Source organism: Ranitomeya variabilis, chromosome 1 (assembly GCF_051348905.1).
Source record: "Ranitomeya variabilis isolate aRanVar5 chromosome 1, aRanVar5.hap1, whole genome shotgun sequence".
NCBI lineage: Eukaryota > Metazoa > Chordata > Amphibia > Anura > Dendrobatidae > Ranitomeya > Ranitomeya variabilis.
The window spans coordinates 759,841,380-759,985,558 of NC_135232.1; the positions used below are offsets into that span (position 1 = coordinate 759,841,380).

The 144,179-nt window shown below is 45.0% G+C and overlaps 1 protein-coding gene across 1 annotated transcript; it reads right to left on the minus strand.

The window, feature by feature from the left end:
• Positions 1-59,324: 59,324 nt before the first annotated feature.
• Positions 59,325-114,553, minus strand: WDR18 (WD repeat domain 18). The gene is made up of 10 exons (XM_077271502.1): positions 114,211-114,553; positions 114,022-114,132; positions 107,908-108,041; positions 106,584-106,725; positions 93,027-93,170; positions 87,879-87,937; positions 69,610-69,734; positions 69,351-69,517; positions 69,085-69,153; positions 59,325-60,685 (listed from the first exon to the last, which is right to left on the minus strand). The coding sequence occupies exons 1-10, from the start codon at positions 114,418-114,420 to the stop codon at positions 60,560-60,562; spliced, it is 1,287 nt and encodes a 428-aa protein (XP_077127617.1). The 5' UTR covers positions 114,421-114,553; the 3' UTR covers positions 59,325-60,559.
• Positions 114,554-144,179: the final 29,626 nt, after the last annotated feature.

Below are 144,179 nucleotides of genomic sequence, written 5' to 3' on the forward strand. Positions count from 1 at the left end.
CACCTTAATCACCCTTGTTTTCCCCCACGTTACAAATTTCCAAACGCCCAACTGACTGTGGGGAACCACAGATGTGTCATTCTGCAGACCTGTTCACATACTGTATTCTATTCCACGGGCATTAGAGGTCTGCCCCAAAGATTCACAGAATCCAGAAGAGGAAAGGATCTGCACTGATACCCAAAATGTTTTCATGTTGGATCCGGGGACGTACGAAGCAGGGTCCTAGCAGAATCCAGACTCTCATCACCAGATGATAACTACCAGGGGTGGAGGTGATCCTGATGAGACTCAGATACCAGAGGCACACGCAGACTGCACTGTGTGGTCAAGGCAGGAAGAGGAGAAGGGTGACTCTCAGGGTGAGGAGTGTGAAAACAGAGAGGATGGCAATGTGGTTATAGACCCCACTTTGGTGTGAATCCAGAGCTATGCAGCTGAGTAGCTCAGCAGAGAGGATGGAGGAGGAGGAAGACGAGGAGGTTACGTTCCGGCTTCATGCACAGACATGGAGTGATGCAACTACGACAAGCACTGCATCCTCAGTCACAACTCTGGTTGTGTCCAGCATTGGTCACAAGTCTGCAGTTCGGAGAGGCAGCAAGGGTTGATTAGCCTGGGCCTTTTTTGAGACCACAAAGGATGACCCAACTCACCTTATCTGTCAAATTTAAAAAGAAAACTCCTTAGAAGCAAAAATTGCAATAATTTGACAACTACATGCATAAACCAGCACATGTACAATCAACATTCCTCAGTCTGGGAATCTCACGGAGCTAAAATGCGGACTAGCGGGCCTTGCCAACCACCAGCTGTCAGATCAACCACATCTGCTGCTTTTTCCTCCTCTGTCACCATGCCAAGTGTTCTCACACAGGTCTCTAGTCGCAGAAACTCCACTTGTTTACCCCCTACAGTCGGGGTGAGTGAGAGCCTGTCAGCTGTTACAGAAGTGGACATCCCTGCTGTTTTTGTGTCACCTAGCACAACACATCTTTCTCAATCCACCATAACATCTCCGCCTGCACCTCACTTTCAGTCCAGCAGTTTGTCCTGTTCACCCTACTCCACCCTCTCTCAGCACAGCAACCAGCTATTGGTCCTCCAGTTGTAGTCCCGCAAACGAATGTTTCCTCCTACACATGCCAAAGCTAAGAGCTTGAACTCCACTATCTCCAATCTGTTGGCCATGGAAATTATGCCTTTCCACCTGGTTGATACAGACGGTTTCCGAAAGTTGATGGCCATTCCCAGTCCCCCAGTACCAGTGGCTTAGTTACCATTACTTCTCTAAGAAAGATGAGCCTGCATTACACCAGCATGTCACAGACAGCAACACCCGTTCCCTGAAAAAAATCTATGTCTGCCAGGGTTCATTTCACTAGTGACACCTGGATGAGCAAACATGGGCAGGGGCGTTACATTTCACTGACTGGGCACTGGGTGACTTGTGGCTGTGAGGCAGGCAGTCAAAGGGCTGCTCCACAAGTCTTGGAATCCCCAAGACTTTCTGTACAAACCTTTGAATCTAACACTTCCTTCACTGTTTCTGGGTCCTCCACCTTCTCTAGAGCCTCCACCTGCACCCTCAACTTCTCCCTTAATGAGACACGCATTCACCCAATTCCATACTGCGCAGCCACAGCTCACAGCAATCAGGCAGTGTTTAATTTAATATGCCTTGTGCATCGCAGTCACACAGCTCAAGAGTTGTGGACAGCTATCCAGGCCAAGTTAGAGCAAAGGCTGTCTCCAATGAGCCAGGAGCCAGAGAAGTCCATGTGCTATAACGGTGCAAACCTGGTGGGGGCCCTACTCCGGGGCAACGTCACACACATGCCTTGCATGGCTCATGTCCTCAACTTGGTGGTACAGCAATTTCTCCACCACTATCCCGGCCTGAATGCTCTGCTACAGAAAGTACAGTCTCTGTGCACTGACTTCCAACATCGCACCCCGCAGGTCATCGACCTGCATCGCTACAGAGGTCTTTCGGCCTACTACTTAACCATTTGATTTGCGATATTCCGACAAGGTGGAATTCCACTCTGCACATGTTGCAGTGACGGTAGTAGCAGCGATGAGCCCTGGTGCAGTATGTCCTTTTGCAAAGCCTGGGTCAATGCAGTATGGACATAGTGCAAATCACCCTTGCTGAGTAGGCACAGATTAAGGACCTCTGCATAACTAACTTCTGTGAGTCATTTCGCATATTATTTAGACCAGCCCGTGCACAGTACAAGTCTGACACGTTGTGAACACCTGGGGAGGATGGTGCAAGAGTATCTCAAGCTCAATATCAATGCCATCAGGGGGAATCTGGACCCTTTTGCATTTTGATCTTCTAAAATGGAAGACTGGCCTGGGCTCGCCTGTCATGCCTTGAAGGTTTTGTCAGGCCCGATAGCCAGCGTTCTCTCAGAACATGTTTTCAGCGATGCTGGTGGGGTTCTGACAGATAAGCGCATCCGGCTTTTCCCTGAAAGTGTAGACCACCTACGTTTCAACAAAATGAACAAGTCATGGATCTCTAATGACTTATGCACCCCAGTTGCAGACTGGGTACAATAAGCAATGGTGTCGTTTTTAGTGTAATGTATTGATCTCGTGTTATTGCAGTCTGTGCCATCTTTGAGATGTCTTCTTCTGCCTGCTGTTTCTACTGTTGCTGCTGTTGCAAACAATTTTTTGATATGTGGAGACTCCAAGTTGGGTCTCCATCTGGTGGGTTGCCTGTCATGGAAGGTGTGTCAAAGTCTTACTATACTGTTTCTACTCTGTGGAAATTGATTCTGCTTTTGTGGTGTGTGATATTTTTTGCAATGTGGAGACTACAAGTTGGGTCTCCATCTGGTGGATTGCCTGTATAAGTAGCGCTCCCAGACAGGCAGGCCAGCACTCACTTTCAGTTAACTACCTGTGTTACTTTCCTTATATTTTTCTAACAATAGTACTGTATGAAACTGATGTTTGTGCCATCTGAGTGTGGCTGGGGAAAAAAGGTGTTGCATGAGGTATCAGGGATCCCAGATGAGAAGGCTTACATTGCTCCGTTAGTCACCAGGTCTTAATTGAAACTTCAGTTCAAAGCTTTAAATGCTGGCCCAGACCCTGATACCACATTCATGGCACATGGCTGACATCTGAATTTTAGCTGTTTGGGAATCTTTTTGTCACCACTTAAGGCAGGGGTGTGGAATCTTTTTTCTGCCAAGGGCCATTTGGATATTTATACCATCCTTCGGGGGCCATACAAACTCCACCCACAAAGTACATCCTGACTCTGGCACTGGTTTCAGGATGTAATCTTTCATTGCATGTGTATGTCTGTTATCAGAGCAAGAAGAAATTAATGAATTGGTGGCAATCAAAAGCGGTCCCTGAGAATCTGTCTGGGGGCCTGATAAAAGGTCATCAAGGGCTGTAAATGGCCCTGGGGCCTGAGGTTCCCCACCCCTGCCTTAAGGTGTTGATAATACGTTTGGTTTGGCCTCCATTTGAATCTAATGGAGTTCGGGAACATTCGTCAAACATGTTCACTTATCTCTAGTCTTAATTTAAACTTCAATTCAAAGCTCTAAATGCTGGCTCAGACCCTGAATACCTCATGCATGGCCCATGGTTGACTGCCTCTGTGCCATTATAAAATGTTCTATTGTGGGTCAAATTATTAGTGAACTACCTGTGTTACTTTCCTTACATTTTTCTACCAACAGTACTCTATTAAACTGATGTTTGCGCTTCCAGCAAAGAAGGCTCACACCTCTCTCTTAACCACAGGTCTTAATTTAAACTTAAATTCGAAGCTGTAAATGCCGGAGCAGACTTTGATACCTCATGCATGGCCCATGGCTGACTGCTGCTGTGCCATTAGCAAATTTCTACTGTGGGTCAATTGCTGCCAATTTTAATGGTGTCTGCTCCTAATTTTAGATGTTTGGGAAGCTTTTTGTCACCCCTTAAGGCAGTGTTTCTCAACTCCAGTCCTCAAGACCCACCAACAGGCCATGTTTTCAGGATTTCCATAGGTGATGGAATTAATGCTGAAGCAGGTGATGAAATTATCACCTGTGAAATACTAAGGGTACCGTCACACAGTGCCATTTTCATCGCTACGACGGCACGATCCGTGACGTCGCAGCGTCGTATGATTATCGCTCCAGCGTCGTAGACTGCGGTCACACTTTGTAATCACGGCGCTGGAGCGATGCCGAAGTCCCCGGGTAACCATGGTAAACATCGGGTTACTAAGCGCAGGGCCGCGCTTAGTAACCCGATGTTTACCCTGGTTACCAGCGTAAACGTAAAAAAAACAAACAGTACATACTTACATTCCGGTGTCTGTCCCCCGGCGTTCTGCTTCTCTCCACTGTGTCTGTGCCAGCCGGAAAGCACAGCGGTGACGTCACCGCTGTGCTCGCTTTCCGGCCGGCCGGCGCTCACAGTGCAGAGAAGCTGAGACGCCGGAGGACAGACACCGGAATGTAAGTATGTACTGTTTGTTTTTTTTACGTTTACGCTGGTAACCACGGTAAACATCGGGTTACTAAGCGCGGCCCTGCGCTTAGTTACCCGATGTTTACCCTGGTTACAAGCGAACACATCGCTGGATCGGTGCCACACACAACGATCCAGCGATGTCAGCGGGTGATCAAGCGACGAAAGAAAGTTCCAAACGATCTGCTACGACGTACGATTCTCAGCAGGGTCCCTGATCGCTGCTGCGTGTCAGACACAGCGATATCGTAACGATATCGCTAGAACGTCACGAATCGTACCGTCGTAGCGATGAAAATGGCACTGTGTGACGGTACCCTAAGAGATCCTGAAAACTTGACCTGTTGGTGGGTCTTGAGGACCGGAGTTGAGAAACACTGCCTTAAGGTGTTGTGTATACATTTGGTTTGGCTTCCCATTTAATTTAATGGGGTCCAGGTATGGTTGTCAAACATGTTCATCGAAACATGGGGACATTCGGTGAACCGAACCGATCCTTGGAAGGTTTGCTCATGTCTAGTCATAAGGAGGCTCAATTGAGAATCACTATCATTATAGGGAGAGAATAGAAAGCATTATTAAAGGCACCTTTGTATTATTATAAGTAGGTTCTTAATCATTATTGTAAAGGGTGAAGGAAGATTATTATTCTTAATGGAGGACATTTTTTCTATGAGAAGGTACAGAGGGAACAATATTACTATGTAGAGGCTCAAAATGAGCACTAGATTCGGTGCATATGTTGCAGATTTGTCTAATTTTCTTTTAAGGCTACGTTCACATTTGCGTTGTGCGCCGCAGCGTCGGCGCCGCAGCGCACAACGCAAACAAAAACGCAGCAAAACGCATGCACAACGCTGCGTTTTGCGCCGCATGCGTCGTTTTTTTCATTGAATTTGGACGCAGCAAAAATGCAACTTGCTGCGTCCTCTGCGCCCCGACGCGGGCGCCGCAGCGACGCATGCGGCGCAAAACGCAAGTGCGCCGCATGTCCATGCGCCACCATGTTAAATATAGGGGCGCATGACGCATGCGGCGCCGCTGCGGCGCCCGACGCTGCGGCGCTGGCCGCAAATGTGAACGTAGCCTAACAGATTTGTCACAAAGCCTGAAGGGTTTCCTGATGCCAGCAAAGTGAATAAGAATCCTGAAGTCTAATGAAAATGTTGTTTATTTGTGTCTTGCAAATTTGGTGCAGATTTAAATCTGCAGCATGCCAATTATTTCAGTATTTTTGCTGCAGATTTCACTCGTACTAATGAGTGACGAAAAATCTGCTCCGAAAACAGGTGTAAAAAACATACCAAAAAATGTGGCAAAAACGTGCATATTGTCCTCGCTCTGCATGTCCTCCTGCCAGATTGGGTCAGTTACTATATCATCCACCACCTCATTTTCCACTTCCGCACCCTGGTCCTCCTCCTGACTTTCTGGCAATTGTGTCTCACCATCTTCCACCTTTTGTGACACTTTCTCACCTTTGCATTTGTGTGACCCCCATGGCTGCTCAAATATTTGGACATTGCTACATGCGATCTCCTATTGCCTCGCTTCAAGTGGACTGGGCGAGAGGCCCGAATCTACAAATGGAAAAGTCAACAGCTCTTTGGCGTGTTCAAGTGTGGGATCAGTTGTCTCTGGGCACTCGGCATGGTGGGAGGAAGGAGGATCAGGGTGAGGAAAATGTGGTCCAGATTCAAGGCTACTGAGACTTGACCGTGTGTAAGACAGGGTGGTGATAGTGGTGGCAAAGTGACTGGAAGCAGTATCCGCTATCCAACCAACAACCTTTTGACACTGCTCTGGGTTCAATAGTGGTGTGCTGCGGTCCCCTAGTAATTGGGACAGGAAGGTCGGGTGAGAAGATGTGGGTGTTTGTTGTGGCACAATTTCAGTTTGCCCACAGCCTCGGCCTTGACATGCACCATCACCATCACGTCCAGTTCCCTGTCCCTTGCCATGCACCTTGCCCTTTTTAAATGGAGGACAATACTTTCCACGTTCACTACAAATGGCTGAACTTTGAGAGCACTTATATGTGAGCCGTGTGATGGACAAACCACAGGTTTAACCCCTTAACGACCGCCGATACGCCTTTTAACGGCGGCCGCTAAGGGTACTTAATCCACAGCGCCGTTAATTAACGGTGCTGTGGAAAAAGTGAATAGCGCCCCCCAGAGTCGGATTTTCTCTGGGGTCTCGGTTGCCGAGGGTAGCCGAGACCCCAGAGAACATGATTCGGGGGGTTTTTACCGACCCCCGAGTTGCGATCGCCGGTAATTAACCGTTTACCGGCGGTCGCAACAAAAAAAACAAAAACGCGATTTGCCGTTTAATTTCTCTGTCCTCCGATGTGATCGCACATCGGAGGACAGAGAAATGTGGTCCCCGATGGCCCCCAATAGCCCCCCAATACTTACCTACCTCCCCCGGTGCTCCTCGTGTCTCCCCATGGGCGCCGCCATCTTTTTTCCGGGAAAAAATGGCGGGCGCACGCGCAGTGCGCCCGCCGCCCGGCACCCGGATGTTCTTTGGGGTCTCGGCTGCCGGGGGTAGCCGAGACCCCAAAGAACATGATCGGGGTCGGTTTGCACCGACCCCTGCTTTGCGATCGCCGGTAATTAACAGTTTACCGGCGACCGCAAAAAAAAAAAGAAAAAAAAAAAAAAAAGCGATCAGTTATTTCTCTGTCCTCTGATGTGATCGCACATCAGAGGACAGAGAAATAGGGGGATTCGGGGACCCTATCATACTCACCCGGGGTCCCTGGGTCCTCTTCTGTCTTCTCCTGCCAGCCGGCTTTTTCATCATGGCGGGCGCATGCGCAGTGCGCCTGCCATCTGCTGCCATCTGCCGGCCGGCAGGAGAAGACAAGTTGGGGCTAAAATTAGGGTTAGGGTTAGGGTTAGGGTTAGAGTTAGGGTTAGAGTTAGGGTTAGGGTTAGAGTTAGGGTTAGGGTTAGGGTTAGAGTTAGGGTTAGGGTTAGAGTTAGGGTTAGAGTTAGGGTTAGGGTTAGGGTTAGGGTTAGGGTTAGGGTTAGGGTTAGAGTTAGGGTTAGGGTTAGGGTTAGGGTTAGAGTTAGGGTTAGAGTTAGGGTTAGGGTTGGGGCTAAATTTAGGGTTAGGGTTAGGGCTAGGGTTAGGGTTAGGCTACTTTCACACTAGCGTTTTTTGGCTTCCGTCGCAATGCGTCGTTGGAGAAAAAACGCATCCTGCAAAAGTGCTTGCAGGATGCGTTTTTTCTCCATTGGCTTGCATTAGCGACGCATTGCGACGGATTGCCACATGTCGCATCCGTCGTGCGACGGATGCGTCGTGCTTCGGCGGACCGTCGACACAAAAAAAACTACATGTAACTTTTTTGTGCGACGTGTCCGCCATTTCCGACCGCGCATGCGTGGCCGGAACTCCGCCCCCGCCTCCCCGCACCTCACAATGGGGCAGAGGATGCGTTGAAAAAACAGCATCCGCTGCACCCGTTGTGCGGCGCTTACAACGCTAGCGTCGGTACGTCGGCCCGACACACTGCGATGGGCCGAGTACGACGCTAGTGTGAAAGTAGCCTTAGGCTTCTTTCACACTTGCGTCGGTACGGGGCGGTCGCAATGCGTCGGCCCGATGTACCGACGCACGTTGTGAAAATTGTGCACAACGTGGGCAGCGGATGCAGTTTTTCAACGCATCCGCTGCCCAGTCTATGTCCTGGGGAGGAGGGGGCAGAGTTACAGCCACGCATCCGCGGAAATGGCGGATGCGACGTACAAAAAAAAGGTTACATTGAACTTTTTTTGTGACGACGGGGGCTAAAGTTATGGTTAGGGTTGGGGCTAAAGTTAGGGTTGGGGCTAAAGTTAGGGTTAGAGTTGGGATTAGGGTTAGGGTTTGGATTAGGGTTGGGATTAGTGTTACGTTTGGGATTAGGGTTGGGATTAGGGTTAGGGTTGGGATTAGGGTTAGGGGTGTGTTGGATTTAGGGTTTTGATTAGGGTTATGGTTAGGGTTGAGATTAGGGCTGTTTTGGGGTTAGGGTTGTGATTATCGTTAGGGTTGTGATTAGGATTATGGATCGGGTTGAGATTAGGGTTAGGGGTGTGTTGGGGTTAGGGTTGGAGTTAGAATTGGGGGGTTTCCACTGTTTAGGTACATCAGGGGGTCTCCAAACACGACAGCCAATTTTGCGCTAAAAAAGTCAAATGGTACTCCCTCCCTTCTGAGCTCTGCCGTGCGCCCAAACAGTGGTTTACCCCCACATATGGGGCATCAGCGTACTCGGGATAAATTGGACAACAACTTTTGGGGTCCAATTTCTCCTATTACCCTTGTGAAAATAAAAACTTGGGGGCTAAAAATCTTTTTTGTTGGAAAAAAATATATTTTTTTATTTTCACTACTCTGCATTATAAATTTCTGTGAAGCACTTGAGCTTTCAAAGTTCTCACCACATATCTAGATAAGTTCCTTAGGGGGTCTAGTTTCCAAAATTTGGTCACTTGTGGGGGTTTCTACTGTTTAGGTACATTAGGGGTCTGCAAACGCAACATAACGCCCGCAGACAATTCTATCAAAGTCTGCATTCCAAAATGGCACTCCTTCCCTTCCGAGCTCTGCCGTGCGCCCAAACAGTGGTTTACCCCCACATATGGGGTACCAGCATACTCAGGACAAATTGGACAACAACTTTTGGGGTCCAATTTCTCTTGTTACCCTTGTGAAAATAAAAATTTGGGGGCTACAAAAATCTTTTTTGTGGGAAAAAAAATATTTTTTATTTTCACTACTCTGCATTATAAACTTCTGTGAAGCACTTGAGCATTCAAAGTTCTCACCACATATCTAGATAAGTTCCTTGGGGGGTCTGTTTTCCAAAATGGGGTCACTTGTTGGGGGTTTCTACTGTTTAGGTACATTAGGGGTCTGCAAAGGCAACATAACGCCCGCAGACAATTCTATCAAAGTCTGCATTCCAAAATGGCACTCCTTCCCTTCCGAGCTCTGCCGTGCGCCCAAACAGTGGTTTACCCCCACATATGGGGTACCAGCATACTCAGGACAAATTGGACAACAACTTTTGGGGTCCAATTTCTCTTGTTACCCTTGTGAAAATAAAAATTTGGGGGCTAAAAAAATCTTTTTTGTGGGAAAAAAAATATTTTTTATTTTCACTACTCTGCATTATAAACTTCTGTGAAGCACTTGGGCATTCAAAGTTCTCACCACATATCTAGATAAGTTCCTTGGGGGGTCTATTTTCCAAAATGGGGTCACTTGTTGGGGGTTTCTACTGTTTAGGTACATTAGGGGTCTGCAAAGGCAACATAACGCCCGCAGACAATTCTATCAAAGTCTGCATTCCAAAATGGCACTCCTTCCCTTCCGAGCTCTGCCGTGCGCCCAAACAGTGGTTTACCCCCACATATGGGGTACCAGCATACTCAGGACAAATTGGACAACAACTTTTGGGGTCCAATTTCTCTTGTTACCCTTGTGAAAATAAAAACTTGGGGGCTAAAAAATCTTTATTGTTAAAAAATATATATTTTTTATTTTCACGACTCTGCATTATAAACTTCTGTGATGCACTTGGGCATTCAAAGTTCTCACTACACATCTAGATAAGTTCCATGGGGGGTCTAGTTTCCAAAATGGGGTCACTTTTGGGGGGTTTCTGCTGTTTAGGCACATCAGGGGCACTCCAAACGCGACATGGCGTCCGATCTCAATTCCAGTCAATTTTGCATTGAAAAGTCAAATGGCGCTCCTTTGCTTCCGAGCTCAGCCATGCGCCCAAACAGTGGTTTACCCCCACATATGGGGTGTCGGCGTACTCAAGACAAATTGTACAACAGCTTCTGGGGTCCATTTTCTCCTGTTACCCTTGGTAAAATAAAAATTTGGAGGCAAAAAGATCATTTTTGTAGAAAAAATGCGATTTTTTTATTTTCACAGCTCTACGTTATAAACTTCTGTGAAGCACCTGGGGGTTTAAAGTGCTCACCACACATCTAGATAAGTTCCTTAAGGGGTCTAGTTTCCAAAATGGTGTCATATGTGGGGGGTCTCTACTGTTTAGGCACATCAGCGGCTCTCCAAACGTGACATGGCGTCCGATCTCAATTCCAGCCAATTCTACATTGAAAAAGTAAAACGACACTCCTTCTCTTCCAAGCTCTGCGGTGCGCCCAAACAGTGGTTTACCCCCATATATGGGGTATCGACGTACTCAGGAGAAATTGCACAACAACTTTTGTGGTCTAATTTCTCCTGTTACCCTTGTGAAAATAAAAATTTGGGGGCAAAAAGATCATTTTTGTAGAAAAAATGAGATTTTTTATTTTCACGGCTCTACGTTATAAACTTCTGTGAAGCACTTGGGGGTTCAAAGTGCTCACCACACATCTAGATAAGTTCCTTAAGGGGTCTAGTTTCCAAAATGGTATCACTTGTGGGGGGTTTCCACTGTTTAGGCACATCAGGGACTCTCCAAACGCGACATGGCATCCGATCTCAATTCCAGCCAATTCTGCATTGAAAAAGTCAAACGGTGCTCCTTCACTTCCAAGCTCTGCGGTGCGCCCAAACAGTGGTTTACCTCCACATATGGGGTATCAACGTACTCAGGAGAAATTGCACAACAACTTTTGTGGTCTAATTTCTCCTGTTACCCTTGTGAAAATAAGAATTTGTGGGCGAAAAAATCATTTTTGTGAAAACAAATGCGATTTTTTATTTTCACGGCTCTACGTTATAAACTTCTGTGAAGCACTTGGGGGTTCAAAGTGCTCACCACACATCTAGATAAGTTCCTTGGGGGGTCTAGTTTCCAAAATGGTGTCACTTGTGGGGGGTTTCCACTGTTAGGCACATTAGGGGCTCTCCAAACGCGACATGGCGTCCGATCTCAATTCCAGCCAATTCTGCATTGAAACAGTCAAACGGTGCTCCTTCACTTCCAAGCTCTGCGGTGCGCCCAAACAGTGGTTTACCTCCACATATGGGGTATCGGCGTACTCAGGAAAAATTGCACAACAAAATTTGTGGTTAAATTTCTGTTTTTACACTTGTGAAAATTAAAAAAAATGGTTCTGAAGTAAAATGTTTGCAAAAAAAAGTAAAATGTTCATTTTTTTCTTCCACATTGTTTTAGTTCCTGTGAAGTACGTAAAGGGTTAATAAACTTCTTGAATGTGGTTTTGAGCAGCTTGAGGGGTGCAGTTTTTAGAATGGTGTCACACTTGGTTATTTTCTATCATATAGACCCCTCAAAATCACTTCAAAGGTGATGTGGTCCCTAAAAAAAACATGGTGTTGTAAAAATGAGAAATTGCTGGTCAACTTTTAACCCTTATAACTCCCTAACAAAAAAAAAAATTGTTTCCAAAATTGTGCTGATGTAAAGTAGACATGTGAGAAATGTTATTTATTAACTATTTTTTGTGACATATCTCTCTGATTTAAGGGCATAAAAATACAAAGTTTGAAAATTGCAAAATTTTAAAAATTTTCGCCATATTTCCATTTTTTTCATAAATAATCGCAAGTAATATCGAAGAAATGTTACCACTAACTTGAAGTACAACATGTCACAAAAAAACAATCTCAGAATCAGCGGGATCCGATAAAGCGTTCCAGAGTTATAACCTCATAAAGTGACACTGGTCAGAATTGTAAAAATTGGCTCGGTCATTAAGTACCAAATTGGCTCTGTCACTAAGGGGTTAAATACTGGCATGTATTTAACTATTTTTAACAGCAAACTTGTATCAATAACTTCGCTAACAAACTGCAGCAAAATTTAAATGGAGGCCAGAAATTGCAGAATTTTGAGCAGACTTATGTGTGATCTGTGTGACGGATAAAACACAGTTTTAAATAGATGGATTTTTAGCACTGTAACATGGAAAGGATCTGGCTGTATTCTGCAGTGCCAACAAGCAAATGGAGCAGGAAAATGGTGTTCTCTGGATTACTATTAGGCACGTTGCGGATTTGCAGCTTTTTTTCTATGTTGAAATGCTATAAATCCGCAATGGATTATTAAAGTAATGTTAATCAATGGCATTCCTGAATTGAGGTGCACATGCTACGGAAATTTCCATCCTTATTTGCAGCATTTTATTTTCCGCAGCATGTCAATTCTTTTTGCGGATCTGCAGCGTTTCTGCAACCGTCGACTTCCGCTGAGTCAGTCAAATCTCCAGCAAAACCGCAGGTGTAAAAAGGTTTGCGGATTTGCGGTGGAGTTGCGTGCCAAAAATGCTGCAGAAAGGAAATGATGTCAGAAGGAGGAAGAGTGTGTGGGCGGCAAATATGTGTGTAGGCGGAGACTATGTGTGAGCGGAGAATATGTGCGGGTCTGTCTGTATCTGTCTGCAGGTGTCTGTGTGTGTCTGCATCTGTCTGCGGGTGTCAGTGGGTGTAGCTGAAGTCAGCGGATGTCTGTGTGTGTACCCATGCAACGTGTGTACCCAGGCGTCGTCTGATGGGAATACTACTTCATATAAATGACAGCATGAGCCGATGATGGAAGCATAGACCCAACATCCGGTGCCTGTGTTCAATTGTAAAAAAAATCTAAACATTTACATAATTACATACACAATACTTACTCACGGAACACCTAATCCCCGACGCCCATATATCCGGCAACAAAAATAAAATAATAAACCAACATATACTCCTTGCCCACCGTAGTCCACACCGAGTGTCCCATGACAATCTCACGTGTAGAACACCGCTCTACCCGGCCTTCATTGATACACTGACAGGAGGTAATCGCTCCCGCAGTGTATCACTGCGCCGCCGTGAGAGCTCACAGGAGCTTTTGTAGCTCATTCCAGCTTTGTGCAGGTCTATGATCTTGTCCCTGACACCCTTAAAAATATCTTGGTCTTGCCCATGTTGTAGAGATTAGAGTCAGACAGATTAATTGAGTCTGTGAACAGGAGTCTTTTATAAAGGTGACTATGTAAGACAACTGTGTTTAATGCAGGTAACGAGTTTATTAGGAGCGTCTAACTGGTCTGTAGGAGCCAGAACTCTTAATGGTTGGTAGAGGATCAAATACCGTATATACTCGAGTATAAGCCGAGATTTTGAGCCCATTTTTTTTAGGCTGAAAGTGCCCCTCTCGGCTTATACTCGAGTCATTGTCCCAGGGGTCGGCAGGGGAGGGGGAGCGGCAGGAGTGGCGGCTGTAACATCATACTCACCCCCACCTGACACGTCTCTGCACATCCCTGCTTCTCAGATGGTCTCTGGTGCCTGCAGCTCTTCCTATGTTCAGCGTTCACGTGGTACCGCTCATTAATGAATATGAACACTACTCCACTCCCTTAGGCGTGGAGCGCATATTCATTACTTTAATGAGCGGTACCATGTGACCGCTGAACACAGGAACAAGCTGCCGGCGCGTGCCGGAAACCATCGGAGAAGCAGGGAATTGCAGAGAGACCAATATTGGAGGGGGTGAGTATGATGGGGGAAGGTGAGCCATGCGATATCCACCGGTCCCCGTTTCACCACTAGACTGTGTCTTTGGCATCCTCTGGCTGTGACGTTCAGGTCAGAGAGCACGATGATGAGGTTAGTGCGTGCCCTCTGCCTGAACAGTCACTGCAGAGAGCCGGAAGTCACGGCGGAGCACGGCGGTGGAACGGGGACAGGTGAATATCGCAAGTGCCAGGGGCCTGAGCCAGCAGTGACTCCGGCACCTGGCCACCATAGTGCACCAGTGCCCCGCCTGCTCAGGACACTCGGCGCCAGTGTACTGAGGGATGAGAGGTCCAGCGATGAGAGGTGAGTATGTAATTTTGTTTTTTTTTTTAAATCACAGCAGCATATGTGGCATAGTATGCTGTGGAGCATCTTATGGGGCCATCATGCTTTATGGAACAGCATATGGGCATATTATGCTATGGAGCATCTTATAGGGCCATCAACCTTTATGGAGCAGCATATGGGGCATATTATGGTGAGGAGCATTTTATGGGGCCATCAACTTTTATGGAGCAGCATATGGGGCATATTATGCTATGGAGCACCTTATGGGGCCATCAGCCTTTGTGAAGCAGCATATGTGGCATAGTATGGTATGGAGTATCTTATGGGGCCATCAACTTTTATGGAGCATTATATGGGGCATATTATTCTATGGAGCATCTTATGGGGCCATCAACCTTTATGGAGCATTATAAGGGGCATGTTATTCTATGGAGCATCTTATGGGGCCATCATTAACCTTTGTGCAGCATTATATGGGGCATGTTTTAATATGGAGCATCTTATGGCGCCATTATTAACCTTTGTGCAGCATTATATGGGGCATATTTTTGTATGGAGCATCTTATGGGGCCCATCATGAACTTTATGGAGCATTATATAGGGCGTATTGTGTATGGAGCATCTTATGGGGCCATCATGAACTGTATGGAGCATTATATGGGGCTCCTGATTCAATATGGATTTTCAAAAACATTTAACCTACTGATGTCTCAATCAATTTTACTTTTATTGGTATCTATTTTTATTATTGAAATTAACCAGTAGCTGCTGCATTTCCAACCCTAGGCTTATACTCAAGTCAATACGTTTTCCCAGGTTTTGGTGGCAAAATTAGGGGTCTCGGCTTATACTCGGGCCGTCTTATACTCGAGTATATACGGTACTTATTTCTCACTGCAAAATGCAAATAAATGTATATAATTTATACAATGTGATTTTCTGGATTTTATTTTTGACATTCTATCTTTCAATGTTAAAATTAACCTAGCCTTAAAATTATAGACTGTTCATGTCTTTGTCAGTGGGCAAACTTACAAAATCAGCAAGGGATCAAATACGTATTTCCCCCACTGTAGTAACATAGTAACATAGGTAGCAAGGCCGAAAAAAAGACATTTGTCCATCCAGTTCAGCCTATATTCCATCACAAAAAATCTCTAGATCTACGTCCTTCTAAAGAACCTAATAACTGTAAGATACAATATTGTTATGCTCCAGGAAGACATCCAGGCCTCTCTTGAACCCCTCCAGTGAGTTCGCCATCACCACCTCAGGCAGGGAATTCCAGATAAAGAATCCTCTGCTATGTTGGTGGAAAAACCTTCTCTCCTCCAGACGCAGAGAATGCCCCCATGTGACCGTCTCCTTCCTTGGTATAAACAGATCCTTGGAGAGATATTTGTATTGTCCCCTTATATACTTATACATGGTTATTAGATCGCCCCTCAGTCAGCTTTTTTCTAGACTAAATTATCCTAATTTTGCTTATCTCTCTGGGTATTGTAGTACCCCCACCCCCTTTATTAATTTTGTTGCCCTCCTTTGTACTCGCTCTAGTTCCATTATATCCTTCCTGAGCACCGGTGCCCAAAACTGTATACAGTACTCCATGTGCGGTCTAACCAGTGATTTGTACAGAGGCAGTATAATGCTCTCATCATGTGTATCCAGATCTCTTTTAATGCACCCCATGATCCTGTTTGCCTTGGCAGCCGCTTCCTGGCACTGGCTGCTTCAGGTAAGTTTATCATTAACTAGGATCCCCAAGTCCGTCTCCATGTCAGATTTACCCAGTGGTTTCCCGTTCAGTGTGTAATGGTGATATTGATTCCTTCTTCCCATATGTATAACCTTACATATATCATTGTTAAAATGCATCTGCCACCTCTCGGCCCAAGTTTCCAAGTTATCCAGATCCATCTCTAGCAGAATACTATCTTCTCTTGTATTGACTACTTTACATTAGTTTTGTATCATCTGCAAATATCGATATTTTACTGTGTAAACCTTCTACCAGATTGTTAATAAATATGTTGAAACAAATAGGTCCCAACACCTACCCCTGCAGTACCCCACTGGTCACAGTGACCCAGTTACAGAATATACCATTTATAACCACCTTCTGCATTCTATCACTATTACCTATCCATTTACACACATTTTCCCCCAGACCCAGAATTCTCATTTTGTGTACCAAACGCTTTGGAAAAATCATGATATACCACATCCAGTTACTCACCTTGGTCCAGTCTATAGCTTACCTCTTCATGAAACCTGATTAGATTGGTTTGACAGGAGCGGTTCCTCATAAACCCATGCTGATATGGAGTTAAACAGTTATTCTCATTGAGATAATCCAGAATAACATGCCTCAGAAACCCTTCAAATATTTTACCAACAATAGAGGTTAGACTTACTGGCCTATAATTTCCAGGTTCACTTTTAGAGCCCTTTTTGAATATTGGTACCACTTTTGCTATGCGCCAGTCCTGTGGAACAGACTCCGTCGCTATAGAGTCCCTAAATATAAGAAATAATGGTTTGTCTATTACATTACTTAGTTCTCTTAGTACTTGTGGGTGTATGCCACCCGGACCCGGAGATTTAACTATTTCAATCTTATTTAGCCAGTTTCACACGTCTTCTTGGGTTAGATTAATGACACTTAATATAGAGTTTTGTTTGTCTCTCGGCATTTCACCTAGCATTTTATTTTCCACAGTGAATACCATGGAGAAGAAGGTGTTTAACATATTAGCTTTTTCCTCGTCATCTACAACCACTCTTTCCTCACATTTTTTTAAGGGGCTACACTTTCACTTTTGTATATATGGTACTACAATGCTAAAATTTTCATTGCCATATTCTATGCTGCTTATTTGACTGTGGTAAGTTTTGGATAGAAATGTATATAAATGATCTATATGAGTATATATAATATATTTTTTGAGACTACTATCCCTTTTTGATTGACAGCCTAGCTAGTGATATTGTGTGACTTGAATAGAGAGGCTAGGGGGCATCAGGGACAGACGACAAGGAGCGGGAACGCCATTGCCGACTTTCAAGGGTGCCAACTTCCATGGCATAGGTAGGAGTAAAGTATAGGAGAAAGACCCCCTCGCAACCCTCCCCCTTACTTTTCTGTCTTTACAGCATTATATGTAATTACTGATTGTAGGATAACCTTCCTTGTTTACTGACAGTTACATCAGAGGAAGGGGTCCTACTTATGGAGCAGCCCCCAAACGCAGGGGAGCGGGGTACTCGGTACCGGGTCTCTCGGTTCTGGGAATGTTACGGTGGCCCGACCCGGTCCGTGGCCCTGCTAAGGGGCGCCCAATAAAAGGTGTAGGTGGTGGTGTAGGTTGCAATAAATGACGAGGACACAGGGTTGCAGTCTCTTTACCTCTTTACTGAAGGCTTCGGCATCCGCAATCCAGAGCACTGCTAACAGGGCTGGCTGAGACCGGCCGGTCCGAAGGCACATCCAGAGTTCCCTTTGCAGGTGGAAATCAGTAGCCTACCTACTAGCGCCTGGGTGTTGTAGTACTTCCCTGCTGAGCACCACGGGATAGTCCTCTCAACTGTCGTGTATGTTTCTGTTCTTTCTCTCCGTCCCCCAGATGATATGGATAGGACGCACCCATATGACGGGGTAGGCCTGGAGTTATTATATAGGGACCCTAGAGACGCCCCTCTCCCACAATTGCCTCCGTTGTCTTCATTAGGTGTAAAAGGTGAGACAGCCAACCTAGAGTTAACTGCCCTGCCGTAGTTCAAAGTAATGCGTAGAGTCTATTACTTCCTCGGCGTTCCGGCCGCCTCAGAAGGATGTTGCCGATCTCGGGGCACGACTACTTCTGGTTCTATCGCCTTTGTGCTGTGATCTCGTTTCTCACTTCTCCACAATATACCTCGCTTCGTGTCCTTTCTTAAGATGCCGCCGCAATGAGGTGCAGGCACGGCTCCGTAATGATCTGTCCTTTTGCTAGGCCACTGTCAGGATCCCACCCCTGACAGGGACCCCCCTGAATCTTCCCAAGTAACGCTCTCCTCTCACTAGATGTTACCTGGGCAAAACCCAGTCAGCTTCTCCCTGACTTCCTATCCAACCCCCAGTTTTACCAGGGTGTGAGGAGTGGCCTAATACATAGAACCCTTTGCTCCCCCTGGTGGCCGGAGTGTGAAGTGTAATGTGTGACTGTGATACCTGGTCAGGTGAACTCTTTTAGTGCAATCAGACGTACCATCACTCCCCTTAGCGGCAGAGCGACGTTACTGCAACGACCAGGACTCTGGGGCGCTGCACTTACTGGCTAGTCCATTTTAATATATGTGTGTTATTCGCAACTTGTGTTTTGGCACTTTATAGGTGATTTTTAATGATGTTTAATAGTGATGAGCGAGTGTACTCGTTGCTTGGGTTTTCCCGAGCACGCTCGGGTGACCTCCGAATATTTATGACTGCTCGGAGATTTAGTTTTCATGATGGCAGCTGAATGATTTACAGCTATTAGCCAGCTTGATTACATGTGGGGATTCCCTAGCAGCCAGGCAACCCCCACATGTACTCAGGCTGGCTAGTAGCTGTAAATCATTCAGCTGCCGCGATGAAAACTAAATCTCCGAGCAGTCATAAATACTCGGAGGTCACCCGAGCAACGAGTACACTCGATCATCACAAATGTTTAATAAAGAGTAATTTTAACCCCTTCACCCCGAAGCCTGTTTTCACCTTCCTGACCAGGCCAATTTTTACAATTCTGACCACTGTCACTCTATGAGGTCATAACTCTGAAACGCTTCAATGGATCCCACTGATTCTGAGAATGTTTCTTGTGACATATTATACTTCATCATAATGGTAAAATTTCTTGGATATGACTTGCATTTATTTGTGCAAAAAAAAGGAAATTTGGTGAAAACTTTTTTCAAATTTTCCATTTTTATGCCCTTTACTCAAAGAGTCATATCGCACAAAATAGTTAATAAATAACATTTCCCACATGTCCACTTTACATCAGCACAATTTTTGAAACATATTTATTTTTTGTTAGGAAGTTATAATGGTTAAAAGTTGACCAGCGATTTCTCATTTTTACAACATTTGCAAAACGATTTTTTTAGGGACCACATCGCATTTGAAGTGACCTTGAGAGGCCTATATGATAGAAAATACCGCAAAGTGATGCCATTCTAAAAACTGCACCCCTCAAGGTACTCAAAACCACATTAAAGAAGTTTATTAACCCTTCAGGTGCTTCACAGAAATTTTTGGTATGTGGAAGGAAAAATAAACATTTTCTTTTCTTTCCAAAAAAAATTTCTTTAGACCTATTTTTTTTTTACTTTTTCAAGGGTAACAGAAGAAAATGAACCATATAATTTGTTGTGCAATTTCTCCTGATATGCCAATACCCCATATGTGGAGGCTCAGAAGGGAAGGAGCGCCAGTTCACTTTTTGAATGTAAAATTTGCTGGAATCACTAGCGGATGCCATGTTGCGTTTGGAGAGCCCCTGATGTGCCTAAACAGTGGAAACAACCCAACAAATGACACCATTTTAGAAACTAGACCACTTAGGGAACTTATATATATGTGTATTGAGCACGTTGAACCCCCAAGTGCTTCACAGAAGTTTATAATGTAGAGTCATGAAAATAAAAAAATTAAAATTTTCACCCAAAAATCTTTTTTAGCTCCAAATTTTGCATTTTCACAAGGGTAACAGAAGAAAATGGATCCCAACATTTGTTGTGCAACTTCTCCTGAGTTTACCAGTACTGCACATATCGTCAAAAACTACTTTTGAGGCACAGTCCAAAGCTCAGAAGGAAAGAAATGCCCATTTTGCAAATTAAACCTCTCAATGAATTCATCTAGGGGCACAATGATTATATTGACACCACAGCTATGTCACAGACTTTTATACCATTGGGCAGTGAAGATAAAATAATTTACATATTTATAACCAAAATTGTGTGTTAGCCCCAAGTTTTACATTTTCATACTGAGAAATGGGTAAAAATGTCACCATATTTTCAATTGAACGTGGCAATACCCCATGTGTATATACAGTACTACTCAGCCATACAGAGAGATTCGGAAGGGATGGAACACTATTTGCTTCCTGGAACGCAGATTTTCTTAGAATAGTTTGCGGATTCCATATAAAGAGCCCCGAAGTAATAGAAAAGCAGAATCCCCCCTTAAATGACCCCATTTTGTTAATTATAACCCTTTGGGAATTTATCTACAGATGTAGTGACAATTTTTACTTCATAGGTGTTTTCCAGAAACAAGTAGTAGTGGATGTTGCTTAATGAAAATTGTAAACTGACATTGTAGTGACCAGTACATTATGCCAAGCCCGTGCTTCAGGAGACACACAGCTGCAAATTAGGTGGGTTCTCATCACTACAGAAATTCCAAACATGTGGGTGTTAATGTGGATTAGGCACATTGGGCTCAGAAGAGAGGGGGGATTTGGATTTGGGAGCGGAGAATTTGATTAATTTCTTTTTGGGGGCGAGGAGCCATTTAGCTTTTCCAGAGCCTTTGTACTACTAGTAACATGGAAGCACCTATATTTCCATTAACAGATGACGGACCTGAGTGAGGACTTGCTTTTCTTGTGGAACCTTTTAATGTGAACATTTTGCATAACAAAAGCACTTATTCCATTCGGTTTGCGTTTAGTCGGACCATTATTTATTTTTTCAACAGGACAATGACTCCAAACACACCTCCAAGCTGTGTAAGGGCTATTTGACCAAGAAGGAGAGTCATGGGGTGCTACGCCAGATGACCTGGCCTCCACACTCACCAGACCTGAGCCCAATCGAGATGGTTTGGGGGTGAGCTGGACCGCAGAGTGAAGGCAAAAGGGTCAACAAGTGCTAAGCATCTCTGGGAACTCCTTCAAGATTGTTGGAAGACCATTCCCAGTGACTACCTCTTGAAGCTCATCAAGAGAATGCCAAGAGTGTGCAAAGCAGTCCTCAAAGCAAAAGGTGGCTACTTTGAAGAACCTAGCATATAAGACATATTTTCAGTTGTTTCACACTTTTTTGTTAAGTATATAATTCCACATGTGTTATTTCATAGTTTTGATGCCTTCAGTGTGAATTTCCAATTTTCATAGTCATGAAAATACAGAAAAATCTTTAAATGAGAAGGTGTGTCCAAACTTTTGGTCTGTACTATATACATATATATGTTTTCACAAATATTTGAGCCTATGGATCCATTATATGTCCATTTTGCAAGCCGGCGAGAAAATCTTGCCATACGGATGTCACACGGATGTTTACATGCGAGAAAATCGTATCCTCGTTTTGCACACAGATGACATATGGATCACTGTTCAGGGAACATTTCTGCCATTGTCGTTCGTATAAAACAGACCAATTTTTTTATACGTTGTGTGTGACACCAGCCTAAAGGAGATCCCCCAACATTAAACATAATGGTATTTTACTTAATGATCAGAAGTGGTCTGATTGGCAGGACCTTGCAAAAGAACAGGGGCAGCAGCATTTTTTTCCCCTTCACAGCAGCACTGCCATCTATCTGCAGTATAGGGAAGTGCAACACAGCCCTATGTATGGGAACAGAGCAGCTCGCTGTACAGCAGTGCCACTTTGACAGTAAGGCTATGTGCACAAGTTGGGGATTTTGCTGCGGATCCGCAGCGGATTTGATGCTGTGGATCTGCAGCTGTTTTTGTACAGTACCATGGAAACGTATGGAAAACAAAATCCGCAGTGCACATGCATGGAAACGCAGCATATCAATTCTTTGTGCAGATTCCACAGCGGTTTTACACCTGCTCCTCAATAGGAATCCGCAGGTGTAAAACCGCAGGTGGAATCCGCACAATAACCGCACAAAAAACGTGGCAAATCTGCGGGTAATCCGCAGTGCGGTTTACCTGCGGATTTTGAAAGAACAGTGCGGAAAAATCCGCACACCAATCCGCAACGTGTGCACATAACCTAAAAATGATGAAGGAGAATTTACCCCATAACTGAGCATATTTACACCATTGTATAATAATTGGGAATATCCCTTTAAAAAAAGAAAAAAGTAATACCTGCAGATTATTTTACCTTTTTGTTTTCCCTACTGTTGGATTTTTTTTTTCCAACTTTTGCAAGGTTGCTTCCACCAATCTCTCCCATCGGGAAACAATGTACAGTCTGAGTTATGTCAATGCTGCAGTTTTTTACTTGGAACCAGAGGTGACTCCTGGTCACCAATAAGCTGCAACCTAAGAAGGAAGATAGACTTTTCAATGACTGTTCAATAATATGGAAAATCTGATGGTTCAGAACCTGTCCGGTCCCTTTAAGGCTGCATTCATTTATATCTTCAGTTTTAAAGCTGAAGTCTTAAACAGGTAAAGTTTTACTTTTATTCTACTTTCACATATGTAGCAAATATTTTATATGTACCCGCCTGAAATCGGCTGGACAAGGAGTTCGGCAAGCTGGAAAGCCCCCAAGGCAAATGTTAGGATTTGGTTCAGCTTTGTGGTAGTATGCATGGGGTAGTGTGGTGCCACCTGCAGGTCATTTTTCCTTACTGCAGGTTTATGAAAATTAATGTTTAAAGTTTATTTTTGTGATCACATCATGGATGTTTGGTTTGTTTGGCTATTTTCTTGCTGAAGGGGGCAAGTTTACCTTTCAAATGGTGTATCATTTGTGTGTGAGTGCAGTATGAACGGAAATACAAAGTAATCACCGAAAAAGAGTGTTTTGAAATAATATAGAAGGATTATTTTTACAAAAATGTTTTACTTTTTTACGTTGACCCCCTATGTCACTATTATTTTTTGCAGGCTTATTTCTTGTACAGCATGGGGATGCAGCAACATCCCCATGCTGTAGAAACTGTCAGCTCTGCACTGACAGTAAAAGTTACTGATCATGTACTGCGCATGATCAGCAAGTTTTCTAGCTCTGGTGAATCAGATGCGGTCATGACGACATCCGGTCACCATGGCAACAATCGGGTCACCGTGTAATGCCGCGGGGTCTCCTATCCAAAGGCAGAGAGTCTCTGCCGGCTCTCTGAATGCTGCAATCTCATTCAATCACAGCATTTTGGGTGTTAAAGTGCCGGGAGCGGTACGTGACAGACATGCGGACGTAATAATCTGTCCCTGGTCAAATAGGCCCAGGTCACACGGATTATTACGTCCAATGTCAGAAAGGGATTAAATTATGTACATTGAAGAATTTCCAATATATTACTCACAGATTTGTTTGCAGCATGGATCATACTTGAATAGAGGGTAAAAAATGTGTTAAAATAAGACGTATATCGCACATCATGACATCTCGGAACTTAATAAGCACCAGAGGTGCCCAGGATGCCAGGCTGAGGATGATGGTTGCAGAAGTGAAAACTGGCTGTCACAGAAGACCAGACTATTAACATGGAAGAGCGCAGCATGAGAAGCACCAGATGGTTTAATTGGGATGTTTCAATGAAAGGTGGGGGGATTAGCCTCTCACCTGGAACGGTTGTGCATCCCTGTTCCTGGGGCTGTGGGAGAGGGACCTCTCCCTGCCGGATCAGTCGTCGCCGATGTGCCGTGTCCTTTCGTGGACGCGGTACATCGACATTTTACTGATCTGGCAGGGGTCCAGTGATGATTTGAAGAGGTTCATGGCATCATTAAATGATAATCAGTTGAACATATTTATTACGTATAAATATGATTCTAAAACTATCGAATTTCTGGATGTCCTACTCTCTAAAGATGCGAGGGGGGAGGTGCAAACAAGTATATATCGTAAGCCTACATCTACTAACATGTTGTTGCATGCCACCTCCTCCCACCCGGGCCACATGATCCAGTCAGTTCCCACCGGACAGTTCCTCCGCCTACATAGACTGTGTTCAAATAATGAAGAATTCTATACACAGGCTGAAGATCTTAAACGGAGATTACAGGAACGTGGGTTTAGTAACCGAATGATTAAGAGGGCCTATAACAGGGCTAAATATTCATCCAGGGATGCATTGTTATATGGCCCTAAACAGATAAGCAGGGATAGTCAGGATCGAGTGAGATTTGTAACGGACTACCATTCTCAATTTGGTCGTATGAGAGAAATATTAAATAAATCATGGCATATTCTGAAAGCGGATCCAGTGATCTCTAGGTTCATACCTGAAAAAGCAGCGATAGCGGCTAGAAGATCAAGGAACCTGAGGGATCATCTGGTCCGCAGCCACTACACTGGACCGCCCGGGAGCACATTTTTAGATCAGGTCAGGGCACCGAATGGGTGTTTCCCATGCGGCCGGTGTGTGGCATGCACCAATATTGATCGAATCGACCACTTTGAGAATCAGGCAGGGTCACGAAGGTTTTCCATCAAAAAAAGGATCACATGCAATAGTAGATATGTGGTCTATTATGCAGTGTGCCCCTGCCAGAAAATATATGTGGGTATGACCACCAGACCATTGAAGATAAGGATCCGTGAGCACGTTTTAGGGATTACGGCGGCGGCCAGTGCAGAGGACATCACGGCACTTAAAACGATCCGACGCCATTTCAGACGGTACCATGATTGTAATGGGGACCTCTTGAGGTGTAGGGGGATCGATATGTTGGATATGAATATCCGTGGTGGTAATATGACCAAGAGGTTGGCTCAACTAGAGTCCAGATGGATATGGACCCTCGACACGGTCCATCCATCTGGACTCAATGAATATATTAGTTATGCCCCCTTCTTATAACCACGATACCGCCGATACCCATTCGGTACCATTGTTACATATTTTTATATGATGTTTTTATATGTTTGTTTACTATTTTATTTTATACTAGCTGTACTACCCGGCTTCGCCCGGGTTAATGACTGCTGTTAGCAAAATAGAATGTGTTAACAAAAATTTATTCTGCACACAAAAACCACAAAACAAATAGATAGAAATGTAATTATTAAAAGGCAAAAACTAAGCAAATAGAAGCATTTCACAACATATATTAGCTTTGTTATACTGAGAATGTCTTTGTTGCCTATATTAACCAATCAGAGCTCAGGTTAATTAACTGTAGCAAAATAGAAGCTGAGCTGTGATTGGTTGCTATTGGCAGCCTGATAAATCCCCAGCCAACAGGAAGCCCTCCCCCCTGGCAGTATATATTAGCTCACACATACACATAATAGACAGGTCATGTGACTGACAGCTGCCGTATTTCCTATATGGTACATTTGTTGCTCTTGTAGTTTGCTTATTAATCAGATTTTTATTTTTGAAGGACAATACCAGACTTGTGTGTGTTTTAGGGCGAGTTTTATGTGTCAAGTTGTGTGTGTTGAGTTGCGTGTGGCGACATGCATGTAGCGACTTTTGTGAGATGAGTTTTGTGTGGCGACATGCGTGTAGCAACATTTTGTGTGTTGAGTTGCATGTGACAGGTTAGTGTAGCAAGTTGTGTGCAGCAAGATTTGTGCATGGCGAGTTTTGCGCGTGGCGAGTTTTATGTGTGGTGCATTTTGAGTATGTGCAAGTTTTGTGTGAGGCAACTTTTGCATGTGGTGCAACTTTTGTACATGTGGCAATTTTTCTGTGTGTGCAAGTTTTGCATGAGGTGAGTTTTCCATGAGGTGAGTTTTGCACGTGTGGCGAGTTTTGCGTGAGCCTAGTTTTGCATATGGCGAGTTTTGCATGTAGCGAGTTTTGAGTGGTGACTTTTGTGTTTCGACTTTTATGTGGCGAGGTTGGTGTGTGTGTGTGGTGAAATGTGTGCTGAGGGTGGTATATGTGTTCAAGCACGTGGTAGTGTGTGGCGCATTTTGTGTTTGTGTTCATATCCCCGTGTGTGGTGAGTATCCCATGTCGGGGCCCCACCTTAGCAACTGTACGGTATATACTCTTTGTCGCCATCGCTCTCATTCTTTAAGTCCTCATTGTTCACATCTGGCAGCTGTCAATTTTCCTCCAACACTTTTCCCTTCACTTTTTCCCCATTATGTAGATAGGAGCAAAATTGTTTGGTGAATTGGAACGCGCGGGGTTAAAATTTCACCTCACAACATAGCCTATGACGCTCTCGGGGTCCAGACGTGTGACTGTGCAAAATTTTGTGGCTGTAGCTGCGACGGTACAGATGCCAATCCCGGACATACACACATACATACATACACACATTCAGCTTTATATATTAGATATACCTGTATGTAATCTCCTGTATATAGTATATACCTGTGTGTCATCTCACCTATATATAGTATATATCTGTGTGTCATCTCCTGTATATAGTATATACCTGTATGTCATCTCCTCCTATACATAGCATATACCTGTGTCATCTCCTCCTGTATATACTATATACCTGTAGGTAATCTGCTCCTGTATATAGTATATACCTGTGTGTCATCTCCTCCTGTATATAGTATATACCTGTATGTCATCTCCTCCTGTATGTAGTATGTACCTGTATGTCATCTCCTCCTCTATATAGTATATACCTGTGTGTCATCTCTCCTGTATATAGTATATATCTGTGTGTCATCTCCTCCTGTATATAGTATATACCTGTGTGTCATCTCCCCTGTAAATAGTATATACCTGTGTGTCATCTCCTGTATATAGTATATAGCTGTATGCCATCTCCTCCTGTATTAGCCCTCGTTCACACGTTATTTGGTCAGTATTTTTACCTCAGTATTTGTAAGCTAAAATGGCAGCCTGATAAATCCCCAGCCAACAGTAAGCCCACCCCCTGGCAGTATATATTAGCTCACACATACACATAATAGACTGGTCATGTGACTGACAGCTGCCGGATTCCTATATGGTACATTTGTTGCTCTTGTAGTTTGTCTGCTTATTAATCAGATTTTTATTTTTGAAGGATACCAGACTTGTGTGTGTTTTAGGGCGAGTTTCGTGTGTCAAGTTGTGTGTGTTGAGTTGCGTGTGGCGACATGCATGTAGGGACTTTTGTGAGATGAGTTTTGTGTGGCGACATGCGTGTAGCAACTTTTTGTGTGTCGAGTTGCATGTGACAGGTTAGTGTAGCAAGTTGTGTGCAGCAAGTTTTGCGCATGGCGAGTTTTGCGCGTGGCGAGTTTTATGTGTGGTGCCTTTTGAGTATGTGCAAGTTTTGTGTGAGGCAACTTTTGCATGTGTTGCAACTTTTGTGCATGTGGCAATTTTTCTGCGTGTGGCAATTTTTCTGCGTGTGCAAGTTTTGCGTGTGGCGAGTTTTGCACGTGTGGCGAGTTTTGCATGTGGAGAGTTTTGCGCGTGGCGAGTTTTGAGCGGCGACTTTTGTGTTTCTACTTTTATGTGGCGAGGTTGGTGTATGTGTGGTGAAATGTGCACTGAGGGTGGTATATGTGTTCGAGCACGTGGTAGTGTGTGGCGCATTTTGTGTGTGTGTTCATATCCCCGTGGTGGTGTGATTATCCCATGTTGGGGCCCCACCTTAGCAACTGTACAGTATATACTCTTTGGTGCCATCGCTGTCATTCTTTAAGTCCCCCTTGTTCACATCTGGCAGCTGTTAATTTGCCTCCAACACTTTTCCTTTCATTTTTTCCCCATTATGTAGATAGGGGCAAAATTGTTTGGTGACTTGGAAAGCGCGGGGTTAAAATTTCACCTCACAATATAGCTTTGACGCTCTCAGGGTCCAGACGTGTGACTGTGCAAAATTTTGTGCCTGTAGCTGCGACGCCTCCAACACTTTTCCTTTCACTTTTTCCCCATTATGTAGATAGGGGCAAAATTGTTTGGTGAATTGGAAAGCGCGGGGTTAAAATTTCACCTCACAACATAGCCTATGACGCTCTCGGGGTCCAGACGTGTGACTGTGCAAAATTTTGTGGCTGTAGCTGCTACGGTTCAGATGCCAATCCCGGACATACATACATACATACACACACACACACATTCAGCTTTATATATTAGATATTTCAGTGTTGATCGTTCATGCACATTGTGGTGATTTATGCGAAAGTGGGGAGCAACAAAGTATTGGACATGCATATTTGAGTAACTGCATTGGACAGACTATGGACGCAATACTCGAGTTATAATCTATACTTTATATGGCGTGATGCTCTCATTGGAGGACTCGAGATGTTGTTTTTGATGCATTGTTCCAATTGTCTGTAAATGCCCCCCTATACTATGTATGTTATGTAGAATATTTCGCGATGTTCTACCACAGTTTATATTTATTTTTGTTGGTTAAGGCGGGGTAATTGTAATTTTGGTAAGTGAGGTATCCCAAATCCTCCCCCTGACGCGTGCTGTGTCTATTCACCGCTGCGTTTGCCTGCTTTCGGCGTCTCTACATGGGTGCTGGGCTTGTCCCGCCTCTCATGTGACGCCGACGCCGGCCAGCGTCGGCTGTTGACCGGGCAACAGTACGCGTCACATCCGGGGGTGTGTAGGTCATATCCGGCCGCGCGGTATCCACGCGGCGGCCGGTGACTATATAACAGGAAGACCAGGGATGTGTGTATGTGCGGCCCCTTGAGAAAGGTGACCGAAACGCGCGTCGGGGCGTACGTGCTACCGCAGGATCGACAACATTCCCCCACTATTCGTAGCAGGTAATTATGTTTGCACAGGCATTTAGGGCTGTTCAGCCGGGTGTGCTACAATTATGGGGGTGTGGGGAACACGCTTGGTAGTAAGTTACTTTACTCCACACGATTTAGCGAGGTTTCCCTGTGGGCTGTGATCAGGCTCAATGTCATTTTAGACATATATTAGTGCCATTTGGTTAGTTTATGAGCCTGTACTGTCCCAATACATGATTATATGTTGCCATATGTATCCTGCGGGTGCGCGTAATATGTATGATGGTATCTTGTGGGTAGATGTGCTTTCCCTGTATTTTACACTTTGATCATATGCTTTTATGTGGGTATTATTAAATAAAGTTTGGTAATTTTTCATATTTTGGCCTTCTGATCTTTTTTGTTTATTTGCTATGTAGTAATTGATCATAGGCTCTATTGTCCTATTAGTTCTAGCATGGTATATGGTTTAATATTTAGTGAGTTATTTCTGATCATTGTATTACCATGTTTATGTGTCATATTTATCCCTGCACAACTACGGTAGTGGACGTCTCCGTGCACTCTTGCTCTGTTGCACCGGGACCGTTCCTGTGCTGTGCTTCCTGGTCTGGTCACGTGGGCCCAAGATGCAGTCATGTGATCCCACTTCACAGGATGTGATGTCACTTCAGGTCCTGTTGCCTGGATATGAACTCTATGGCTCCAAGCTGCTCCAGCCACAATCCCTCAAGGGGAATATCAATATTTTTGGGAAAAAATATGTATGTGCTCAATTTAAGGAGCGCTATGACTATAGAGCACACAGCAATGGATTAGTGGTAAACAAACCTTTTATTAAACCACTACACGTTTCGGCAGCAGACCACTACCTTCCACCTGAAATCCACCTGAGGAATATAGCGGTCCGCTGCCGAAACGCATAGTGGTTTAATAAAAGATTTGTTTACCACTAATCCATTGCAGTGTGCTCTATATCCATAGTGCTCCTTACATTGACCACATACATATTTGTTCTAAAAAAACAGAAAGCCAGACTGGCATCGGAGCACTGGGAATTGAATTACTCATCTCAAGTGTGTGCATGTAAAAAACCTGACTCATTTGCATTACTCTTTTCTTTTGTTAAATATTCAGATGAGTAGGAAAAAATATTGTCCCTTTTTAAGTGTAGAAGGGTTTATAAAGGAAATTATAAGGGTATGTTTCCACGGTCCAGAAGCTCTGCGCTTTGGACGCAGCGGATACTCCGTTACGCCCAAAGCGCTGCCTCCTGTTGTACGTGTGGCACCCCAGGAGTTCGGGTACCACAGTAGTGCTACCTTCCTCTCGGGGAGGGTAGTGCTATGCCTGGAAACGAGAGGGATCTCTTTGGCAGGTAACCTCACACACACAACACCTTCTGAATCCAGGCCAGGAGGGGGAGCTCAAAACCCAGTTTTAGGGCAGCTTCCCTGAATAAACATCCTGGTTTGGAGGAGGAGTTAGCCAGTCTAAGAGAGACAGTAGACAGAGACAGTTAGTCCAGAGAGACCAGTGAGTACAGTTTAGTCTGGAGCAGACAGTGAAGGGAAAGGAGCACAGAGGAGAGAATAGAGCTCAAGGCTGCTGCGAGTGGGCCTCCGAGGAGCCAGAGCGCAGAGACCGGGTACCGGGAGCCCGAGGCTGTGGGGAGCTGCAAGCCCCATAGCAGAACCAGGGGGCACAGAACTACACATATATTGCCCAAATTAAGCCTGCGGTACAGTAGCATTCTGGAGCCTGGAGTCACTGTGCAGAGACCCCATAAGAAGCGGTTCAAGCTGCCTTCCATACAGGTACCTGTCCCAGGACAGGGGAAAGAACCAGGACCTTGTTAGGACACTTCAGGCAGCAAGGGACTTATAGCGAACGCAAAGTGGAAGGCTCCCAACCTGACTTGCCATGGGGATTTCACTTGTTTCCGGGCTGCCTGGACACCTAATGTACCTGTTGCCGGTACCCTGGACTGAGGCCTGTTACATCTTCAGTAAACCAGGTAAAAACTGCAACGCTGTGTCCTTTACTCATTGACCGGCATACACCATCATCGCCACACACCTTGGGAGCCCTGGGGACTCCGCTTCACCTGTGGGAATCATCACTATCATTGCAGCAACAACATCCCCCAGAGGACCACTTTAAAGCAGCGTCGGTCCCTACTGACCGAGAACCACAGGTGGCGTCAAGAAAGAGTTTATCACAATTCCCTTTAAAGACCGTCCCCCTTTTACAGTGAGTCCCAGGGTCACGGACCGGGTCACAGCCATCGTGACAACCCCTTTAATAGCGACCGGACCCGGTACCCCGCTGCCCTGGTGGGCGACTCATCTGCGCGGTGATTCCGCCTGTGTTCAATGAACACAGGCGGAATCACCGCATCCTATCCATAGACTGGGTTATTTATCTTGCGGAGACGGAGTGTCTCCGCAAGATAAAATCGACATGCTACGGTCTATAAAGACGCGCAGCATGTCCGGATATGAAGGGCCACCGGATGTGGCCGTGTGCACATAGTGGAGATGGGATTTCATAAAATCCCCTCCACTATGCTGTAACATCTGGACACTGTGGATTGGATGCTGCGGCTGTACGCAGCGTCGAATCTGCAGCAAATCGTGATGTAATACGCCACATGGAAACATACCCCAAGGAAAAGGTGAAGTTGGGGATAAATTAAAAACTGATCAAGTAATGTGAATGTTGCCAATAGGTAATATGTCTTCCAGTAGAGAATACAGCTGAAAGTCACTACAGCTGAAAGTCACAACTTCTAAACTACAACATATACAAGTAAATGCTATACCTATTTAAATGGAAGGCATCACCAAGATTTTATTTGTAGAATGTATAACCATTAATTCATTTCTAAGAACACATTCTCTTTAAAGGGACATTCCCATCTCAAACATCCTATCCTACATATATTTGTAGTAGGTGTAATAGTAATAATATTGGCAAATACCTTCAATTGCAAATGTAGGATAGTTTTTCTGATTTGCTGTGTCTCTTTCCTCATGTACAGGCATTGCAGGACCTTAGGTATCCATGGTTAAGACCCCTAGCAACTAGCTAACTATGGATACCTCAGGTCCTGCAATGCCTGCAAATGAGGAAAGAGTCATAGCGAATTAGAGTGACTATACTACATTTCAAATGGGAGGTATTTGGTAATATTATTATTATTACACCAACTACATATTGGGGTAGGAACTTGGAGATGGGAATACCGCTTTAAAGAAGTTGTTAGCAGTTCCCCTTTCTGGTACATCATTGACACTGAGGGTTGTCACTCTATTGTGCATGGTAACTAAAGCAGGCAGGCACATAAATTGTTATTCTGGCTCCTTGCCCCCTAATAATATAACGATTCTGAGAGAAGAGGAATTAAAGTTATTAAACTAAAAGCTTCTCCCAAGGCTCTGCCAGCAGAATCTCTCCTAGAAATTTAATCATCCTCCTGAGAAAGATGGGGGTGGGGAGACGACTTGCTCTGTGAATGATGGATTTTGGGGTAGTGAAGCAGATTAACACATTAACTCTTTGTATAAATTCAACAATTACATCCTAATATTATTGTTTTATATTTGAAGATTTATAATGAATATCTTCACAAGAAGCAGTAGTCAGAAAGCTGCACCATTATATCAAAAGAAATTCTACAAAAAATTACATATTAATATATACTGTACAGTTTTCACTGCACTTTAGATATGAATGCTTTACTCAGATTGTCCCTCTGTTCAGTTACATGTTGTCTAATAAAATGACAGGGGTTGTATCAGAAAGAGCGCCACCCTTGTTCATAAGCTGTGCTGGTACTGCAACTACTGTAAGCTCCGTTTACTGCAATACCACAAAGCAGATAATGTAGTAGAACATTTATTATAAACAACAAGGATACCAACAGTATAAATTGCCAGTACAAACAATCAAAATTTTTATTTAGTCATTATAAAAGTAATCATGGAATGAATGTGAACAAGATGACTGCTGACCAAGCAGGGACAACATACCATACAAGAAAGGTAAAGTGCATATAAGACCTAAATAATGTAGCGCTAATAGTGCAGGTACAAATTCAAAGGATAAAGAGTTCCCAGTTGAGCTACATAACAGCAAAGACAGTATAAGAAGGCACTTATGCAGCGCCCCAGAGTCCTGGTCGTTGCAGTAATGTTGCTCTGCCACTAAGGGGAGTGATGTTACATCTGATTGCACTAAAGGAGTTCACCTGACCAGGTAAGACTTACACTACACTTCACACTCCGGCCACCAGGAGGAGTGGTTCTATCTAGTAGGCCACTCCTCACACTCTGGTAAAACTGGGGGTTGGACGAGAAAACAAGAGAGAAGTAACAGGGAAGAGCTAGAGAGAGGACCTGTCAGGGATGGGATCCTGACAGATTCCTAAGAAAGGACAAAGAGTGAGAAAACGGGAATACAGAAAAGAGGCGATAGGACCAGAAGGAGTCGTGCTGTAAGATCGAGGCAACATCCTTCTGAGGCACAAACAGTCGGTGGCCGGAACGCCGAGAAAGTAAGAGACTTTAAGCATTACTTCAAACCACGGCAGGACAGCCAATTATAGGTTGGCTGTCTCACCCAAATCACCTAAGCAGACAACGGAGGCAGCTGAGGGAGAGGGGCGACTCTAGAGTCCCGGAAGAACTCCAGGCCTACCCCGTCATACGGGTGCGTCCTAACCATATCATCAGGGGGACGGAGAGAACGAACATCAGAGACAGACAGAATCAGTTGTGAGGACTATCCTGGGGTGCTCAGCAGGGAAGGACTACAACACACAGGCGCTAGAAGGTAGACACTGATTCCCACCTGCTAAGGGAACTCCGGATGTGCCGTTGGACCGGCCGGTCTCAGCCAGCCCTGTTAACAGTGCTCAGGATTGAGTACCTCCAAACCTTCAGTAAAGAGGTAAAGAGACTGCAACCTGGTGTCCTCGTTATTTACTGCGACCCGCATCAATACAGCATCACCACCCACACCTTTCATTGGGCGCCCCTCAGCAGGGTCACGGACCGGGTCTAGCCACCGTGACAACCCCAGAGCAGAGACTCAGAGGCCCGGTACCTGGTACCCCTCGGCCCTGCGGCAGGGGGGGCGCTACAACTTGGCATCACGAACAGGATCTACTTAAGCCTGAAGAATCAGGTCATGTGTGCCTTGGAACTGTGATTTATTGTACTTGGACTGTGACTTATTGTAAAGACTGTGAATTGCTGATTGCCGCCAAGAGCTCCCGCCACAATTCGCCATTGCCATGCACGGAGGGAGGAGCCTTAGCTTCGTGGGCGGAATCGGACGAGAAAGCGTGGTAAAGTGCCAACTCCGGAAGAGGAACTCCAACCTCCAGCAGGTTAGTGGGAGGAAGGGACAGCCATGTCCGAGTCGGGAGGAGCGGAGGCGGCGGTCGCAGCCGTGGACGCAGGGGCAGCTCCGGTCCCCGCAGCGGACGAAGCTGCGGCCCTAATATCACCACCGGTTGCCGCAGAACCCGCTGCCCCCCCTCAGCCAGTCGGACGCTGCCGCTACCACAAAGGCCATAATGCCCTTCTCTATGCCGTACCTGCCAGGAGCGGCCTGGCTCCCGCGATACTCCGGGGAGTCGCATACATTCACTGACTTTAAAGAAAGGATCTGCAGCCTGCTCGAGTTCTATCCCCTGATAGAGCCTCAGAAGGTTCATATGATAATCGGCCAACTCTTTGGGGCGGCTCTGAGAGAAGTGAAGTCCTGGCCCGCCACAGATAAGGGAACGGCACAGCAGGTTTTTGCAAAGCTTAAAGCCACCTTCGATATCCGTACTGCTACAGAAATTAAATTGACTTTCTATGGATGCAAACAGAGACCGCAGGATAGTTTACGGGACTATGCCCTTAATCTCCAGGAGGCGCTGCGGGCCATTAAGCAGAGTAACCCCGGCAGCATGCAAGATGAGGATAAACTCCTGAAAGAGCGGTTCATTGAGGGGCTCCTGTGCAGTCACCAAAGGGGCCAATTACACTTCCTGGCCATGCAGAATCCAGACTTGACTTTTGCGCAATTCAAGGATAGAGCTATCCAGGCGCTGCAGGAGCGACAACCCAGCTGCACAATACCACCCAGGCGTCCCGCTCTCACATACCACCAGGAGGTGGCGTCGGATGCCCCAGTCGCCGCCGAGGCCGACGCCCAGAGCCTAGAGGACGACTCCCCTGCGGGACTCCGCCTCCAGATGCAGGAGCTGACCAAGAGCGTTGCTGCCCTAGCCCGGACGGTGCAGTCCCTACAGGAGGCCCCCAGGGAGAAGATCCAGCTGGCTTCCAGACCAGAAGATGTCCCCTGGATGTGACAGAGGAGGACTCCGCCGACCAGAGGCCGGGACGACGATCGTTTCCATCGGGACGGACGACCCATCTGCCGCCGCTGTCACCAGGTGGGCCACCTAGCAAGGTACTGTCCTTTAAACGAGCAACCCCTGGGGCAAAGGGCCAACCTCCAGGAGTAGGACGATCAGGCCCGCAGCATTGGAGAGCCAAATACGTTGGGGGGCGACCAGTTCTTCCTGTTGTGATCGACGGTATCCCCATGAATGCTCTGCTGGACACCGGTTCTCAGGTGACGACTATGCCTTACATGCTTTATAAACGGTATTGGGAGGACACCGATATTACTTGTGGCCCTGATGACGATTTCACCATCATAGCCAGTAATGGTCAGCCGTTGCCACAAGTGGGATATAAAGAGGTCACCATCAAGGTGGGGCGGGTGGAATTGAAGGCCCAAGGGATTGTAATTGTTGATATTGACCGCCGTGAATGTAATCCCATGATGAACATCGGTACCAATGTTATAGAAAATTGTCTTGCAGAAGTTATTGTCTTGTTACAACAGGTAGCAGAAACCACTGGCTACAGTGAACAACGCGCCCTGCAAAAAGAAATCAGAGCTCTGATGCAGCGACAGCAGGTAGAGCTGACTGGTGGTGAAATTGGTCGTGTCACTGTGAGTGATTTAAACCCTATTGCGATATCCCCCAGGAGTGAGATGTTAATATGGTGACGGGCGGCCATAGGCCTCCGGGGAAAGGACTACCAGGCCCTGGTAGAACCCGTGTACTCAGACAATAGGCCTACTCTCCTGACAGCCAGGGGGGTGGTCGACGTCCGCCAGGGGAGGGTGCCCGTACGTGTCCTTAATTGTGGGGAGGAAGAGGTCCACCTCACCAAGTATGTCACGCTTGCCAAACTGTTCGCTGTCAATAATAGTGTGATACAGACACCTGGACCCTTGGCCCCGTCTAACCTGACGGAGGACAACGGTTCTGCGGGGCACTCGAAAGATTGGTGTCGGGAATTGCATGTGGGCACTGACTCCACCCCATCCCATCAGAAACAGGGGGCCTACAGGGTGGTTCACGAGTACGAGCGGGTATTTAGCAAACACCCCTTAGATTTTGGACAGGTGAAGGGGATCCAACATCATATCCCCACGGGAGATCACCGGCCCATAAAAGAGAGATACCGCCCTGTACCCCCAGCTCATTACCAGTGTGCCAAGGACATGTTGCGAGAAATGAAGGAGGCTGGAGTGGTGAGAGACAGTTGTAGCCCCTGGGCAGCTCCATTAGTCCTTGTTAAAAAGAAAGATGGCACAATGAGGATGTGCGTTGACTACAGGCAGTTGAATCGCATTACACAGAAGGATGCATACCCACTGCCCAGGATAGAGGAGTCTCTGGCTGCCTTAAAATCTGCTAACTACTTCTCTACCTTAGATCTCACCAGTGGGTACTGGCAGGTTCCCGTGGCGGAGGCGGACAAAGAGAAGACGGCCTTCACGACACCGATGGGTCTCTGCGAATTCAACTACATGCCCTTTGGATTGTGCAATGCCCCGGGGACATTCCAGAGGATGATGGAGTGCTGTCTGGGGCACAAGAACTTTGAAACCGTACTGCTGTATTTGGATGATGTCATTGTCTTCTCTAAGACCTACGAAGACCATCTGAAACACCTGGCTGAGGTGTTTGAAGCCCTGTCCAACTTTGGCTTAAAGGTGAAACCGTCCAAATGTCATCTGCTGAAACCCAAAGTGCAGTACCTGGGCCATGTGGTGAGCGCTGAAGGAGTGGCCCTAGACCCCGACAAGGTCACGGTGATCCAGGACTGGCCGAAGCCCAGCAACCTCCACGAAGTCCGGCAGTTCCTCGGGCTGGTAGGCTACTACCGGAGGTTCATTAAGGACTTCACCAGGAAGGCAGCGCCCTTGCAAGACCTGTTGGTGGGCCAATCAAAGAAGACCAAGGGGAAGAACACCCCATTTGATTGGAACGAGGGGATGGAAGGATCCTTCACTTGCTTGAAGTTGGCACTGACGGGAGAAGAGGTACTGGCCTACCCTGAATACGACCAACCGTTTGTGCTGTATACGGATGCCAGCAATGTAGGATTGGGGGCCGTGCTGTCCCAGGTCCAGAAAGGCAAGGAGAGGGTAATCGCTTACGCCAGCAGGAAGCTCCGTCCCACGGAAAGGAACCCTGACAACTACAGTTCCTTTAAGCTGGAATTCCTTGCCATCGTCTGGGCAGTGACAGAGAGGTTCAAACACTACCTGGCCTCGGCGAAATTCACCGTCTTCATGGATAACAATCCGCTGACGCACTTGGATACCGCCAAACTCGGGGCCTTGGAACAGCGGTGGATGGCCCGGCTGTCCAACTACGACTTCACCATCAAGTACCGGGCAGGACGCAAGAATGCGAATGCCGATGCCTTGTCTCGAATGCCCAATTTGCCAGAAACAGGGGAGGACCCGGAGGCACTTGAAGAGGTAGAACTGCCTGCATTCCATCGCCCCAAAGCCGCTCAGCACTCCCATCATGTGAAGAATAAGCACAAGAACCAATAGGATGCCACGCTGAATCCCCTTCCCCATCACGGATGGGCGGAGACCCAGGATGGTAACCCCGCGGTCCGTCGGGTGAAAGAGCTCCTGATGCAGGCAGGGTTGCATCCCAGCTCCGATGACCCGCAGGAGACACGACAGCTGTGGAAGGGGAGAAGCAAACTGTTTATCCATGATGGCAAGCTGTGCCGGAGGAGCATCGACCCACGTACTCATGAATTGGTGTGGCAGATAGTGGAACCATGCGCCCATGGTTCTGGGAGCCTACCACGATGGAGCCGAGAGATCAGCAGAGATGTGGGAGAAACCTCAACGGTCATATCCAGAGACCACCTTAAAGTATGCCCTGATAATTTGAGAAAGAGGGAAACAGATCCAAGAACCTCCCCACCTGTAGAAGAGGAGATGATGCACACTGTTCTTGGCGATTTTCCCCAGTCCTGGACTCAGATTAATCAGGCCATCGTGGTACCTGTCCTAATGTTCCATCAACCGGATCCACTAGAACTAACGGTGGTGCCAGATCGTTCGGACCCGCAACCTCAGCAGATCCCGCCCGAAGAAGCCATGCCAATCGTTGAACCGGCAGGTCCTCCCTCTGCTATTGGCGAACCTGCCGTACCCACTGTTGGTAACAGCAGCTCTGAGAGCTCCAGCCTGCCAGTGCTACCCAGACTCACTAGAAGCGTAGCTAGAAGACAGGGCACTACACCAGCGGTAGCAAGCATAGCGGGCCCTGTTAGGTCAATAGCGACCCCTGCGCTGCGAAGGTCCACACGCAGCACTCAGAATCAAACTCCCCTCCGCTACAAAACTTGGAGGTATTAATGAGGGCTGCTAATATGAAGTAAAAGAACAATGCGGCACTCACCCTTTAGTTGCTATGCTTACGTGTTCTTTATTGGATAAGAAAAAGTTAATCACAAACGTCCATTAGGACTACAGATGAGCGAGAGGGTGCGGGAGTGTGGACGACGGCCGTTTCGCACCAAATGTGCTTCGACGGGTCCAGGTACCTGGACCCGTCGAAGCACATTTGGTGCGAAACGGCCGTCGTCCACACTCCCGCACCCTCTCGCTCATCTGTAGTCCTAATGGACGTTTGTGATTAACTTTTTCTTATCCAATAAAGAACACGTAAGCATAGCAACTAAAGGGTGAGTGCCGCATTGTTCTTTTACTTCATATTAATATCTAGTCTATTATTCCATGCTGAGCACCATATACCCAATCAGCTCGTGTTCCCTGCACAACAGTGGTTAATCTACTCAAGACTGAGAAACTTTGCACGCTTCTAGTGCCGTCTGACTCTTGTCTCATGGACTGATTAATGAGGGCTGCTATGTAGTTGAAAATGTTTGTGTGCATATCTTTTGTTACAGGTTTTAAAATGGACAACGGAGTAATGGACAGTGACTGCTCCAAAAAACTTCTAGAAGGGGACCCCTTTGTTTACCCGGGGTCCCCACTGTTTCAACCACTGAACTGAGAGTCATAAACTGTGCATGACCTAACTTTCGCAACGTTCAAGAGTTCTCACCTCCCATAAAGGTAAGCACTGTAATGTTTAATTGTTTATGATATTTCAAAATTGTGTGTGTTTTCTGTTAACATGTATTGTTGTTCTTGTTTTCCTAGTCCGGGAGTACTGGATTTAACCGGGGGGGAGTGCAGCGCCCCAGAGTCCTGGTCGTTGCAGTAATGTCGCTCTGCCACTAAGGGGAGTGATGTTACGTCTGATTGCACTAAAGGAGTTCACCTGACCAGGTAACACTCACACTACACTTCACACTCCGGCCACCAGGAGGAGTGGTTCTATCTAGTAGGCCACTCCTCACACTCTGGTAAAACTGGGGGTTGGACGAGAAAACGAGAGAGAAGTAACTGGGAAGAGCTAGAGAGAGGACCTGTCAGGGATGGGATCCTGACAGATTCCTAAGAAAGGACAAAGAGTGAGAAAACGGGAATACAGAAAAGAGGCGATAGGACCAGAAGGAGTCGTGCTGTAAGATCGAGGCAACATCCTTCTGAGGCGCAAACAGTTGGTGGCCGGAACGCCGAGAAAGTAAGAGACTTTAAGCATTACTTCAAACCACGGCAGGACAGCCAATTATAGGTTGGCTGTCTCACCCAAATCACCTAAGCAGACAACGGAGGCAGCTGAGGGAGAGGGGCGACTCTAGAGTCCCGGAAGAACTCCAGGCCTACCCCGTCATACGGGTGCGTCCTAACCATATCATCAGGGGGACGGAGAGAACGAACATCAGAGACAGACAGAATCAGTTGTGAGGACTATACTGGGGTGCTCAGCAGGGAAGGACTACAACACACAGGCGCTAGAAGGTAGACACTGATTCCCACCTGCTAAGGGAACTCCGGATGTGCCGTTGGACCGGCCTGTCTCAGCCAGCCCTGTTAACAGTGCTCAGGATTGAGTACCTCCAAACCTTCAGTAAAGAGGTAAAGAGACTGCAACCTAGTGTCCTCGTTATTTACTGCGACCCGCATCAATACAGCATCACCACCCACACCTTTCATTGGGCGCCCCTCAGCAGGGTCACGGACCCCACCGTGACAACCCCAGAGCAGAGACTCAGAGGCCCGGTACCGGGTACCCCTCGGCCCTGCGGCAGGGGGGGCGCTACACTTACATGAGTGTATGGTTTATATGTATGGCGTCCCCGTCGCCCCAGCGCATGTTTTGCTTCTTCGTCATGCTTGTTTAATGGCTGACTCAGCCCATGTAACTACAACCAAAATGTTTCTGCGTGATGGTGCAATATGTGTGTGGTACCCCTGGGGTTCAGTCGCCACAGAGGAACTGCACCTCACCCAGAGGTGTGGCATCCCACTCTCAGGTAAGGCGGGAGTACTACCCAGGATCCTTAACATTCACATCCAACACACACCAGTTCAGTCGAGGCACCTGGGCGTACCCTTAGGTAAGGCCTCATCCCAGGCTGCATAGGAAAGGGTGTTGGGGAGTGGATGCGGTAGGTAGAATAGGGAAGCTGCAGCTCCTGACAGCCAGAAGAGAAAACTGAGAGGGAGAGACAGAAGGAAGCTCCTGAGAGGACAGAAGGGGTCCTAGGGGCACGGGTAGTGCAGAAGCCACCTGTGGGGCCCGCATCCAGATGTGGAGAGACCAGGTCGCAGACAGGGGAAAGGCCCCAACTTAGTGGAATACTTCAAGTTCAGCTAAGAAACCGGAGGCTGTGACTTTTGCAAGAAGCACAAGGACATCCACTCATAATTTGCCAAAAAGGCAGCCGGATAGAATCCAGGGGACTCAGAGGAAGTCGCCCGACCAGGTTAATGGCTGCTGGCTTGGGACACTCTGGGTAAGGAGCTGGGCAGAAGAGGAATGCCAGTGTAGTGAGACAGCCAGAGTAAGGCATACGAAAGGAGTCCTGGAAATGTGCATCCCAATTTGCCTGGGAGTTTGCTGGGCCAATAACCTGAAGAACACAGCATCATGCTCACGTGCGTGGACTGGAGAACTGTGAGTAAAAGTGGAAATTGCACCTTATTGTGTCCTTTGCGTTATTTCTACAACACCTGCCCGGCCTACCACAACCACCATCATCCCACCATTTATTCATACAGTCACCCTGGGGTCTAGCTCTACCTGTGGAGCTGTACCACCTCTGCTGCATCACCATCAGCCCCAGTGGACTCTGAAGCAGGGTCGGCTAACAGCTTTATTGCCGAGTACCACAGGTGGCATCACCATTTTGTCTAAAACCGACCCTGCAGGCAAGGCCATCATCCTTTAATCCACAGAAGTCAGCTGCCATCAAGTGACATACTGGCTCAGACTTGAGCTTTTCTAAGGGCTCTTGTCTGAGCTGACAAACTGTTTTGAGTTTAATCGAAATAAAGACAATTTGGATAGCATGCAGACATATCCTTTTGTAGATGTCACATGAGACTTGCCAGAAATTTATATATATGGAGGTCTGGAACCCCAGACAATTTATATTCAACAGTCTTTGGAGTTTTTTTGGTCCTCTAAACCCAGTTACACCCTGATCTCAAACTGGAAATATTCTGAAAACCTTTCATGTCTTTGAAAAAAAATCCATAGCAGATAGTTAACTCTTATGAACTCGATGTTTTCTCTAACCTTTTACTTATGTGTGTGTTACCATTTTTAGATTTTGAGGATATGCACTAATTGTACATATGAGGGAAAAATTTTATACATCCATTAATCCCTTAAAGACATGTGATGTACAGTTATATCATATGCCGGCTCCCTGACTTTAATGTTGGATCAGGAACTGAGCATCTTTCCTGACAGATAATATTCCTCTAACATCATCTGCCTCCAACAGCCACGGTTGGAGGAAAGCTGTTAACCTGTTATATGCTGCTGTCAATATCTGACAGTGGCATTAACAGCACAACAACAGGGAGGAACATCGTTCAATTCCACTTTGGCACCCCTTTGATGCAATTGTGGGGTGCCATGATGGTCAGGAGGCTGCTGCAGACCCCTTTGCCTGTGGTATTGCTGTATGTAAAAGTTTAAATCACACCTCTTTTCCCCCAGTAAATATAAAGAACTACAAAAAATATACATATGTGGTATTGTTACTTCAGTAAAAGTCCAATATATCAAAGCATAAAATTCAATAGCCCAACTATAGCTAGGCATTGGCTGGCAAATATTGGCCAAATCGCCCTTTTATTATACAAGCATTACAACATTTAATAACTTGTCAGTCAAAACATGGCAGAAACCCCAGCCATGACCACAGACTCTGGGGCACCTTTGTTGCTGGAAAACCTTTTCCATAACACCGACTTCCAGGAATCCCACCCTGAAGAGTCCCAAAATCCGCCAGACAATTAACCAAAATACAAACATAAAGGGGAGGTTACCATCCACCCGATGTAGAACCCACCCACCACAATCTTGCCACTAACTCCAAGAATCCCCTCACCACTGCCACAGTGAGCATTACCTGACTCCTCATAATTGCCTATACAGAATATTTGTGCAATAAATAGTTACAAGAAAATGGACTAGGGAGGATAGAGGTGACTTTCCCTAATAGAGTCCCTTCCTTGCAGCGGAGGTTGGCACCCTGGGATACGACATGGCGCCCCCACTCAATGTAGGCTGACCCTAAGAGACCCTGACAAGGTATCCCTACCAAAAAAGTCACCACCAAACACACCAAAAATTGAAAATAAAAGTGCTGTTAGTAAACAATTTAATATACAATCGCAAAAAATTCTATGGAGTAAATTAAGTTAGGTATCTCCTAAGTATCCTGACTATTGATGGTGTCTAGATATAAGAAAGTAAATGATGCAGATCAGCAAATATTGCCACAATTGTCTATTAGTTATTATTAATCATTGCTTCTACTCACAGAGGTATGGCAGTTGTTAGATGATATAGTAATTAGTGTAGATACTGACCACAGATTATCTATAATGTTTTAAACCCGACTGAAGTTCAATAGATAATACAGTCTTATTGTGCATAGAATAATCTGTGCATTAATCTGAGTATCACACAGTATTTTGTGATAGTAGAGTTCATAAATACAAAAGCATCATCGCCAGAGAACAAAACAAAGTATAATATTGAGTAGACCAATATAGGAGCATAATGGCCTCATCACCAGAAATATGGGCATCAACACCAGAAATAGCAAAAAATTATTCAGCTGAAGTTTGCATAGTATCACAAAGCAAATGCACTCATGAATTAATGTAAACCTATATATAAGAACATGGGGGCATCTTTGCCAGAAAAAACATGGGCATCATCGCCAGAAATAACACAAATTGAATCACTTTTGCATATTGTCATATATGAAAGATGAGACTATGTGCAGACATAAAGGCATCATCGCCAGAGATATAAAGGCATCATTGCCGAAGAGATATCATAGAGATAGAGTCATCCCAATCAACGAATGGTGATGTCTATGGGCATCAACGCCAGAAATAGCCAAACTTTTTTCAGCTGAAGTTTGCATAGTATTACAAAGCAAATGCACTCATGTATTAACGTAAACCTATATATAAGAGCATGGGGGCATCATCGCCAGAAAAAATATGGGCATCATCGTCAGAAATAACACAAATTGAGTCACTTTTGCATATTGTCATATATAAAAGTTGAGACCATGTGCAGACATACAGGCATCATCGCCAGAGATATAAAGGCGTCATTGCCAGGGATATCATCAGGATAGTCATCCCACTCAGCGAATGGTGATGTCAACAGAGCAAACAAATATCAGCACATCAAACAGCACCAGTGTTTGTCATAATACACTTAAGGGATTAGTGTCCCATCTCGACGCGTTTCCCCCCATAGGTGATCCCATGGGGTTCATCAGGGGAGTGTCAATGATATGCGACGGGCAGCTAGAAAATGAGAGGACGCTGCATGCGGTCCGATGGTAATGGATCCTCTAACATGCTGTTCACAGCAGTAAATACCTGGTGACCCCGGAAATATATCACTTTATCACTTCCGCTAGCAGTGGAATGCTAAATGCGCTCCACAATCAGCACAGGGTGTGACGCACTATTGAAGCGCACAGTGTCACATCACTTCCAAGGTAGGTGAAACGCAAGATGCGCTCCACAAGCATAGCGCTGTGCTAGAATGCGTCACCTCCCATAGCAACACAAAACCAAATACTTGGGCTTATAGATAGTATCAAAAATAATGGCAATAATAGAGACTTTAAGTATAGAAGGTATTTGTTTAGCATAAATAGGTGATATCTTTAATATATAACTAAGCAAATCACTATGCCATAATAGGAATCTGCAGGTGTAAAACCGCAGGTGGAATCCACACAAAATCTGCAAAAAACAATGCGGTAAATCCACAGTAATTCCGCAGTGCGGTTTACCTGCGGATTTACCAAAATCAGTCCGGAAAAATCCGCACCACTTTCCGCAACATGTGCATGTGGCCTAAACCTCTCTGTGATCCTGTCCCATCATAGGTCAAGGAAGGACTACCTCTGGTGATGCTGTCCTAAAGGACTTCTGGACACAGAATTGCTGGTAGCTCTAATTCCCTTTTTTGAGGCACAGTGGAAAGCTCAGAAGGGAAGAAGTGGCATATTGGAGTTCAGATTTTGCTCTACTGCTTTGGGGGTGCAGTGTCACATTGGCAGAGCCACTGAGGTAGCAGAACCCCCCTTAAGTGACCCCATTTTAAAAACCTCACCTCTCAATAAATTCATCTACGGGTGTAGTGATCATATTGACACCACAGGTGTGTCACAGAATTTTATACCATTGGGCAGTGAAGAAAGAAAGAAAATTACATTTTTACCACCAAAATTTTGTTTTAGCCACAGATTTTACATTTTCACACTGGGAAAAGGGTAAAAATTGCACCACAATTTGTCCCACAATTTCTGTTGAATGTAGAAATACCCCATATGTGGCTGTACAGTACTACTTAGCCATAAGGCGTGACTTGGGAGGAACTAAGTACCATTAGCCTTCTGGAGCACAGATTTTCCTAGAATAGTTTGCAGACTCCATATACAGAGCCCCCAAGTGCTAGAAGAGCAGGACCTCCCCTCAAGTGACCCCCATTTTGAAAACTATACCCATTTGGGAATTTATCTACAGGTGTAGGGTTGATTTTGACTCCATGGTTGTTTTCCAGAAATATTCAAATTAGCCAGGAGAGACAAAGTAAACTAAAACATATCTTTTAACCCCTCTGTGACCTTTGACGTACTATCCCGTCGAGGTGACCTGGGCCTATCTGACCCTTGACGGGATAGTACGTCATAGCCGATCGGCCGCGCTCACGGGGGGAGCGCGGCCGATCGCGGCCGGGTGTCAGCTGACTATCGCAGCTGACATCCGGCACTATGTGCCAGGAGCGGTCACGGACCGCCCCCGGCACATTAACCCCCGGCACACCGCGATCAAACATGATCGCGATGTGCCGGCGATGCAGGGAAGCATCGCGCAGGGAGAGGGCTCCCTGCGGGCTTCCCTGAGCCCCCCGCAGCAACGCGATGTGATCGCGTTGCTGCGAGGGTCTTACCTCCCTCCCTGCCTGCTCCAGACCCGGATCCAAGATGGCCGCGGATCCGGGTCCTGCAGGGAGGGAGGTGGCTTCACAGAAGCCTGCTCAGAGCAGGCACTGTGAAGCAGCCTGCACTTCAATCAGATCGGTGATCTGTCAGAGTGCTATGCAAACTGGCAGATCACCGATCTGTATTGTCCCCCCCTGGGGCAAAGTAAAAAAGTAAAAAAAAATTTTTCCAAATGTGTAAAAAAAAATAAAAAAAAATATTCCAAAATAATGAAAAAAAAAAAAAAATATTATTCCCATAAATACATTTCTTTACCTAAATAAAAAAAACAAAACAATAAAAGTACACATATTTAGTATCGCCGCGTCCGTAACGACCCAACCTATAAAACTGGCCCACTAGTTAACCCCTTCAGTAAACACCGTAAGAAAAAAAAAAAAAAAACGAGGCAAAAAACAACGCTTTATTATCATACCGCCGAACAAAAAGTGGAATAACACGCGATCAAAAAGACAGATATAAATAACCATGGTACCGCTGAAAGCGTCATCTTGTCCCGCAAATAACGAGCCACCATACAGCATCATCAGCAGAAAAATAAAAAAGTTATAGTCCTGAGAATAAAGCGATGCAAAAATAATTATTTTTTCCATAAAATAGTTTTTATCGTATAAAAGCGCCAAAACATAAAAAAAATAATATAAATGAGATATCGCTGTAAACGTACTGACCTGAAGAATAAAACTGCTTTATCAATTTTACCAAACGCGGAACGGTATAAACGCCTCCCCCAAAAGAAATTCATGAATAGCTGGTTTTTGGTCATTCTGCCTCACAAAAATCGGAATAAAAAGCGATCAAAAAATGTGACGTGCCCAAAAATGTTACCAATAAAAACGTCAACTCGTCCCGCAAAAAACAAGACCTCACATGACTCTGTGGACCAAACTATGGAAAATTTATAGCTCTCAAAATGTGGTAATGCAAAAAATATTTTTTGCAATAAAAAGCGTCTTTCAGTGTGTGACGGCTGGCAATCATAAAAATCCGCTAAAAAACCCGCTATAAAAGTAAATCAAACCCCCCTTCATCACCCCCTTAGTTAGGGAAAAATAAAAAAAAAGTATTTATTTCCATTTTCCCATTAGGGCTAGGGTTAGGGCTAGGGTTGGGGCTAGGGTTAAGGCTACAGTTAGTGTTGGGGCTAAAGTTAGGGTTAGGGTTGGGGCTAAAGTTACGGTTAGGGTTTAGATTACATTTACGGTTGGGAATAGGGTTGGGATTAGGGTTAGGGGTGTGTCAGGGTTAGAGGTGTGGTTAGGGTTACTGTTGGGATTAGGGTTAGGGGTGTGTTTGGATTAGGGTTTCAGTTATAATTGGGGGGTTTCCACTGTTTCGGCACATCAGGGGCTCTCCAAACGCGACATGGCGTCCGATCTCAATTCCAGCCAATTCTGCGTTGAAAAAGTAAAACAGTGCTCCTTCCCTTCCGAGCTCTCCCGTGTGCCCAAACAGGGGTTTACCCCAACATATGGGGTATCAGCGTACTCAGGACAAATAGGACAACAACCTTTGGGGTCCAATTTCTCCTGTTACCCCTAGGAAAATACAAAACTGGGGGCTAAAAAATAATTTTTGTGGGAAAAAAAAAGATTTTTTATTTTCACGGCTCTGCGTTATAAACTTCTGTGAAGCCCTTGGTGGGTCAAAGCGCTCACCACACATCTAGATAAGTTCCTTAGGGGGTCTACTTTCCAACATGGTGTCACTTGTGGGAGGTTTCTACTGTTTAGGTACATTAGGGGCTCTGCAAACGCAATGTGACGCCTGCAGACCATTCCATCTAAGTCTGCATTCCAAATGGCGCTCCTTCACTTCCGAGCCCTTCCATGCGTCCAAACGGTGGTTTCCCCCCACATATGGGGTATCAGCGCACTCAGGACAAATTGGACAACAACTTTTGGGGTCCAATTTCTCCTGTTACCCTCGGGAAAATACAAAACTGGGGGCTGAAAAATAATTTTTGTGGGAAAAAATTTTTGTTTTATTTTTACGGCTCTGCATTATAAACTTCTGTGAAGCCCTTGGTGGGTCAAAGCGCTCACCACACATCTAGATAAGTTCCTTAGGGGGTCTACTTTCCAACATGGTGTCACTTGTGGGGGGTTTCTACTGTTTAGGTACATTAGGGGCTCTGCAAACGCAATGTGACGCCTGCAGACCATTCCATCTAAGTCTGCATTCCAAATGGCGCTCCTTCCTTTCCGAGCCCTCCCATGCGCCCAAACAGTGGTTCTCCCCACATATGGTATATCATCGCACTCAGGACAACTTGGACAACAGATTTTGGGGTCCAATTTCTCCTGCTACCCTCGGGAAAATACAAAACTGGGGGCTAAAAAAATAATTTTTGTGGGAAAAAATTTTTGTTTTATTTTTACGGCTCTGCATTATAAACTTCTGTGAAGCCCTTGGTGGGTCAAAGCGCTCACCACACATCTAGATAAGTTCCTTAGGGGGTCTACTTTCCAACATGGTGTCACTTGTGGGGGGTTTCTACTGTTTAGGTACATTAGGGGCTCTGCAAACGCAATGTGACGCCTGCAGACCATTCCATCTAAGTCTGCATTCCAAATGGCGCTCCTTCCTTTCCGAGCCCTCCCATGCGCCCAAACAGTGGTTCTCCCCACATATGGTATATCATCGCACTCAGGACAACTTGGACAACAGATTTTGGGGTCCAATTTCTCCTGCTACCCTCGGGAAAATACAAAACTGGGGGCTAAAAAAATAATTTTTGTGGGAAAAAATTTTTGTTTTATTTTTACGGCTCTGCATTATTAACTTCTGTGAAGCCCTTGGTGGGTCAAAGCGCTCAAAACACATCTAGATAAGTTCCTTAGGGGGTCTACTTTCCAAAATGGTGTCACTTGTGGGGGGTTTCAATGTTTAGGCACATCAGTGGCTCTCCAAACGCAACATGGCGTCCCATCTCAATTCCTGTCAATTTTGCATTGAAAAGTCAAACGGTGCTACTTCCCTTCCGAGCTCTCCCATGCGCCCAAACAGTGGTTTATCGCCACATATGGGGTATCAGCGTACTCAGGACAAATTGTACAACAACTGTTGGGGTCCAATTTCTTCTCTTACCCTTGGGAAAATAAAAAATTGGGGGCGAAAAATAATTTTTGTGAAAAAATATGATTTTTTATATTTACGGTTCTGCATTATAAACTTCTGTGAAGTACTTGGTGGGTCAAAGTGCTCACCACACCTCTAGATAAGTTCCTTAGGGGGTCTACTTTCCAAAATGGTATCACTTGGGGGTTTCAATGTTTAGGCACATCAGGGGCTCCCCAAACGCAACATGGCGTCCCATCTCAATTCCAGTCAATTTTGCATTGAAAAGTCAAATGGCGCTCCTTCGCTTCCGAGCTCTGTCATGCGCCCAAACAGTGGTTTACCCCCACATATGGGGTATCGGCGTACTCAGGACAAATTGTACAACAACTTTTGGGGTCCATTTTCTCCTGTTATCCTTGGTAAAATAAAACAAATTGGAGCTGAAGTAAATTTGTTGTGAAAAAAAGTTAAATGTTCATTTTTATTTAAACATTCCAAAAATTCCTGTGAAGCACCAGAAGGGTTAATAAACTTCTTGAATATGGTTTTGAGCACCTTGAGGGGTGCAGTTTTTAGAATGGTGTCACACATGGGTATTTTCTATCATATAGACCCCTCAAAATGACTTCAAATGAGATGTGGTCCCTAAAAAAAAATGGTGTTGTAAAAATGAGAAATTGCTGGTCAACTTTTAACCCTTATAACTCCCTAACAAAAAAAAATTTTGGTTCCAAAATTGTGCTGATGTAAAGTAGACATGTGGGAAATGTTACTTATTAAGTATTTTGCATGACATATCTCTGTGATTTAAGGGCATAAAAATTCAAAGTTGGAAAATTGCAAAATTTTCAAAATTTTCGCCAAATTTCCATTTTTTCTGCTAATAAACGCAGGTAATATCAAAGAAATTTTACCACTATCATGAAGTACAATATGTCACGAGAAAACAATGTCAGAATCGCCAAGATCCGTTGAAGCGTTCCAGAGTTATAACCTCATAAAGGGACAGTGGTCAGAATTGTAAAAATTGGCCCGGTCATTAACGTGCAAACCACCCTTGGGGGTGAAGGGGTTAATGTGTTTTTTTTTTTTTTTTTTTTAAACGATGGATAAATCAAAACAAACAATAGTGATAAAATGCAAAGTGCTAAACCAGAATTGTAGTCCCTTTTCTGCACTTTGCAGGTATGCAGGAGCCCATGAGATGGCTATATAACCTGGAGGGGAGAATGGGAGTTTCTAATATCTTCTCTCGTACCCCTGTAGTGCTACTGCCCTTACAAGGACTGTCCCCAAGTAAGGCTACTAAATTGTACCCACCAAGTCATGTATATTCTCCCTATGCGCTTTCTCCCCAATTCAGGAGATTCATTAGGGGAGAGAACAAAATTGTAAATGTGGGAGTTTAAGAATTCCTGCATTGGCAGGCAATTCACATATCAGGTCCCACCAGTTTAGGTTAGGACTCCTTTTCCTATAAACCCTAGTAAAACACACATTAAACGTTATGTTTTAGTTTACTTTGTCTCTCCTGGCTTGTTTGAATATTTGTCTAGAGAGGACATTTAAGTGTGTCAGGCTGGTTTCAAACTTGCGTTTGGTTTGTCTGCGTATGGCTGCGTACATCCTCCGTTAAGCTCTGCCTACTTCTGCATGCATCCTGCGTACCTATCTTTAACATTGGGTACGCAGGGACATTGTATGCGGATGCGTCTGCATGTGGCGTTTTGACGCGCCCGCCGACCGAACGGGAATGCAAAAAGTTGGTATAAACAGATCCTCGGAGAGATATTTGTATTGTCCCCTTATATATGGTTATTAGATCGCCCCTCAGTCGTCTTTTTTCTAGACTAAATAATGCTAATTTTGCTAATCTCTCTGGGTTTTGTTGCCCTCCTTTGTACTCGCTCTAGTTCCATTACATCTTTCCATGTGCGGTCTAAGAGATTTGGCGGTGTCAATGTCACATCCAGAAGCAGTATTGCTATTCATATTTCAGATATTTTACATTGCCATGCTTTAGAACTACAGAGTGCAACTTTTTTTGTTTATTGCATATGGAGGTAGCTTCTCCCAGTTGGCATTCACATTAGCTTGGAAGTGCCAGTCAGTCTTTTTGTCGTTGTATATTAGCTTTCTGACCGAGCACGCAGCCCTTCAGCATGTGGTGGATTTTAATTGCAGCAGGGTCCTAACTACCCATAAAATCAGACTTGGAAGAGAGGTATTCACATTTACCCAGGAATTCAGACTTCAGTCTTAGAGAGGTATTCACATTAGACACGATAGGACCCATCAGTTTTGAAACGATCTTGGTTGATGGGCATGCATGAGTTGGCCAAATTATGTGCTAATCGTCTCATTTTATCCTAGTATCCAGAAGCAATATTGGTATTCATATTTCATATATTTCACATTGACATACTTTAGGACTACAGAGTTCATCTTTTTTTTTTTGTTTATTATTTTATTTACCACAGTATCACAGGTCAGAAGGCATCCACAGTGCCTGCATCTGCCTCATAACAAATCTTCCTCCTGGAGTTCTTTCTGAATTACAGATTTGAGAGATTTACATAGAAACCTTGGTGTAAGCGCTCAGCGCACAGTGCAGGATAAATTTGAGTTGAACTTTACTGTGATATTTGGAAGGCAGAATGAAAAAAAAAAAACAAGAGCAGGTGAAGCATTGGTTTTATTTTTTTACTCTGTTCCCCATGCGATATAAGTGATTATGTGACTTTATTCTTCAGGTCGGTGCGATTCCAGCAATGTCAGATTTATATGTTTTTTTCTGTTTGGCTGCTGTCACACACTAAAAAATATATATTTGGATAGCTATAATTTTTCCATATTTCGGCAGTCATATGAGGGCTTTTTTTTGTGAGACGAGTTGACGTTTTTATTGGTACCGTTTTGGGGTACAACAGTTTGTGATCGCTGTTTATTCCAATTTTTCTGAGGCAGAATGAACAAAAAGCACCAATTCAAGAACTGTTTTTTAATGCCTTTCCACATGAGGTACAATTAATAAGGCAGCTTTAATCTACGGGTCAGTAAGATTACAGCGATACAACAATTATATAGTTTATGTTTTGGAGCTTTTACACAATAAAAACCATCTCATAGAAAAAAAATATTTTTGCATCTCTTTATTCTTCGAGCTATAACTTATTTTTCTGCTGATAGAACTGTATGATGCCTTTTTGGTGGGACAAGGTGACGCTTTCATTTATACCATTTTTATTTACATTAGTCTTTTTGATTGCCATTTATTCCACTTTTTGTTTGACAGCATGATGAAAAAGCATATTTTTCTGCCTTTTTTTACGGTGTTCACTGAAGGGGTTAACTGGTGGGACAGTTTCATAGGCCAGGTATCTAGTGACGGAGATACCAAATGTGTACTTTGTTCATATATATATATTTTTTTTTTTATAAAAAAAATAGAATTAGTCTTAATAATAATCTTTATTTTTTTTATATAGCGCTAACATATTCCGCAGTGCTTTACAGTTTTTGCACATATTGTCTTACTGGTAATTCGGTTTCTAGCAGCCTTCCACAACAGCCGCATCAGAGGATGTGTCCCCGCAAAAAGAGGTTAAATACTCCTCCCCTTCCTGCAACCACCAGTGTTTTTCCGGAGACACTAGCATGAATAGTTACCACCAAAGTGCAGGAATCATCCACGAAGAACATCAGATAGGTAGGGAAATTAGTACTGTCGTGGAAGGTTCCTAGAAACCGAATTACCAGCAAGGATAATTCTATTTTCTCCAGTCACCTTCCACGACAGCAGCATCGGAGTAATACCAACAATTAATTTCTTACGGAGGGACAACAGCCTTCAGAACTCATCTGCTGAATGTTAAATCCCTATTAAAATCTAGTCTGTAGTGTCTGGTAAACGTATGGACAGAAGACCAGGTGGCGGCTCTGCAAATCTGCTCAGTAGATGCGTCCCCCCTCTCTCTGCCCATGATGCTGATATTGCACGTGTGGATTGAGCCTTTACTGATGTAGGAGAAATTCTGTGACGAGTATGCGAAACAGATAGCTTGTTTGATCCAATTGGCAGTTGTATTCTTAGCCACCTTCTTGCCCTTATTCCGTCCCGAGGGCTGAATGAATACGGTTTGGTTGATCCTCCAACCTTCAGTCTGTTGGAGATAGTAGAGACCCACCCTACGAACAGCGAGGGTGTGAAAGGCCTCTTGTTTTGTATTGGAAGGATTTGGGGCGAATGAGGGTTGCACTATATCCTGACCTCTAAGAAAATCCGAGACTACCTTAGGCATAAAGGAGGGATCTAAGCAGAGGATAATGCTATCTGCTGTCACTGTTAAGTAGGGCTCTTGTACTGACAGGGCCTGTAGCTCCCCTACACACCTAGCAGAAGTAATTGCTACCAAAAAGACAGGATTAAGAGTAAGGTTTTTTAGACTGGTAGATGACCAAGGTTCACATGGGTCTCCGTTTAAGCTATTAAGCACAAGATTTAAATCCCAAGGGGGAATATGGTTAAGAAGTCTGGGCCGGATTCTAGCTCCTGAGGTCATAAACCGCTTTATCCAGTGATGACTAGCTAAGTTCTGGTCAAAGAAAGAACTAAGACCCGACAGCTGCTCTTCAAAGTACTAGGTGTAAGACCTAGTTCAAGCGCCTTTTGAACAAAGTCCAAAATCTGAGCAATGTGAGGATGGAAGGGATCAGGCATGTTTGGAGAACACCAGGATGAGAATTTCTTCCAAACCTTGCCATAAATGGCGTTGGTCACTGGCTTTCTACTGTTCTGGAGAGTTTGTATCACTTCATCCAAAAGCCCCTTTGCTCTTAGGATTCTGGCTTCAGTAGCCAGGCCGCAAGGTTCAATCTGTGAAGGCCCAGAAGTAACAGGGGACCCTGGTGGAGAAGGTCGTCGTCTTTCTTGGAAAGCGGCAATGGACCCTCCTGGGCCATGTCCATCAGAGCGCTGTACCAACTCCTTCCCGGCCACATGGGAGCCATTAGAATCGTGGTGACCTGATCTGACCGTATCATCTGTAAAGTCCTTGCCAGAATCGGGATTGGTGAGTAGGCATAGGCCAGGTTGAACCTCCAAAGGGTGAGAAAAGGCGTCTATGGCTAATGCCCTGTCTGCGGAATTCAGGGAGAAGAACGTCTTCACTTTCGCTTCTGGCCATTGGCAAATAGATCCACATCTGGAATTCCCCATCTTGTCACTAGGGATAAAAAGACTGCTTGGTCGAGCCACCATTCCCCTGGATGGATGTCCCTTCTGCTGAGAAAGTCTGCCTGAGTATTGGCGGACCTCTTCAGATGGACTCCCTGTCCAGGAAAATTTTTTGCAGCGACCAATTTCAACCTGACATACTTTGTGTGGTGACGGAGATATGCCAATGTGGTCATATTGTCAAAGTAGACACGTACATGATGACCTTGGACAAAGGCAGATGCAGCTTTCAATGCTTGTTCTACCACCTTCAGTTCTCTGAGGTTTCAGGAACTGGTTCTCATTTCTGGGGACCATAAACCTTGGAAGTGAGCTTTCTCTACCATCGCGCCCCAGCCCCTCTGACTGGCATCCGAAGTATCTTCAGGGGAAGCTGATACCAGCTGACCCCTTGCTGGAGATTCCGGTAGTTTAGTCACCACGCAAGGGAAGACTTCACATGACCGGGAAGAGGAACTCTCTTGGTCAGAGTATCTTGATGCCTGTCCCAAGATGACAGAACGTGAGTCTAGAGGACTTGTGTATGGGCTTGGGCCGAGGTCACTGCCTGGATGCATGTTAATGATCCCAGGATTGACATCGAGTTCCTTAGGGTGGGAGCCCTCTGGTCTCTGAATTTTAAGATCTTCTGAAAAAGATCGAGTTGTCGATCTCTGGGCAAGAAGGACGTTCTTTTTTTCGAATGCAGGAGTATTCCTAGGGATTTCTTCCTTGGTGAAGGACGAAGATCAGACTTTTCCGGATTTGAGATCCAGCCCAGAGATTCCAGAATTTCCAAAGTCTTCGCCACATCTAGTTTTAGACGGGGAATAGATGGTGCAACGATGAGGAAATCATCCAAATATGGAACAATGCAAATCCCCAATGGCGAATGAAGATTACTGCCTGTCATAATTTTGGTGAATATCCGTGGTGCTGAGGAAATGCCAAATGGAAGGAAAGTGAACTGGTAATAGCTGACCCGGTGACCATGGGCAACTGCAAATCTGAGGAACCTCCAATGGTCTGGGTGGATTGGTAATAGGCGTCCTTCAGGTCTATCGTAGCCATTACCAAACTCTGTACAATAAGGGGGATTCCATCTTGAACCGTTTTATGTGTTCACTTGATTCAGGGGTTTCAGATAGATAACTCTGTGCTTCCCCGAGGGTTTCTCGACCAGGAAGAAGCGAGAATAGTTGCCACTGCCTATCTCTTGCAGGGGTAATCGAGAGATCACACTTGCTCAAAGCAAACCTTGAAGCAAGGAGTTTCGAAAGCGTAGACTTTGTAATGAGGTAATTCTCAAGCATTGAGAGGGAAGACTCATGAACTCTAGCTTTAATCCTTCCCGAATGGTACGGAGAACTCACTGATTTGTAGAGATGGATTGCCACTGATTGAAGAAGTCAGTGAGTAGACCCCCCCCCCCCCCGACAGGGGAGCAGTCACTGCTTGTCTGAGGCTTGATGGTGGAGAGGGACAAGGATATTTTTGCCCTAACCACCCTTTGGATAGCTCCAAGCGCCCAGATTTGCCTTTCCCTCTGGGAACAGATCTCGGGGCAGATGCATAACACGTTTCCTAGGGCTCTTTTGTTCTGGGAGCGCTTTTTGTCTGTAGCTTTTTCGAAGATCTCATCGAGAGCCGGACCAAAAATGTAGTGTCCCTGAAAGGGAATGGTGCAAAGTTTGGCCTTAGAGGGGACGTCGCCACTCCATGATTTCAGCCACAGAGCCCTCCTGAGTTAGAGAGGACTGTGGACTTAGCTGCAACATGTACTGATTCTGCAGAACCATCGGCAAGGAACTCTAGCTTTCTGAAGTAGGGGAAGAGAGTCAAGAATTTCCTCCCTAAAAGTTCCCCGAGTGAGGTGATCTTCTAAAGTACGGAGCCAGCGAATTAGGGATATAGCAACACAGGTGGAAGCCACACTTGCTTGTAGCAGATTAGTGGAGGTATCCCATTACGTCGTCAGCAAGCTCTCGATCTTACGATCTTCAAATGGAAGGCCTGTCTTTTTTGCCACCTAGGGTACCTGCACATCTATCTTGGGAGTCTCCCAAAGAGAACAATCTCCGTCCAAGGGAAAATGTTTTGTTTTTTTCTAAGCCCTTTCTCAGGAAGGTCCCATTCAAAGGATAAGCTCTGAATGTTTTTATGTATGGGAAAACCCTTGTTTTCTAGGTTTCAGCCCCCCAAACATTTTGTGCGTGTGCGTTCCGCAGCTGAATGCACAGGAAGTGAACCGAAAGTTCCGATGCGTGCTGTATCCGGATACTGCCGCATGAGGATTCAGGGGAGCTATAAGAGGACACCGGCTGCACATCAACACTCCGACTTACCTCTCGAGAATCGGGAAAAGGGGGTCCTGAGTCACATGGCACGCATCAAGACGGGAGCAGCAAGTGGAGGAGAGCAGAGCCCCTGACCTCAGCTGGCCAGCGGTAAGTGAATAGCTCTGGGTGCTCCAAATCACCAGCCACGGTAGCACCATCAGGGAACCTCTTCATGCCCCATAGGGGCCAGGAAAAAAAACACTGGTGCTGCAGAAAGGGGAGGAGTATTTAACCTCTTTGCATTTCCTGTCCCCCATTAGGGCAGGGAGACATTCTCCGATGCTGCTGTCGTGGAAGGTGACTGGAGAAATATTAATTTATGGGTGGTATTAAATTATTTTTTTAAACAAACATACACTCCTCAAAAAAATAAAGGGAACACTAAAATACCACATCCTAGATATCACTGAATGAAATATTCCAGTTGTAACTCTTTATTCATTACATAGTGGAATGTGTTGAGAATAAAACCTAAAAATTATCAACATAAATCACAACTAATATCCCACGGAGGTCTGGAGTTATATAGTTATTAACATGCCCTAACATGTTGATCCAGAGGAAGGCAAAAAAAAAAACCATGTGGCAAAGAGTAAGCTCCACATTGGGGGGAAAAAAATTCCTTCCCGACTCCACATACGGCAGACTAGTTCCCTGGATCAATGCCCTATCAAGGAATCTAGTGTATATACCCTGTAACATTATACTTTTCCAGAAAGGCATCCAGTCCCCTCTTAAATTTAAGTAATGAATCACTCATTACAACATCATACTGCAGAGAGTTCCATAGTCTCACTGCTCTTACAGTAAAGAATCCGCGTCTGTTATTATGCTTAAACCTTCTTTCCTCCAGACGTAGAGGATGCCCCCTTGTCCCTGTCTCAGGTCTATGATTAAAAAGATCAACAGAAAGTTCTTTGTACTGTCCCCTCATATATTTATGCATTAAAATAAGATCACCCCTTAGTCTTCGTTTTTCCAAACTAAACAGCCCCAAGTGTAATAACCTGTCTTGGTATTGCAGACCCCCTAGTCCTCTAATAACCTTGGTCGCTCTTCTCTGCACCCGCTCTAGTTCAGCTATGTCTTTCTTATACACCGGAGACCAGAACTGGAGGTGGAATGATGCTCAAAATCAAAGTGGAAAATGAAGTTACAGGCTGATCCAACTTCAGTGGAAATGCCAAAAGACAAGGAAAGGACGCTCAGTAGAGTGTGGCCTCCACGTGCCTGTATGACCTCCTTACAATGCCTGGGCATGCTCCTGATGAGGTGGCGGATGGTCTCCTGAGGGATCTCCTCCCAGACCTGGACTATAGCATCCGCCAACTCCTGGACAGTCTGTGGTGCAACGCGACGTTGGTGGATGGTGCGAGACATGATATCCCAGATGTGTTCAATCGGATTCAGGTCTGGGGAACGAGCGGGCCAGTCCATAGCTTTAATGCCTTCAACTTACAGGAACTGCTGACGCACTCCAGCCACATGAGGTCTGGCATTGTCCTGTATTAGGAGGAACCCAGGGCCAACCGCACCAACATATGGTCTCACAAGGGGTCTGAGGAGCTCATCTCGGTACCTAATGGCTGTGCAGCCCTCAAAAGAAATGCCACCCCACAGTATTACTCACTCACTGCCAAACTGGTCATGCTGAAGGATGTTGCAGGCAGCAGATCGCTCTCCACGGCATCTCCAGACTCTGTCTCATGTGCTCAGTGTGAACCTGATTTCATCTGTGAAGAGCACAGGGCGCCAGTGGCAAATTTGCCAATCCTGGTGTTCAGTGGCAGATGCCAAGCGTCCGGCACGGTGTTGAGCTGTGAAAGCAACCCCCATCTGTAGACGTCGTGCACTTAGACAATCCTCATGGAGTCGGTTTCTAACCATTTGTGCAGACACATGCACTTTTGTGGCCTGCTGGAGGTCATTTTGCAGGGCTCTGGCAGTGCTCCTGCTGTTCCTCCTTGCACAAAGGCTAAGGTAACGGTCCTGCTGCTGGGTTGACGACCTCCTACGGCCCCCTCCACGTCTCCTGGTGTACTGGCCTGGCTCCTGGTAGCGCCTCCAGCCTCTGGACACTATGCTGACGGACACAGAAAACCTTCTTGCCACAGCTCGCAATAATGTGCCATCCTGGATGAGCTGCACTACCTGAGCCACTTGTGTGGGTTGTAGAGTCGGTTTCATGCTACCATGAGTGTGAAAGCACAACAAACATTCAAAAGTTACCAAAACATCAGCCAGAAAGCATTGGTACTGAGATGTGGTCTGTGGTCCCCACCTGCAGAACCACTCCTTTATTGAGTGTGTCTTGATAATTGCCAATCATTTCCATCTGTTGTCTATTCCATTTGCACAACAACATGTGAAATTGATTGTCCAACAGTGTTGCTTCCTAAGTGGACAGCTTGATTTCACAGGAGTTTCATTTACTTGGGAGTTATAGTCTGTTTAAGTGTTCTCTTTATTTTTCTGAGAATATATATTTATTCTTTTTTTTTTTATTTTTTTACTTACTCCCACTATGGGACTTTCATTTCTGCAGTCTGATCACAGTTCTAATGCATTGCACTGCCTTAGAACTGCGCCTACTCACACATTCTCATTTCTGTCCTCAATGTAGTTATGCCACCAAAAAGTGAGAACATTTTGGTGACGTTTGAATTACGAAACTAGGCTTATTGTATTGTGGTCCTTTCATAAGCATGTAGTTGGAAGTCCAGGTTGTGTACAATTTAGTTGTGCAGTAGTTTTTTCTAATTCACATGTCTGACCATATTCCAATAGGATGCATCACCATGAATCTTTAAATAAATATTGGCACAATCCACTTAAAAGTTTATTGGACAATAAAAACAATTCATGTTCTACAGTACATTTTTTGTATTTCATATTGAACCCGACTTTTCCCATGCACTACCCTAAGGAAAAAGATCATAGATTGGGAGTTTAAAAAAGAAAGAAAAAGTCTTAAGGAAGTATGCCATACATTTTTGGTCACATTAGGCTACATAGTCTTTGGGCATGTACTTTTGACTTTGTTTTAGTGGTATCAAATGGTACATTTACACTTATTTTAGCACATATATTTCTTGACAAAATGGTGACGAATCGCAGAGGAAATCAATATTTTTTTAGAATACCTCTGAGATTTCTGTTTAAGTATGAATCTGTAACTAAAAATATAAAGCGGTGTGAGCATGTCCACTTTTTTTTAACCCATATTAAATATAAAAATGATTGATCTAGTGAATCTCAATAATTAGAATTTTATTAATATTAATGCCCTTCACAAAATGCATGGTTTTAAACTATGCCTGTGACTAGCCTGCCATCTTCACAACTGCAGTAGAAATTTTGTAACTGTCTTTCATAGGAACAGAAAAACGTAAGTCAGGGATGGATCCGTCACATTATGGACATAAACCACATTTGAAGAATTTCATTGACGATAAAGAGTCTTCAGGCTTTCGTAATTTTCCTTTGTTGGAATCTGTTATAAGACAACTCTGAACAGAACCTCCTTTCTTTTAGCAAGTAAATGATCCAGCAACAGAGCCCCTTATTTGCAATTTATTCCATGTGTAATATGACAAAGGCTTTCATCCCTTTTGACATGGTTACAGTTGGCCATTTTCTTTTTCAAATTTGAGCAATGAGGCGTGACTGAACTAAATACAACAATATAAAAACCCACTAACACATTAGCCCTTTAATTCAGTGCCAATCTGCATAAGTAGGAAAAATTTAAAAGTGGTACCACTGAGAAATATTCTGTGAATATCATATTCCATAAAGAAAGTTCATAAGTCAACAAAATCCTTCAATTAACAAAGGCAAAAACAAAACAACCAAAATACATAAGAACATATGAGTTGACATCGTTAGATTAGGACTTGTGCTATCACAACTAATAACTAATGAACTACAATACTCATAGAAGGAGAGAGGGAGGAGGGGAGGGATATTAAAAAAACTAAATTCATGCAAATATCCTTGTTGGGAAGAAGCAAGAAAGTACATGATTATAATGACAAGCTTTAGTACAACCCATGAACAGATCAAGTTTTTGTAATGATGTTAGCGGAAAAGTCAAACAGATCTTTATTTATCTTGCGCACCATATTTAGCTCATCTTCAAGTTCTGATGTGCGAGATCGAAGCTGTTCTACAATGCCAGATAGGCTCTGGAGGGAAAAAAAATAAAATAAATAGTAGCATGACAATGGAATACAATGACAAAATATACATTTTAAAGGGAATGTGTCAACAGAAAATAACCTATTCTTTAAAATCTCGTTTTATTTTAAATGTACATTATTTTTTTTCTCAATTCTCCATATACCATATTTTGCAGACTAGCAGACTTCCCAAGTTAAGGGGAGGACATTTTTTTTAATTTTTAAATAAATTGGTGGTGTGACCTATAGTTCGATTTTACAGTAGCTTGATGGGGGGGGTAGCAGGAGGCAGGTTCGCTGCCGCAGGAGGCAGGTTCGCTGCCGCAGGAGGCAGGCGTGGGGGCAATGCTGAGGGCCCCTTACTGGGAGGAGGGGTGTCCAGGCAGTGCGAGGCTGCTGGTCCTGGCCTTTCAAAATGGGAGTCCCTTTCCCATAAAGGGTTTCCCACATGGAAATCAATGAGAAGGAGACTCCTGCTCACCGGCCAACATTTTATGAAAGCCCAGGGCTTGCAGCCTCTCACCGCCAGGAGACCCACTCCTCAGTGGATATAAAAAAAACAACAACAACAAAAAACAAACAAAAAAATAAAAAACTACACTGCATATGCAAATTGCCTCTTCTGAGAAAAAGAGGACTTGAACTCTATAGCGCCACCTGTTGGAAGTAGCGATCCTACAAGTCACAATCAACCCTTTAATGAGTCGTGCAATATGACTTAGGATAAAAGCCAAATCAGTATCTCAATTCGCAGACATGGTGTTTCGGGCTGTTGGCCCTCGTCAGTGCGAAGCATGAGAACTGATTTGGCTAGGTGAGAGGCTCTGGACTGGGGTCTAAGGGGTATCATTTATCCTTATGGAGAGTGACATACCATCTCTGTTAAACTGCCAAATTTGTAATTAAAAAAAAAATTACGGTAATTAAATCATACCAGGAAGACACATTTCAGTACTTTTTTCCACCTTTAACCCCTTAATGACCTTTGATGTACCCATGCATCATAGTCGGGAAGGTGTTATTGACCCATAACGAACAGATAAGTCATTGTGATTGTACGCAGCACAGGACTTGTGCCCGCGCGATCACAACCAGGAGCTCAGCTTAAGTGATAGTCAAGCTGTTTCAACCCCTAAATGCCGCAATCAATAACGATTGCAGTATTTAAAAAAAGAAGGGGACTCCTCCAATGCGATCGGCACCCCCAAATGTAATCACGAAAGCCTGATGGTAGTCGTGGCTACCGGAGGCCACAAGGCTACCGTGGCTTGTTAATGCCAGATGCATAGTCTAAAAGGTGCAGTGTAACAGGAAAAAAAACGTGTTAGTCAGTTGAAAAAAAGATTTTTCTCGGTGGGAGAAATAAAATAATGTTGTAGACATACCTTTCAGTGGCTAACAAAAAATAAAATAAGTGATATTGGGTGGGGGTCCACTTTTTGGTGTCTTAAAAAGTGAGAAATCTGGGGTTAAAGCAAGATTTTTATGAAAAAAAAAATTCAATATGATTTAATTTTATAAAATTCTGTGTAGCACCTGTGGGTTCAAAATGCTCACTATACCCATGGAGAAAATCCTTGAGGGGTGTAATTTCCAAAATGGGGTCAATTGTGGAGGGGTTTCCACTGTTTAGGCACATCAACGGCTCTTCAAACGCGACATGGCGTCTCCTCTCTCTCTATACCGGCCATTTTTGCATTCAAAAAGTCAAATGGAGTTTAAAGGGAATCTATCACCCCATTTTAGGCCTATAAGCTAAGGCCATCGCCATCAGGGGCTTATCTACAGCATTCTATAATGCTGTAGATAAGCCCACGATGTAACCTGAAAGATAAGAAAAACAAGTTACATAGATTATACTCACCGAGGGGCAGTTCCGGTGCGGTCTGGTCCGATGGGCGTCGCGGTCCAGGTCTGGCGCCTCCCATCTTCATACGATGACGTCCTCTTCTTTGCTTCCTGACGTGGCTCCTGCGCAGGCATAATTTGTCTGCCCTTTTGAGGCCAGAGCAAAGTACTGCAGTGCGCAGGCACCGGGAAAGATCATAGAGGGCCTGCGCACTGCAGTACTTCGCTCTGCCCTCAACAGGGTAAATCAGTACGCCTGCGCCAGAGCCGCGAAAGGAAGCAAAGAAGAGGACGACATCGTATGAAGATGGGAGGCGCCGGACCCGAACCGCGACGCCCATCGGACCGCGCCGGGACCACCCCCTGGGTGAGAATAACAACTTGTTTTTCTTCTCTTTCAGATTACATCGAGGGCTTATCCACAGCATTATAGAATGCTGCAGATAAGCACCAGATGGCAGTAGCCTTAGCTTATATGCCTAAAATGGGGTGACAGATTACCTTTCAGGGTGTGTTTCCACGGTCAGGAAATGCTGCGTGTTTGATGCTGCATAGAGCCACAGCGTCAAACACGTAGCGTCCAGATGTAACAGCATAGTGAAGGGGATTTCATGAAATCCCGTCTCCACCATGCGTTAAAAGACGCCTGCGGCAGAGCTGTGTAAACGGACATGCGGCGCGCCTTTCCGGAATCCAGCATGTCTGTTTACAATGCGGCGACGCTCGGTTGCTGCACCGTAAATTTCCCATAGTCCATTATTAGTTTGAGTAAAACCGCATGTAATAATTAGTCACAGCTTACTACGCATGTCTCCTAATTTAAATAAGGTCTTTAACTGTCACACCCCCGGAAGTCCGCATCCACTGCAGAACTCGGCTTCAGGAAAATGGCCGCCGCGATCCCCATCTGCGCACGCGCGGCATCCCGCGGCCATTTTCCTGAAGCCCCGGGCAGCAGAGCCCTCCATCTGCGCACGCGCGGCCTCAGGAAGCTGGCCGCCGCCAGCGAAAAAGCGGAGAATAGCGCAAATCGCGCTTTTTTTCTTCAGCTGCGCAGTGCATTCCCCTGTTGGGCATGCGCAAACCACTACGCCACCAACGGATAGATGAGCAAGATCTGGGGGAGAAGAAGCGATTTCACCACGCCCATTTGACCTGACCACCTTGATTGACAGGCGAAAACGGCAACTTTGGTAAGGTATTTCGGCAGCATAGGTGGGGAATCAGGGTACACAAAATACACTTGTCCAGCACAGCTCAGGCCCTATTTAATGGTATTTTTATCTCATACTGAAAAAACGGGGTACACAGGTTCCCTTTAATGGTAGGTATCTTATTGACGCCTCTCCATTACTAAGCCGGCTTAATGTCACCTTAAAAAGGTGACATTAACCCCTTATTACCCCATATGCCACTGCTACAGGGTAGTGGGAAGAGAGGCTAAGTGCCAGAATTGGCGCATCTTACAGATGAGCCATTTCTGGGGCGGCTGGGAGCTGGTATTTGTAGCCGGAGGAGACAATATCCATGGTCCTTCTCTAGGCTATGAATATCAGCCTACAGCTGTCTGCGTAGCCTTTCTGGCTATAAATTACGTCATTTTTTGGGGGGTCCCCCTTTAATAGCTAGTAAAAGCTAAATATACAAATGCGGGCTGATATTCATAGCCTGGGAAGCTCCATGGGTATAAATGCGGGCTGATAATCATAGCCTGGGAAGCTCCATGGGTATTAACCCCTTCCCAGGCTACAAACATCGGTCCCCCAGTCACTGGCTTTCTTTCTCTGGAGCAGAAAATTGCGCGGGAGCCCACTCCATTTTTTGTTTTAATTAAACAGATATTGCGTTTAAGGCCAGGGTCACACTTGCAAGAAACTCGCACAAGTCTCGCACCTCAATACCCGACACTGCCGCCGGCACTCGGGACCGTTCAGCTGCATAGAAATACATGCAGCTGCAAACTCCGGTTCCAAGTACCGGCGGCAGTGCTGGTTATTGAGGTGCGAGACTCATGCGAGTTTCTTGCAAGGGTGACCCTGGCCTAACGCAGATTTTGCGTGTGTGTGTCTATATTTAAGGCCAGGATCACACATGCGAGAAACTCAGACGAGTTTCGCATCTTAATACCCGGCACTGCTGTCAGCACTCAGGAGCAGAGCTTGCGACTGCATAGAATGTAGCCACACACTCCGCTCCCGAATGCCGGCGGCAGTGCCGGGTATTAAGATGCGAGTTTCGTCCGAGTTTCTCGCATGTGTGATCCCGGCCTAACTCTTTATTATCATTTTATTATGTTTATTACTAAACATCGGGCTTGGTATTAACTATCTATCGTATCTATCTACCTACCGTATTTATCTATTATCTATCTATAGATCCATCTACCCATCGATATATCCATCTAGCCATCTATAGATATATCTATACTAGCTATTGAACCCGTTCTACGCCCGGGTGGCATTTATATTGGTATATGGTATCCATCCTGATATGTGCTGCTACCATCTTGCGCCCCCCTCCTGTCTGTCATGGGCAGCCCCTATCCTGCGCCCTAATCCTGTTTTGTGCGCCTCCATCTTGTCATGTGCTACTCTCTTCCCGAGCACCCATCCTGTCACGTGCAGCTCCCCCATCCTGCCACGTGCAGCTCCCCCATCCTGCCACGTGCAGCTCCCCCATCCTGCCACGTGCAGCTCCCCCATCCTGCCACGTGCAGCTCCCCCATCCTGCCACGTGCAGCTCCCCCATCCTGCCACGTGCAGCTCCCCCATCCTGCCACGTGCAGCTCCCCCATCCTGCCACGTGCAGCTCCCCCATCCTGCCACGTGCAGCTCCCCCATCCTGCCACGTGCAGCTCCCCCATCCTGCCACGTGCAGCTCCCCCATCCTGCCACGTGCAGCTCCCCCATCCTGCCACGTGCAGCTCCCCCATCCTGCCACGTGCAGCTCCCCCATCCTGCCACGTGCAGCTCCCCCATCCTGCCACGTGCAGCTCCCCCATCCTGCCACGTGCAGCTCCCCCATCCTGCCACGTGCAGCTCCCCCATCCTGTCACGTGCAGCTCCCCCATCCTGTCACGTGCAGCTCCCCCATCCTGTCACGTGCAGCTCCCCCATCCTGTCACGTGCAGCTCCCCCATCCTGCGCCCCCATTCTGTCATTTGCTGCTCCCATCCATATGCCCCATACGCTGCTCCATAAAGGTTGATGATCCCCATCAGATGCTTCATAGCATATGCCCCGTATGCTGCTCCATAAAGGGTGATGGCCCCCATAAGATTGCTCCATAGTATGATATGCCCCGCATGCTGCTCCATGAAGGTTGATGGCCCCCATAAGATGTATAATATGCCCCGAATGAAGCTGCGATTAAAAAACCTATTGTCGCTGGGTGCCGGAGTCGCGGCTGGCTCAGGCCCCCGGCACTTGCTATATTCACCTGTCCCCGTTCCACCGCCGCTGTGTATTCCAGGGTCTCTGCAGTGACAGTGCGCGCCCTCTGCCTGAATAATCTACGTCATCGCGCCTTGTGACCTGAACGTCACAGGCAGAGGACGCGAAAGACAGAGCGGCACGCAACGGTGGAATGGGGACAGGTGAATACAGAATATACTCACCCTCCTGGCACGTCCCTACTTCTCCATCGGAGATTGCAGTAGGAGTTCAGTGCTTACGCATACTGCGATCTCCTGGGCTGCGTCACTCTGTGGGGTCCAGACTGCGCAGGAGTTTGCGCAGTCTATAAAGTGGAGGGACAGAGTGACGCTCCCAGCGTTATATTATAGATAGATAGATGCGATAGATCTATCGTATCTATCTATAACTATCTATCGTATCTATAGCTATATCTATCGATCTATCTATAGCCATATCCATCTATGTATCTATTATCTATCTGTGTGTGTAAACCTTATTCTTCAATGGAGTATGTAAAAGAAGAGGTTGGACAAGAAATTACATCACAATTTTTTTTTTGTATATCTTTATTTAGCTTACAAAAACCAACACAAATCCGCATATGAAAAATGCATGTAAAAATGCAGGTGACCTGCCAGTGACCTCAGGTGCAGATTTTACCTGCGTCAAACCCTGATGCAATCCTGACCGTGGAAACATACCCTTAGTCCACTGGGACTTTAGACTCATACTTCCTGTCCTTTTTGAAAGCTTCATATTATCAGAGGCAGGATTACAATGACAGGAAACCCCTATACACAACAGCTAACACACGGGATTACAGTGACAGGCAGCCCCTATACACAGCCGATAACACACAGGATTACAATGACAGGTAACCCTATACATAGCCGATAACACACAGGATTACAATGACAGGTAACCCCTATACACAGCCGATAACACACAGGATTACAATGACAGGTAACCCTATACATAGCCGATAACACACAGGATTACAATGACAGGTAACCCCTATACATAGCCGATAACACACAGGATTACAATGACAGGTAACCCCTATACATAGCCGATTACACACAGGATTACAATGACAGGTAACCCCTATACATAGCCGATAACACACAGGATTACAATGACAGGTAACCCCTATACATAGCCGATAACACACAGGATTTACAATGACAGGTAACCCCTATCCACAGCCAATAACACACGGGATTACAATGACAGGTAACCCCTATACACAGCCGATAACACATAGGATTACAATGACAGGTAACCCCTATACACAGCCGATAACACACAGGATTACAATGACAGGTAACCCTATACATAGCCGATAACACACAGGATTACAATGACAGGTAACCCCTATACACAGCCGATAACACACAGGATTACAATGACAGGTAACCCTATACATAGCCGATAACACACAGGATTACAATGACAGGTAACCCCTATACATAGCCGATAACACACAGGATTACAATGACAGGTAACCCTATACACAGCCGATAACACACAGGATTACAATGACAGGTAACCCCTATACATAGCCGATAACACACAGGATTACAATGACAGGTAACCCCTATACATAGCCGATTACACACAGGATTACAATGACAGGTAACCCCTATACATAGCCGATAACACACAGGATTACAATGACAGGTAACCCCTATACATAGCCGATAACACACAGGATTTACAATGACAGGTAACCCCTATCCACAGCCAATAACACACGGGATTACAATGACAGGTAACCCCTATACACAGCCGATAACACATAGGATTACAATGACAGGTAACCCCTATACACAGCCGATAACACACAGGATTACAATGACAGGTAACCCTATACATAGCCGATAACACACGGGATTACAATGACAGGTAACCCTATACATAGCCGATAACACACGGGATTACAATGACAGGTAACCCCTATACATAGCCGATAACACACAGGATTACAATGACAGGTAACCCCTATACATAGCCGATAACACACAGGATTACAATGACAGGTAACCCCTATACATAGCCGATAACACACAGGATTTACAATGACAGGTAACCCCTATCCACAGCCAATAACACACGGGATTACAATGACAGGTAACCCCTATACACAGCCGATAACACATAGGATTACAATGACAGGTAACCCCTATACACAGCCGATAACACACAGGATTACAATGACAGGTAACCCTATACATAGCCGATAACACACAGGATTACAATGACAGGTAACCCTATACATAGCCGATAACACACGGGATTACAATGACAGGTAACCCCTATACACAGCCAATAACACACGGGATTACAATGACAGGTAACCCCTATACACAGCCGATAACACATAGGATTACAATGACAGGTAACCCCTATACACAGCCGATAACACACAGGATTACAATGACAGGTAACCCTATACACAGCCGATAACACATAGGATTACAATGACAGGTAACCCTTATAAACAGCTTATGATAACACATGATCCACCAATCACAATAAGTGATATCACAGCTGACCCTTCTCCCATCAATTCACAATGATCTTTGTACTTGCTCACTGAATGCTTTAATACATATGATAGACATAATGAACAAACTGACTAACTTAGGGTATGTTTCCAGTCAGTATTTGCTGCGGATTGGACCCTGCGTACAGCTGCCAGATGTTACAGAATAGTGGTGAGGATTTTATGAAATCCCATCTCCAATATGCGTGCAGGGACACCTCCGGCTTCCCTGCATAACCGGACATGCGGCGCGTCTTATCTTGCGGAGAAGCTCAGTCACCACAAGATAAATATCACCGCTCTATGTATAGGATGCGGTGATTCCCCATGGTTCAATGAACACATGCGGAATCACCGCACGTACAAAAGCCGGCAGCCCTTTGGAAGGAGCTGCGTCCAAACAGCTGCCAATCCTGACCGGGGAAACATACCAATAGATGTTTTGGTTCCAGAAACAGGAAGTTAAAAGTAAAAAAAAAAAAAGCCTCAGTGGTCAAGTGAAAATGGCAAGACTTACATTTTGGGCAGTTTTATTTCCCTACACCTCATATAGGAAAAAATGGAAGGAAAAGAAAAATAAAAAATCTATATCTTACCTTGCCCTCGGTTTCACCTATCAAAAGGTGCAACTGTTCTGCACGTTGCAAGTAAGTATCTTCTGAGCCCTACAAAAAACAAAAACAGCACTAAAGTAAAAAGTATAATGAGTTGTGTAAAAATCAACTGCATGTGTTCAGTTACAAAGACTAAATACGGTAATTCTCAGTGATATAGGCAATTAAAATATGCTTTTACTGAACTTTTATTCAAGTATGAAACAAACCCACTTTTTACCATATGTCATGCAAATAATAATACTCACCTGCTGCTGTTTCCCAAGCCGCAATACAATGCCATCATTTTCGGGGCCCTCGCAGCCTTCAGCACCCTGAAAATGTTTATTAAAGCGAGGCAGCGGAAAGCTAGGTTTGCTGTCTGCTCTTAGCATGTTTCCTGGTGCAGGTATGATGACTGCATTGGTCACTGGACCTAGAAAGATAGTTGAAAATGCAGGTAACATGTTATTTTTTTATACATGTTAAAATATACTGTAAAAGAAAAAAAATAAAAAAAGTTAGTACCTCTATGGTTTACAGTTCGTAGGCATTGCTTGCTTTGGATGTCCCAAACGCATACAGTTTCATCATGGGAACCTGAAACCAGCATACTTCCATCTAATGATACGGAAAGACATGTCACCTGGTCTCTATAAAAAGGCAAAGAATAGTTCATATAATTAAATTACCTAATATTTGAGGATTAAAGCAAATCCATTGTCAGATTTCACAAAACAAACTGCAAACATTTTATTAAATAGACCTTAGGGCTGATAAGGCTAGTATACTATGAAAAGTCGACCAAACAAGGCAAGTCTTCATTGTTCAACCACCACAACCCCTTTGTATACCAGACCAATGCCCAAAACCCCATAACCTCCCTGTCCAACATCACTGAAGGAGAGCTTTAATTGTCTCCTCTCCATATCGCACCTCACCACCTGTGCGCTTAACCCATCCCATCCCACCTCCTCCCTAACCTCACGGCCACTCCCATCCCTAACCCATCTCTTCAACCTATCACTAACTTCTGGCACCTTCCCTTCTGCTTTCAAACATGCCTATCCTTAAAAAGCCAACCCTACACCCAACCGCTAAGTTCAGCTATCGCCCAATATCGCTGCTCCCTCTCGCTTCCAAACTCCTGGAGCAGCACATCCACGCTGAACTTTCCTCCCACCTCTCCTCTAACTTGCTCTTTGACAATCTACAATCTGGTTTCCGTCCCCATCATTCCACTGAGACTTTCCTGATCAAAATAACTAACGACCTACTTACAGCCAAAGCTAACGGACAACACTCTATACTCCTCCTTCTAGACCTGTCCTCTGCGTTCCACACAGTTCACCACTGCCTCTTACTACAGATCCTCTCCTCCTTTGGCATCAAAGACCTCGCCCTATCCTGGATCTCCTCATACCTTTCCAACCGCACATTCAGCGTCTCCCACTCCCACACTACCTCATCATCCCACCCACTCTCTGTTGGAGTCCCCCAAGGCTCTGTTCAAGGACCCTTACTCTTCACTATCTATACACTTGGCCTGGGACAACTCAAAGTCCCATAAATTCCAGTACCACCTGTATGCTGATGACACGCAGATCTACCTCTCTGGCCCAGACGTCATCTCTCTGCTGTCCAGAATCAGGGAGTGTCACCCATATCCTCCTCTCGCTTCCTCAAACTCAATGTGGACAAACCTGAACTCCTCTTTCCACCATCTCGCAAATCTTCTTTACCTGATTTATCACCATTAATGACATCACACTTTCCCCCGTACCGGAAGTCCGCTGCCTCGAAGTAACCGTTGACTCTGCCCTGTCCTTCAAACTGCAAATCCAAGCTCTTTCCACCTTCTGTCTCCTCCAGCTCAAAAATATCTCCAGAATCCATCCTTTCCTGAACCCTCAATCTAATAAAATGCTTGTTCATGCCCTCATCATCTCCCACCTCGACTTCTGCAACATCCTCTTCTGTGGCCTCCCTGCTAATACTCTCGCGCCTTTCCAGTCCATCCTTAACTCTGCTGCCCGACTAATTCATCTCTCTCCTCGCTACTCCACTGCTTCTCCCCTCTGCAAATCTCTTCACTGGCTCCCATTCCCTTAGCGTATCAAGTTCAAATGCCTAATAATGACCTACAAAGCTATCCATAACCTGTCTCCTCCATATATTTCTGAACTAGTCTCCCGAAATCTTCTCTCACGTAATCTCCGGTCCTCCCAAGACCTCCTTCTCTACTCCACACTTATTCGCTCCTCACCTAATCGCCTCCAAGACTTTTCCCGAATATCCCCCATCCTATGGAATTCTGTGCCCCAACACATCCGACTATCAATCACATTCGGATCCTTCAGATGGAACCTGAAAACCCACCTCTTCAAGAAAGCCTATAGCCTGCAATGACCCCACTGACACCTCCCCATCACCGGAGCTACCCCTTCACCAATACCGAAGGTGCCACAACCCCTAACCTATTGTCGCCTTCCCCACCATCCTGTAGAATGTAAGCCCGCAAGGGCAGGGTCCTCACCCCTCTGTATCAGTCTGTCATTGTTAGTCTGCTTACTGCAAGTGATGTCTGAAATTTGTATGTGACCCCTCCTCATGTACAGCACCATGGAATCAATGGTTCTATATAAATAAATAAATAAATAAATAAATAAATAAATAATAATAAAAAAAGTATCATGTCATAAAATGTTAGAAAATGTTTTAAATAACATGCCGGAAAACCTATGTTAGAAAACTAACAAAAAATTATACAGCCATTTCAGCAATTATTTTCACAGTCCGGAATTGTAGCGTTATATGTGAACCACTAAAATAAACAAATCACTGATTCCAGATGGCATACATCAATCCATCATGGAGTATCTCAATAAAAATATCTCCATGACTACCAACAGCAACAGGGTTCATGAGGGATCGGTCCTCTCAGACTAATCTGATCTGCTTCTATGAGGTAGTAAGTTCCAGACCAGACCAGAGAAATGCAATGGATGTGATATATATGTACTTATTAAAGGCGTTCAATATAGTCTGACATCGATGGCTGGTACATGAAATGAGAACAAAGGCGGTTATTAATGAACTACACTCTGATCACTGGGTCACAGTTAACAAGAAGGTTACTACAAAAAGGTCAGCATTGGGCACTTTATTAACCATACTAGATGGTGGCCCGATTCTAACGCATCGGGTATTCTAGAATATGTATCATAGTATACAACACAGCCCGCGCAGTATACAACACAGCCCGCGCAGTATACAACACAGCCCGCGCAGTATACAACACAGCCCGCGCAGTATACAACACAGCCCGCGCAGTATACAACACAGCCCGCGCAGTATACAACACAGCCCGCGCAGTATACAACACAGCCCGCGCAGTATACAACACAGCCCGCGCAGTATACAACACAGCCCGCGCAGTATACAACACAGCCCGCGCAGTATACAACACAGCCCGCGCAGTATACAACACAGCCCGCGCAGTATACAACACAGCCCGCGCAGTATACAACACAGCCCACGCAGTATACAACACAGCCCACGCAGTATACAACACAGCCCACGTAGTATATAGTAAACCACAGAGAAAGAGCATAGGTCTTAAGAACGGGGATCACCACACATTTGGATATGGCAAACAATAAAACACAGCTTTATTTATGCAGAAATATACAAACAGAAGGCAAAACACAGACATTTAAAACCATTTAAAAAAGGGAATACATTTTAAACCCTAAACAGATGGCCCCTGATAAGGCCGAAGCCTGCACAAGACTCAGAGGTACAATGTAAACAAGGTTATCAATACAGTGCCTATAGACACAGCATGGCCATAGTAGCCCAAGTAGTATATAGCACAGCCCACGTAGTATATATCGCAGAGACATAGTATATAACACAGGCCACGCAGTATATAACACAGCTCATGCAGTATATAACAGCCCATGTAGTATATAACAGCCCACGTAGTATATAGCAATATGGGCACCATCTCCCTGTTAAAGAATTAACCCCTTCCCGACCTGTGACACAGCATATGCGTCATGAAAGTCGGTGCCAATCCGACCTGTGACGCATATGCTGTGTCACAGAATGATCGAGTCCCTGCAGGTCGGGTGAAATGGTTAACTCCAATTTCACCCGACCTACAGGGGGAGTGGTACTTCAGCCCAGGGGTGTGGCTTCGACCCCCCAGTGGCTACGATCGCTCTGATTGGCTGTTGAAAATGAAACAGCCAATCAGAGCAATTTGTAATATTTCACCTATGAAAACTGGTGAAATATTACAATCCAGCCACGGCCGATGCTGTAATATCATCGGCCATGGCTGGAAACCCTGATGTGCCCCCCGAGACCGATATCGTCCCCAGTCCTCCGTTCTGTCCTGTACTCCCCTCCGTCCTCCTGTCCACCCCCCCCCCCCGTATGCTTACCGAGCCTCCCGGTGTCCGTCCATCTTCTCCATGGGTGCCGGCATATTCCAAAATGGCGGGCGCATGCGCAGTGCGCCCGCCGAATCTGCCAGCCAATTCGTTCCAGGTACATTTTGATAACTGTGATAAAACCTATCACAGTGATCAAAAAAAAAAAAAAAAAAAATAGTCAATGAACCCCCCCTTTATCACCCCCCCATAGGTAGGGACAATAATAAAATAAAATAAAAATATATATATATTTTTTTCTCCACTAGGGTTAGGGCTAGGGGTTAGAATTAGGGTAAGAACTAGAGTTATGGCTAGGGTTAGAATTAGGCTATATGCACACGGTGCGGATTTGGCTGCGGATCCGCAGCGGATTGGCCTCTGCGGATTCGTAGCAGTTTTCCATCAGGTTTACAGTACCGTGTAAACCTATGGAAAACCAAATCCGCTGTGCCCAAGGTGCGGAAAATACAGCGCGGAAACGCTGTGTTGTATTTTCCGCAGCATGTCAATTCTTTGTGCGGATTCCACAGCGTTTTACACCTGTTCTTCAATAGGAATCTGCAGCTGAAATCCGCACAAAAACCACTGGAAATCCACGGTAAATCCGCAGGTAAAACGCAGTGCCTTTTACCTGCGGATTTTTCAAAAATGGTGCGGAAAAATCTCACACGAATCCGCAACGTGGGCACATAGCCTTAGGGTTAGGGTTGGAATTAGGGCTAGGGTTGGAAATAGGGTTAAGATTAGGCTTGTGGTTAGGGGTGTGTTGGGGTTAGGGTTGTGGTTAGGGTTGGGATTAGGGTTAGGATTAGAGTTGGTATTAGGGTTAGGATTAGGGGTGTGTTGGGATTAGGGTTGGGGGTGTGTTGGGATTAGGGTTGGGATTAGGGTTGGAGGTAGGGTTGTGGTTAGGGGTGTGTTGGGGTTCGTGTTGGAGTTAGAATTGAGGGGTTTCCACTTTTTAGGCACATCAGGGATCTCCAAACGCAACATGGCGCCACCATTGATTCCAGCCAATCTTGCGTTCAAAGTGTCAAATGTTGCTCCCACCCTTCCGAGCCCCGACGTGCGCCCAAACAGTGGTTTACCCCCACATATGGGGTACCAGCATACTCAGGACAAACTGGGCAACAATTATTGGGGTCCAATTTCTCCTGTTACCCTTGCGAAAATAAAAAATTGCTTGCTAAAACATAATTTTTGAGGAATGAAAAATTATTTTTTATTTTCACGGCTCTGCGTTATAAACTTCTGTGAAGCACTTGGGGGTTCAAAGTGCTCACCACACATCTAGATAAGTTCCTTGGGGGGGTCTAGTTTCCAAAATGGGGTCTCTTGTGGGGGGTTTCTACTGTTTAGGCACACCAGGGGCTCTGCAAATGCAACGTAACGCCCGCAGACCATTCCATCAAAGTCTGCATTTCAAAAGTCACTACTTCCCTTCCGAGCCCCAACGTGTGCCCAAACAGTAGTTTACCCCCACATATGGGGTATCAGTGTATTCAGGACAAACTGGACAACTTTTTGGAGTCCAATTTCTCCTGTTCCTCTTGTGAAAATAAAAAATTGCGAGCTAAAAAATAGTTTTTGAGGAAAGAAAAATTATTTTTTATTTTCACAGCTCTGCGTTATAAACTTCTGTGAAGCACTTGGGGGTTTAAAGTGGTCAGCGCACATCTAGATTAGTTCCATGGGAGGTCTACTTTCCAAAATGGGGTCACATGTGGGGGAGCTCCAATGTTTAGGCACACAGGGGCTCTCCAAACGCGACATGGCGTCCACTAACGATTGGAGCTAATTTTTTATTCAAAAGTCAAATGGCGCTCCTTCCCTTCTGAGCCTTGCCGTGTGCACAAACAGAGGTTTGTTACCACATATGAGGTATCGGTGTACTCAGGAGAAATTGCACAACACATTTTAGGATCCATTTTATCCTGTTGCCCATGTGAAAATAAAAAAAATTGAGGATAAAAAATTTTTTGTGAAAAAAAGTACTTTTTAATTTTTACAGATCAATTTGTGAAGCACCTGGGGCTTCAAAGTGCTCACTATGCATCTAGATAAGCTCCTTGGGGGGGTCTAGTTTCCAAAATGGGGTCACTTGTGGGGGACCTCCAATGTTTAGGCACACGGGGGCTCTCCAAACGCAACATGGTGTCCGCTAAAGACTGCAGCCAATTTTTCATTGAAAAAGTCAAATGGCGATCCTTCCCTTCCGAGCCCTGTCGTGCGCCCAAACAGTGATAAAAAGTTAAATGTTCATTTTTTTCCTTCCATGTTGCTTCTGCTGCTGTGAAGTACCTGAAGGGTTAATAAACTTATTGAATGTGGTTTTGAGTACTTTGAGGGGTGCAGTTTTTAGAATGGTGTCACTTTTGGGTATTTTCAGCCATATAGACCCCTCAAACTGACTTCAAATGTGAAATTTTTTTGGAAAGAAAAGTAAATGTTTATTTTTCCTTCCACATACCAAAAATTCCTGTGAAGCACCTGAAGGGTTAATAAACTTCTTGAATGTGGTTTTGAGTGCCTTGAGGGGTGCAGTTTTTAGAATGGTATCACTTTGGGGTATTTTCTATAATATAGGCCTCTCAAGGTCACTTCAAATGCAATGCGATGGTCCCTAAAAAAAATGGTTTTGTAAATTTCCTTGTAAAATGAGAAATCGCTGGTCAAATTTTAACCCTTATAACTTCCTAGCAAAAAAAAAATTTTGTTTCCAAAATTGTGCTGATGTAAAGTAGACATGTGGGTAATTTTCTTTATTAACTATTTTGTGTCACATAACTCTCTTAACATATTCTCTTAACAGAATAAAAATAAGAAATTTAAAAGTTGCAAAATTTTCAAAATTTTAGCCAGATTTCCATTTTTTTCACAAATAAACGCAAAAATTATCGACCTACTGTAAATATACCACTAACATGAAGCCCAATATGTCACGAAAAAACAATCTCAGAACCGCTAGGATCCGTTAAAGCGTTCCTGAGTTATTACCTCATAAAGGGACACTGGTCAGAATTGCAAAAAACGGCCAGGTCATTAAGGTCAAAATAGGCTGGGTCATGAAGGGGTTAAAATAAAACAGTTATATACTCACCTTCCGTCGGCTCCCGGATCCAGCCCAGGAGTTAGTGATGCTCCTTGCGACGCTCCGGTCCCAAGAATGCATTGGGGCAATACCACGTGATGATGTAGCGGTCTCGCAAGAAGGCTACGTCAACATCTCGCAAGACCGCTACGTCATCTCCGGTCATTGCCGCAATGGATTCTTGGGACCAGAGCGTCGCGAGGAGCGGGAAAGGCGTCGGAAGGTGACACTATAATGATTTTTTTATGGTTTTTAACATTATATCTTTTTACTATTGATGCAGCATAGGCAGCATCAATAGTAAATAGTTGGTCACACAGGGTTAATAGCAGCGTTAACAGACTGCGTTACACCACGTTATGCCGCGGGGTAACGCAGTCTGTTTATCGGACTGCTAAACCGCTATGGGGGCACTGACTGGGGAGTAGGAAGGGGGCACCGACTGGAGGGAAGTAGGGAAGGGTGAATTCGCGGCCGGACTGTGCCAGTCACTGATTGGTTGCGGCCGGCCGCGACCAATCATCGACATGGGATTTCCGTTACAGACAGACAAAAACGGAAGTGACCCTTACACAATTATATATATAGATTTACTAGCTGTTTCCAGCCAGCTAACGCTCGGCACGCTCATTTCTATCTAATTAACGCTGCTGGTGATTAAACTAAAGTAAATAATGACAACATTCAATAGCGCTTACGCAGGTGGTAAATTTACTTAAAATGAAGTTAATAATAATTGCGGTAATGTGGTGGGGGGGCGGGATTGTGTGTGGTAATGTGGTGGGGGGCAGGATTATGTGTGGTGATGTGGTGGGGTGGGATTGTGTGTGGTAATGTGGCGGGGGGGCGGGATTGTGTGTGGTAATGTGGTGGGGGGGCGGGTTTGTGTGTGGTAATGTGGTGGGGGGGCGGGTTTGTGTGTGGTATTGTGGTGGGGGGGTGGTATTGTGTGTGGTAATGTGGTGGGGGGAGGGATTGTGTGTGGTAATGTGGTGGGGGGCGGGATTATGTGTGGTGATGTGGTGGGGGCGGGATTATGTGTGGCGATGTGGTGGGGGCGGGATTGTGTGTGGCGATGTGGTGGGGGGCGGGATTGTGTGTGGCGATGTGGTGGGGGGCGGGATTGTGTGGCGATGTGGTGGGATTGTGTGTGGTAATGTGGTGGGGGGCATGATTGTGTGTGGTGATGTGGTGGGGAGCGGGATTGTGTGTGGTAATGTGGTGGGGGGCGGGATTGTGTGTGGTAATGTGGGGGGGCGGGATTGTGTGTGGTAATGTGGGGGGGCGGGATTATGTGTGGTAATGTGGTGGGGGACGGGATTGTGTGTGGTGATGTGGTGGGGGGCGGGATTGTGTGTGGTGATGTGGTGGGGGGCGGGATTGTGTGTGGTAATGTGGTAGGGGGCGGGATTATGTGTGGTGATGTGGTGGGGGGGCGGGATTATGTGTGGTAATGTGGGGGGCGGAGCTACTGTGCAGAGGGCGGGATTAGCGAGTAATCACGATGCCTCATATATATAGATGAAAGACCCTGATGTAAATACGCAGGGACAGTTCAGTGTCGATCGCTGTCTGTGACAGCCGAGAGTCATGGGAAGACACTGCTGTCGATCCACGCACTCAGATCGCTGTTATCACAGCATGATAGCGCAGGAGATGCTGAAATATCAGCACCTCCTCTCCGATCAGTGCAGCAGCTCAGCTCTGCCAGTGGCCAAGCGTCTGCAGTAACAGCCAGGAGCGGTGTCAGTGCCACCCCTGGCTGCTCACCCCCAAATGCTGCGATCGACCACGATCACAATATTCAGGAGGGAGGCAGAGGGATGGGAGCTCCTTTTCTGCCTTCACATCGGCACCCCTGCGACGTCATCGAAGTGCCCAAAAGTTGCCATGGTGCCTCGGGGTTGTCATGACAACCCCCGGGTCAACAAGCTACAGAAAGCTTCTGAGACTAAGCACACAGCATAGTGTCAGAAGCCTTCAGTATAGGTATAATGCACAGCAATGCTAGTGCATTGCAATGTATTATACCTGCAATCTAAGTAAAAGAAAAAAAAAATCCATAAAGGGACTCGGTAAAAAAAGATAAAAATTACTAAATAATAATTTCCACTAGTAAATACACATTTTTATGTAAAAAAATATTAAACAAAAAAAGTACGTTTGGTATTGTTGCGTACGGAACAATTCGATCTATGAAAGTGTCACTAATTAACCTCTTCAGTGAACGCCATGGGGGGAAAAAAGAAAAAAAAAGTAGCAAACCATGCTTTATCATACCGCTTGAAAAAAGTGGAATAAAACAATGAAAAAGAGAAAGGAAATAAAAATGGTATCACTGAAAACACCATCTTATCCTGCAAAAAAATAAGCCGCCATACAGCTCCATCAGCGGGGAAAAAAAAAAAAAAAAAAAAAGTTATAGCTCAGAATAGAACAATGTAAAAATATTTTTTCTTTAAAAGTTTTTATTGTGTAATAGTGCCAAAACATAAAAAAACTATATACAGTAAATGTGGGAGTGCTGTAATCGTACTGACCCGAAGAATAAAACTGCCTTATCAAGTTTTCAATTTTTTCCATATGTAGAACAGAGGAGGGGATGAAACAATTGCTGGTTTTTGTTCATTCCGCCTCCACAAAAATCATTCCGCCTCCACAAAAATTGGAATAGAAAGCGATCAAAAAAGGTCATGTGACTGAAAATGGTACCAATAAAAACGTCAACTAAAAACAAGCCCTCACTTGACTATGTCAGCTGAAATATGGAAACATTATAGCTCTCAAAATATGACAATGCAAATAATACTTCTTGCAAAAAAAAGTGTTTTTTTAGTGTTTGACAGCAGCCAAACATAAAAGGATATAAATCTGTTATATCGCTATAACCGCACGGACCCGAAGAATAGTTGCCTAATCACTTATACCGAAAGAAGAAAAACGTAAAAAATAAAAACCCATTTCTGAACATGCTGCTGATTTTTTCCATTCTGTCTCCCAAAGATCGCAATAAGGCTTGGCGCACATTTATCCTGCGTTCTACATGGAGTGCTTACACCGGGGTTTTTGTGTAAATCTATGAAATACGTGATTCAGACAGAACCTACGGCGGAAGATTCCCTATAATGAGGCAGATGGAGGCACTGTGGATGCCATAGGTCTTGTGATACGGCGGTGTCCGTCTTTTTAGGCATGCATAAAAATGCGGTCCACCCATAGTTTTGTGTACCTCAAAGGAAGGACAACGCTGAACAGAGGCCAGACGGAGTCCAGAGTAATTCTGCTGCCTCATAGTGATTGGATCCACTTTGGGGTTTCATCCATTACGTCACCTGGAGATTTCGATGGAAAGCTCAAAGTGCTCAGCGTAGAGCGCCGGCTAAATGTGATCCCAAATGTTATGTAAAATGTTCCCAATAAAAGCTTCAAATCAACCCACCAAAAAAAGCAAGTCCCCACACAGGTCAGTCATCTGTTAAAGGAAATATAGGGGACTTCCACATTACTGGTAGCACACAAGTTCTGCAAAAGCTCCGATAAAAAGAAATTCAGTGAATTCTGCACTCCCAAATTCAAATGCCCGCTCCCTTCTGAGCCCCAGTGTGCATAAACCAGCTTTAGCGTTCACGTTTGGCAGGGGTATAATTTTCAAAAAGGGGTCACTTGAGGGGGAGGAAATTCTGCTTCCTAGCGCTTAGGAGCTTTGTATATGCAGTCCACAAACTATTATAAGAAAATCTGCGCTCCGTGAGGAAAATAGCACTTCGTCCCTCCCAAGACTCTCTGTATGGCCATGTAGTATTGTACAGCCACATTCAGCAGACATTGCGGGACAAATTCTGGTGCCAATTTTACCCACTTGTGTGAAAATGTAAAATCTGGGTCTAAAACAAAATTTTGTTAAAAATGTAGTCTTTTTCTTCACTGCCCAATGGTATAAAATTCTTTAACACCCATGGTGTCAATATGATGACTGAACCCCTAGATTAATTCATCAAGGTGTATTTTGTAAAATGGGGTAACTGAGTTCTGCTGTTCTGGCACCTCAGGGGCTCTCCCAGTGGGTCATGGCACTCTCAAACCATAATAGGAAAATCTGCACAATGATATGGTGCTCCTTCCCTTTTGACCTTTGCACTGTGCCTCAAAAGTAGTTCCCGAATACATGCAGGGTATTGGCACACTCAGGAGAAATTGCACAACAAACTGAATTATCCATTTTTTCTTATTAGCCCCTATAAAAATTTAAAACAACATTTTAGTGGAAGAATTGCAATTATTCTTTACTAGACGGTGGCCCGATACTAACGCATCGGGTATTCTAGAATATGTATGTTTGTATGTATGTATATAGCAGCCACATATTATATAGCACAGGCTACGACATATTCTAGAATACCCGATGCGTTAATACAGGCCACGCAGTATATAACACAGCCCACGCAGTATATAACACAGCCCACGCAGTCTATAGCAGCCATGTAGTATATAACGCAGCCCACACAGTATATAACACAGCCCACGCAGTATCTAACACTGGCCACGTAGTATATAGCAGCCATGTAGTATATAACGCAGCCCACGCAGTATATAGCAGTGTGGGCACCATATCGCTGTTAAAAATAATAATTAAAATAAAAAATAGTTATATACTCACCAGCCGGCGTCCAGCGAAGCTGTGTCGATGCACGCGCGGCTGCCCCCAGCTTCCATTCCCAGGATGCATTGCGAAATTACCCAGATGACGTAGCGGTCATCTGGGTAATTTCACAATGCATCTCTGGGAACGGAAGCTGGCGGCAGCCGCACGCCTCGGCGGACGACGGAAGGCGAGAATAGCCGGTTTTGTTTTTTTTTTATTATTTTTAACATTAGATCTTTTTACTATTGATGCTGAATAGGCCAGGCTTTGTCCGTCGCTGATTGGTCACGGTAGCCAGGACAGGCAGCTGGCGAGACCAATCAGCGACGCGGGATTTCCGTGACGGAAGTTCCAGACAAACAGAAGTACCCCTTAGACAATTATATAGTAGATTCACCGCCCAATAGTATAAATTTCTGTGACCCACCTGTGTTGTCAATATGATCACTAAACCCTTAGATGAATTTATTGAGAGGTGTAGTTTGTAAAATGACATCACTTATCATTGATCTGGCACCTCAGGGGCTCTTCTAATGTGACCAAGCTCCCTCAAACCATTGCAGCAAAATCAAAACTCCAATATGGCACTTCTTCAATTCTCAGCTTTGCACTGTGCCTCAAATGTAGTATTCACCCACATATGGGGTATCGGCACACTCAGGAGAAATTGCACAACACATTTTAGGGCCCATTTCTCCTGTTACCCTTGAGAAAGTAAAACATTTTGGTCTTAAAGAAAAATTTTGCGGGAAAAATGTGATATTTTTATTGTCTTAGCGCTGTTATAAACTTCTGTAAAGCACCTGATGGTTCAAGATGCTCACCACACATCTAGATAAGTACCTTGGGGGGTCTAGTTTCCAAAATGGGGTCACTTGTGGGCGGTTTCCACTCTTTAGGCACATCAGGGACTCTCCAAATGCAACATGACATCTGCTCTCAATTCCAAACAATTTTACGTTCAAAACATCAAATGGTGCTCCTTCCCCTTCTGAGCCCTGCACCTAAAGAGTGGTCTTCCTCCACACATGGGGAATCGGCATACTCAGCACAAATTGCACAAGAAATATTATGGTTCATTTTCTCCTGATATCCTTGAGGGAAAATAATAAAAAAAAAGGGTCCAAAGTAACATTTTAGTGAAAAAAGTTTAATGTTCATTTTTTCCTTCCACATTGCTTCAGTTCCAGTGAAACACCTTAAGGGTTAATAAACTTCTTGAATGTGGTGTTGAACAGCTTGATGGATGCAGTTTTTAGAATGGTGTGACTTATAGGTATTTTATGTCATATAGGCCCTTAAAGTCACTTCAAATGTGATGTGGGTTCTAAAAACAAAATGTAAAGTTTTGTTGAAAAATGAGAAATCGCAGGTCAACTTTTAACCCTTATAATTTTTTGCTAGGAAGTTATATTTCAAAAATTGTTCTGATGTAAAGTAGACAAGTGGGAAAGGTTATTTATTATCTATTTTGTGTGACAATGCTCTGATTTAGGGGCATAAAAACTAAAAGTTTGAAAATTGTGAAATTTTCAAAAATGTTGCCAAATTTACTTTTCACTAATAATTTCAAAAACATTTTACCACTATCAAAGTACAATGTGTCACAAAAAAATCTCAGTATCAGTGGGATCCGTTGAAGCATTTCAGAGTTCTAACCACATAAAGTGACAGTGGTCAGATTTCAAAATTAAAGCCTCGTCATTAACCTACTAAATGAGATCTCGGGAGACGAGTTCTGAATCTGAGCATGCCCCAACCCCACCGACTAGGGTTAAGCGACTTACTTTTTTTAGGATCGAGTCGGATTTAGTGAAACCCGACTTTCTCAAAAGTCGGATCGTGTGAAATCGGCCGATTATTGTGAAAAGTTGGGGGGGGCTCTCTCTCTCTCCTCGGACTATGTAAATCGCTACATCCAAAACGGTAAGATGGCGTTTATACCCCCTGTGATGCCGCAGAAAGCAAGACGAGGTCATCACGCTGCCCACACTCCTTCATTGGCTGAAAAAATGGCGGTTAAAGAGTCATACGAAACGCAACTTTGGCACGAAGATCGCCGACCGAATGGCCGATCCCACACTGGGATCGGCTCAGGTTTCACGAAACCCGACTTTGCTGAAAGTCGGCGACTTATGAAATTGACCGATCCGTTTCGCTCATGCCTACCAGCGACCATTTTCCTGAAGGCCAAGCAGCAATGGAGCCGCCAGGGCCTCCGGGCTTTGAGGAAATGCCGGCGGAGCCCCAACGCTGTGCAAAGATACGCCGCCGCCCCCCAGCACAGAGTCTCACGCTGCACAAAGAGGAGCAGCCGCCGCCCCCAGCACAGAGACACCATGCTGCACAAAGAGGAGCTGCCGCCGCCCACCAGCACAGAGCGCATCGCTGCCACAATGAGGTAATAGGGGGATACTCCACTTACTCCTTCCCTGTGAGACGCCCCCTCTCTTCGTCATTGGGACCACTCCACCCCACCATATGCACATTGGTCACCCGCCCTATAAGCAGATACACAGAGTATAAGAAGACCCCTGACTTTTAAGGAGATTTTATATTTTAACTAGAAAAGTTGGGGGGTCATCTTATACACCCAGTCGTCTTATACGCCGGAAAATACGATAAATGTAGTATCGGTATAATCATACTAACCCATCAATAAAGTGGTTTTATTAATTTTACTACATAGTGAATGACATAAAAAAATAAGTTCATAAATTGCTTGTTTTTGTTCATTCTGCCTCCCAAAAATTGGAATAGAAAGCTATAATAATAATTAAAAAAAAAAAAAAAAAGTAATGTCCCCGAAAATGGCACCAATAAAAATGTCAACTTGTCCCATAAAAAAAACAAGCCCTGACATGACTGTCGGCAGAAATAGAAAAATTACAGCTATCAAAATATACGATACAAAATTCTCTCAAAACTACGTCAGCCGCACTTGCGCAGTAGCATCAATCGGTGATCTGATCAATGCTACTGCAGCGGTTTCATTTTGCTAGAGAGAAAAAAAAAAAAATCGTCTCCACCAAGATGTCGCCGGATTGCCGATAGATGCTTCTGCACTTGTGCAGCCGGCGCCATTTTTAATTTTTTTTCTGAATACATGTATATCACCAAATAAAATACACTGCTCAAAAAAAAAATAACGGGAACACTTAAACAACAGAATATAACCCCAAGTAAATCAAACTTCTGTGAAATCAAACTGTCCACTTAGGAAGAAACACGGTTTAACAATCAATGTCACATGCTGTTGTGCAAATGGAATAAACAGATGGTGGCAATTATCAAGACACGCTCAATAAAGGAGTGTGTGGTTCTGCAGGTGGGGACCACAGACCACATCTCAGTACCAATGCTTTCTGGCTGATGCTTTGGTCATTTTTCAATGTTGGTTGTGCTTTCACACTCGTGGTAGCATGCAACGGACTCTACAACCCACACAAGTGGCTCAGGTAGTGCAGCTCATCCAGGATGGCACATCAATGTGAGCTGTTGCAAGAAGGTTTGCCGTGTGTCAGTGTAGTGTCCAGAGGCACTACCAGGAAACAGGCCAGTACACCAGGAGACGTGGAAGGGGCTGTAGGAGGGCAACAACCCAGCAGCAGGACCGCTACCTCAGCCTATGTGCAAGGAGGAACAGGAGGAGCAGTGCCAGAGCTCTGCAAAATTACCTCCAGCAGTCCACAAATGTGCATGTGTCTGCACAAATGGTTAGAAACAGACTCAATGAGGATGGTCTGAGTGCCCGACGTCCACAGATGGGGGTTGTGCTCACAGCCCAACGCCGTGCAGGACGATTGGCATTTGCCACAGAACACCAGGATTGGCAAATTCGCCACTGGCGCCCTGTCCTCTTCACAGATGAAAGCAGGATCACACTGAGCACATGTGACAGACGTGACAGAGTCTGGAGACGCCGTGGAGAGCGATCTGCTGCCTGCAACATCCTTCAGCATGACCGGTTTGGCAGTGGGTCAGTAATGGTGTGGGGTGGCATTTCTTTGGAGGGCCGCCCAGCCCTCCATGTGCTTGCCAGAGTTAGCCTGACTGACATTAGGTACCGAGAGGAGATCCTTAGACCCCTCGTGAGACCATATGCTGCTGCGGTTGGCCCTGGGTCCCTCCTAATGCAGGACAATGCCAGACCTCATGTGGCTGGAGTGTGTCAGCAGTTCCTGCAAGGTGAAGGCATTGAAGCTATGGACTGGCCCGTCCGTTCCCCAAACCTGAATCCGATTGAACACATCTGGGACATCATGTCTCACACCATCCACCAACTTCACGTTGCACCACAGATTGTCCAGGAGTTGGTGGATGCTTTAGACCAGGTCTGGGAGGAGATCCCTCAGGAGACCATCCACCGCCTCATCTGAAGCATGCCCAGGCGTTGTAGGGAGGTCATACAACCACATGGAGGAAACACACACAACTGAACATCCTTTCTTTGTCTTGAGGCATTTCCACTGAAGTTGGATCAGCCTGTAATTTGATTGAGTATCATTCCAAATCCAGACCTCCATGGGATATTCATTTTGATCTACATTGATCATTTTTATGTTTTATTGTTCTCAGCACATTCCACTATGTAATGAATAAAGATTTGCAACTGAAATATTTCAGTGATATCTAGGATGTGGTATTTTAGTGTTCCCTTTATTTTTTTGAGCAGTGTAATTACATGGCCTGCCGAGTGTAATTTTCTTCAATACATATGATATTCAGTATGTAAAATAAGGGACAGGTCACAGAGGGATCAGTGACCTGTCACAAGCCATACAGACGAATATGTAAGCAGAGAACCACATAAAGACCCCCCCCCCCAGGCCGCCCCGGAGCACGAGCATATCATTAACTGAAAACTGCAAATTAAGATTAAACAGCCACAAGATGGATTTCATCACCCAAGGTATCATTTTAAGTCAGTACAACGGCGCCAAACTAACACTGTCTGTAGGTTACTGAGCACAATCCTGCTGACAGGTTCCCTTTAAAGACATAAGAATTAAAAGTTTGAAAAAAGTTTTCCAATTTTTCAACAAATTTCCATTTTTTTTCCCCCACAAAAAGTCATATCAAAGAAGATTTACCACTACCATGAAGTACAATATGTCACGAAAAAAAAAAAATCTCAATCATCGGGATCCATTAAAGCGTTCCAGAATCCTTACCTTAAAGTGACATTGATCAGAATTGTAAAAATTGGCCCCTGTCATTAACATGCAAACCTCCTTGGAGAATAAAGGGGTTTAGAAAAAAAAATTTGTATTGCCATATTTTAAGAGTTATGCATTTTTTTTTTTAATCTACAGGGGTGTGTATGAGGGCTTGTAACTTGCAAGCTGAGATGAAGGAGGGAAAATGATTTTTTTTAAATAAAAGGACTTTAAATAGGAAAGGGAAGTTTACAATTTTGCACATTTGTTTTCACTTTATTTCACAGTGCACTGTTCACGTGGGACTTGAGCATTTAAGTTTCTGATTGCTGGTATATTACCATACTTAGGTATCACATTGTATTAATTATACATGTCAGTTTTCCTCTGACAAAGCACATTAGACCCTACTGCTGGCAAGGCCCAACTGACTTGCGTATCTGGTAGGTAATGAAAACATTTTGCCATGTAGCTGTATTAAGCATCTACAGCCAGCGACTGAATCCCATGGAGTGAAGGGGCTTGTGATGGGGTACAAAGGCCTGTCAACCCACTAGATGGCATGGAATTTGTGGAAGCAGAGTCCAGCAATTGAGGAAGGGTGATATCTCTATGAAACATGGTGCAGTTAGGTCCAACTGTGGCATAATAGCAGATCATGAACTGTAAAAACGTTAATATAAGCAGAGATTAAATTACAAGGAAGGAAGGTTAGCAGCAAATTACCATATATACTCGTGCATAAGCAGAGTTTTTAAGCACTTTTTTGTGCTGAAAATGCCCCCCTCGGCTTACACACGAGTCATTGTCCCAGTTTATGGAGGGGGATAGGGAGCAGCAGGTCACAGGAGGAAGGAGTAGGCGGCTGCAGCCTGTGCCCGCTGCTAAAGAGAAATGAATATTCACTGCACTGGTAATGAATATTCATTTCTCTTATAGCATGCACAGTTACAGCCACAGGCTTCCAGCAGCTGCCGGTCTCACGGGTGCCCGCTCATTGAGGTAATGAATATTCACCTCTCTCCACACCCATAGGCATGGAGAGCGGTGAATATTCATTACCATATTGAGCTGGGATATGTGATCTCCCGGCCGCAGGAGCTGCTGGAAACCAGAAGGAGATGCTGCAAGAGCGCACAGAATGTAAGTAGGATGTTTTTGTATTTATGCTTTTCTCATGATGGCCCTGCAGACAAGGATGGGAATAAGGAGCCCATGCACACAAGGATGGGAATGAGGAGCCCATGCACACAAGGATGGGAATGAGGAGCACATGCATACCAGAATAGGTATTAGGGGACCATGCATACTAGACATACTCAAGTCAACAAGTTTTCCCAGTTTTTCGAGGCAAAATTAGGTGCCGCGGCTTATACTGAGGTCGACTTATACACGGTATGTCAAATAGTCAGTTGCAAGGAAGAGCAAGACATAAAATCAGAATGCCGTAAAGTAATTTTTACCTGTGCCCTTTAAACACCTTCTCATGTTCGGTATTAAAAGTCCTATCTCGCTGCACAGGCTAAAAAGATAAGAGAAAATGGCTTTTAGGAAATCTTAAATGGAATTCGTCATTTTAATTATAATTTTCTCAATATTTTTCTAAATTTGCAATGTTACAATTTTTATATTTGACATAATTAGACTCATTTCCTGTTCTGTACAGAACATTAATCTCTATAGGTCATGTTACACCTCCCCTTTCATCTCCTTTTACAATCACCTTTGTCCATAACAGAATGGGACACCAGACCCAACAATGCAGACGAGCTGACGGCTGCTATCAAAGCAACCTGGGTTTCCTTAACACCTCAGCAGTGCCACAGGCTGATTGCCTCCATGCCACATTGATGCAGTAATTGATGCAAAAAGAGCCTTGACCAAGTATTGTGTGTATTTTCTGAACATACATTTCAGTAGGCCAACATTTTGGATTTTAAAATTATTTTTCAAGCTGGTGTTATAAAGTATTCTAATTTCCCGAGATAATGACTTTTGGGTTTTCATTGGCTATAAGCCATAATCATCAACATTAACAGGAATAAACACTTGAAATAGATCACTTCGTTTGTAATTACTCTATATAATATACGAGTTCCACTTTTTGTTTTCAAGAACTGAAATATATTAACTTTGAGGATATTCTAATTTTGTGAGAAGAACCTGTACATACACTGTCATGGTCAAAAATGTTGGCACCCTTGAAATTGTTCCAGAAAATGAAATAGATCATCCAGAAATTTTTTGCTATTATACAAGTTTTTTTATATACCGCATTTTTCAGACTATAAGACACACTTTTTCCCCAAAAATTTTTTGGGGAAAATGGGGGTGCGTCTTATTGTTGGACTATACTCACAAGTAGTGTGGTAGCAGCAGGAGTCAGGCAATTCTGCGGCGGTCCGACGCTGCAGGGCGATGATCACACTCCCTTCCCAGGCTGGTGTGGCAGATTCGACGGTGCTCTGTGGTGCGGAGGGATCCACCGGTATTTTGTGAAAGCCCGGAGCCCTCCTCACATCCATTACTGCGATGTGGTGGCCTCCAGGAAAATGGCCGCTGGGGGCGGCTCATGCTCAGATTAAGACCTAGACCCGTTGAAGCCTTCAGTTGCGAAACGGCCGTTGTCCGCTTTTCCTCCCCATGCCTCTTTGAACCTGCACGTCCACATGTCGCGTGAACGGTGTAATAAAGGACTGAATATTTGCTTTCAAACTGGTGAGTGCCGCTGTTTTTCTTCGATATGGAAACAAAGCACTGGAGAGTTCTGAAGTGGCCAGCAATGAGTCTGGATCTAAAAATTCAATTGAACATCTGTGGAGAGATCTTAAAATTCTGTTGGGAGAAGGCACCCTTCACATATGAGAGACCCGGAGCAGTTTGCAAAAGAAGAGTGGTCTAAGATTCCAGATAAGATGCAAGAAGCTTGTTGATGGTTATAGGAACTGATTGATTGCAGTTATTTATTTCAAAGGGTGTGCAACCAAATATAAAGTTGTGTGTGTAAATTATGTCCAACTTGCCTTTTATTCTTTTGTGTTGCTTGAATACACAAAAAAGGAAATAAACATGTGTAATTGCAATAAATTTCTGGGAAAAACACTTAATTTCCTGAAACAACGTCAAGGGTGCCAACACTTTCGGCCATGACATACGTCAGGGTTGTGGAGTCAGTAAGCCAAACCTCCGACTCCCTCATACATGGCTCATGTTTAAGTGATATATTTACTTTAGTAAAAGAGTAACATCAGGATTTTAAATCACCATTATGATACAATATATTTATTGGTATACAACTTTAGAACACAAAAGGTTAATAAATTGTAAATATTAAATACACTATGCAGAAAGTGGGAAAACAGTTTTCAACAAAAACATACAGAATAAAATTTGTGCAGTCTATGAACTTGTTCTAAGAAATAGCATCGCCTCCATCAGATCCTCCTTTATAGATGACCTCAAATCTGACCTAATTATTTTAAGGCTTGAGAACAACCTTGCTACACTAACTTGGATTGGTGGCAAAGCGATAACCACATGGGAACATCTCTAACAATTTCAGGATATAAAGGAATTGCCTCATGCACAGTCAGTTTTGATGAACGGTTGAACTCTACTTCTTTGAGCGGAAGTGAAATTTTGCTGAAATATGGTCACTATTTGCTATGGTAGTGGAATCTTGTTCCCTGCGGCAACGCTTTGCCTGCTCCATGTCGTCCAAATACTTATCAAAATTAAATTCATCTGATGAGGCTTAATATATTATGGCAGTAGCACTGGCAAGACCTAAGTCCTATTGCTCTTGGCTGTCCTGTACCCTACTCATCTTCATCCACTTTCGTGGATCTTCATCCAGCATCGATTCAGCCCTGCACTTCAAGATGCTGGATAAGATAAGCTATTTTAAATAGAGACGCCATGCCAGAAGTGACATTTCCTATCCGGATGTGCACTAAACGATATGACACACCGGAAATCATGGGGGAAGCAATGTGAGACATCGGACGGAGGGAAGGTACTTCCTGCATGTGCGCTCCACCGGTGGAACGCACGCATATACCGGAAGTGACGCATGCGTGTCGGCTGTGCGCTCCACTGCTAGCGCACCGGAAGTGACAACCTGACTATGAAAATGGCGGTCTATTTAACCGCTTCCACCGCCAATGGCTACTGACCAAAAGACAAAAAACTGACTGGCACATCCAGACTAGTGTGAATAGGTGCATACCAGGAGGAGCTACCTCCATATACAAAAAAAAGGTTGCACTCTATCATGCTTTAGCATGATGAGTGCAACATTTTGTATAATGGCTACAGACCAGACCATATTTTACACATAAGATGGACATGTACCCATCATTTTGTACTATATTTTAAAGACCCCCTTTGGTTCTCACCTCCTCGGATGATTTGAAAGATGAAACGTGTTGGGGGCATTTCTAACATGGGTCCTATGGAATGCTCTGTGGTGGGGTAATGTGTGGCAGTAAATTGGTCCCCCTTTCCTTGTCACAACCGGGATCCTCTGATGCATTTGGAACATGGCCTGGTCCTACCCATGAATGCGACCGGGTGAGATAGTGCCTTTATTATCCTTGTAAATCAAGATACAGGTGTACTTCTTGAGATTAAGCATATTATTATTACTATTCATCTACTTATTGTATACCACATTATGGTTTCTACTACACAGCTACATTTCTTGTGATAAGGCATACGGTTAAAAGAATATTACTTGACCTATGGTATACCACACTGTAGTCTCCATTACACTGGATCATAGGATGATACAAACATGCACTTTTAAGGGGATTCTTTACTAAATGGTCATACGATTTCCTCTTTGTGTGCAGGAGGACTTCTTCCTCCTAGACATACTTTATACTCATGTGAAACTATAGGTAATTATACGTCTGATTGTCTCTTATTGTCATTTATCTCGTTAGACAGAGGATCTTCTATTTAAAAAAATCATATTAAAAGTTAATTTTTAATGTTTTTAGACTTCTACCTGTGATAAGCTTTAGTATCTTTTACTGCCAGGGTCTTGGTAACAATTTTCTTGCTGTCACAAACAAATCGAACTTGGATAGAAAAATAGTTCACTTTGACATGTGCAGGCATCCATTTTAAGAAATATAAATCTTTGTAAATATTTTTCCCAGCAATATGCGCTCCAGAAGGATGATGATGGAACTCGATATTCTGATTCAAGGATGATTTTTATTTCAATCTAGAACGCTTCAGGGCAAGTGGGAAGAGCTGGGCAAAGCGCCAGAACTGATGAATCTAATAGCTGCGGGCTGCTATGTTTTAGGCTGGGGGAAGGGGGGCAATATCCATGGCCCCTTACTAGCCTGAGGATATCAGCCCCCACCTGTCAGCTTTAGCAAGGCTGGTTGTTAAAAGTGGGAGGACCCCAGGCCGTTTTTTTAAATTATTAATTTAAATAATCTAAAAAGACAGCGTGGGGACCTGTCTATTTTTGATAACCAACCTTGTTGAAGCTGACAGCTGAGGGTTGCAGCCCGCAGCTGTGAGTTTTACGTGGCTGGTTATAAAAATACAGGGAACCCACATTTTTTTTCAATTTATTTACAGCGCAGGAGCCGGCTAATGCACACTCCCATCAGCCTCTCCTGCTCTCGCAGTCATTAGCGGCAGCAGGCATTGGATGATGGGAGCAGTAGTCCCATCAGCTGACACCAGTGACCGGAGCTAAACTTTATACCACCGATCACAGCTGAGAACCACGGCTCTCTGACCAGCAGGGATGATTTCACCGACAATCAGAAGGAGTATTTGCCAACCTGACAGCTTGGCACACACTGGATGTTCGCGCAAGTGAATGGGGTCCGGATACTGTTCTGGCACTCAAACTTTTTTTTTATTTTTTTTTTTTAAGTATTTGGCCGGACCCGCTGGACCCAAACATCCAGGTGTCCGCCCACCTCTAGTCATGATGCTTCACAGTCTATGAAGAGGGGAGGAGGGAGAGAGCAAGTTTGTGCTGAATCATACCCCAGAAAGAAAAACTGCTAGCAGAGCTAATAACATGAAGAGCATCAGATCAACTAACCTCACCAAACATGAGCTCAGAGGAAAAAATCAAACTAAAACATGAAGCATACAGGGAAAACATACACTGGACTATTGATTCAAGCACATTTTATTGAAAAATTTTAGATATGCTTTAATATGTACTTGCCTTATTCCTGTTTTCCTCTTCACGCCAGCAGTTCTTGAGAGGAGTGCAGGGCTGCAGGCATCCCTATCTGTGCCTTTTTGCTCTGATCTGTAGAGGAGGAGCTTTACTACTGACCATGTACATAAACTGCAGTACAGACTCATCTCAAGTAAAAGCCCAGATCCTTAGATCAGGAATAGAACATTTCATAACTTTCCCAAATTCTTAAGAAAAAATATTCAGCACATACTGAATTTAAGTACTGTACCCAATTTATTACACATTTTATGAGTTGGTACATTTTATACCGACTCCACAAAAATGGACACAGACTCCGACTCCACAGCCCTGATGTAGAGAAAAAAAACGCATTCCCATTAAGTTCACAAGCGGACATATCCTATTTTGAGTCAAAGAGTCTTACCCATTCACAAAGATCCACCTGAAATATGGAGCCATCACTTCCCCCACAGAATAAATGATATTCCGCAGGGTCGAATGTCACTGACAGGATTCGAACATCAAAGAGGATGGACACAAGAAGATCCCCAGATGCAATATCCCAGAGCTATAGGAGAAAAAAAAAAAAAATGGCAATTAACTATTTACCAGAATATTGAAACGGTTGTCCACAACTTTTACACTGATGACCTATCCTTAACCCCTTAGTGACGGAGCCAATTTGCAGCTTAATGACCAGACCAATTTTTACAATTCTGACCACTGTCACTTTATGAGGTTATAACTCTGGAACGCTTTAACGGATCACGCAGATTCGGAGACTGTTTTTTCGTGACATATTGTACTTCATGATAGTGGTAAAATTTCTTCGATATTATTTGCGTTTATACATGGAAAAAACAGGAATATGGCAAAAAAAATTTACCATTTTCTAACTCTGAATTTTTATGTCCTTAAAATTAGAGAGATGTCACACAAAATAGTTAATAAATAACATTTCCCATGTCTACTTTACATCAGCACAATTTTGGAAACATTTTTTTTGTTAGGAAGTTATAAGTAATTTCTCATTTTTACAACAAAATTTACAAAAACATTTTTTTAGGGACCATCTCACATTTAAAGTCACTTTGAGGGGTGTACATGACAGAAAATAGTGACACCATTCTAAAAACTGCACCCCTCAAGGTGCTCAAAACCACATTCAAGAAGTTTATTAACCCTTAAGGTGCTTCACAGGAACTGAAGCAATGTGGAAGGAAAAAATTAACACTTTTTTTTAACAAACATTTTACTTCAGAACCAATTTTTTTTTTATTTTCACAAGTGTAAAAAGAGAAAATGAACCACAAAATTTGTTGTACAATTTCTCCCGAATAGGCTGGTGCCCCATATGCGGGGGTAAACCACTGTTTGGGCGCACGGCAGAGTTTAGAAAAGAAGGAGCACCGTTTGACTTTTTCAATGCAGAATTGGCTGGAATTGAGATCGGACGCCATGTCGCGTTCGGAGAGCCCCTGATGTGTCTAAACAGTGGAAACCCCTAACAAGTGACACCATTTTGGAAACTAGATACACCCCCCCCCCCCCAAGGAGCTTATCTAGATGTGTGGTGAGCACTTTGAACGTGAAAAGAAAATATTTTTTTTCCACAAAAATGATTTTTTAGCCCCCAATTTTTAATTTTCCGAAGGGTAACAGGAGAAATTGGACACCAAAAGTTGTTGTCCAATTGGTCCTGAGTAGTACGCTGATGCCCCATATGTGGGGGTAAACCACTGTTTGGGCGCACGGCAGAGCTCAGTAGGGAGGGAGTACCATTTGACTTTTTGAATGCAAAATTGGCTGGAATTAATGGTGGCGCCATGTTGCGTTTGGAGACCCCCTGATGTACCTAAACAGTGGAAACTCCCTCAATTCTAACCGCAACACACCCCTAACCCCAACCCAACTCCTAATCCCAACCCCAACCAAAATCCCAACTCTAACCCTAACCCTAATTTTAGCCCCAACCCTTAGGGCTCATACTCACTTGCGAGAAACTCGGATGAGTCTCGCATGTTAATACCCGGCGCTGCTGTCGGCACTCAGATCGGAGCGTGCGGCCGCATAGCAATACATGCAGCTGCACGTTCCGCTCCTGAGTGCGGGGTGCAGTGCCGGGTATTGCCGTGCGAGACTCATCTGAGTTTCTCGCAAGTCAGAATGAGCCCTAACCCTACTTAACCCTAATGGGAAAATGGAAATAATAGGCATTAGACCTACCGGTAATTATGTTTCCAGGAGTCCATCCTGACAGCACCCTGGAGGACGTCAGGAAACACACGAGTTTAAAGGTCCGGTCCCACCCCCAATTCCTCAGTGTTGCAACAAGAACCATCTCATGGAAAATGCAAATAAAACTTTAATGACAGGATCATATTACATATGACAAGACCGGGGGGGGCGGAACTACCAGTGCTGTCAGGATGGACTCCTGGAAACAATTACCGGTAGGTCTAATGCCTATTTTCCAGGACGGCCCTCCTGACAGCACCCTGGAGAGTACCAAAGCACCTCCTTAGGGTGGGATTACCGCTTGGAGGACCTTCCTCCCAAAAGCGGTCTGCTGACTGGACATAACATCAAGTTTGTAATGTTTACAGAAGGTGTCAGCACTGGCCCATGTTGCAGCCCTACAAATCTGTTGTAATGATGCTCCTGCCCGCTCAGCCCAGGAAGCAGAAACTCCGCGTGTAGAGTGGGCACGTAAACCTACTGGAGGGGAAATCCCCTCAGACTGGTAAGCATCTGAGATTACCATCGTGATCAAACGTGCAATTGAGGCCTTAGAGACCTTTTTACCCTTGTTATTTCCCCCAAAAAGAATAAAGAGGTTTGGGTCTATAGGCCAAGTACTTGTGGCCTCCAGATAATCTATAACCGCCTGTCTGACATCCAGCGAGTGGAGGGCTTTCTCCTTCGCGTTGGAAGGGTTGTTACAGAAGGAAGGAAGCACTATCTCCTGATTTCTATTGCAGAGCCTACCTTTGGTATGAATGCGGGGTCTAGTTTCAGGATTAAGCGATCATCCTTGATCTGGAGATACAGGTCTCTGGTACATAGGGCTTGGATTTCCCCAAACCTCTTGGCCGTGGTGATCGCCACTAGAAACGCAGTTTTTCGTGTGCGAATTGATATAGGCATATCATCACCCAGAGCGTAAGTACCCCTACACAAGGACCTGAGGACTAAGTTAAAGTCTCAAGATGGAGACAACTGCTTAATGAACCTTACTATCCATGGGTGAGATGCTAAAGGATAGTCTAAAAAAGAGCTTAATGCTGAAACCTGTACCTTTAAAGGTGCTGGGTCTAAGACCCTTGTTAAACCGTTGAAGGAAGTTTAAGATACTAGGCATGTCCGGAGAGCCTGTCACAACGTCGGACCTGCCATCCTCCAGACAGAATTGTTTCCAAATTTTTAGGTAAATTGCTGATGTTACAGGTTTTCTACTAGCCTGGATAGTGGCTATGACCTGATCTGATAAGCCTTTAGCCTTTAAGATGTCCCTTTCAGGATCCAAGCTGAAAGACGGAGCTTTCCTGGGTTCGGATGGTAAACCGGACCCTGGGGAATGACATCCACCCGCAGAGGCAGCTCGATTGGGTTGTCGATCGCTAAGGCCCCTAGTAGAGGGAACCAGCTTCTTCGTGGCCAGTACGGAACGATCAGAATGACCTTTGCTTGGTCCTCCTTGATCTTCCGCAGAACAGCTGGAATCAATGCCAGGGGTGGAAATGCATATGAGAGAGGTTCCACCCACCTTTGGCTCAAGGCATCTATCCCGTCTGGAAGATCCAAAGGGTTCAGAGAGAAGAATTTTGAGACAGAGTTTCTTCTGTTTCCAAATAAGTCTATATTGGGGGTTCCCCACTGATGACATAACTTCTGAAAGATATTCTGGTTCAGCTCCCACTCTGTTGGATAATCTGCTATCGCGTTCTGAGAATCTTCAAAGTGGATTGCCGTTATGGATAGAACTGTCTTCTGCCCAGCTGAAAATCGTTTCTGCTAGGTCCTGCAGTGGTCGATGTCTCGGGCCTCCCTGATGTTTCAAGAACGAGACTGTTGTCACGTTATCAGAAAATATTCTGACATAATTTGAGAGCGTGAGCCGATTTCGTTTTAAGGCCTCCCACACGGCATATAGTTCTTTGAAGTGGGATGATCTGTCTCTGAGGTTTGCTGGCCACCTGCCCTGGTGGATTCTGCCTTGTAGATGAGCTCCCCAGCCCCATGTGCTGGCGTCCGTAGTTACCACGTAGGGGGAGGTGGACCATAATACGCCCACCTTTAGGTTCTCTGTCCTCCGTACTGGTCCTGATAGCCTCAAGGGAGCGTCTAGTGAAGACTGGCGGTGATCCCAAATAGACAGAATCTGTCTCTTCAGGGGTCTTGAGTGTGACTGTGCCCATCTGACACATGGTATACATGCCGTCATTAGGCTTAGTACTTTCATAGCGATCCTTATGGAAATTCGATGTTCCAGTAAGTACCTGACTCGTGCTCGAATTGTCTCCTGCTTGTCCTCTGGTAAGTGGGATATTCTGCGTCTGGAGTCTAGACACACTCCCAGGAAGATTTTTTCTGTGTTCTGGTAACAGGTCAGACTTCTGCCAGTTTATGACCCAGCCTAGATGTTCCATTACTGATATTGTCCGGATCCTGTGATCCGTCAGGACTTCTACTGATTTTGCCACAAAAAGAAAGTCGTCCAGGTATGGAATTATTATGATACCCTGGCTTCTTAGGAAGGCCACCACCTCTGACACCAGCTTTGTGAATATACGGGGCGCCGAAGCCAGTCCGAAGGGGAGGCCCTGAAACTGGTAGTGGCAGGTCCGGGTTGGCAGCGCTACCGCAAACCTTAGCAGATTCTGTGATGAAGGATGCACCGGGACCTGATAGTAGGCACTCTTCAGGTCGAGAGTGCACATTACAGTGTTCTGATCTAAGAGATGAACTGCTGACCGGATAGATTCCATTCGGAACCTTTTGTATCTCACCCAGGCATTCAAAGGTTTTAGATTTATAATAGTGCGGGTTTCGCCGGACGGCTTTGTAATGGCGAATAGGGATGAATAGTGCCCCCTTCCTATTTCTGACGGAGGAACTGGAATTATTACTGCCGCACTGAGCATGTCCTGTAAATCTATCAGTATGGCAGAATCTGCCGCGACTATGGCAGGAGCGATGTACCTTTCTAGAGGAGGAGCGTAAAGCTCTATGCTGTATCCCTCTGACACGGTTCTGCGAACCCACTGATTCTGAGTGATTTGGGCCCAATTTCCTGCAAAGTGATGTAGCCTTCCCGCAATGCAAGTGGCGTCATTGTGTCTTTGATCTGGAGGTTGGGCTAAAGAAGAAACATCTGCTCTTACTACCCTGGCTACTGGAGCCCCTGTAGGACCCTCTGCGGGACCTACTCTGCCCTCTGAAATCATACTGCTTTCTTGAGAAGAATCCTCTCCGAAAGGGCTGGGACCATTTAGGTTTGTCCTCAGGGAACCCCTTTTTGTCAGAGGCCAGAGCTTTGTCTTGGAGGCATTATCTCCTGACCAGGACCTTAACCATACAGCCCTCCTAGCATCATTAGACAGGGAACTGTCGATTTCATAATAGGAAGGGAACTCAGAATATCAGATCTAGGGGTCTTATTGGACAAATGCTCTTCCAACTGACCCATCCATAGGTACATAGATCTGGCCACCGAAGTGGCTGCTATGTTTGTCCTAAATAGGGCTGCAGAAGCTTCCCAGGCCCTCTTTAGGAGAATGTTGGCTTTTCTGTCCATAGGGTCACACAAGTTAGAAAAGTCCTCAAAAGGTATGGCAGTCTTTTTGGTGACCTTTGCTAAGGGAACGTCAATTTTAGGGATTTCCTCCCATAACTTGACTTCCTAAGGGTCAAATGGTAAGCGGCCTTTAAAGTCACGAGATAGCACCAGCCGGCGTTCAGCATCCTTCCACTCCTCTAGAACCATAGCCTTAATATGTTCACTTAAAGGGAAAACTGTCTGATTTTGCGACACAAGTCCCCCGAACATCAAGTCCTGTCTGGAGTGTGTCTTGGAGGTCTCCTCGATCTGCATGGTACTCCTCACCGCCTGGACAAGCTCGTCTGTCCCTTCTGACTGGAAAAGGTACTTTCTGACTCGATCCTGGTTTTCTGCTGGGAGCTCCCCCCCTTCTTCTGAAAGAAAGTCCCTTAGATCGGAACCTTCCTCAGAAGTATACTCCGACTCCCTTTGGTCTCTCTCCCGCCTGGCTCGCTTCCAGCCTGAGATGGCGCAAGACGGACGTGGCTGTGAGAGGCTGGACATAGAGGCCTAAACCTCCTCCCGAATTAGGGATCTCATCTCTGAAAGCAGCGATGACTGCTCATCTTTCATGACCCTTGAAGTACAAGGTGCACAGAGAGTCTTGCCATGGGAGTCTGGAAGTTTTACGTGGCATACAGGACATCTGTTGGACTTCACCGAGACCTTGCCAGGTTTTTTAGCTGTGGCCGGGGGAGCAGCGGGGGTTCCCTTATCCTAAACGACATAAGATAGGGAGTAATAGGCTAGAAGGCATGCTGGGATTTTTATCTGAGGTGAGGGTGGACTGCGCGAGGCGGACGTACCCCTCCTTCCTCGATCATGTCTCCTTCCATAGGTGCGATCTGAAGCTGGAGCCAGAAGCACCCCAGCACGACGCTGGACGCTATCGCAAGTAGCGACCACGCTGCTATGCGTTCCACCGCTGGAGTGCTCGCTCTACCCCGCTTTCAACACGTCACCGGCACCGACGATACCGGAAGTGACGCGGCTCCACCGAGACTACGGAAGCCGCCCGCTCGGAGGCTCAGCGTGCCACGCTGGATGTAGCGTCGCCAGGACAGCGCCCCCCCCCCCCGGCTGACTGAAAGAAACCCTCTTCAAGCCAGGATCCCCATCCTTGTGGCACCGCGTCCTGAGCCGAGAGCCTCCCACTGGGAGGAACGGCTCTATCCCAGAGCCTCGTCCTGCTCCAGGCCTTTGGGGTAGAGGGACTCCCCCTTGGGAAGTTTCGACCCTGAGCCTCTTGACAGGGGGAAGGATATTGGCGGGCGACACAATCCCCCTGAGCTTGGTAAGCTTGCGCAGCTCTTCTAGGTGTCCCTCTCCATGCAGGGACAGGAAAAACAGAGGAATTGGGCTTGGGTCCAGACCTTTAAACTCTCGTGTGTTTCCTGTCCCGGCAAGGAGGAGGAAGACGTCCTCCAGGGTGCTGTCAGGAGGGACGTCCTGGAAAAATACATTACTATTTTTTTTATGTTGATCACTGTGATAGGGTCTATCACAGTGACCAAAATAAACCAATAGGAAAAATCTTCCTATTGTTGCCGGGTGCCGGCTGGCAGATCTCGGCGGGCGCACTGCGCCCGCCATTTTCTTACCGGAAGATGCCAGCGGCCGTGCGGGGAAGCAGGAGGACCCAGGGACACACTGGTAAGTATCGGGGGGCGATCGAAGACCCTATTTCTCTGTCCTCTGATGTGCGATCACATCAGAGGACACAAATTAAACGGCAAATCGCGCTTTTCCTTTTGCGGTCGCCGTTATATGGTTAATACTGGCGATCGCAACCCAGGGGTTGGTAAAAACCAACCCGCATCATGTTCTCTGGGGTCTCAGCTACACCCGGCAGCAGAGACCCCAGATAAAATCCGACTCTGGGGGGCACTATACACTTTTTTCACAGCGCTGTTAATTAACGGCACTGTGGTTTAAGTAATCTTAACTACCACTGTTAAAAGATGTATCAGCGGTCATTAAGGGGTTAAGAAATCTGACAGTGAATACATGCTGCCCGAATACCAGGTAGCATGTATCTGGCTGTATGATTTCAGCCAGCATTTCTGAAAAAAAAAAACAAACAAAAAAAAAAGAAAAACACTTTCAAGGGACGCCGAGAGACCATGTTACGTGAGTGTACAGGGAGAGAAATGTCAGTCATTGGGAGTGGGTAGATAGAAAAACTGAGGACTAGCCTTTTTCAACTAGTTACCCATGCAGCTCGGTCCCCTGTGGCTCTTAAATTGTCTTTCCTCTGAAACGCTGCAATGTTTTAAAGAAGGGAATCCAAGAAAAAAAATGAAGTAAAGCAGCTATAAATATAAATAAATGATATAACTTTAATATATCCAATCATTTAAAATAAAACACAAAGGGGAAGTGACAAAGAGACCCCACACATCCGGGTTTGGCAGAAGATGAAGTCCAGTATATATGCAAAGGAATTTTTTATGCACGAATGGTTCGGGATATGACTTATAAGTTGTTAAAAACTGATAAGTAGTTATATTTCCATGGGGCATGTTCAAAACGTCACACGACATTAATAGCAGATTCGAAACATACATCAATTAGGTACAAAACGAACAAAAGAGAAATCTAAATTAGCTCAATATTTGGTGTGATCATCCTTTGCCTTCAAAACCACATCAATCCTTCTAGATACACCTGCACAAAGGTTTTTGAAGTTACTTGGCAGGGAGGTTACTCCCAACATCTTAAGAGAATTACCCACAAATCTTCTATAGATGTAAGCTTTTGCCAGTCCTTATGTGTCTTCATATAATCCCAGAGACTATGACATTAAGATGAGGGCTCTGTGGCGGCCATAGCCTCACTTCCAGGACTCCTTGTTCATCAAAGGTAAGATAGATATTAATGGCATTGGCTAGATAGTCGGGGTTGTCCTTCTGTAGAATACATTTGGAGCTGATCAAAGCCTCCCTGATGGTGTTGAATGATTAATAAGCCTCTCCCCATATTTCTCATTATGGAGAACACCAGGAAATGGGCAATTTTGGGGACTTTAGACACAGTGGTTGGCAAAGAAAACAATCAAGTTTAATTCCTTCTAAATTTGAAGATAGCCAGCAGTGTCATCAGCTTAACCCCTTCACCCCCAAGGGTGGTTTGCACGTTAATGACCGGGCCAATTTTTACAATTCTGACCACTGTCCCTTTATGAGGTTATAACTCTGGAACGCTTCAACGGATCTTGGCGATTCTGACATTGTTTTCTCGTGACATATCGTACTTCATGATAGTGGTAAAATTTCTTCGATATAAGTTGCGTTTATTTGTGAAAAAAACGAATATTTGGCGAAAATTTTGAAAATTTTGCAATTTTCCAACTTTTAATTTTTATGCCCTTAAATCACAGACATATGTCACGCAAAATACTTAATAAGTAACATTTCCCACATGTCTACTTTACATCAGCACAATTTTGGAACCAAAATTTTTTTTTGTGACGGAGTTATAAGGGTTAAAAGTTGACCAGCAATTTCTCATTTTTACAACACCATTTTTTTTTAGGGACCACATCTCATTTGAAGTCATTTTGAGGGGTCTATATGATAGAAAATACCCAAGTGTGACACCATTCTAAAAACTGCACCCCTCAAGGTACTCAAAACCACTTTCAAGAAGTTTATTAACCCTTCAGGTGTTTCACAGGAATTTTTGGAATGTTTAAATAAAAATGAACATTTAACTTTTTTTCACACAAAATGTATTTCAGATCCAATTTGTTTTATTTTACCAAGGGTAACAGGAGAAAATAGACCCCAAAATTTGTTGTACAATTTGTCCTGAGTATGCTGATACCCCATATGTGGGGGTAATCCACTGTTTGGGCGCATGGCAGAGCTCGGAAGGAAAGGAGCGCCATTTGACTTTTCAATGCAAAATTGACAGGAATTGAGATGGGACGCCATGTTGCATTTGGAGAGCCCCTGATGTGCCTAAACATTGAAACCCCCCACAAGTGACACCATTTTGGAAAGTAGACCCCCTAAGGAACTTATCTAGATGTGTGGTGAGCACTTTGACCCAACAAGTGCTTCACAGAAGTTTATAATGCAGAGCGGTAAAAATAAAAAATCATATTTTTTCACAAAAATGATATTTTCGCCCCCAATTTTTTATTTTCCCAAGGGTAACAGAAGAAATTGGACCCCAAAAATTGTTGTGCAATTTGTCCTGAGTACGCTGATACCCCATATGTGGGTGTAAACCATTGTTTGGGCGCAGAGCAGAGCTCGGAAGGGAAGGAGCGCCATTTGACTTTTCAATGCAAAATTGACTGGAATTGAGATGGGATGTCATGTTGCGTTTGGAGAGCTCCTGATGTGCCTAAACATTGAAACCCCCCACAAGTGACACCATTTTGGAAAGTAGACCCCCTAAGGAACTTATCGAGATGTGTGGTGAGCACTTTGACCCAACAAGTGCTTCACAGAAGTTTATAATGCAGAGCCGTAAAAATAAAAAATCATATTTTTTCACAAAAATGATCTTTTCGCCCCCATTTTTTTTATTTCCCCAAGGGTAAGAGAAGAAATTAGAGCACAAAAATTAGAGCACAAAAGTTGTTGTGCAATTTGTCCTGAGTACGACGATACCCCATATGTGGGGGTAAACCACTGTTTGGGCGCATAGCAGAGCTCGGAAGGGAAGGAGCGCTATTTTACTTTTCAATGCAAAATTGACTGGAATTAAGATGGGATGCCATGTTGCGTTTGCAGAGCCCCTGATGTGCCTAAACATTAAAAACCCCCACAAGTGACACCATTTTGGAAAGTAGACCCCCTAAGGAACTTATCTAGATGTGTTTTGAGAGCTTTGAACCCCCAAGTGTTTCACTACAGTTTATAACGCAGAGCCGTGAAAATAAATTCTTTTTTTTTTTTTTTTCACAAAAATGATTTTTTAGCCCCCAGTTTTGTATTTTCACAAGGGTAACAGGATAAATTGGACCCCAAAATTTGTTGTCCAATTTGTCCTGAGTATGCTGATACCCGATATGTGGGGGGGAACCACTGTTTGGGCGCATGACAGAGCTCGGAAGGGAAGGAGCGCCATTTGGAATGCAGACTTAAATGGATTGGTCTGCAGGCGTCACGTTGCATTTGCAGAGCCCCTGATGTACCCAAACAGTACAAACCCCCCACAAGTGACCCCATATTGGAAACTAGACCCCCCAAGGAACTTATCTAGATGTGTTGTGAGAACTTTGAACCCCCAAGTGTTTCACTACAGTTTATAACGCAGAGCCGTGAAAATAAAAAATCCTTTTTTTCCCACAAAACTTATTTTTTGGCCCCCAGTTTTGTATTTTCCCAAGGGTAGCAGGAGAAATTGGACCCCAAAAGATGATGTCCAATTTGTCCTGAGTACGCTGATACCCCATATGTTGGGGTAAACCCCTGTTTGGGCACACGGGAGAGCTCGGAAGGGAAGGAGCACTGTTTTCCTTTTTCAACGCAGAATTGGCTGGAATTCAGATCGGATGCCATATCCCGTTTGGAAAGCCCCTGATGTGCCTAAACAGTGGAAACCCCCCAATTATAACTGAAACCCTAATCCAAACACACCCCTTACCCTAATCCCAACATTAACCCTAACCACTCCTCTAACCCAGACACACCCAACCCTATTCCCAACCGTAAATGTAATCCAAACCCTAACCCTATCTTTAGCCCCAACCCTAACTGTAGCCCCAACCCTAGCCCCAACCCTAGCCCTAACTCTAGTCCTAACTCTAGTCCTAACTCTAGCCCTAACCCTAACGGGAAAATGGAAATAAATACATTTTTTAATTTTTTTATTTTTCCCTAACTAAGGGGGTGATGAAGGGGGGTTTGATTTACTTTTATAGCGGGTTTTTTAGCGGATGTTTATGATTGGCAGCCGTCACACACTGAAAGACGCTTTTCATTGCAAAAAATATTTTTTGCGTTACCACATTTTGAGAGCTGTAATTTTTCCATATTTGAGTCCACAGAGTCATGTGAGATCTTGTTTTTTGTGGGACGAGTTGACGTTTTTATTGGTAACATTTTCGGACACGTGACATTTTTTGATCGCTTTTTATTCCGATTTTTGTGAGGCAGAGTGATCAAAAACCAGCTATTCATGAATTTCTTTTTGGGGAGGCGTTTATACCGTTCCGCGTTTGGTAAAATTGATAAAGCAGTTTTATTCGTCGGGTCAGTACGATTACAGCGATATCTCATTTATATCATTTTTTTAATGTTTTGGCGCTTTTATACGATAAAAACTATTTTATAGAAAAAATAATTATTTTGGTATCGCTTTATTCTCAGGACTATAACTTTTTTATTTTTTTGCTGATGATGCTGTATGGCGGCTCGTTTTTTGCGGGACAAGATGACGTTTTCAGCGGTACCATGGTTATTTATATCAGTCTTTTTGATCGCGTGTTATTCCACTTTTTGTTCGGCGGTATGATAATAAAGCGTTGTTTTTTGCCTCGTTTTTTTATTTTTTTTCTTACGGTGTTTACTGAAGGGGTTAACTAGTGGGCCAGTTTTATAGGTCGGGTCGTTACGGACGCGGCGATACTAAATATGTGTACTTTTATTGTTTTTTTTATTTTATTTAGATAAAGAAATGTATTTATGGGAATAATATATATTTTTTTTTTTTTCATTATTTTGGAATATTTTTTTTTTTTTTTTTTACACATTTGGAAATTTTTTTTTTTACTTTCTCACTTTGCCCCAGGGGGGGACAATACAGATCGGTGATCTGTCAGTTTGCATAGCACTCTGACAGATCACCGATCTGAGAGAAGTGCAGGCTGCTTCACAGTGCCTGCTCTGAGCAGGCTTCTGTGAAGCCACCTCCCTCCCTGCAGGACCCGGATCCGCGGCCATCTTGGATCCGGGTCTGGAGCAGGGAGGGAGGTAAGACCCTCGCAGCAACGCGATCACATCGCGTTGCTGCGGGGGGCTCAGGGAAGCCCGCAGGGAGCCCCCTCCCTGCGCGATGCTTCCCTGCACCGCCGGCACATCGCGATCATGTTTGATCGCGGTGTGCCGGGGGTTAATGTGCCGGGGGCGGTCCGTGACCGCTCCTGGCACATAGTGCCGGATGTCAGCTGCGATATGCAGATGACACCCGGCCGCGATCGGCCGCGCTCCCCCCGTGAGCGCGGCCGATCGCGTATGACGTACTATTCCGTCCTTGGGAAGTAGGGCCCACCCCACATGGACGGAATAGTACGTCTAATGACAGAAAGGGGTTAAAACTGGAAACAAGCTGTGAGACACAGCTGCATCCATCTACTGTTCAGAAAAGTCAGTCCAGACTGCATAGAAACATTTCAGCCAAAAAAAAACCCCTACCTTCCACACGTGAACAAGGCAAAGGTGAATCAACTATGAAAAAAAATGGCAGCAGGAGCTCTGGACAGATTAGTCAAGATGTGAAATATCTGGGAGAAACAGAAGGCAGTTTGTTCACCAAAGGGCTGTAGAACAGTACAATAACCAGTCTGCAGGCAACTGTGAAGCATGTTGAAGGTTCCTTTTAAGAGTAGGGCTACATGTCAGCAAATTAAGTTGGGAATTTAGTCATGATTAATGATTTAGCCATCATGCAAAACCATCAGGGAGGGGTCTGTTTGTCTCCAAACGAATACTGCAGCAGGACAATGACATTCAATATCATTAATTATTTTAAGAATTGCGCAGGCCCACAGCAACAGCTGATCTGTGGTTAGTTTTCCAAGTTGACTGAAATCATCTCCCTGGCGAGTTCCTTCAAATACCTGTGTGCTTAGAAGAATTGATGTTTTGATATCAAAGGGTCTTCACACCAAATATTGATTTGATTTTTCACTTTTGCTGATTTACTTTGAATTTTTTTAAATTTATAAAAATTAACTATAAACATTTTTTATTTTTGAAAGCATTCTTACTTGGCAGCATTTTTCTCTACCTGCCTAAAACTTATGCATAGAACTGTTAAATACAGACACCTTTACCTTAAAATCCACATACAAACAGCAGTAACTTATCGATCTGCATGTAGACTTTTTGGTCAACATTGCCATAGTTCTCCAATAACTAATTATTACTATAGTTCTTTAAGAAGACTGCGAGCTACAGAAACAATTAAACTTGATTTAATTACCTTAACTGTCTGGTCCAAAGATGAAGTAACTGCTCGGGATTGGGGCCCTCCAGTGCCACACTGTACATCAGTGATCGGAAGTGAATGTTGGGTCCACATGTGACGCGGTTCAGAACCTCGAGAGCCTTCAGTCTGCAAAACACTGATACAAGAGACTGTTAGACATTTGTTACACCTTACAGTACTAACCTTTTAAAGAAGCAACAAAAATTTAGTTTATTGAAAAAATAATGCTACTTAAATGAACAACAGCAAATTGTCATTAGGTTTTGCACGCAGTTTGCTTTCTCACATTTTCCCTCTGAAGAGATTGCCACATAAAGATTGGATGTACATGGTACTCACCCAGCACCAAATGGTTGGAAAGGGTCAAACATAAAAGAGACACGACTGATATGTCAATTTCTGTGGAAAGATACCGTAATACCTCGAACTACTACTTTCTCAGTTTCTAGACCTTAAAACCAACAATACTCAAGTGTTACGCTATTCAGTAGATGTCATTTTTATATGATGATGTAGAGCTATGTTTGGTTGTATCAAATAGTGTAAAATGCGAACGCATAGGACAATTGCCACCTTGTCTTTTCACCGATTCACAGAAAAATATATCCACTTTGCTGACATATAGAGGTCATAATTGCGACCATACTAGTAGTAATCAGTCAGGTATTGACAGTGTCTCAGTTCTTTGAAACTTACAAAATAAAACAGTATAAAATCTGCATTAACAATCAGGACCCAAGTTAAAAATAATATTTTTAACTGAACAAAAAAATTTTTTTTTTTAAAAAGGCACAAACATGAAAAAAAAAACCACTAAAAGGGGACCTGTAGAGATGACAGAAGGGGCAAGCCATACTCATACACAATAATTCCACTTGAAAATCTTGACAATTTCACTTGCCTTGAAAAACATGGCATGTGAACATGTCCCGAGAAACCCAAATGTCAAATGTTCTATATCACACAATACATTTCTGAGTTAGCCAAGGAAAGTGGTGTTAATATGATTTGAGCCACCCCCCCTCCCAAAAAAAAAAAAAGCATATGCACAAGACAAAAAAAACGACAGTCATGACTTTAGACTCGACCACAGAAACGTCTCACAGAATAACTAACATTGTTTAATTCCATCGTGAAAATCAAACATTCTGTATAGATGCAAGGTGTATAGTGGAGCACGTTCTGTCCATCTTCAAGTTATCAAAGAATAAATGAATGCATACCAGAATAATCCTTCTTGTAGCTCCTGGAGTAAACATTTATTGTAAAAATCCTACAGCAACAGAAACCTGAGCTTCGTTTTAAGAACAGATCTCACCTGAAAAGGTTCCACACAAGAGCAAGACTATCCTTGGCTCCGGTCAGGAAATGACTACTGTCATCTGTGAAGGTGAGGCAGGTGACATCCTGGTAGTGACTATTGAGAATGGTAAGTAGATGTCCTGTGCAAACCTGAAAAGAGAAATAGGAAAGCAGAGACAGATTAGATTACTATATAATTTCCAGCATAGATCATATAAAGGCGATGATGGGAGCATTGCTATAACAAGACACCTTACAACAGCTGTCAATCTTCTGTTCAGTAAGCTAAACAGATAAAATCAGTTTAGACACATGTAATCTGTAAGACCGTGTTATTTCCTATCATGTCTACCAATAGATAATAAATAGTGATGGTTTCTAACAGACTATGGGCCCGATTCATCATTTGCAATTTATTAAAGTCAATGTTATTTTTTTTGTCCTGTAGTATTCGCTGCCATTTTTTGCACCAAAATCTTTCAAATGATATATGCAATTCATGTATTTGACGCAAAATCAAGAATACTATACTGCAATTATTTTAAAAAGTTGCAAAACTGCACCAGTTTCAAAATCCTGACTCCTGGGGAGGACTGGTGTGGGAAGCGTCAAAAAAATGAGACATTTGGTAAAAAATTACAGTTCATGAATCTGTCTAAAATATCTGAATAAGCAAAGTTGTAGTTTCACGCACGTTTGACAAAAAATAATTGTTTGTAGTGCACTTAAAATTTCAATTAAGACATCAATAGTAGAAAACAAAACAAACAAAAAAAAAAAAGTACAGTGCCTACAAGTAGTATTCAACCCCCTGCAGATTTAGCAGGTTTACACATTTGGAATTAACTTGGCATTGTGACATTTGGACTGTAGATCAGCCTGGAAGTGTGAAATGCACTGCAGCAAAAAAGAATGTTATTTCTTTGTTTATTTTTTTTTTAAATTGTGAAAAGTTTTTTCAGAGGGTCATTTATTATTCAACCCCTCAACCCCCCAGAATTCTGTTTGGTTCCCCTAAAGTATTAAGAAGTAGTTCAGGCACAAAGAACAATGAGCTTCACATGTTTGGATTAATTATCTCTTTTTCCAGCCTTTTCTGACTATTTAAGACCCTCCCCAAACTTGTGAACAGCACTCATACATGGTCAACATGGGAAAGACAAAGGAGCATTCCAAGGCCATCAGAGACAAGATCGTGGAGGGTAACAAGGCTGGCAAGGGGTACAAAACCCTTTCCAAGGAGTTGGGCCTACCTGTCTCCACTGTTGGGAGCATCATCCAGAAGTGGAAGGTTTATGGAACTACTGTTAGCCTTCCATGGCCTGGACAGCCTTTGAAAGTTTCCTCCCGTGCCGAGGCCAGGCTTGTCCGAAGGTTCAAGGCTAACCCAAGGACAACAAGGAAGGAGCTCCGGGAAGATCTCATGGCAGTGGGGACATTGGTTTCAGTCAATACCATAAGTAACGTACTCCACCGCAATGGTCTCCGTTCCAGACGAGCCCGTAAGGTACCTTTACTTTCAAAGCGTCATGTCAAGGCTCGTCTACAGTTTGCTCATGATCACTTGGAGGACTCTGAGACTGACTGGTTCAAGATTCTCTGGTCTGATGAGACCAGGATCGAGATCTTTGGTGCCAACCACACACGTGACGTTTGGAGACTGGATGGCACTGCATACGACCCCAAGAATACCATGCCTACAGTCAAGCATGGTGGTGGCAGCATCATGCTGTGGGGCTGTTTCTCAGCCAAGGGGCCTGGCCATCTGGTCCGCATCCATGGGAAGATGGATAGCACGGCCTACCTGGAGATTTTGGCCAAGAACCTCCGCTCCTCCATCAAGGATCTTAAGATGGGTCGTCATTTCATCTTCCAACAAGACAACGACCCAAAGCACACAGCCAAGAAAACCAAGGCCTGGTTCAAGAGGCAAAAAATCAAGGTGTTGCAGTGGCCTAGTCAGTCTCCTGACCTTAACCCAATTGAAAACTTGTGGAAGGAGCTCAAGATTAAAGTCCACATGAGACACCCAAAGAACCTAGATAACTTGGAGAAGATCTGCATGGAGGAGTGGGCCAAGATAACTCCAGAGACCTGTGCCGGCCTGATCAGGTCTTAGAAAAGATGATTATTAGCTGTAATTGCAAACAAAGGTTATTCCACAAAATATTAAACCTAGGGGTTGAAGAATAATTGACCCACACTTTTATGTTTAAAATTTATAAAAATTTAACTGAGCAACAAAACTTTTTGGTTTGTAAGATTTATGCATCTGTTAATAAATCCTGCTCTTGTTTGAAGTTTGAAGGCTCTAACTTATTTGCATCTTATTAAACCTGCTAAATCTGCAGGGGGTTGAATACTACTTTGAGGCACTGTATATTGAAAGAAATATAAATATATGGAAAAAGTAGCAGTTTTCTTAAAAATGTGGTGTAATGTTAACCTCTTTCTGACCTCGGACGGGATAGTACGTCCGAGGTCAGATACCGCGCATTGATGCAGGGCTCCGGCGGTGAGCCCGAATCAAAGCCAGGACATGTCAGCTGTTTTGAACAGCTGACATGTGCCCGCAATAGCGGCGGGTGAAATCGCGATTCACCCGCCGCTATTAACTAGTTAAATGCCGCTGTCAAACGCAGACAGCGGCATTTAACCGGCGCTTCCGGCCAGAAATGAGCGCATCGCTGACCCCCGTCACATGATCGGGGGTCAGCGATGCTTCTGCATTGTAACCATAGAGGTCCTTGAGACCTCTATGGTTACTGATCGCCGGCAGCTGTGAGCGCCACCCTGTGGCCGGCGCTCACAGCACACCTGCATTTCTGCTGCATAGCAGCGATCTTATGATCGCTGCTATGTAGCAGAGCCGATCGCGTTGTGCCAGCTTCTAGCCTCCCATGGAGGCTATTGAAGCATGGCAAAAGTAAAAAAAAAAAAAAAGTAAAAAAAAAATGTGAAAAAAATAAAAGTTTAAATCACCCCCCTTTCGCCCCAATCAAAATAAATCAATAAAAAAAAAAAAATCAAACCTACACATATTTGGTATCGCCACGTTCAGAATCGCCAGATCTATCAATAAAAAAAAAAGCATTAACCTGATTGCTAAACGGCGTAGCGAGAAAAAAAATTTGAAACTCCAGAATTACTTTTTTTTGGTCGCCGCGACATTGCATTAAAATGCAATAACAGGCGATCAAAAGAACGTATCTGCACCAAAATGGTATCATTAAAAACGCCAGCTCGGCACGCAAAAAATAAGCCCTAAACTGACCCCAGATCATGAAAAATTAAGACGCTACGAGCATCGGAAAATGGCGCAATTTTCTTGTTTTTTAGCAAAGTTTTGAATTTTTTTTCACCACTTAGATAAAAAAATAACCTATTCATGTTATGTGTCTATGAACTCGTACTGACCTGGAGAATTATAATGGCAGGTCAGTTTCAGCATTTAGTGAACCTAGCAAAAAAGCCAAACAAAAAACAAGTGTGAGATTGCACTTTTTTTTGCAATTTCACCGCACTTGGAATTTTTTTCCCGTTTTCTAGTACACGACATGGTAAAACCAATGATGTCGTTCAAAAGTACAACTCGTCACGCAAAAAATAAGCCCTCACATGGCCAAATTGACAGAAAAATAAAAAAGTTATGGCTCTGGGAAGGAGGGGAGCGAAAAACAAACACGGAAAAATAGAAAATCCCAAGGTCATGAAGGGGTTAAAGTTGTCCACTACTAGGACAACCCCTCCATCAAAATGTTTGGCCTCCATAAAATAATAAAGCTTATACTCACCTCCCGTGCAGGCACCATTACCACGCTGTCGGCAATCGCTCTGCCAGTGGCTTTCGTGTGTTGTGACAGGAGACGCCGGTGTCACTGTCCCCGCCTCCGGGCTGTAGCTGATCCCAGGCTTCCTCTACCTGCTCAATGCGACAGAAGGCGGGGACAGTGACACCAGCGCTGATTGACACCGGTGTCATGTGTCACAACACTGCATGAGGGCCCCGGGGACAGCGAGTGCCGACACTGCGGGAACGGCGAGGCGAGTATAGGCTTCATAATTTTTGCAGGGAAAAGCAAGGGCTATGAGAAGACGTTGTCCAAGTAGTGGACAACTTCTTTAAGCCAATGTTTAAATCTCCACAACAATATCTTGGCTATAGAAGTAAAGTTACACAGACCATACTAAAATTAACCTCTTAGCAACATACAGTGTGCATATACTGCAGAAGAGTGCACTGCATGGGTGCAGTGGGTTCAGTAGCTCAGTCCATGCAGTGTGGGTGCCAGTTGTATTAGGCTAGTTTCACACTAGCGTTTAGCCGGGCTGCGGACTTCCTCAGTGAAGCCCCGCCCACTGCCGCACCTCTTCATTCAGCTCCGCCTACGGCTGCATGCGCACCCTACCTTTAACATTGGGTACGCAGGCCATGCCGCTGTATGCGGATGCAGCCACATGTGTCGTTTTGACGGTGCGGCATCTGTACGAAATTGCAACTTGTTGCGTTCGGCGCAGGTCATCGCACCATCAAAACAACACATGCGGCCGCATCCGCATATAGCGGCATGGCCTGCGTACCCAATGTTAACAAAAAAGCACAAGGTGTGCAATACTCAGGGACATGGCCAAGGTAAGGAAGGCTGAAAAACGACTACCTTTGAACAAGAAACATAAGATAAAACATCAAGACTGGGCCAAGAAATATCTAGATTTTCAAAGATTTTATGGACTGATGAAAGGAGAGTGACTCTTGATGGGCCAGATGGATGGGCCAGAGGCTGGATCAGTAAAGGGTAGAGCTCCACTCTGACTCAGACGCCAGCAAGGTGGAGGTGGGGCACTGGTATGGGCTGGTATCATCAAAGATGAACTTGTGGGACCTTTTCAGGTTGAGGATGGAGTGAAGCTCAACTCCCAGACCTACTGCCAGTTTCTGGAAGACAACTTCTTCAAGCAGTGGTACAGGAATAAGTCGGTATTGTTCAAGAAAAACATGATGATTTTCATGCAGGACAATGCTCCATCACATGCCTCCATCTACTCCACAGCGTGGCTGGCCAGTAAAGGTCTCAAAGAAAAAATAATGACATGGCCCCCTTGTTCACCTGATCTGAACCCCATAGAGAACCTGTGGTCCCTCATAAAATGTGAGATCTACAGGGAGTGAAAACAGTACATATCTCGGAACAGTGTCTGGGAGGCTGTGGTGGCTGCTGCACGCAATGTTGGTCATAAACAGATCAAGCAACTGACAGAATCTATGGATGGAAGGCTGCTGAGTGTCATCATAAAGAAAGGGGGCTATATCGGTCACTATTTTTTTGGGGGGGGGTTGTTTTTGCATGTCCGAAATGTTTATTTCTAAATTTTGTGCAGTTATATTGGTTTACCTGGTGAAAATAAACCAGTGAGATGGGAATATATTTGGTTTTTATTAAGTTGCCTAATAATTCTGCACAGTAATAGTTACCTGCACAAACACATATCCTCCTAAGATAGCCAAATCTAAAAAAAAACCCACTCCAACTTCCAAAAATATTAAGCTTTGATATTTATGAGTCTTTTGGATTGATTGATTACATAGTTGTTGATTAATAATAAAAATAATCCTTTAAAATACAACTTGCCTAATAATTCTGCACACAGTGTATTTATACACAACAGGACACAAGAATAATTCAACAGAACTATCGCTATGGGAGAGAGATAGTATGATAGATATAATTTGTAACGCTGGCACACTGGCACAGCCCTCACGGCGGCCCAGGCACACTGGCACAGCCCTCACGGCGGCCCAGGCACACTGGCACAGCCCTCACGGCGGCCCAGGCACACTGGCACAGCCCTCACGGCGGCCCAGGCACACTGGCACAGCCCTCACGGCGGCCCAGGCACACTGGCACAGCCCTCACGGCGGCCCAGGCACACTGGCACAGCCCTCACGGCGGCCCAGGCACACTGGCACAGCCCTCACGGCGGCCCAGGCACACTGGCACAGCCCTCACGGCGGCCCAGGCACACTGGCACAGCCCTCACGGCAGCCCAGGCACACTGGCACAGCCCTCACGGCGTAACACCAGTGACCCACATCCCCGATGCCCCCACACATGGAGCCCCAGCACCTTACCTCCCACAGGTAAACACTTTCTGCAATGCCGGCTGCTAGGTACAGGCCATTAGGGGATGCAGACAAGCACGTCACCGGCGCCGAGCATACGATCTTCTGCTGCAGCTGATCCTGGAGGACAACGACAACCAAGGGTTAATCTCAGAAAGCAGGGAGCCGGGACGCCGCCATTGCTCTCAGCTCACCCACCTTTCTTTGTAGCTCCCATACATTGATGTAGTTCTTCCCCAGCTGTCCTCCGAGGAGATACTGCCCGCCGAGCATCACCAGGCCTCGGGTGGACGTGTTTCCTCCACGATAGGTGAGCAGAACCGCTCCCGTCTGTGGATCCCAAGCCGAGCAATTAGCAACTTGTCCCGCAGCATCGGTGCTCAACACGAGCTCTAAGGGCGCCGCCATGTTTGCCGCCCGGGGAAAGAGTCACGTGTTCGCCACACAAGCGGCGCTTTGGGTATCATGTGACGGCGCTGCTGCCGCTCATTTGTCTGCTCGCCGCATACTGAGGCAGCTCGTGAACTGGGGGGCGTCAAGAGTGTACTGGCCACTGGGGGGCGCTGCTAAATACTCACTCAGGCAATGGCTCGGCCTCGGCTCCCTTTTCTCTCTGCACGACCTGGTTACCTCACAGACCTCTGTGAAAGCAAAGAAGTGAATACTTTGGCTGATGCCGTAATTACAAGCCTGTGTGCCGCTCATGTGTGAACAGGGCTTTGAAGTTACATATTTATTGCTCACTAGATGGTGGCCCGATTCTAACGTATCAGGTATTCTAGAATATGTATGTCCACGTAGTATATTGCCCAGTGACGTAGTATATTGCCCAGTGACGTAGTATATTGCCCAGCCACGTAGTATATTGCCCAGCCACGTAGTATACAGCACAGAGCCACGTAGTATATTGCCCATCTACGAACTATATTCATACCTCCCAACTTTCGAGGAAGGGAAAGAGGGACAAAGTTAGCGGCGCGCGCAGCGGCAAATTTTAGGCCACACCTCTGACCACACCCATTTGACAACTAGTCACGCCCCAACCACACCCATTTAGCACTTCTGATCACAATGTTTCATAAACAATAATTATAAACAAAAAAAGATATGGCCACACATGACGCTCCATACTGTATAATGGCCACACATGATGCTCCATACTGTATAATGGCCACACATGACGCTCCATACTGTATAATGGCCACACGTGACGCTCCATACTGTATAATGGCCCCAAATGATGCTGCGTACAGTGTACTGGCCCCACATGATGCTCCATACTGTATAATGGCCACACATGATGCTGCATACTGTATAATGGCCACACATGATGCTCCATACTGTATAATGGCCCCACATGATGCTCTATACTGTATAATGGCTCCACATGATGCTCCATACTGTATATTGGCCACACAGTGCTCCATACTGTATAATGGCCACACATGATGCTCCATACTGTATAATGGCCACATTATGCTCCATACTATATAATGGCCCCACATGATGCTGCGTACAGTATACTTGCCCCACGTGATGGTCCATACAGTATAACGGCCCCACACAATGCTGGGTACAGTATAATGGCCACACATAATGCTGGGTACAGTATAATGGCCCCTCACGATGCTCCATGCAGTATAATGGCCCCACACAATGCTGGGTGCAGTATAATGGCCACACATGGTTACCCCACCCCATCATTGCCTTCTCCATCACTACACACACACACCTTTCACCGCGCTCCCTCGCAGCAGCCGGCAGCTTCCCCTCCCACGGCGCTGAATGGTGTCATCCAGCTGCGCCGCTGACTGCTCACGTCGCTAAAGCTGTGATACACCACTGATAAAGACCTCCGTGTCTCCTGTGCCAGTCAGTGTCAGAGCGAGGAGCAATATCTGCTCCGATCCGGCACAGCCAGCGTCTGCTCCGTACACCTCGTACACACGCGACTCCGCTCCATACACCTCGTACACACACAACTCCGCTCCATACACCTTGCACATGCGGCTCCGCTCTGTACACCTCGTACACACACGGCTCCGCTCCGTACACCTCATACACACACGGCTCCTCCCCATACACCTCGTACACACACGGCTCCGCTCCGTACACCTCGTACACACACGGCTCCGCTCCGTACACCTCATACACACACGGCTCCTCCCCATACACCTCGTACACACACGGCTCCACTCCATACACTTCGTACACACACAGCTCCGCTCCATACACCTTATACACACACGGCTCCGCTCCGTACACCTCATTAAACACACGGCTCCTCACCATACATCTCGTACACACACGGCTCCACTCCGTACACCTCGTACACACATGGCTCCGCTCCATACACCTCGTACACACACGACTGCACTCCATACACCTTGCACATGCGGCTCCGCTCCGTAGACCTCGTACACAGCTCTGCTCCGTACACCTCATACACACACGGCTCCACTCCATACACCTCATACACACACGGCTCCACTCCGTACACCTCGCACACACACGGCTCCACTCCGTACACCTCGTACACACATGGCTCCGCTCCGTACACATTGCACACGCTGCTCCACTCCGTATACCTTGCACACACGGCTCCGCTCCGTACACCTCATACACACATGGCTCCGCTCCATACATCTCGTACACACACGGCAGCACTCCATACACCTCGTATACTCACGGCTCCACTCCATACACATTGCACACGCTCCGCTCCGTATACCTTGCACACACACGGCTCTGCTCCGTACACCTCATACACATACGGCTCCTCTCCATACATCTCGCACACACGCTGCTCCACACCGTACACCTCGTACACACACAGCTCCGCTCCGTTCACATTGCACACGCTGCTCCGCTCCGTATACCTTGCACACACGGCTCCGCTCCGTACACCTCATACACACATGGCTCCGCTCCATACATCTCGTACACACACGGCTCTGCTCCATACACCTCGTACACCCGGCTCCGCTCCATACACATTGCACACGCTGCTCCACTCTGTATACCTTGTACACACATGGCTCTGCTCCGCACACCTCGTGCACACGTGGCTCTGCTCTGTACACCTCGTACACACGTGGCTCCGCTCTGTACACGTCTTACACACATGACTCTGCTCCATACACCTTTCACACGCTGCTCCGCTCCGTACACCTCTTACACACACGACTCCGCTCCATACACGTTTCACACGCTGCTCCGCTCCATACACCTCGTACACACACGGCTATGCTACATCCACACTGTAAAAACCTCCTGACCTCACACATACGCTTACCTTCCTCCAGCGCTATGACAACCAGCAGAGTCCTGTACACGGAGGTCCTCCCGATCATGTGACCCCCCTGACTCCTCCCATCCTGTGACTTCATCACAGGTCCTGTGCGCACAGAGCAGCCAATATGCTTCTCTGCGGGTGCAGGGGCTCAGGGAGCTGACCGGGTGATATACACACCTCCCAACCAGTGCGGGACAACTAATGTCCCACCTGGGATCGCGGGGCTGACTATCAAAATCGGGACAGTCCCGCTGGATCCGGGATGGTTGGGAGGTATGAGTATATTGCCCAGCCACGTATGTCACAGGTTAAAAAATAAACATATACTCACCTTTCGAAAGGCCCCTTGTAGTTCTGTCGCCTGTGTGCGGTGCAGGCAGCAGCTTCCGGTCCCAGGGTGTGATGACGTCGCGGTCACATGACCGTGACGTCATGGCAGGTCCTTGTCGCATACCATCCTTAGCACCGTAACTTGCCGCTTGCATGGAGCGGTCACCGGAGCGTCGCGAGGAGCAGGAAAGGCGGCGGAAGGTGAGTATATAATGATTTTTTATTTTTTTTAACATTAGATGTTTTTACTATTGAGGCTGCATAGGCAGCGTCAATAGTAAAAACTTGGTCACACAGGGTTAATAGCGGCGGTAACGGAGTGAGTTAACTTCGGCATAACGCGGTCCGTTACCGCTGGTATTAACCCTGTGTGAGCCGTGACTGCGGGGAGTATGGAGCTGGCGGCGGGCAGTGACTGCAGGCGAGTAGGGAGGGACTAATCGGACTGTGCCCGTCCCTGATTGGTCACGGCAGCCATGACAGGCAGCTGGCGAGACCAATCAGCGACTTGGATTCCATGACAGACAGAGGCCGCGACCAATGAATATCCGTGACAGAAAGACAGAAGGACAGACAGAAAGACGGAAGTGACCCTAAGGGTACCGTTACACAAAACGATTTACCAACGATCACGACCAGCGATACGACCTGGCCGTGATCGTTGGTAAGTCGTTGTGTGGTCGCTGGGGAGCTGTCACACAGACAGCTCTCCAGCGACCAACGATGCCGAAGTCCCCGGGTAACCAGGGTAAACATCGGGTTACTAAGCGCAGGGCCGCGCTTAGTAACCCGATGTTTACCCTGGTTACCATCATAAATGTAAAAAAAAACAAAAAGTACATACTCACATTCCGGTGTCCGTCAGGTCCCTCGCCGGCCGTAAAGTGAAAGCAGAGCACAGCGGTGACGTCACCGCTGTGCTCTGCTTTTACTTTCCGGCCGGCAGTCAGTCAGTGCGGGAAGCAGACGGCTAGGGACCTGACAGACACCGGAATGTGAGTATGTACGTTTTTTTTTTTTTTACATTTACGATGGTGACCAGGGTAAACATCGGGTTACTAAGCGCGGCCCTGCGCTTAGTAACCCGATGTTTACCCTGGTTACAAGCGAACGTATCGCTGGATCGGTGTCACACACACCGATCCAGCGATGACAGCGGGAGATCCAGCGACGAAATAAAGTTCCAAACGATCTGCTACGACGTACGATTCTCAGCGGGGTCCCTGATCGCTGCTGCGTGTCAGACACAGCGATATCGTGTGGATAGCGCTGGAACGTCACGGATCGTGCCGTCGTAGCGACAAAAGTGCCACTGTGAGACGGTACCCTTAGACAATTATATAGTAGATAGGTTTAGAAAAATGGCGAAATACGGCGTAGAGCTGATGTGGCGCGGCTCAGGGCCGTACATTTTCTTTTAATTTCATGTGTTGGGATAAGAATGAAAACCTATATATGTATTGTGCAGACACACTAAAGATTAGCGGATACTAATGGGGTTTTATGACTTTTAGCCAATTAAAAGTGCGTTTATTTGGGGAATATTTTATACTTCTATCTCATGGGTTTTGTCTTGTAAAGGAACTACTTTTGTTTTTTATTCTAATGTATTGAAATACCATTGTAGTCTGGTATATTACTTCACTTAAAGGGGTTTTCCCACAAATCAAAGTTGATTTTAATTAACAGATCTTGGAATAATAATAAGTTCCATAATTAGATGTGTTTAAATTAAATGTTCCTGTGCTGAGATAATCTTATAAATGAGCTCCTGCTGTGTACTGTGTAATGGCTGTGTTTGACTGTACAGGGACATGGTCTGATCACACCACAGCTCCTGGTCAGGGGGAGGACACGAGAGAGTATACAGACATTACAGCAGGAGGGGGGAAGCACAAATGTTTCTGCAAGAAAAAAATATTTAAAAAAAACAGGCAGGGAAATGTTTTAATCACAACAGTAGCGTAGCAACCGGGGGGGCAGAGGGTGCGGGCGCCCCGGGCCCGGTGCTCTGAGGGGGCACCGGAGCTACGCTACTGTAACTGTATCGGCGCGCAGCGCGCGCCGATGCAGTCACTGTACATTCTGCGGCAGAGCAGGGAGAATCGATCTCCCTGCTCTGCCGCCGGCCGCTATGGGGCCCCTGAGCAGGCGCCCGCTGTCAGGAGATCAGCGGTAGCAGTGCAGGAACCATGAAGAAGAGAGGGTTTTTTTTCTTTAAATGGGTGCTGCTGCCTTATTACAGGGTCTGACTATGGGGTGCTGCCTTATTACAGGGTCTGACTATGGGGGGCTGCCTTTTTACAGGGTCTGACTATGAGGGTGCTGCCTTATTACAGGGTCTGACTATAGAGTGCTGCCTCATTACAGGGTCTGACTATGGGGGTGCTGCCTCATTACAGGGTCTGCCTATAGGGGTGCGGCCTTATTACAGGGTCTGACTATGGGGGGGCTGCCTTATTACAGGGTCTGACTATGGGGGTGCTGCCTTATTGCAGGGTCTGCCACCTTATTACAGGGTCTGCCTATGGGGGTGCTGCCTTATACTACAGAGTCTGCCTATGGGGGTACTGCCTTATTACAGGGTCTGCCTATAGGGGTGCTGCCTTATTACAGGGTCTGACTATGGGGGGCTGCCTTTTTACAGGGTCTGACTATGAGGGTGCTGCCTTATTACAGGGTCTGACTATAGAGTGCTGCCTCATTACAGGGTCTGACTATGGTGGTGCTGCCTCATTACAGGGTCTGCCTATAGGGGTGCTGCCTTATTACAGGGTCTGACTATGGGGGGCTGCCTTATTACAGGGTCTGACTATGGGGGTGCTGCCTTATTGCAGGGTCTGCCACCTTATTACGGGGTCTGCCTATGGGGGTGCTGCCTTATACTACAGAGTCTGCCTATGGGGGTACTGCCTTATTACAGGGTCTGCCTATATGGGGGTGCTGCCTTATTACAGTGTCTGCCTATGGGGGCTGCCGTATGCTATGGGGGCTGCCGTATGCCATAGAGTCTGCCTATGGGGAGTGCATTATACTATTTTGTGGACTATTTGGTGCATTATGCTACTGTATATGGAGGCTATCTAGGGGGCCATCATACAGTATGGAGATTACAGTGTGGGGGTCATTATACATTGTTGGAGCCATCAAACAGTTTGGAGGCTACTAAGGAGTCAGTATACTGTGTGGGTGCATTATACTGTGTATAAGAGAGTTTCATGCTGTGTAAAGGGGAGCTGTACAGAGGGAGACTCGGGACTTTATTAAATGTAAAGTGGGCACTTATTGTTATAGGGGAACTCAGGTTACTGTGGCTATCAAAGGGGCACAAAGGGCATTATTACTTTCTAGGGGCAAAATATGGGCATTGTTTTCTAGGGCACTAGCACCTGGCATTACTATATTGTAGAGAGTTGCTTTAGAATTTAGAGGGCACAGAGAATCACACAGCAGGTGCAGTAATAGGGACACATACGGCAGCAGCAGCTCAGTATTGGGGTATCAGGAGCAGTAATAGGGACACATACGGCAGCAGCGGCTCAGTATTGGGGTATCAGGTGCAGTAATAGGGACACAGGCGGCAGCAGCGGCTCAGTATTGGGGTATCAGGAGCAGTAATAGGGACATACGGCAGCAGCAGCTCAGTATTGCGGTATCAGGAGCAGTAATAGGGACACATACGGCAGCAGCAGCAGCTCAGTATTGGGGTATCAGGTGCAGTAATAGGGACACATACGGCAGCAGCAGCAGCTCAGTATTGGGGTATCAGGTGCAGTAATAGGGACACATACGGCAGCAGCAGCAGCTCAGTATTGGGGTATCAGGTGCAGTAATAGGGACACATACGACAGCAGCAGCAGCTCAGTATTGCGGTATCAGGAGCAGTAATAGGGACACATACGGCAGCAGCGGCTCAGTATTGGGTTATCAGGTGCAGTAATAGGGACATATACGGCAGCAGTGGCTCAGTATTGGGGTATCAGGTGCAGTAATAGGGACACAGACGGCAGCAGCGGCTCAGTATTGGGGCATCAGGTGCAGTAATAGGGACACATACGGCAGCAGCAGCAGCTCAGTATTGGGGTATCAGGAGCAGTAATGGGACATACGGCAGCAGCAGCTCAGTATTGGGGTATCAGGTGCAGTAATAGGAACACATACGGCAGCAGCGGCTCAGTATTGGGGTATCAGGTGCAGTAATAGGGACACATACGGCAGCAGCGGCTCAGTATTGGGGTATCAGGAGCAGTAATAGGGACACATACGGCAGCAGCGGCTCAGTATTGGGGTATCAGGGGCAGTAATAGGGACACATACGGCAGCAGCGGCTCAGTATTGGGTATCAGGGGCAGTAATAGGGACACATACGGCAGCAGCGGCTCAGTATTGGGGTATCAGGGGCAGTAATAGGGACACATACGGCAGCAGCGGCTCAGTATTGGGGTATCAGGTGCAGTAATAGGGACACATACGGCAGCAGCGGCTCAGTATTGGGGTATCAGGAGCAGTAATAGGGACATACGGCAGCAGCGGCTCAGTATTGGGGTATCAGCAGGATGAGGAGGTTGTGCAGGTTGGGAATAGATGGTGATGGGGCGGGAATATGAGAAGTGAAATGTGACTTTGTTGTATTCTCTGCAGACGAGTCTTGGCTGGAAGAAGTTGGCATGCCGGTCTGGGCCAGATGGAAAAGACGGGAAAAATGAACAATTCCATCAGAAAGGACGTCAGCGGTAAGAGATTATCTGTAACTGTGCTGTGATCTCTTATATGTTCTGTAGGGCTGGTATCTACCACTGACCATATGGCGGTAATATCAATATTGATATTTATATAGAGATTATATTCAGTAACAGCGCGGTGATCTGCTGAGGTTCTCCTCCACTATTAGGCCGGGGTCACACTGGCGACTTAAACGGACGAGTGCAATGCAATTAAAAATCGCATTGCACTCGGACCAATGTTAAGCTAGGGGGCAGATTCCAGCAGCTGATTTTTTGTCGGCCGTTTTCCTCGGTCCGAGACAATCGCAGCATGCAATGTATGCAATAAATCACGTGACTGGTCTCACAATTTATAAATGTTTTAATGGGATATGACATTCCCTCAGAAGAACTGAAAGTGCGTTTCTTATTATCCGCATACTGACACACATTGCATCTGCTTAAAGCACATTTATAAAAGCCCGTGACTAAAAGCCAAGATGAAGGAGATTCTGTGTTACGTATCAAACTAGGCGATAGCATATCACCAAGTGATCTACTGTACCTCTATTAGCTACGACCTGGCAACCACCATCTAAAATCGTACGAAGGCGATCATCTTGATTTACCACTGGTAGATATTTCTGAATAATGCCCTTGATGATATGAAACTGATTGCTAAAGGCAGTGGAAAAAATAATATTAGAGGGAGAAACTGACTTTGATGTTTTCCCTATGCCATACAAAAAATTATCACGTGGAGTATTGTGCACTTTCTCAAATGCTCTGTTGACCCTGGATCTATTATATCCTCTCTGTCTTTCCTCTGTCTTTTTTTGATAACATTACTTTCCCTGACAAAAAAAATCCTCATTAGAACAAATCCTTCTGGCTCTGATAAATTGGGGATAGCATTCGTCACGTGTCTAGGGTGTGAACTAGAGGCTAGAAGGATAGTATTACCAGCAGTATCTTTCCTATATAGGGATGACTCCACCCTATTGGTAATAGGGTTACCATGTAACACAATATTCAAAATAGGAATATCAATAGTTAAATTGCTGCATGTGTGCCTGACCCCCTTGTGTGCATGTGCATACTGTGTTGGTTGTTTGCTCTCCGTGCTCTATCTGATCTGTTTGATTCTCTCGGCTTCTCTGCTTTGTGTTTCTAGTCATTCGCTTACTCAGCTTTCTGACTTCCGGCTTCCACCTGACTATCTCACCCTCCTGTATCTCGCTTATCTCCCAGTTATTGACCTCGGCACGTTTGAATACTCTCCGGCGTCGGCCGCCTCCTTTGCACCCTGGCTCCGCACCTGGTCACTTCCCGTCTGTCACATGGTTCAGGTCCTGCTTGCCGGTGAGTTTGAGTCGCCCGCCAGGGCCGTGGGGTACCAGGTACCGGGTCCAGTGTTCACAGGTGGATGTCACAATGGCGGCAACCCGGCCCGTGGCCCTGGGCGCCCATGTAAAAGGGGAAAGTCTTTAAAGAGATTTGGTGAATAGAGTTTGTTCGTGACGCCACCTGTGGTATTCGGTCAGTGGGGACCAACGCTGCTTAGAGGTGTCCACGGGGGTGATGTTATGGCAGCTAGATGGTATAACTTCCCATAGGTGAAGTATGTCCCCAGGGCTCCCGGTGTATAGATGAGGATGGTGAACGGTACAGGAAAGAATGAGGATGCAGGTGTGCAGTCTCTTTACCTGGTTTACTGTAGGCTTCAGGCAACCGCAGTCCAGGGCACCAGATCACAGGTACAGGCAGGGTCCGGCCGGCTTGGAAGCGAATCGAGAGTTCCTGTTTACCAGTTGGAGATGAAAGCCTTCCTCTAGCGCGGTGGTGTTGTAGTCCCTTACTGCCTATGGCTTCTGATAAGGTCCTCACAGTTCTTCTCTGTCCCCAGATAGGATAGGACACAAACCCATATGACAGGTGACTCGGGCCTTTTTATAGGGTCTCTATCATCATCCGGGGTCTATATGTCACTGAGCCTGATGGGTATTAGGGCAGACAGGTAACTTGCAGATCAGCTGTCCTCTGCCGGTCTCTGCTGTAAGTCTTAGAGTCCCTTACAACCTCGGTGTTCCGGCTACCGGTGATCTGCGCTTCAGAGGGAGATAGTTTATTCGCAGCTGTCCTCCCCTGATGTCACTCTCCTGCATGCTCACTGAACGATGTTCTTTCCTTCTGTATGTCTCTTTCTCCAGGGGTTGTGGTACTTCAGACTACAGGGCCCCCTCAGACCTCCTGACACTCTATGTCGGTCTGCACTCTTCTCTGTAACTCACTTTCTGACCCTTTTCCCTCCAAATCAGAATTTATATAAGGAAGCCACCCATAAACAGGGCGTGGGCTCCCCCTTCTGGTCTGGAGTGTGAACATGTTGTGTGCATTGTGAGTACCTGATAAAGAGATATCCTTCATCGCTTCCAAGCGTAACATCACTCTCCCCGTGAGGAAAGCAATGTCACTCTGACGACCAGGACCCTGGGGCGCCACAAGTTCTCCGCCGTTCTGCTCTGGGCTCTCTTACTGCGGCGAGTAGCCTCCCGGCAGTAGTTACATCGGGGATCCCTGACACCCAGTTCCACATTTTAAAATGTCTGAATAAAGAAGAGTTTTTTTAATGTGAGACGCAGTGCCACCTACATTTTTCTATGCTAATACTCAGGACTGTCTGCAATCAGGTAGAGCACCTGTCAGCCACGATACCGACCAGCTGCAAGTTGTGTCATCTGACTGCAAAAAAAGGTATGTTCGTCTTGAATAGTGACGGTCTTTTTGCTGTTTCCTTTGCTGTGTGCTAATTTCTCTCTTTCACCCATTTATTTAAAAAAAAAACACACCAGTCCGATGTAGTCCACATGGAGGTTCCACAACGATCACCTCATCTGTCTTTCAGTGTATGGAGCCCTGTTCAGTGAACAGGGCTCCATATACTGGAGTAGCAGCCAGTGTCTGATCTTATGCTGTACTTCAATGTGTTTCGTGGGAGTGCAGCGTGAGAGTGTAAGGTGTACAGGGCGGTAGTTATGGTCGAGGGGCTGCTTTGCCATGCCTTGGCACCATACAAATAAATCATGTCCCAGTCAAGGTGTGCTGTCTTGTATAAGGTGCATCACACTCACTTGCAGGCCGGAAGTCTTCACTGTCTCCACATCCACAATTCCAGGAACAGTCGTATACACATCAGGGAACACCCAGTTGGTTTAAACAAGATCAACTTTACTGGACAATTCAAGTAGCCTATAAACTTCTGATAACATGCCTCCGAATTTCCAAGCAATACATTTTGAATTTTTTTTTTCTGAAAAGGAGAATAGTCAAAATTTTTTTAAAAAAACAATGCTTACAGACCTCAAATAATGCAAAGAAAACAAGTTCATAATCATTTAGAAACAACAATACTAATGTTTTAACTCAGGAAGAGTTCAGAAATCAATATTTTGTGGATTAACCAGGATTTATAATCACAGCTTTCATGCGTCTTGGCATGCTTTCCACCAGTCTTTCACACTGCTTCTGGCGTAAAAATGTAAGCAGTTCTTTGTTTGATGGCTTGTGACTATCCATCATCCTCTTAATTACATTCCAGAGGTTTTCAATGGGGTTCAGGTCTGGAGATTGGGCTACCCATGACAGGGTTTTGATGTGGTGGTCTCTAAATTTTTGCCAGAGCTGTATATATGTATTACATAGAAGAAAAGCTGGCAATTCAACAGCCGCGTGCTGTAAAATCACAACAGGAATCGACAGGATAGATGGATTACATACAGTAAATACACATAGAATAGAAAGATATACAGATGTCAGTGACACATACAATTAGTACAGTGTGTGTGCAGGTTACTGTACATGTATTTAATTAATAAAAGATTATTTTTCTGAAAACAATGGCGTGGGGTCCCGTGTAATTTTCTTAACCAGCAATGGGAAAGCCGAAGAATGAGTGCTGATGTTTATAGCCTGGGAAGGGGGTAATATCCATTGAGCTTCCCAGGCTATAAATATCAGCTCACAACTGTATACTTAGCCTTTACTTGCTATTAAAATGGGGGACCTTAAAAAAAATGACGTAGGTCCCCCCTACAATTAATACCCATAAAAGGCTATGCAGACAGCTGCGGGCTGATATTAATAGATTAGGAAGGGACCATGGATACTTTCCCCCCCAGGCTAAAAACATTAGCTCTCAGCCATCCCCAAAAAGGCTCATCTACAACAATATTCTTCACCTTTCTGCAGAGAAGATGATAATCCATTTGTCCCACGATGAGTCTAGCAATGCTACATCTAGATGGCAGCCGGCATGGTTGCATGATGCGACCATACAACGTGTCATCCATCAGAGACAATGAGAAGCTTGTGCTCAGTATCTCCCTGTAAACTCCTATTACCTGTCTGACGGTACCGCGAGCGTGAGAAAGTTCTGCTCGCAGTGCCGTCAGACAGATACTGGGAGTTCACAGCCAATGAACTCACTTCACCTTTCTGACGTCAGTGCGAGCAGTGGTAAAGTTTCCCATGGCGCTCGCGCTGAAATAACATAGGTGAAGTGAGTTCATTGGTTGTGAACTCCCAGGTTCTGTCTGACGGCACTGCGAGCAGGAGAACTTTCTCACAGTGCCATCAGACAGCTAATAGGAGTTCACAGGGAGGCACTGAGCACACGCTGCTCAGTGTCTGCTGGATGACAGGTTGTATGGTCGCATTATGCAGCCTGCCATCCTGATGTAGCAGAGCTAGACCCGTCATGGAACAAATGGATTATCTCCTCTGTGGACAGATGAGGAATATTGTTGTTTGGTTTTTTAAATCTTTTACAGAAGACAATGGCGTTGGTGCAATGGGCGAGGTCATAAGTATGGTTTAGCCCCTTTACCCCAAGGGTGGTTTGCACGTTAATATCCCGGACAATTTTTACAATTCTGACCACTGTCCTTTTATGAGGTTATAACTGTGGAACGCTTCAACGGATCCTGGTGATTCTGACATTGTTTTTTCGAGACATATTGTACTTCATGATAGTGGTAAAATTTCTTTGATATTACTTGTTTATTTGTGAAAAAACGGAAATTTGGCAAAAATTTGGAAAATTTCACAATTTTCCAACTTTGAATTTTCATGCCCTTAAATCACAGAGATATGTTACACAACATACTTAATAAGTAACATTTCCCAAATGTCTACTTTACATTAGCACAATTTTGGAACCCAAATTTTTTTTGTTAGGGAGTTATAAGGGTTAAAAGTTGACCAGCGATTTCTCATTTTTACAACACCATTTTTTTTAGGGACCACATCTCATTTGAAGTCACATTGAGAGGTCTACATGATAGAAAATACCAAAAAGTTACACCATTCTAAAAACTGCACCCCTCTTGGTGCTCAAAACAACATTTAAGAAGTTTATTAACCCTTCAGGTGCTTCACAGGAATTTTTGGAATTTTTTAAAAAAATGAACACTTCGCTTTTTTTCACCAAAAAATTACTTCAGATCCAATTTGTTTTATTTTACCAAGGGTAATAGGAGAAATTGGACCCCAAAAGTTGTTGTACAATTTGTCCTGAGTACGCCGATACCCTATATGTGGGGGTAAAACACTGTTTGGGGCATGGCAGAGCTTGGAAGGGAAGGAGCGCCATTTGACTTTTCAATGCAAAATTGGCTGGAATTGAGATAGGACGCCATGTCACGTTTGGAGAGCCCCTGATGTGCCTAAACAGTGGAAACTCCCCACAAGTGACACCATTTTGGAAACTAGACCACCTAAGGAACTTATCTAGATGTGTGGTGAGCACTTTGAACCACCAAGTGCTTCACAGAAGTTTATATTAGAGCCGTAAAAATAAAAAATCATATTTTTTTTTCACAAAAATGATCTTTTTGCCCCCAATTTTTTATTTTCCCAAAAATGGGAAAGTGGAGGTAAACCACTGTTTGGTTGCATAGCAGAGCTCGGAAGGGAAGGAGCGCCATTTTTTTAATGCAGACTTTGATGGAATGGTCTGCGGGCGTCACGTTGTGTTTGCAGAGCCCTTGATGTACCTAAACAGTAGAAACCCCCCCCACAAGTGACCCCTTATTGGAAACTAGACCCCCAAAGGAACTTATCTAGATGTGTTGTCAGAACTTTGAACCCCCAAGTGTTTCACTAAAGTTTATAACGCAGAGCCGTGACAATAAAAAATCTTTTTTTTTCCACAAATGATTTTTTAGCCCCCAAGTTTTTATTTTCCCAAGGGTAACAGGAGAAATTGGAACACAAAAGTTGTTGTCCAATTTGTCCTGAGTACGCTGATACCCCATATGTGGGGGTAAACCACTGTTTAGGTGCACATCGGTGCTCGGAAGAGAAGAAGTGGCGTTTTGGAATGCAGACATGGATGGAATGGTCTGCGGGCGTCACGTTGTGTTTGCAGAGCCCCTGATGTGCCTAAACAGTGGAAACCCCCCAATTCTAACTCCAACCCTAACCCCAACACACCCCTAACCCTAATTTCAACCCTAACCACACCCCTAACCCCAACATACCCCTAACCCTAATCCCAACCATAACCCTAACCACATCCCTAACCCGAACACACCCCTAATCCCAACCCCAACACACCACTAACCCCAACACACCCCTAACCCTAATCACAGCCCTAACTACACCCCTAACCCTGACACACCCCTAACCCAACCGTAAACATAATCCAAACCCTAACCCTAGCTTTAGCCCCAATCCTAACTTTAGCCCCAACCCTAACCCTAATGGGAAAATGTAAATAAATACATTTTTTTTATTTTATTATTCTTACCTAACTAAGGCGGTGATAAAAGGGGGTTTGATTTACTATTTATAGCGGGTTTTTATGGCGGGTTTTTATGTTTGGAAGCTGTCACACACTAAAAGACACTTTTTATTGCAAATATAGTTTTGCATCACCACATTTTGAGAGCTATAATTTTTCCAGATTTTGGTCCACAGAGTCATGTCAGGTCTTGTTTTTTGCGGGACGAGTTGACGTTTTTATTGGTACCATTTTTGGGCGCATGACTTTTTTTGATCGCTTTTTATTCCGATTTTTGTGAGGCAGAATGAACAAAAACCAGCAATTCATTAATTTCTTTTGGGGTGGCGTTTATACTGTTCTGCGTATGGTAAAATTGATAAAGCAGTTTTATTCTTTGGCTTAGTACAATTACAGTGATACCTCATTTATATCTTTTTTTACGTTTTGGCGCTTTTATACAATAAAAAGTTTTATATAAAAAATAATTATTTTTGCATCGCTATATTCTGAGGGCTATAACTTTTTTTTTCGCTGATGACGCTGTATGGCGGCTCGTTTTTTGCGGAATAAGATATAGTTTTCAGCGGTACCATGTTTATTTATATCCGTCTTTTTGATCGCGTGTTATTCCACTTTTTGTTCGGAGGTATGATGATAAAGCATTGTTTTTGGCCTCGTTTTTTATTTGTTTTTTATGGTGTTTACTGAAGAGGTTAACTAGTGGGACAGTTTTATAGGTCGGATCACTACGGACGCTGCGATACTAAATATGTGTACTTTTATTGTTTTTTTTTCTATTTACATAAAGAAATGTATTTATTAGTGATGAGCGAATATACTCATTACTCGAGATTTCCTGAGCACGCTCGGGTGTCCTCCGAGTATTTTTTAGTACTCGGAGATTTGGGTTTTTTTGCCGCAGCTGGATGATTTACAGCTACTAGCCTGCTTGATTACATGTGGGGATTCCCTAGCAACCAGGCAACCCCCACATGTACTTAGCCTGGTTAATAGCTGTAAATCATTCAGCTGAGGCATGAAAACTAAATCTCCGAGCACTAAAAAATACTCGTCGGACACCTGAGCGTGCTCGGGAAATCTCGAGTAATGAGTATATTCGCTCATCACTAGTATTTATTGGAACAATATTTTTTTTTCTTTATTTAGGAGTTTTTTTTAAATATTTTTACAGTGTAATTTTATTTTTACTTTGTTACCTTGTCCCAGGGTGGGACATCACTATGTAGTGTCAGATCGCTAATCTGACACTTTGCACAGCACTATAGTTACATAGTTACATAGTTATTAAGGTTGAAGGAAGACTTTAAGTCCATCTAGTTCAACCCATAGCCTAACCTAACATGCCCTAACATGTTGATCCAGGGGAAGGCAAAAAAAACCCATGTGGTAAGAGTAAGCTCCATCATGGGGAAAAAAATTCCTTCCCGACCCCACATACGGCAATCAGACTAGTTCCCTGGATCAACGCCTTATCAAGGAATCTACTGTATATACCCTGTAACATTATACTTTTCCAGGAAGGTATCCAGTCCCCTCTTAAATTTAAGTAATGAATCACTCATTACAACATCATACGGCAGAGAGTTCCATAGTCTCACTGCTCTTACAGTAAAGAATCCGTGTCTGTTATTATGCTTAAACCTTTTTTCCTCCAGACGTAGAGGATGCCCCCTTGTCCCTGTCACCGGTCTATGATTAAAAAGATCAGCAGAAAGGTCTTTGTACTGTCCCCTCATATATTTATACATTAACATAAGATCACCCCTTAGTCTTTGTTTTTCCAAACTAAATAGCCCCAAGTGTAATAACCTATCTTGGTATGGCAGACCCCCCAGTCCTCTAATAACCTTGGTTGCTCTTCTCTGCACCCGCTCCAGTTCAGCTATGTCTTTCTTATACACCGGAGACCAGAACTGTACACAGTATTCTAAGTGTGGTTGAACTAGTGATTTGTATAGAGGTAAAATCCCCTCATGAGCATCTATGCCTCTTTTAATGCATCCCATTATTTTATTTGCCTTTGTAGCAGCAGCCTGACACTGGCCACTGAATATGAGTTTGTCATCCACCCATACACCCAGGTCTTTTTCATTGACGGTTTTGCCCAGAGTTTTAGAATTAAGCACATAGTTATACATCTTATTACTTCTACCCAAGTGCATGACCTTACATTTATCCCCATTAAAGCTCATTTGCCATTTATCAGCCCAAGCTTCTAGTTTACATAAATCAGCCTGTAATATAAAATTGTCCTCCCCTGTTTTGATTACCCTGCAGAGTTTAGTGTCATCTGCAAATATTGAAATTCTACTCTGAATGCCCCCTACAAGGTCATTAATAAATATGTTAAAAAGAATAGGGCTCAATACTGACCCCTGTGGTACCCCACTACTAACCGTGACCCAGTCCGAGTGTGCTCCATTAATAACCACCCTTTGTTTCCTATCCCTGAGCCAACTCTCAACCCACTTGCACATATTTTCCCCTATCCCCATTATTCTCATTTTATGTAACAACCTTTTGTGTGGCACCATATCAAAAGCTTTTGAAAAGTCCATATACACTACATCTACTTGGTTCCCTTGGTCCAGACCGGAACTTACCTCTTCATAGAAGCTGATCAAATTAGTCTGACATGATCGGTCCCTAGTAAACCCGTGCTGATACTGGGTCATGAGGTTATTCCTCTTCAGATACTCCAGTATAGCATCCCTTAGAATGCCCTCCAGGATTTTACCCACAGTAGAGGTTAAACTTACTGGCCTATAATTTCCGAGTTCAGTTTTTGTCCCCTTTTTGAATATTGGCACCACATTTGCTATACGCCAGTCCTGTGGTACAGACCCTGTTATTATGGACTCTTTAAAGATTAAAAATAATGGTCTATCAATGACTGTACTTAGTTCCTGCAGTACTCGGGGGTGTATCCCATCCGGGCCCGGAGATTTGTCAATTTTAGTGATTTTTAGACGCCGCAGTACTTCCTGTTGGGTTAAGCAGGTGACACTTAATGGGGAATTTTTGTTATCACTGATCATATTGGCTGCCATGGGATTTTCTTTTGTAAATACTGATGAAAAAAAAGTCATTTAGCATATTGGCTTTTTCCTCATCCTCATCCACCATTTCACCCAGACTATTTTTAAGGGGGCCAACACTATCATTTTTTAGTTTCTTACTATTTATGTAGTTAAAGAATATTTTGGGGTTATTTTTACTCTCTCTGGCAATGAGTCTCTCTGTCTCAATCTTTGCTGCCTTGATTTGCTTTTTACATAATTTATTTAATTTTTTGTATTTATTTAATGCCTCCTCACTACCTACTTCCTTTAATTCTCTAAATGCTTTCTTTTTGTCCCTTATTGCGCCCCTTACAGCTCTATTTAGCCATATTGGTTTCCTCCTATTTCTAGTATGTTTATTCCCATACGGTATATACTGTGCACAGGTCCTATCCAGGATGCTAATTAATGTCTCCCATTTTCTTTGTGTACTTTTATGTCTCAGGATATTGTCCCAGTTAATTGCACCAAGATCCTCTCTCATCCGTTGGAAATTTGCCCTCCTGAAGTTTAGTGTCCTTGTCACCCCTCTACTACACATCTTATTAAAGGAGACATGAAAACTTATTATTTTGTGATCACTATTCCCCAAGTGACCCCCAACCCTTATATTTGATATGCGGTCTGGCCTGTTGGTTAATATTAGGTCTAGCAGTGCCCCCCTTCTTGTTGGGTCCTGAACCAGTTGTGAAAGGTAATTGTCTCTCATAGTTGTCAAAATCCGATTACCTTTACTGGAACTGCAGGTTTCTGTTCCCCAATCTATTTCAGGGTAGTTGAAGTCCCCCATAATAATGACTTCTCCTTGAGTCGCAGCTTCATCTATTTGCTTTACAAGGATATTCTCCATTGCTTCCATTATTTTTGGAGATTTATAACAAACCCCTATCAGTAATTTATTATTTTTCCCCCCTCCCCTTATCTCCACCCACAGGGACTCTACATTTTTATTAGATTCAGCTATATTATCACGCAGGATGGGTTTTAAGGTCGATTTTACAAACAGACACACCCCACCTCCTCGCTTATCTGTACGGTCATTTCTGAAAAGGCTATAGCCCTGCAAGTTAACAGCCCAGTCATGGCTCTCATCCAGCCATGTTTCAGATATCCCCACCATGTCATAATTATGTTCCAACAACATTAGTTCTAATTCGTCCATTTTGTTGGCGAAGCTTCTGGCTTTAGTATACATGCACTTGATGTTCCTCTCTGTACCTCTATTCTTTCTTAAATTACTAACTGTTCTAACCCCACCCCCCATGCCTCCGCCACCCCCAACTTCCTTATTTGTGCCCAGGTCTCTATCTGCACTATCTTCCCCACCTATAAAATGAATACCCTCCCCCCCATTCCCTAGTTTAAACACTCCTCCAACCTTCTAACCATTTTCTCCCCCAGCACAGCTGCACCTTCCCCATTGAGGTGCAGCCCATCCCTAGCGTAGAGCCTGTAGCCAACTGAGAAGTCGGCCACTATGTCAGATCAGTGTTCTGACAGGCAGTGCAGGTGGCTTGCCGGCGCCTGCTGTCAGCAGGCGCTGGCAAGCCACCTCCCTGCAGGACCCGGAAGAACCCCCGCAGCCATCTTGGATCCAGGGCCTACAGGGAGGAGAACGGAGGAGACCCTCGGAACAACGCGATCACATCCCTCCCTGCGCAATGCTTCCCTATGCCACTGGAACGCTGCGATCATGTTTGATCGCAGTGTTCCGGGGGTTAATGTGCTGGGAGCAGTCCGTGACTGCTCCTGGCACATAGTTCCGGATGTCAGCTGTGATAATCAGCTGACACCCGGCCGCGATCGGCGTATAACGTACTATCCCGTCGATGGTCATACGGGCCCGGGTCACCTCCACGGGATAGTACGTCAGATGTCAGAAAGGGGTTAATTAAGATTAATTAAAGGAGTCTGTGTCATTCTTTCAATTAAAGGACTTTTTTCTGGGTGTATGTTTTTATACAAAATGACTATGGGGTTAGTAATGTGGGTGTCTTATTGACGCCTCTCCATTTCTAACCTTGGGGCTTGATGTCAACTGACAACATAAAAGTGACATCAACCCCGCAACTATCACCCTACTTGCCACCGAAACAGGGAAAGTGAGAAGAGCGAGGCTCCGTACCAGAATTGGCACATCTTATAGATGCGCCTTTTCTGGGGCGGCTGAGAGCTGATGCTTTTAGCCTGGGGGGCAGCATCTGTTGCCCCTTCCTAGGCTATTAATATCAGCCCACAGCTGTCTGCATGAAAATATGACCCTACGTCATATATTTTAGTCTCCAATTTTAATAGCTAGTAAAGGCTAAGTATACAGCTGTGAGCTGGTATTCTGGTATTAATAGCCTGGAAGCTCCATGGGTATTATCCCCTTCCCAGGCTACAAACATCTGCCCCCAGTCATCAGCTTTCCATCTGCTGGTTATGAAAATTTTTGTGGAAGCCCACGCCTTTTTTTCAGAAAATGTATCTTAATCTTTTATTAATTAAATACATGTACAGTAAATTGCATATGTACTAATTGTATATGTCACTGACACCTGTATAACTGTCTTTTCTATGTGTATATACTGTATGTAATCCATCTATTCAATGAGCTTCTGCTGTGATTTTACTGTACACGACAGATGAATTGCCGGCTTTTATTCTATCTATTATACAGTGGGTATGGAAAGTATTCATACCCCTTTAAATTTTTCACACTTTGTTTCATTGCAGCCATTTGATAAATTCAAAAAAGTTCATTTTTTTCTCATTAATGTACACTCTGCACCCCATCTTGACTGAAAAAAAACCCAGAAATGTAGAAATTTTTGCAAATTTATTAAAAAAGAATAACTGAAATATCACATGGTCATAAGTATTCAGACCCTTTGATCAGTATTGAGTAGAAGGACCCTTTTGAGCTAGTACAGTCTTCTTGGGAATGATGCAACAAGTTTTTCACACCTGGATTTGGGGATCCTCTGCCATTTTTCCTTGCAGATCCTCTCCAGTTCCTTCAGGTTGGATGGTGAACGTTGGTGGACAGCCATTTTCAGGTCTCTCCAGAGATGCTCAATTGGGTTTAGGTCCAGGCTCTGACTGGGCCAGTCAAGAATGGTCACAGAGTTATTCTGAAGCCACTACTTTGTTATTTTAGCTGTGTGCTTAGGGTCATTGTCTTGTTGGAAGGTGAACCTTCGGCCAAGTCTGAGGTCCAGAACACTCTGGAAGAGGTTTTCATCCAGGATGTATCTGTACTTGGCCGCGTTCATGTTTTCTTCAACGACAACCAGTCGTCCTGTCACTGCAGCTGAAAAACACCCCCATAGCATGATGCTGCCACCACCATGTTTCATTGTTGGGATACCGCTTAGAATTATCACCAAAAACATCTATCTTCGTCTCATCAGACCAGAGAATCTTATTTGTCATAGTCAGGGAGTCCTTCATGTGTTTTTTTAGCAAATTCTATGCGGGCTTTCATATGTCTTGCACTGAGGAGAGACTTCCGTCGGGCCACTCTGCCATAAAGGCCTGACTGGTGGAGGGTTGCAGTGATAGTTGACTTTGTGGAACTTTCTCCCATCTCCCTACTGCATCTCTGGAGCTCAGCCACTGTGATCTTGGGGTTCTTCTTTACCTCTCTCACCAAGGCTCTTCTCCCACGATTGCTCAGTTTGGCTTGAAGACCAGGTCTATGAAGACTTCTGGTGGTCTCAAACTAAATCCATTTAAGGATTATGGAGGCCACTGTGCTCTTAGGAACCTTGAGTACTGCAGAAATTCTGTTGTAAGCTTGGCCAGATCTGTGCCTTGCTACAGTTCTGTCTCTGAGCTACTTGGCCAGTTCCTTTGACCTCACGATTCTCATTTGGTCTGACATGCACTATGAGCTGTGAGGACTTACCGTATATACTCGAGTATAAGCCGACCCAAGTATAAGCCAAGACCCCTAATTTTGCCACAAAAACTGGGAAAACTTATTGACTCGAGTATAAGCCTAGGGTGGGAAATGCAGCAGCTACTGGTAAATTTCAAAAATAAAAATAGATATCAATAAAAGTAAAATTGATTGAGACATCAGTAGGTTAAATGTTTTTGAATATCCATATTGAATCAGGAGCCCCATATAATGCTCCATACAGTTCATGATGGGCCCCATAAGATGGTCCATACAAAAAATACGCCTCATGTAATGCTGCACAAAGGTTAATAATGGCCCCATAAGATGTTCCATATTAAAATATGCCCATATAATTCTGCACAAAGGTTAATAATGGCCCCATAAGATGCTCCATATTAAAATATGCCCCATATAATGCTGCATAAAAGGTTAATGATGGCCCCATAAGATGTTCCATAGAATAATATGCCCCATATAATGCTGCACAAAGGTTAATAATGGCCCCATAAGATGCTACATAGAATAATATGCCCCATATGCTGCTCCATAAAGGTTGGTGGCCCCATAAGATGCTCCGTACAATAATATGCCCCGTATGCTGCTCCATAAAGGTTGATGGCCCCATAAGATGCTCCATAGAATAATATGCCCCGTATGCTGCTGCTGCAATTAAAAAAAAAAAAACATACTAACCTGGCCAGGTGCCGGTGTCCTGAGCAGGCGGGGACACTGGCGCGCTATGAGGGGGTCAGGTGCCGGAATCGCCGCTGGCTCAGGCCCCCGGCACTTGCGATATACATCTGTCCCTGTTCCACTGCCGCACGCCGCTGTGTCTTCCAAGTCTCTGCAGTGACTGTTCAGGCAGAGGGTGCGAACTAAACACATCATCACGCCCTCTGAAGTGAACGTCACAGCCAGAGGACGCGGAAGACAAAGCCTGGCAGTGGAACGGGAACAGGTCAATATCGCATGGCTCACCCTGCCCCGTCATACTCACCTCATCCCTGGGCGGTCTCTGCACTTCCCTGCTTCGTCCCGTGGCTTGCAGCTCCTTCCAGTACTGAGCGGTCACGTGGTACCGCTCATTAAGTAATGAATATGTGCTCCATGCCTATGGGAGTGGAGTTGCATCCATATTCATTACTTTAGGCTATGTGCACACGTTGCAGATTTGGGTGCAGAATTTTCTGCACAAAATCTGCATCTCCTGGCAGAAAAGGCAGGTGCAGATTTGATGCATTTTTCTTGCGGATTTTGTGCATTTTTGTTGCGGATTTTGTGCGGATTTCATGTGTAATGCCCCAGGGTCCTGGCCATCACAGTGGCATTGCTTTCCTCACTGGGAGAGTGATGTCATGCTTGGAAGCGATGAAGGATAACTCTCACCAGGTGACACAAACATGCAACATGTTCACACTCCAGGCCACAAGGGGGAGCTTTTGATCCTATTTCTAGGTGACTCCCCTGCACATAGAGATATATTTGTGGTTTGGAGTGAAAGTTAGTCAGAGAATGCCGGAGAGCAGACTGGAGCAGTCTGAGGCAGGAAGAACGTATGAGGAGCCGTACAGGCACGAGAAAGTGCTGCAGCTCCTGGACAGAGATAATATCGAAAGCCGAACAGATTGTAGTGAGCGTGTGAAAGAGGGGAGCACAGGAGAAGGGACACCAGTGGAGCAGAGCAGTGAATTAGTTACCTCCCTGGCTGGCGCAGATTACCGGTAGCCAGAACACCAAGGTTGTGAGGGACTCTAAGACTGACAGCAGAAATCAGCAGGACAGCTGGATTACATATCACCTGTCCACCCTAATACCCAGGAGGCACAGTGACACATAGAGCCCGGGTCGTAATAGAGACCCTGTAAAAAGGCTCGAGTCACCTGCCATACGGGTTTATGTCCCACCTTTATGGAGGACAGAGAGAACTGTGAGGACCTTATCAGAAGCCATAGGCAGTAAGGGACTACAACACCACTGTGGAATGGCTTGAGGAAGGCTTTTAACTCCACTTGGTAAAGGGGACTCTGAATTTGCTTCCAAGCCGGCCGGACCCTGCCTGCCCTGTGATCCGGTACCCTGGACAGTGGCTGCCTGAAGTCTTCAGTAAATCAGGTAAAGAGACTGCAAACCTGTGTCCTCGTTCTTCATTGCACCATTCACCATCTTCCATCTACACACCAGGAGTCCTGGGGATATACTTCACTTGTGGGAAGGTAGACCATCTAGCTGACATAACATCACCCCAGAGGACCCCTTAAAGCAGCGTCGGTCCCCACTGACCGAATACCACAGGTGGCGTCACGAACACGAACTTTAATCAATTTCCCCTTTTACTTGGGCACCCAGGGCCACGGACCAGGTCGCCACCGTAACATCCCCCTGTGAATACCAGACCCGGTACCGGGTACCCCACGGCCCTGGCGGGCGACTCACATGCGTTTTTTACCCCTGTGGATTTCTATAATGGAAGGGTGCAGGTAACACTGCAGATCCCCACAAAAGAAGTGACATGCTCCTTTCAATCCGCTGCATTTTCCATGCGTAATTTTCTGCACCATTAGCACAGCATTTTTTTTCCTATTGATTTACATTGTACTGAAAATCACTTTGTGGATCTGCAGCGGTTCTGCATGGAAAAAACACTGCGGATCCGCAGTAAATCCGCATCATGTGCACATAGCCTTAATGAGCGGTACCACGTGACCGCTGGACACAGGAACAAGCTGCCGCCGCCAGAGACCATCGGAGAAGCAGAGACAGCCCCAGGACGGGGGTGAGTATGATGTGACAGCCGCCGGCTCCTGCCGCTCCTCCTCTCCCGCCAACCCTTTGGGACAATGACTCGAGTATAAGCTGAGAGGGGCACTTTCTGCCTAAAAATTAGGCTGAAAATCTCGGCTTATATTCAAGTATGTACGGTATATAGACAGGTGTGTGCCTTTCCAAATCAAGTCCTATCAGTTTAATTAAACACAGCTGGACTCCAATGAAGGCGTAGAAACATCTCAAGGAGGATCACAAGGAAATGGACAGCATGTGACTTAAATATGAGTGTCTGAGGAAAGGGTCTGAATACTTATGACCATGTGATATTTCAGTTTTCCTGTTTTATTAAATTTGTAAAAATTACTACATTTCTGTTTTTTTTTCAGTCAAGATGGGGTGCAGAGTGTACATTAATGAGAAAAAAATGAACTTTTTTGAATTTACCAAATGGCTGCAATGAAACACATAGTGAAAAATTTAAAGGGGTCTGAATACTTTCCGTTTGGGCTCCCCCTTCCCTCTTCCCGTTGTTGTGCACTTGCTTATCCTTCAGCCAATGTGACACAACAATGGGGGACTACAAGATAGAGAACATTATTACAAGATGGGGAACAGGATAGGGAACATTACTACAGTATAGGAGCAAGGATGGGGGACTACAAGACAGGGGACATTATTACAAGATGCGGACCAGGATGGGCATTTTGCTACAAGATCAGGATCAAAATGGGAGATATTATTACAAGGAGGGGAACAGGGCATTATTACAATTTGGAGGCTAGAATTACTATATAGGCTAATTGTTAGATATTACTACTATATGGGGCCAATTAAGGAACAAAAAAGGAAAAAATGTAGAAATGTAAAAAAGAATTAAAATAGAGTATGGAAAAATATTTGCCACTAAAAATACCGTTATGTAGAAACTAAAGGAGGCAAAAAAAGTACACTTTATTGCCTCACCTGTAACGACCCAAGCTATAAAACTGTACCATAACCCATATGATGAATGCCTTTAAAATAATAAAAAGGCCAAAAATATATTTTTTTTTAACCCCTTCATGACCTTGCCGTTTTTTGCAATTCTGACCAGTGTCCCTTTATGAGGTAATAACTCAGGAACGCTTCAACGGATCCTAGCGATTCTGAGATAGTTTTTTCGTGACATATTGGGCTTCATGATAGTGGTAAATTTAGGTCGATAATTTCTGAGTTTATTTGTGAAAAAAACGGAAATTTGGCAAAAATTTTGAAAATTTCGCAATTTTCACATTTTGAATTTTTATTCTGTTAAACCAGAGAGTTATGTGACACAAAATAGTTAATAAATAACATTTCCCACATGTCTACTTTACATCAGCACAATTTTGGAAACAAATTTTTTTTTTGCTAGGAAGTTATAAGGGTTAAAATTTGACCAGTGATTTCTCATTTTTACAACAAAATTTACAAAACCATTTTTTTTAGGGATCACCTCACATTTGAAGTCAGTTTGAGGGTTCTATATGGCTGAAAATACCCCAAAGTGACACCATTCTAAAAACTGCACCCCTCAAGGTGCTCAAAACCACATTCAAGAAGTTTATTAACCCTTCAGGTGTTTCACAGCAGCAGAAGCAACATGGAAGTAAAAAATGAACATTTAACTTTTTAGTCACAAAAATGATATTTTAGCAAAAAAATTTTTATTTTCCCAAGGGTAAAAGGAGAAACTGGACCACGGACGTTGTTGTCCAATTTGTCCTGAGTACGCTGATACCTCATATGTGGGGGTAAACCACTGTTTGGGCGCACGGCAGGGCTCGGAAGGGAAGGAGCGCCATTTGACTTTTTCAATGAAAATTTGGCTCCAATCTTTAGCGGACACCATGTCGCGTTTGGAGAGCCCCCGTGTGCCTAAACATTGGAGCTCCCCCACAAGTGACCCCATTTTGGAAACTAGACCCCCCAAGGAACTTATCTAGAAGCATAGTGAGCACTTTAAACCCCCAGGTGCTTCACAAATTGATCCGTAAAAATGAAAAAGTACTTTTTTTTCACGAAAAAAATATTTTAGCCTCAATTTTTTCATTTTCACATGGGCAACAGGATAAAATGGATCCTAAATTTTGTTGGGCAATTTCTCCTGAGTACACCAATACCTCACATGTGGGGGTAAACCACTGTTTGGGCACATGGTAAGGCTCGGAAGGGAAGGAGCGCCATTTGACTTTTTGAATGAAAAATTATCTCCATCGTTAGCGGACACCATGTCGCGTTTGGAAAGCCCCTGTGTGCCTAAACATTGGAGCTCCTCCACAAGTGACACCATTTTGGAAAGTAGACCCCCCAAGGAACTCATCTAGAGGCATAGTGAGCACTTTAAACCCCCAGGTGCTTCACAAATTGATCCGCAAAAATGAAAAAGTACTTTTTTTTCACACAAAATTTCTTTTAGCCTCAATTCTTTCATTTTCACATGGGCAACAGGATAAAATGGATCCTAAAATTTGTTGGGCAATTTCTTCTAAGTATGCCGATACCTCATATGTGGGGGTAAACCACTGTTTGGGTGCACGGCAAGGCTCGGAAGGGGAGGCGTGCCATTTGACTTTTTGAATGGAAAATTAGCTCCAATCGTTAGCGGACACCATGTCGCGTTTGGAGAGCCCCTGTGTGCCTAAACATTGGAGCTCCCCTACAAGTGACCCCATTTTGGAAACTAGACCCCCCAAGGAACTTATCTAGATGCATAGTAAACACTTATAACCCCCAGGTGCTTCACAGAAGTTTATAACGCAGAGCCGTGAAAATAAAAAAATAATTTTTCTTTCCTCAAAAATGATTTTTAGCCCAGAATTTTTTATTTTCCCAAGGGTAATAGGAGAAATTGGACCCCAAATGTTGTTGTCCAGTTTGTCCTGAGTACGATGATACCCCATATGTGGGGGTAAACCACTGTTTGGGCGCACGGCAGGGCTCGGAAGGGAAGGCACTCCATTTGGCTTTTTGAATGGAAAATTAGCTCCAATCATTAGCGGACACCATGTCGCGTTTGGAGAGCCCCTGTGTGCCTAAACATTGGAGCTCCCGCACAAGTGGCCCCATTTTGGAAACTAGACCTCCCAAGGAACTAATCTAGATGTGTGGTGAGCACTTTGAACCCCCAAGTGCTTCACAGAAGTTTATAACGCAGAGCCATGAAAATAAAAAATAATTTTTCTTTTCTCAAAAATGATTTTTTAGCCCACAATTTTTTATTTTCCCAAGGGTAATAGGAGAAATTGGACCCCAAAAGTTGTTTTCCAGTTTCTCCTGAGTACGATGATACCCCATATGTGGGGGTAAACCACTGTTTTGGCACACGTCGGGGTTCGGAAGGGAAGTAGTGACGTTTTGAAATGCAGACTTTGATGGAATGCTCTGCGGGCGTCAGGTTGCGTTTGCAGAGCCCCTGATGTGCCTAAACAGTAGGAACTCCCCACAATTGACTCCATTTTGGAAACTAGACCCCCAAGGGAACTTATCTAGATGTGTGGTGAGCACTTTGAACCCCCAAGTGCTTCACAGAAGTTTATAACGCAGAGCCGTGAAAATAATAAATGTGTTTCCTTTCCTCAAAAATATTTTTTTAGCCCAGAATTTTTTATTTTTGCAAGGGTAACAGGAGAATTTGGACCCCAATATTTGTTGCCCAGTTTGTTGTGAGTACGCTGATACCCCATATGTGGGGGTAAACCACTGTTTGGGCACACGTCAGGGCTCGGAAGGGAAGTAGTGACATTTGAAATGCAGACTTTGATGGAATGGTCTGCGGGCGTCACATTGCATTTGCAGAGCCCCTGATGTGCCTAAACAGTAGAAACACCCCACAAGTGACCCCATTTTGGAAACTAGACCCCCGAAGGAACTTATCTAGATGTGTGGTGAGCACTTTCAACCCCCAAGTGCTTCACAGAAGTTTATAACGCAGAGCCGTGAAAATAAAAAATAATTGTTCTTTCCTCAAAAATTATGTTTTAGCAAGTAATTTTTTATTTTTGCAAGGGTAACAGGAGAAATTGGACCCCAACAGTTGTTGCCCAGTTTGTCCTGAGTACGCTGGTACCCCAAATGTGGGGGTAAACCACTGTTTGGGCGCACGTCGGGGCTTGGAAGGGCGGGAGCACCATTTGACTTTTTGAACGCAAGATTGGCTGGAATCAATGGTGGCGCCATGTTGCGTTTGGAGACCCCTGATGTGCCTAAAACAGTGGAAACCCCTCAATTCTAACTTCAACACTTACCCCAACACACCCCTAATCCTAATCCCAACTGTAGCCATAACCCTAATCACAACCCTAACCCCAACACACCCCTAACCACAACCCTAACCGCAACACAACCGTAACCCTAATTCCAACCCTAATCCTAACCCTAATCCCAACCGTAACCCTAATCCCAACCCTAACCACAACTGTAACCCCAACACACCCCTAACCCTATCCGTAACCCTAACCACAAGCCTATTCTTAACCCTATTTCCAACCCTAGCCCTAATTCCAACCCTAACCCTAAGGGTATGTGCCCACGTTGCGGATTCGTGTGAGATTTTTCCGCACGATTTTTGAAAAATCTGCAGGTAAAAGGCACTGCGTTTTGCCTGCGGATTTACAGCAGATTTCCAGTGTTTTTTTGTGCGGATTTCACCTGCGGATTCCTATTGAGGAACAGGTGTAAACCGCTGCGGAATCCGCACAAAGAATTGACATGCTGCGGAAAATACAATGCAGCGTTTCTGCACGGAATTTTCCGCACCATGGGCACAGCAGATTTCGTTTTCCTTAGGTGTACATGGTACTGTAAACCTGATGGAAAACTGCTTCGAATTCGCAGCGGCCAATCCGCTGCGGATCCGCGGCCAATCCGCTGCCAATCCGCTGCGGATCCGCGGCCAATCCGCTGCGGATCCGCTGCCGATCCGCTGCGGATCCGCGGCCGATCCGCTGCGGATCCGCTGCCGATCTGCTGCGGATCCGCTGCCGATCCGCTGCGGATCCGCGGCCGATCCGCTGCCGATCCGCTGCAGATCCGCTGCCAATCCGCTGCGGATCCGCGGCCGATCCGCTGCCGATCCGCTGCGGATCCGCGGCCGATCCGCTGCGGATCCGCGGCGATCCGCGGCCGATCCGCTGCGATCCGCGGCCGATCCGCTGCGGATCCGCTGCGATCCGCGGCCGATCCGCGGCCGATCCGCTGCGGATCCGCGGCCGATCCGCTCTGTGTGCACATGCCATAACCCTACCCCTAACCCTAACCCTACCCGTAACCCTAACCCTACCCCTAACCCTACCCCTAG

Bases quoted from the DNA above. Each gene is read 5' to 3' on its own strand.
- WDR18 (XM_077271502.1), bottom strand. From the start codon at position 114,420: ATGGCGGCGCCCTTAGAGCTCGTGTTGAGCACCGATGCTGCGGGACAA. The intron at 93,171-106,583 runs GTAATTAAATCA...TTTCTCCTATAG, and splicing joins CTTTGGACCAGACAGTTAAG to CTCTGGGATATTGCATCTGG. The intron at 69,154-69,350 runs GTGAGTATTATT...TGTTTTTTGTAG, and splicing joins GGCTTGGGAAACAGCAGCAG to GGCTCAGAAGATACTTACTT.